General features: G+C 37.0%; 1 protein-coding gene and 1 non-coding gene across 5 annotated transcripts; one reads left to right on the forward strand and one right to left on the reverse strand.

The window, feature by feature from the left end:
- The first annotated feature begins 12259 nt into the window (after positions 1-12259).
- On the forward strand, positions 12260-113974 carry RAB28 (RAB28, member RAS oncogene family). 4 transcript variants are annotated; one of them, XM_059066443.2, is made up of 8 exons: positions 12260-12583; positions 17388-17484; positions 22592-22680; positions 34119-34248; positions 90196-90299; positions 102106-102183; positions 111127-111221; positions 112479-113429. In XM_059066443.2, the coding sequence occupies exons 1-7, from the start codon at positions 12509-12511 to the stop codon at positions 111214-111216; spliced, it is 663 nt and encodes a 220-aa protein (XP_058922426.1). In that variant the 5' UTR covers positions 12260-12508; the 3' UTR covers positions 111217-111221; positions 112479-113429. The 4 variants fall into 4 exon arrangements, with proteins under 4 accessions (XP_058922426.1, XP_066892480.1, XP_058922425.1 ...); XM_067036379.1 differs by lacking the exons at positions 111127-111221; positions 112479-113429 and adding an exon at positions 113874-113974; XM_059066442.2 differs by lacking the exon at positions 111127-111221.
- Positions 113975-128305: 14331 nt separating this feature from the next.
- LOC131759049 (U4 spliceosomal RNA) lies at positions 128306-128447 on the reverse strand. Its single transcript, XR_009336380.1, has one exon. It is a non-coding gene; the product is annotated as a U4 spliceosomal RNA (small nuclear RNA).
- Positions 128448-144179: the final 15732 nt, after the last annotated feature.

The following is a 144179-nucleotide window of genomic DNA, read 5'->3' on the forward strand; positions in this document are numbered from 1 at the left end:
CTCAAAATGTTTCCTGAGTAGAAGACAATGGATTTTCAGAATAATTTTTTCCCTGCCTTATTTTTTTCATTTCCATGTTTCCTTACTATTTCTTTTTATATTTCTACCCCTGTTTTTAGGGTCTTATGTCCTGTAAAGCAATTAATAAATTGTAGTTTATAATAATTTAAGGTGTACTACTTTTTAGTTTGTTGGATCACTATGAGGAGGAAATTAGATCATGTATATTCACGTTCCTCATAAAGTGTCTGGTTCCTAATGGGCACTCAAAAAATGAGGAATTCTTTTAAATGCAAAGATAGCATAAATACTAATCCAATGAAGTCATAATTCCACTTTGTATCCCTCACAATGTGTATCAGTCAGGGTTCTGCAGAGAAACAGAACCATTAGCGTGTGTATGTGTGTGTGTGCACGTGCGCACGTGCACGTGTGTGTGGAGAGAGAGAGAGATTAACTTTATAGAAGTGGTCCACGTGATTGTGGAAGACTGGCACGTCTGAAATTTTTAAGGTAGGCCAGCAGGCTGGAAACTCAGGCAGGATTTCTATGTTGTAGAGTCTCTGCACCAAGAAACCTCAGTGTTTCAAAATTAACCATCATACAGAGTGTAGTATTAATCCATGGCTTTTCACATTCAGGGAATATATCAAATGTTTTTATTGAATTCAGTTAATATTTTTAGAAAAATGTTTCTCACGTATCACACCAAAGTTTAATTTATCCATATTTAGTCAGAAAGCTTACTCTCTCCTTACTCACCTTCCAAAAAAGATATTTTAAAAATATTAGCATCACTGGTTTAACTGTATAGCTTGCCATGGTGACTTTGTTTTATAGGCAAAACTCATTTGAATATTTATATTCTAATGTGCTTATTTCATATAAAAATGAGACACTTTAATAATAGGCTCTAACATAGATTTGTTGTTGTACTAAGCATTGTATGCATACATATATTATTGATAAGCTTTATAACAACCCTATGAAGAAAGTATATTACTATAATCTCTATTTTATAGATGAGGAAACTGAAACTCATAGAATTTAAATTACGTTTTCAAGGTCATAAATATGACTACTAATAAAAATCAGATCTCTTTGAATCCAGGCCAGTGCTTTAACCACTCTGCTTGCATAGCTCTTAATGTTCTTATGATACTAATTTATTTTAGTTATAATGACAAAAGCTCTGAGAAAACTTTAAATACATTCTGAATCAAAACATTTGTGTACCAATAGATTGTACTCTCCATATACGTAAGGAGAAATTTAAGTCTTTTTCATATGAACTTTGTATAATGAAGATTTAAGTGTTGAAAATCAGCTTCTTAACTGCTTTTGAGATTTCATTCTCTTCTGGAATTTTTTAAAGTAGAGTTTCTGAAATAATGTTTTATACAACATTAGTTCTATATGATATCAGTAAATTATTACTTTGGTCAAATAAGTTTGGAAAATTTTGAGTTAAAAAAGTCCAAATAGAGTGCTTATTGCAATATTTCTCAGAATATGTTATGCTCAAATGCATTTCACTTTCCAAAAGTGGGGTAGCTATAGCTGTTTCCAAAATTTATTTGAACAGCAATTCATGGGACTAGTGTCCCAAAGAACTTGCTTTTGGGAAATGCTATCCCAAAGTTAAGATAATATTTTATAAAATCATCTTACTTGTCTGAATGTCTGAAACCTAATTTTCAAAACATAGATAAACCGGAAACCCAGATGATCCAGCTAGGGGGCCATCACAGGTAAAGCAGTTATGCTATAGAGAAGAGCTGTGTAAAACATGGTTTCTGAAGGGGTCGAAGTAAAGGATAATATGTCTTGGAGAACATTTGCACCACTGCCAGTCCATGGAATCTGGAAATGCAGAGTTTCCTTAAAACTCTCTGAGTTCTCTATGCTAGTTCTTGATGGTCAGGGAAATTCACATCCCCAAAGCTTCCACAATCAAGTTTCAAATAATATTTTGCAGTTATACCATAACTTCTATTTTTTCAAAACATTTCCACACGTATTACCTTATTTAACCATGCCAGACTCACTGGTAAGTTGTGATAGGTCTGGTTTTCACAGCTGTGGAGGTGATTTGAGAACTCTCCTTCTTTACAAATTTTGGGTTTTGTCTGGAGCTATGCTTTAGGAATCAATGAAGCACATCCCCAAGCAATGAGGCAGAACTGTGAACAGCTGGGAAATTGAAGCTCACACACCAGCCTGAGGTTCTTTTACAAACAAGATTTTTTTTTTTTCTTTTCAAACAAAGGCTCTTAGATGATTATGAAACTAACAGGTTTTCTAAATTAGTGGAATCTTCTTATTACATAATAAAGTTCTCATCTGTTCACTATGAAAAGGACTGTAACTATTTAGTCTTTTGTTGTTATTCATGTATTTTTTCATGTTTTTTTTTCTGATTACAACACACATTCATGTGCACTGTAAAAAATTCTTAAAATACAGGGACTACGCTGGTGACGTAGTGGTTAAGAATATGCCTGCCAATGCAGGGGACGGGTTCAAGCCCTGGTCCGGGAAGATCCCACATGCAGGGCAACTAAGCCTGTGTGCCACAACTACTGAGCCTGCCTGTCACAACTATTGAAGCCCATGCGCCTAGAGCCCGTACACCGCAACAAAGAGTAGCCCCTGCTCACTGAAACTAGAGAAAGACCGCACACAGCAGTGAAGACCCAACGCAGCCAAAACTAAATAAATGAATGAATAAATACATTTATTTTAAAAATTCATAAAATACAGAAATATATTACATGAATAGTTCTCTATAACCTTGCTACTATTAATGGCTATAAATAACTTGGCTTGTATTCTTCTAGATTTAATTTTACTATGCATTTACTATCAACCACATATGTGTATATTTCTAATTTTAATTTACAAATAACATATAGAAAATTGCACTAATTTTAAGATTATACCTTAGTGAAGTATAAGAAAGTGGATAAACTCATATCTCCACCAGATAAGAAAGTGGACAAAGTCATATTTCCACCAGCCAAGTAATAAAAAATAGAGTGATTCCAGTACTCTGAAAGCTTCCCGTGTGCCCTGGTCTTCATCGTTACCCACTTCTTCCTCCCCAGAGGTAACCATTGTTTTAACTTCTAATACCATAGGTTTTTTTTTTTTCAACTTTATATAAATGGAATCATGGAGGATGTACTCATTCATGTCTGGATTCTTTCATTCTGTGTTGTAATGATTAGACTTCTTCCATATTGTAACATGTAGCAATTTATTCATTTTCATTGCTGCATGATACCCCATTGTGTGAATATACCACAATTCAATTGATGAATATTTGGATATGTTCCAGTTTTAGAGTATTATAAATAATGATGCTATGTACATTCTTGTGCATGTCTTTTATGCCTCTTGCTCGGATAGATACTAAGAAATGAAATTGTTGGACTATAGGACATATATATATATCCAGCTTTAGTAGATGATGCCAAACAGGTTGCTGAAGGGGTTACAGAAATTTATACTCCGACCAGCAGTGCATGGAATGTTAATGGATCCACATCTTCAACACCTGGGCAATGTCAGTCTTTGTAATTTTATAGCCATTCTGGTGAGGGTGTAGTGGTAGCTCATTGTGGTTTTCCTTGGCATTTACCTTATTATTATTTGTTTTCCACTGTCTTTGTGCCCTTCCGTCCAGATATTATCTTCTGATTCATTTTCTGCCTTATTATTTCTCTCTTCAACTGTGTCTAACCTGCTATTAAACTTACTCATTGGGATAATTTCCGTTATTATGTTGCTAATTTCCACTTGGTTCTCTTTTACATTTTCAACTTCTTGACCAAATTCTCAGTGTTGTCGTATAAACCCTTACACATACTAGCTATTTAATGACCATGTTTTATATCTCCATTATCTGGATCTCTGTGGGTTACTTCTATTGTTCACAATTTCTTTTGATTTTCAGTCACCAAGTCTCGCTGCTCATATACCAAGTTTCTGATTGAGTGTTAGATATTGATGATGAACAACTGTAGAGATAATTTGATACTCCTGCAGAGAGAATAGAGATTTTTCTCCGGTCGTTCACCCAGGAGCACTAGCAACCCAGATCATCTTAGTTCAATGAGGAATTGAGGTAGCACAAAAATTGGCTTCAATTTCTGTGGAGGTGATGTATTTCCAGTTCACTCGCCCTAACTCCTAAGATGTAGTTTTTCAGGAATTTGTTAATCCAAAGAATGGGTGTTGGTTTATAAAGGTTCCTCCTTTGTGATGTGCCTTGACCTTCATTGTGTGCCCTTTCTTCTCCCAGCTCTATGAGACTGTGAAGAGTGCTACTTATACTGTCTCTCAACTCTGCTCTTGAACCAGCAGATATCTCCTGGGGAGAGTGGTCCTCAATGCTGGCTTCTGATCTTTGGGCTTCCTTCCTCTTAGCCAGATAATTACTCATGTCATAATTTGGTAATTCTCTGATAATTTCAAATAGATTAAAAAATACGATGTGTAGCTTTTCTAGTTTTCCTCATCTAATCTATCTTTTGTGGAAGCTTATATGATCCTAATGGTGCTTTTTGCCACATGAATGTTTAAAATTTTATGTACACATATTATAAGTATTTAATCTTTTGACTGAGCTTCATGCCATGCTTACATGAGTTACTTCCACTCCAGGCTATAAATATTTACCTATTTTTTTTCTAGTTTGTTATGGCTTCAAACATGTTTTAATTTCATGTGGAATTCACTTTGGAGTAAGGGATGAGGTAGACTTTAGTTTTAAAAATTAACACCATGAGCAATACTGTGTTTTCCCCACTGATTAGAAATAAACATCCCCCCTTACTATCTGCTTAATTTCTTGATATATTGGAATATTTCTAAGCTTTTCTGTTGAAGGAATCCTGCTATTTATTCCAGTACCTATTCTATATAATTTTAATTATGATAGTTTAATAATAGTTTAAAAATCTGGAAGTTCTAACCTCTTTCCAATATTTAAAAATTAGGCAGTTACCACTTATTTTTCTTCTAGATTTAGCTTTGGACTGAATTGTGTCCAAAATCTGTTTTAGTCAGTTTGCACTGCCATAACAAAATACTGTGGACTGTGCAGCTTAAACAACAGAAATTAATTTTCTCACAATTTTGGAGGCTAGAAGTCCTAGATCAAGATTTAGCAGGGTCAGTTTCTGGTGAGGGCTCTCTTCCTGCCTTGCAGATGACTGCCTTCTTGCTATGTTCTCAATGGCCTTTTCACAGTATGTGTGGGTATAAAGAGAGATCGTTTTCTCTCTCTCTCTTCTTGTAAGGCCACCAGTTCTGTGGGATTAGGACTCACCCTTATGATCTCATTTAACCTTAATTATCTCCTGAAAGCCCTGTCTCCAGATACAGTCACATTGCGGGTAAAGGCTTCAACATATGAATTTGGAGGAGGGAGATACAATTCATATGTTGATGACTTAATCCCCAATGTGAAGTTCTTCTCCTATTCTATCCACATTCTTATTCCCATCTTGAGGTTACCATTAACTAGAATTTTAGTTTACTGTTATCTTTTTGGATAATTTTTGCCATATATGTTCATACATGGATGTATACACATTTAGTTTTGAGCTCTTGTTTTAGAGCTTTATAAATATGGTATCATGCTCTATGTAATCTTTTACGATTAGCTTTTTTACTCCATATTATATTTCTAAGGTTAATCCAGGTAGCTGTAATTCATTTTTCCCTGCTGCATAATATCTCCATATGTGAATATGCCAAAATCTATTCATTTTGCTGTTGAAGGACCTTTGGATGATTTCTCAAATGAAATGAGTTTATGAAAATTCTTGTACATTTCTTCTGGTGCATTTATGTATGGGATTTTTCAGGGAATATATCTAGGAGTAGAATTGCTAGGCCCCAGGTTAGGGAGATCTTTAACTTTACAAAATAATGACAAATTGTTTTCTAAAGTGGTTCCATGCACTCTCCACAAGAAATGTATGAGTTCCTGTTGGTCCACATCCTCTTCAACAATTGGTGTTGTGTTGGTTGTAAAGGTTTTGTCTTTAAGCTCCAAACCCACCTTCTGTACTGACTTAACTAGTACTCTGAAAACGACATTGCGCTTTTTATAGCTTGCTTCCTTTTAGTTTTTGCCAATGGCAAGGGGCACTAGAGGCAGTTTGGAAAGTAGGAAGAGACAGAAGGGGCTTTATTTTCTGTTTGTGTGATATTTTCCAATCGATGTTCTTCCAACAATGGCATTTCACCTCAGTAGCAGAAGCTGGTTATAAGGGTGGTTCTTTCCAGTTTCTAGCTTTTTTCTGCACTCCTAGAATCAGCCTCATTGTACTCACTTAGAGGCACCAAAAGCAGTGGAACAGTTTTCTCTCCTCAGAAGTGAGTTCCCGCTCTGTGTAGACCCTCTACTGATCTTCAGAAGCACAGCCAGTAGCAGCTAGTGGAACTCCTTCCTCAGAATTTTGACTCTTAGTTCCTTGAGTCCTTCCTCTACATTCCTGAAGAATAGCAGCAGTGAGGCAAAAGTCTGAATCCCACCTCCTCAGGCCTTCTCCTTCAAGCTTTAATGTTAGGGTAGCCCGCGCCTAACCTCTTCCCTTGGTTCTTCAGTGTTAGGGGTAGTACCTGCTTCCTATAGTAACTAACTTTGTGTTACTGCAGTGTTCCCTTTCTGTTTTTTATTTTTATTTTTCAGTCTTTTAATACCATAGAACCAATTCCCTATGTTAAATTCTCTCTGATGACATAACTATGTGGTTTCTATTTTCTTGGCTGATAAAGATATTGTTGGACTTCTTAATTTTTGCTAATGTACTGGATATAAAATGGTATCTCATTAAGCTCTTTTTTGTGTGTGTTTCTCCAGTTATATTAAGAAGGTTGAACTTTTTTGGGATAAGTTTATTGAACATACATGTTTCCTTTTCTGTGAAATGCCTTTCATGTTGTTTGTTCATTTTTCTATTGGATTTTTTCTTATTGATTGTACTTCTCTGTATATTCAGAATATCAATTGGTTGTACATTTTATGTATTGAAAAAATCTTCTCCTAGTTTGTGACTTACACTTTCACTTTCTTTATGGTATCTTTTTTTTTTTTTTTTTTTTTTTTTTTTTTTTTTTTTTGTGGTACGCGGGCCTCTCACTGCTGTGGCCTCTCCCGCTGTGGAGCACAGGCTCCGGACGCGCAGGCTCAGCGGCCATGGCTCACGGGCCCAGCCGCTCCGCGGCACGTGGGATCTTCCCGGACCGGGGCACGAACCCGTGACCCCTGCATCGGCAGGCGGACTCTCAACCACTGCGCCACCAGGGAAGCCCTATGGTATCTTTTGATGGGGGAGTTTTAAATTTTAATGTGAATTTATTTATATTATTCTTTATTGTTAATTATTTGGATCTTGTTCAAGAAATCCTCTATCCCAAGATAAGAAAGATAGTCACCTCAAATTATTTAACTTCTGTTTTTCACATTTAGATTCTTAATTCCACTGGAATTGTGTGTGTGTGTGTGTGTGTATGTGTGTGTGTGTGTCTGTGTCTGTGTGTCTGTGTGTGTGAGATGAAATGTAGGAATTCTAATTTCAATTCTTTTCATATATGCTTTCCAACTATCTCCCCTTTTAATCTACTGTCATGTATAATCTGTCATATATCAAAGTTCCAAGTATGTGAGAGCCTATTTCATGGCTCTCCATTTTGTTATAATGGTCAGTTTGTCTATCCCTGAAATAATAAATACACTACATCTTAATTATTATAACTTTATGTGATGTCTTAATATCTGGTAAAGCAAGTTTTTTTGTTCTTTTTCTAGAATATCTTTGCAATCTTGGATCTTTGCCTTCCAGAAGCATCATTTCAAATTCCATGAAAAATTTTATTGGAATTGCTTTGTCTCTGTAGATCATTTGGTAGAACTGATATATTTACAATATTGTATTTCTATGCATCGACATGGGATAGCTCTTCATTTAATTAGTATTTATTTAATTTCTTTCAATGTTCTGTAATTTCTTTCCATACAATATTTTAAGATGAATTCCTAGGTACTGCATGATACAGTTGCAATTGTAATTAGTATCTTTTAGAAAAATTATATTGTTTGTTGATGATCTTTTCATTTCTTGCTCCTTCCCTTAATTCTCCTCATGTGTTTATTCTTTCAGATAAAATTTAGCATTGTCTGTCAATGAAAAAAAGTTAGGGAGGTTTTGATTGAAAGTGAGTTTAATCTGTTTGTGTGGAACTGACATCTTTATAATGCTGAACAGAACACTACGTGAAAACTGAAGTTTCAGTAGAGGCCACTAGTTACAATAGGTGAAACATTCCATGAACAAATTAACAAATGTAGATGTTAAAAAGGTATATCCAAAAGTCAGCTTCATGATTATTAAATGCTTCAATCATCTCAAGACTATAAAATGTAGATAGAAGAATTTGTGTGTGTGAGGAGAGTGCTATTTGTGAACTGGGATTTCCTTTGGACGAGGGGTGCTAAAGGGCATTATTCATAACATACCCAAACCTGAAACAATCTCAGTGTCCATCAGCAGCAGAATAGATAACTAAGTTGTGGTTACTTCATATGACGGAATAGTGTATAGCAATGAAAAAGTATAAACTACTGCTATATATAATAACATGGATGACTCTCACAGACATAATATTTAGTGAAAAGAGCCACATACCAAAGAGTACATATTGTATGGAGTCTATTTCTATAAAGTTCAAAAACAGGTAAAACTATATTATAGTGCTAGAGGTCGCAATTGTAGTTACCTTTGAGGACGTAATGACTTGAGAGATGGCACAAGGGAGCTTGCTGGATTCTGAATTGTTCTATATCTTGATCTAGGTCATGGTTACACGCACACACACGTATATATGTGTGTGTGTGTGTATATATATATATATATATATATATATATACACAATCAAGGGAGAAGAGAATTTCAGGAAGAGAGGCTTATTTTTGTCCTCTAGAAGTTTAATAATTTGGGGGCTTATTTCTATATTCTTCTTAGGTTCAGCAGAAACACAGAAATATCAAGTGTACAAGCTGGGAACATGGCCATTATTTTCCCTTACTCAATATATTTTTTCTTTTTTGTTTTTTCTTTTTCATTGAGGTGATATTGGTTTATAACATTATACAAGTTACATGTGTACATTATATTTTGACTTCTATATATACTACAGCATGTTCACCACTAAAAATTTAGTTTCCATCCCTTACCATACACTTGATCCCCTTTAACCATTTCACCCTCCCCCTCCCCGCCACCCCCCTCACCCTGCCCCTTCCCATCTGGTAATTACCACTCTGTTCTCTGTATTTATGTGTTTGCTTTTGTGTGGTTTGTTCACTTATTTTGTTTTGTTTGTTTCTCTTCTCATATTCCACATATGAGTGAAATCATATGGTGTTTGTCTTTTTCCATCAGACTTATTTCACTTAGTGTAATACCCTTAAGGTCCATTCATGTTGTCAGAAATGGAGAGATTTCATCTTTTTTTAATCACTAATATTCCACTTGCGACATTTATCTCACATCTTCTTTGTCAGTTCATCCATTGATGGACACTTAATTTGATTCCATATCTTGACTAGTGTAAATAATGCTGTGCTGAACACAGGAGTGCATATATCACTTCTTAGTGTTTTTGTTTTTTTTTTTTGGATAAATACCCAGAATTGCTGCGTGGGGGGTGGTGGTGGTGGTGGGATGAATTGGGAGATTGGGATTGGCATATATACACTAATATGTATAAAATAGATAACTAATAAGAACCTGCTGTATAAAAAAATTAAATGAAATTAAAAAAAAAAGATTAAAATAAAACCCAGAACCGGGTACTTCTAGTCTTAATTTTTTGAGGACTCTCCATACTGTTTTTCATAGTGGCCGTACCAATTTACATTTCCATCAGAAATGTATGAGGGGGACTTCCCTGGTGGCGCAGTGGTTGAGAGTCTGCCTGCAGATGCAGGGGACACGGGTTCGAGCCCTGGTCTGGGAGGATCCCGCGTGCCGCGGAGCAACTAGGCCCATGAGCCACAACTACTGAGCCTAAGCTCTAGAGCTCACGTGCCACAACTGCTGAAGCCCATGTGCCTAGAGCCCTGGCTCTGCAGCAGGAGAAGCCACCGCAGTGTGAGGCCCACGCACCGCAATGAAGAGTAGCCCCCACTCACTACAACTAGAGAAATCCCATGCACAGCAATGAACACCCAACAACGAAGACCCAATGCAGCCAAAAAAATCAAAAAGTTAACAACAAAACTATTCCAAAACAAATGTATGAGGGTTTTCTTTTCTCTACATCCTTAACAACACTTGTTATTTCTTGCCTTTTTGATAATAGCCATTCTAACAGGTGTGAGGTGATATCTCATTGTGGTTTTGATTTTCATTTCCCTAATAATTAGTTATCTTAATCATATTTTATCTTTATTTCCAAATCCGTATTTACTTAGAATTTTAGTCCTAAGCTCTGAATCTTCAAAATTATGAAATATTGGAAAAAAGTGAAAGAAAACTGACAGATGACTATTGGATTTGTTGAGATGATAGCAGATATCCTTGGTTTTTTAAATCAGTTTACTTGCTGATCCACTTAGTATTTTCTCATATTCATTAGTGATGAATAAAAATGTTTGGCTATTTTTACTCTTTATCCCAACCATTGGCTGTTTTAGTACCTTTTAAACCTTCATCTGACATTTTCCTGTTGATTTATTAAATTTTTATGTTCCTCCTTGTGTTAGTTTCCTGTGGTCTTTGTAATAAATGACCATAACCTTGGTGCTTAAGACAACATAAATTTATTCTCTCACAGTTTTGGAGGCTGGGAGCCCTAAATCAGTGTTCACTGGAGTGAAGTCAAGGTGTTGTCAGGCCTGCACTCTCTCTGGAGGCTATTTGGGGGGCTTCCCTGGTGGTGCAGTGGTTGAGAGTCCGCCTTCCGATGCTGGGGACACGGGTTCCCGCCCCGGTCCGGGAAGATCACACATGCCGAGGGGTGGCTGGGCCCGTGAGCCATGGCCGCAGAGCCTGCGCATCCGGAGCCTGTGCTCCGCAAAGGGAGAGGCCACAGCAGTGAGAGGCCCGCGTAATGCAAAAAAAAGAAAAAAAAAAAGAATTATTGAGTACCCCAAATAGGGTTTTGGTTTTTTTTTTTTTTTTTTTTTTTTTTTTTGGTGGTACGCGGGCCTCTCACTGTTGTGGCCTCTCCCGTTGCTCCGGATGCGCAGGCTCTGCGGCCATGGCTCACGGGCCCAGCCACCCCTCGGCATGTGTGATCTTCCCGGACCGGGGCGGGAACCCGTGTCCCCAGCATCGGAAGGCGGACTCTCAACCACCGCACCACCAGGGAAGCCCCCCAAATAGTTTTTGTTTATGTAAGTTGTAGCTCTCATTACTGCATCGAAATGAATACTGAGAAATATTTGCTCCCTTAGCTGTCAGACTGATATACACATCATGCATCCTCTGGAAAACTTATACGTATACTTGTGAGAGCATGAACGTGAGAAAGGAAAAAATAAGTGAATTATTAGGAAAGTAATTTTGACTTTATCGGGACCCTCAGGGTTCCCTGGATCACACTTTGAAAACTGCTGCTCTAGCTTTAGTGCTTCGTGAATGATCAGATTCTGCTGTGCGGACGAGGAAACCCAAGGTCTGAGAGGAGGAAACAAGGCAGCACCAGAGCTACGTTCCATGCCTCGCGCCGCCCAGCAGCCTCGCTGCGCAGCAGCTACGTCCTTAGCAACCGCCCCCTCCTCCACCACGCCGCCGCTCTTCCTGGGGCGCGAACCCCGGCGCCCACACTGCTCCAGAGACCCCTCCCCTGCGCGCTCCGCCTGTCAACCGGCGTCCCCGGCGCCCTGAGGCAGGCCCTGCCCCGCAGCCTCTCCTCTGTGTCCTGGCTTCCATGGCAACCGCGGCGCGCGTCCATGGCGTCACCCCACCCTCCATCCTCGTCGGGCTAAACCATTCGCTTCAGGAACCTTCACAGGGGAGATGGAAACAAGGGAATTTAATAGAACGTCTGCGCGCTACTCTGCCCCCGTTTTTCTACCTAGCTTAAGTTATACACATCTTTTTTTTCTCCTGCCAACTGTCCCTGTGAGTGTGGCGCCGTGTCTCGCCTGCTCGGTTCGAACGCCTCCTCTTCCCAGGCCTGTGGATGGGTCGGCCCGCCAGGAAGGTTAGCGGTCGGCGCGGGTTGGCACAGATGCGGGGGAGCACGCCCGACGTCGCGCTCAGGGGGCGGGGCCGCGCGCAGGGGGAGGGGAGGTGGGCAAGATGGCTCCCGGCGAGTGATTTTTGCCCGGATACCTCCGGCGGCAGCTGAGACACCGGGACGGAGGGTGCTGCCCCCACTGCCGCCCATCTTCCTCTCCCCCGCCCCCAGAGACCCCCTCCTTCCCTTCCTCCTCCTACCTCGGTGGGGAGGGAGGGGAGGTGGGCCTGGTTCCTGGGACACCATGTCGGACTCTGAGGAGGAGAGCCAGGACCGGCAACTGAAAATCGTCGTGCTGGGGGACGGCACCTCCGGGAAGGTCAGTCCTCAAGCGGGCCCGCCGTGCCAGGCCTGCAGGAACCCCGGCGCGGCCCTGGCGCCCCGCAGCCTCCTCCCCGCCCCCCCGGCGTCTCCTTATGTCCCCGAGCCCTGGGGCATCTGGGCTTGGGCCCACGAGGTCGTGGCCTGGGGTTCGAGGCTAATAGGCGCTTGATGAAGTCCGTCGAGAGCTGTCCAGCTCCTCTTAAATTAAAAAAAAAAAAAAAAGTCATTGCCTAACGCCTGCCTGGATCGCGAACTCCTGCTTCTTCAAGACACGAGCCAGTATCGCCTCCCTGGGAAGCTTTCCAGCTTCTCTCCTCTGAGGACTGGCAGGGATCTGCTAAGGCATCTTACCTCTTTTTACTTTAGTTCAGGTCACACTTTGCCCCTTTCCCCCCCGTTTACCGTTTCTGATGGCTCCACTGTACTGGGAGCTCCCAGATGCCCTGGGTGGGAGAATTGGGGCTCCATCACTTACTGGTCGATCATTGGAGGGCAGTTTGCTATCCTGTTTGTACTTCATCTGTAAGATGGGTATATTGATAGGGGTCTCCTCGAAGGGTGAAGTGTGCAAAATCCACATTAAATATGAAAATCTACATAAAGCTTTCATAACATGGTGTGCACTCAGTAAACGTTAGTTGCTGTTTTAGAGCATCATATCTGTTCATTTCTGTTCCCAGCACAGCACCTGTCAACACAAACATTCATTCAGCAAATATCTGTTGAACTTCTCTTCTGGGCTGGATGCTGAGGGCAGAGCTGCTAGCCTGACAGAGGGGATCACTGCCTTAAAGTCTGTCTTTCAGTGACAGTTGGTTGAATGAATGAGAGTGAGTGCGTGAGAATATCTGGCAGCCAGTCCCCTTACTTCGTAGGCACAGGTCTTTAACCCAGGGTTGTGGAGCTCCTGAGATAGAATAAACATTGCCCGGTGCTTGCTCTTTGGAGATGGTCCATAAGATCTTAAAGGGTTCTTGAACCACGCCCCAAATAAGGTGAAGAGCCTCTGCCCAGCCAACCTTCACACCTGTCGCTCCTTTCAATGGCGCCAACACTGCTTCTGGCAATATTGTTAAAGTTTGTCTCCTTTCTTCTTCCATCCGCTTTCCCAACTAGAGGCTTCAGAAAAGCTGGTTATTATTGTTACCAGTTTCCCGTTTTCGGCTTCACGTTTTCGTGTTCCTGGTGTAGTTTGGACCCTGGTTCCTATGGTGACGACTGCTCGATACATCTTCCCTGGCAGTTGGCACTGCACAGCTGCTCCTGTCTTTCGTTCTGAGATTTGAGTTCCTAGGGCCCTAGGGAAAGGTGTCATTCATATGCAGGATTTGGAGGATTCTTGTTAATTTCTTTCTTGCAATCCCTGATATTTTGTTATTGATTTTTATTATTGAGGAAAAACAACTTAATATGCGCTGATTACTTTTAAACATTTTGAGGAAGAAAAGAACTTGGGATCACTTTTCTTTATAAAGTATTAATTATATGACTTTTTGTACACTTATAACAACTTTTTGAATGGATGAATTGTTTTAAATGAATCAGCATTGTTTCTGACACCCTTATTCAGTAAAAATTTTAAGTTCTATTTTTATAGTTTTCTCATCATTCGTATTTTCTTTTGAATGTCTTCTAATTTTTCATTTCCTAAATCTTTTTATGGTCAACTCATAACTGAATTGATTTCCTGTTTAAAACTATAAAGACTGTCTATAACACTAATACACTTATAAAAAGACACAAAAATTGTCCATTATCCTACATTCTATCATAATTCTTTAAATTCTTGTTAATGTTTTTCCCCAGTATTCATCCATTATCATACATTTCTCTGTTGAAATTTGTTCATAATTTCTATCTAGGTTTTTCATCTAGCCTGTCATACATTTTCCTCTTGTTACTAATTTAGTGTGAATAATTATGATTTTTCATCTCTGTCAAAAATTTTATCTAGTGTACAACAAAGCATATTTTTTTCCTTCTATATTATTGAATTAGGATTATCATTCTGCTTCAAAGGATAACGGTGATACTGTTTATGGCGTTCTGATTTAGTCTTTGTCATCTTGACTAACCTATTTTAAAATTGTAAAGATTTTTTTCTGCCAGAAATTTTTAGATACCAGCATCAGAAATCTAACCTTTTTTTAAATTATTCATATATCAGCGTTTGTTTTTTTCCATACCCTATTCAGTTTTCAGATTATTGCCATATTATTGGCAGCTACCAACATTCCCATTCTATTTCTTTTACTGTCCTTTTCTATTATGAATTCAGCCTCTCTTTCATTCTTACTTGTATCCTGATTTAATTCCTGGCCATTTTTTCTAGTATCAATTTTTCTTGCTAGTTCTAACTCAAGGCATTTTTATACATCCTTACAAAAACAATAGAATATTGAGATGACCACTAACAGTTTATTCAAGAGAAATTTAGATCCTCCTGCTATTAACACATGTTTCTATTTCTTTCCTGTTTTGAGTCATACTTTGGATTTTATTATATACTTCTTAAGATTTTTTTTTGAGGCAAAATATTCTTTTATGGTGTCTTTTCAGTATTAGTAAATGCAGTATGGTTAAAAATTGTTAGCAAAAGTTCACCAAACTATAAAGAATCAGAAAAAAGAGTTACAGATATGAAAGATGGTTGTTCTCTTCATAATTGTTTTAAAAGGGTATTTATACAATGACTTCTAAATTATTGAATGAGAAAGATAGCGTAATACCTAGATAATTGAAGAGGATGTGCCTCCTTCCCACTGATTCAGTTGATTCTCTGTTTAATTTTTATAGTGAGATGTCTGGAGATGGTATAAGAACCCATTTTAATATTCTTTGTTCGCAATGACCTATACTTTTGACTGACTGTACTCTATTCCAATTGAAAATTCTAGCTTTATGTTTGCCTCAAAAGTGTGAGACTTTCAAAATCTAGAAGTCTGATTTTTAGGAAAAGAAACACTAAGCTGAAGTTACATGTGCCTTGAGTTTCTCTTAGACTTATAAAAGTGTTTCAGCCATCCATATATTAAACATTTTGAAATATCTGTAATAGTATAAGTAGTGTTAATTATTTTTCTCTAGAACCCTGAGCCTCTTCACAGATGATTTTGTGCTCTAAGTTAGATAAGCTCAATGGCATAAACAAGGCTAAATGAAAAAAGGATTTAAAACGGAATGCTTACTTTTTTTTTTCTAATCTCTTAGTTTTTATATTAGCAAGGAAGCCAGATGAATTTTCATTTTGGTGTAGTGAGTTTATTTCTCAGAGTCTAGCAGAACATCTTTCTTATGGTGCTCAATAAATATTTGACCAGATATTTTAGTGATTTCTTACAAATGCTGAGTATTTAAATATTAAAACAATTGGAGTTAGTGTGTGCAAATTGCCATTTATATGAAAAATATGGTTCTTATGTCAAAGGAATTTTAGGTCTTTTTGTTTAAAGGAATTGAAGTTTGGCCAAGTTTTCTTTTGCACTACTGTACTTATGTTGTAATTAATTATAGTAAGCTATCTGGGAAATTTTATCTTAGTTTTCATTATTTAGGAGTTGACATCTAATTTTAACTTTTAAAATAAGAAAGAGCTATTTTCCCTTAACTTTAGGAATCTGTCTTGAAGAGCATAAAAGCTTCATGAAACTCCCTTTCTCTTCTTTTTGGGGAAGTCTACAAATAAATAAATCATGCATTTAAAATGTTTAAGAAGCTTTTGAGTTATTGAGTTATTTCAGTTGTTACTAGATTATTCTTTTGCTTTGGTAAGAAATGGTACCCTAAAGAAACTCTAGAGTTTTGAATGTAACTTAGAGTTGTTATTTAAAAAATGTAGATATATATTTGTTCTAGTTATAATATTCTTGTGACTTTTAAGCTTATGGTTCTTGGATAGAATATATTTATTTTTGTCTGCTTAATATTAATCTTAAAAATATCAACTTCTTAATTTAAAAGATAAATATTATCAGTCATTCTATAGAATCATTTTCATTTAACATTAAAAAAAATTATTTATTTATATTTTATTTTTGGCTGTGTTGGGCCTTTGTTGTGGTGCGGTGGCTTCTCTTGTTGCAGAGCACGGACTCTAGGTGCGTGGGCTCAGTAGTTGTGGCAGGCGGGCTCTAGAGAGCAGGCTCAGTAGTTGTGGTGCACAGGCTTAGTTGCTCCATGGCATGTGGGATCTTCCCGGACCAGGGCTTGAACCCGCGTCCCCTGCACTGGCAGGCGGATTCCCAACCACTGCGCCACCAGGGAAGTACAACATTTTTAATATAGAGAAAAATTAGACATGTTTCTTGGGGGGAAAAAAGAAAGGAAATTCTATAAACAGGCTTTCCTCTCCTCAATTAGTTCTACTTCTTATTGGCTGAGGGCACAAACTACTCAGATGTTTAACCTCAGAAATGAAACATCTCTGAAAGTTGTATTGAACTGATATATAGGGACATATAAGATTCAGATCTTTAATCATGTTGTTTTGGTTTTCTCTGTTGATAATTCTCAAATTCTAATTTCCAGCAAGGTGTAGGGAACTTGACAATCAGGGGATTTAAAGAGATTTAGCCAACTAGTCTGTTGTTGCCACTGATAGCTGGTAGGCAAGTGAAATTTACCTAGTGGAATGTTAAGTCCCTCTTCCCCTTGTAACTGATTAGAACTGCTTAAAGTTGCTTGATGGATTAATGGGAGTATAAATATTAAGATTACTTAATAAGATTTAGTAGTGATTTTATGTTTACATTTCTAAAGCAAAGACATTAATTTTGATATTCTGTGCATCAATTTTTTAGACCTCCTTAGCTACGTGTTTTGCTCAAGACACTTTTGGGAAACAGTACAAACAGACTATAGGACTGGATTTCTTTTTGAGAAGAATAATGTTGCCAGGTAAGAGATTAAAATGTCTTAACATAGAAAACTGTCCATATCTGACAATAAGAGACATAAGCAGAAATGTGTAAAATAAATTTTGGGGCTGTTTGTGTGTGAAAATATATGTAATCAGTAAATCTATCTTAGGGAGGTTAACTTTCATCAGCATCTACCATGAAGACATACTGTCCATGTGTGTAAGGAAAAAGTTTATATCTTCCCCACTCTCCCACTGTTTTTGACCACTGCACATTTTTTGAGGATAAACAATAGTTGCTTATAAAATTCTAAAGTTAAAAACAAAATCAAATGCCATGTAATTATCAACAGGTATTGTATGAACTAAATGTGAGAAGACTGGAAAGGATTATTTTTTAAAATATTATTTTGATTAACCTCTGCTTCAGTTTTTTGTTTGAGAGAAAGTTGGAACAGAAGTATAATGTAGCTATGGAACTTCTGTGCTCTAATATGTGAATGCTGTTTTATGCAAGGCAGCATGAAATTGCTGGCATTTAATAGACCACTAAAATTTAGGGTCCCTAGGCACTCATAAAAATACAGTTTGAGCATTCAAGATGTTTCAGTTCACCATGCAAAGAAACTATTTAGATGCCAGTTGCAGCACATTTTGTGGGAAATACAGGGAAATAATAACAAAAAAAGAGTGGTTTCTGTTTTAAGTTAGTTTCTGAACAATTGGGGCTTTAAAATGGTCTGTCTATTCACTTGTGCTTAAATTATATGTTTAAAGTATTTTATTAAAAGCAGTTTATCTTGATTGACTTCATAAACTAGCCCATCTTTCTCCTCTCTGAGGAAACATATTTGAATAAAAACAGTTGCAAGTGTAGTGTCAGATTCACATACTGGAACGTGAGTGATATAGTGGGAAGCGGTTTAATAAATTATAATATTTTTGAAATATGTTAACCTCTCAAATACTCCATCGATCAGACAACTCACTATGAATGTTTTAGAACAGCTAATGAAAACTCTTGGTAATTGAAGGTATTCTGCATATCTCACTAGTAGTATACTCCCTTATATTTTGTGATGTTTGGTATTTGGCTACCAATGAAAAATAAATCATAAGATATAGCTTGAGAAAAGAATTCCAATTTGCCATTACTAAGTTATTATTCAGAAAGAGGTTTAATGAGAAATGTGTATTTTGTTTCGATTGTATTTTCTTTTAATGTATTCAAAACTGAAAATCTCATTTTTATTATTCTCACTTTTATGGATAGGTTAATACTGCTTTCAGAATATTTACAACAGTCACTAGTAGAATACATGTACAAATCACATAGTATACATACTGAAAACTTATTTTGCAACAGTTTTTTCAGAGATGCCAGTTGTACATAGAGAGCCTCAAAGTGTATTTAATTACTGACTTTTGTTTTCGATGCTAATTAGCAAAAGCACTAACTTTCTATATTATTAATATTGTTTAATTTTTCTGATTTTTCAGTTCAAAGACTTAAATAAAGGAGCAAGCACCTACTCAAACATTAAAAACATTTTAAGACTGGTTTTGGACATTTTATATATGTAATATATATGATGATTTCCGATTTTTTGCACAGTACTACCGATTTTAAAATTTTGATGACTTTGTAAAAAATATTTGGTATTTTTGAAATCCAAATTTATAATATAATATTTTAGAGTTAGAAAGTATTTAGGTTAAAAATGACATTAGGAAATATATACTCTTAATGAATATATATTTTAATTTTCCTGATTAAGGTTTTATTTTGATGGGCAGAGTTCCAGAAAAAAAATCTTTGTATATAAAATGGCAGTTGGTTTTATTCTATTTAATTGACTCAAAATTGTGGTAGAAATTTCAGTAAGAAAAAATTGTTTTAAAGTAACTTGATTTTATATTAATAGGTACATTAAGGAATGAGGTTAATAAATTAAAAGGTTTATAGTATACCCTTTATATACTTTAATTTTAATTCATTGTGTCCAAGGATTAATATTTGTATCATTTGCTAAAACATTACAGGCAGCATTAATTGAATTTATGGTACAGTAGCATAGGAGGCAAATCTAATATTTGTTAGTATTCTAGTAAGTCTTCTGTCCATTCAGATGGTTAGAGATGTAATACCTCCTGTTCATCTATTGACATTCTCTTCATGCAAGTTTTCAAGGTCACTACTCTGCAAATACTCATCCATGTTAGTATATTTCATGATCTGGTATGCTGTATAGTCTGGATGCAACCACTGTGCAGATTTTACTGCTTAAAATAGTGTATCTGTTAGTCAGAGATTCTGCTGATAGAGCTTCTTAAGAGCCTTAGTCAAAATACTTTCAGGAAGCTTGTGGGTACAGTCAGTAAACAGCGTTCTACTGTGAAAAGGATTTCTAAGTCTTTAGTACAAGAAGTGGGCAGACTTGTGTTTTTAGTTCCATCTTGACTATGCAGCACTTTAAGTAAGGTTAACCAAGGCACCAAGTGTACTTTTACAAGGTCACTGTTGAATCCTCTTGGTGGCTTTGATTCATACCAAAAGCAGCTTACCTGTATTTTGTCACCTCATTTATTTATTTTTTTCCCTAGTTAAATGTCATTGCTTACAGAAGAGCAGGAATTTTCTAGTATTTTGCATTTGGGATTAGATTGCTGACAGTTTCCTCCTTAACATTCTTTATTAGTTAGAAATTTATATTAGATGGATTCTTGGTTTAAAAAAATTTTTCAATGTTGATTATTTGAAAATTCTTATATAGCTTTATAGGCATGCCATTTTGAAAATATACTGGAATCCTTCATATGTTTTTGCTTACAAAAACTAAAAGGAATATTAATTTGAATTCTATATTATTTTGTTTCCCAAATAGGGAACTCCCATTTATTTTTATTTTTATGTGTTAATAAGCCTAAAATTCAAATATGGAAGTTAAAAATACCTTTCTAGATACATGAAATAACTATGAAGTTAATATCATTTGTTGAAGCTATAACGATAGCAAAAGTTTGTTTATTTCTTGGCTAGCATTGTGTATTAGTGGGTTATTAGTATTGCATAGCTATTTTTATTTGAGGCACTATAATATGTGTATTAAAGAAAAACAAGCCAAGAACAACAAACAGTGTTTATTTGGAAAAGTATGGATTTAAAAAATATCCTCAACACACAAATATAAACCTCTCAGGTGGGAGATAGTTATAAACGACTTAGAGTCAGTCTTGAAACGATGTAGTCAGAATTTGAAAACATGTAATAAAGATCATGTTTCTAAAGTTACAGATAGGATAGGATCTAAATGTCATAACTAAATATCAGAACTTAAAGGAAAAAAGCTTCATATTTCTTGATATGAAGTTAAGTGATAGGATTTATTGACCTTGAAGAAAATGGGATTAAATGCCCTTTATTAAGTGTTGCCTAAAATCTTACTTAAAAAAGTTAATATTGTTGAGTACTGTTTTTTGAAGTAAACAAATAACTAAAGAATTTTGAGAGTAAAACGAACAGAGTACTGCCTGTTTATCTAGGGGCTTCTGAAACTATTTGATATACTTATAGTGTCGACTAGCCCTTTCTCACCTGCTTAATTTGAGACAGCATTGTAGGAGAATGAATTTTGAGTATCGAAAAATTTAGATTTTTAAGATTTTGGGTTTACACAAGTTGTTGGGTAAGTCTTAGTCTGTGACATTTTGGTTTTTTTATTCATAGACCTTTAAGAACATTTCGGTCATTACTCTGTGAGCGTTGAAAGTGTGTATATTTGGGAATGGTGACGGGTGATGAACTTTAGTAGCTCTCATTAATGCTAATGGAAGTTGCTCATGTAAATCCTCTGCAGGTTGGCAGATGGAACAGACCTACATCCAAATAATGGAAAGATTGTAATACAGACCCAACAAGACGTAGAGTTAAGGGTAAAACTTGGCTGGTTAATCCAGTGTCGTACTTTCTTTTCAGTTGCAACGTTGAATGGTGTGACTAACATTCTCCAGTTTTAGTGTTTTGCATTGGCATAAAAATTCATATCTATATAATCCTTTTCTGGTTTGTATTTGAAGTGAGACTAGTTTCTTAGTGTCTAAGTTTTTGAGTTTTCCTGATTTGCAAATCATTCAGAAAGATACATTTTTGGTGTGGGAGCTCATTTTGAAGGTACTAGTTGAGATTTTGTCTGCCTTTGGAGAAAGCTGCATAATTTTATTAGGAGAAATAGTTTGAAATGTTAAACTGTAAAGCATATAGAACTTGATCTCTAAATTTTGTAATTGCATTGATAATAGAGAATAACAATTTTTTAGCAAGTAAATATTTTGCAAAGTGGACAAAATAATTTTAAAGATTGCCTTTTAGTATTTTAGAATGCTTTTATATGTTTGTATGGGGAAGAGATTTGTTAGACTATTTTATGAGGGCTTTGAAGCACATATTATAATTTGTTTCAGTGGAACACTTTGAACAGATATAAATGCATCATAATATTTAGTGATATACTGGGTATGTAACCTACATCAGTTCTGAAGAGGGCTGTCAAAATGTTTATATTTTATAGGTTAAATTTCAAAATATAATTTTAAAATTATATTCACTATTGTATATAGTAGCTGACATATTTAAAAATTCATTGAAGTTGAAACTGTGGGACCATTTTTGTAGTCTATTAGGAATCTGAGTTTTAGAACCTATGGAGTTTAGAACTTACAGGAAAATTCATTATGTGCAATAAGGTACATTAGTATATAAAGTTCACTTTTAATTTTTAAATTATATATCTTATTCCACATATAAGTGCTTTATTGTTTTATGCTCTGTTTAAGAAAAAAATTCTTTAAGGTTTAAGAAGTTTGTGAATTAAAGCTTTCTTTATTTTTTTTTGTTTTGAAGGTGATTACAAATGTGGTTTCATGAAAATGGGATAAAGTGTAAATCTAAATTTCCCACTATTATCTCTTGACAACATTATTTCACAATTCCAAATATGTGACCATGTGAACATGCAGAATAAAAGACAAATTAGGTTCAGAGTTTATCACTGTGACTTAATGTTCTGTGAAACTGTATTCAATTGTTATATTGTTCCTTTTCTTTTTTTGTATTCTTATTTTTATATTCATTTTTTTATATTCTAGGAAACTTGAATGTTACTCTTCAAGTTTGGGACATAGGAGGGCAGACAATAGGAGGCAAGATGTTGGATAAATATATCTATGGAGCACAGGTATGAAACGAATTGTATGATTATTCCAGTACTGAAGATACTCTCCTTACAAACACAAAAGCAGGTACACACACATGCTCTTTCTACCTTGATTTTTATCTGATATGTAGGGAGACTGATTTTACATTTGTGCTAATCGTTTGATTTCATCCTCCCCCAAAATCATGCTTGGAATGCTTTGGATCAGGGAACTGGATGACTAATAGCTTTCATATGCTACTTATATTACTAATACTATTGTCAGCAGTTGAATACATGCAGTGATAAATGATATTTTGATATTTAGTAACTGATTTGGTTCTGTGGACTACTTACAGAATACATAAATTGAATGATAAATACTAGAGAGGAAAATTTAATTTCATTTTAATTTGTAAGGACAAAAAGCATACATATATGCTTATATATTTTTGTGCTGTGAATTATTCTATTAAATATTTATAGTTCTTCAGATTTAACAGATACATCAATATATTGTATCAGAAAACTAAATATGACTAATTATATATATGAAGCACATAACAGCATTTTAACATGATAGTCATGTGTGGTGTCTTTTCAGAAGAAAATCTATGTAGAGTAAGAAAAACCACTTGAATGATTATATAACAAAAATTCTTTAGTACATTACCTTATATGGACATAATTTATAAGTTTTAAAATTAAATTATACAAATAGAAAATATGCATAGTAGAAATTAATATACTTTAATTATTGACATGCTGTTTATTTTTGCTTTTTCTTCTACTTTGAGTTAGTGTATATCTTTCATATGATCATGAGGTATTGGGGGGATAATATTCATAATCCTCATTTAGTTTTTTATTGGAGTTCGATATTTTAAGTTGATATTTTAACTTGGTTATGTGGAGCTGGGTTGCTCATAAGAAATGAATCTAGAAGATGAAGACAGAATGTTAAGCACTCTACTGTATGAAGTTTGATACTTAACAAATACCATTGCCTTAATTTTGGATGGAAAATAGATTCTGAATTATAAAATATTCAGAGAAGGATGAGGCTCATATGGTTCTTAATCATGTATAAAGGCCCTAGGGTATTGTTTTTTGCATTATCGATGTATAGATTTGGCTCTGAGAACCTTCTTTGCCTCTTCTACATTGTTCTTTGTCTCCTGGAAAATATTTCTGTTCACTTAACATTTTCACTTGTGACCATATGACTTAATATTTTATGACTGTTCATTTTTCTCTTAAAAAATGCGTCTCAGATTTTTGTGTCTGGCTTTTTCATTGTTGTTTGTTTCTGTTTTAAACTGATTATGTTTAAAGTAGATATTAAGCTAAAGAAAAATTGCTGGACAGAGATTTGTGGGAAGCCACAGTCCTTGTTTCATTCACCTAGTTGGTAAAATGGGATTTGAAAATAACAATCTCTTTCCTCTTTGCTCCATTAAAATCTATCTTCATGGACACATATTGGATTTAAAAAAAATGAAAACTAGATTAGTCAAGCTTCTAATGATATTTGACTCTGAATGTCAAAATAGAATAGCTTTTTTGGTTTATAGATATATCTAAAGTTAGTGGAGAATGGGAAGTTTTTATGCATTTCAGAGTAAATAATAATAAAACATTCAATTAATACATTTTTTTCACTTAAAAATTAGGAGAATGTAATGTTTATGGGTTAAACTCTTAATTTTACCTTACTTCAAATCACTAAAAAATTTTATTGTTTGATTTATAGAAAATTTAAATTTATTAATATTATAAAATATTATATAAAAATTAATGTTGATATGACATTCACATAATATAAAATTAACAATTTTTAAAGTATATAACCAGTGGTATATAGTACATTCACAATGTTGTGTGACCATCCCCTCAAATCAGTTCTTTACAGTGTATGTTTTATGCTATTACATAGCTGCTTAAAGTCAGCAGACATTAATGGGCAAATTTGTAGAAATTTAAAAAATTTCCATCATTTCTGAGGATACTTGAGTTTAGTGAAATGTCTCTGTTCTTTTCTAATGTACCTCACATCTTGAGAGAAAGAGAATGTCACATGAGATTTCTATTTCGAAGGTACATGTTGATTTTTTTCTCTTTCGACAGTGTCTTACATTCTTTATACTTTATAATCTCTGTAAATCATATACTCTGTTTTATGAAAAAACAATGTAATAAAGTATTTCTAGGAATTTCATGAACATTTTTATGAAATCGTCCCAGGAAAGTAGGAATTTTGAGATGATAAAATGAGTTGTCATAAATTTTCTCTGCTTTCCAGAGATTCTAAATTAAATGCTATGTAAAATACAATTAAGTACATTTGCTAGTAGTTTCTTTCATAAAATACATGTAAATATTTTACCCAGGCCAGAGAAGCTCAGACTACAGTTCACTACCATAAATTGGGAGAAACGTTACTTTTTTTTTTTTTCCTGATTTGAAGTTTTTTTTTTTGAACGTTACTTTTAAAAAAACAATGCTTTCATAAACATTTTAATAACATTTAATAATTTTATATCATTACATAACTATTCTTCAAAGTAGATCTATACTGTTTCTAGAGTTGTAGAAGCTGTACATTGCCCATGTCATGAATACTTTGGATTTTTGTGCACATGCTACATGATAGAAATCTTTCAGAAATGTTTTGACAAGCAGTTTTTTTTTTTTTTTTTTTTTTTTTTTTTTTTTTTTTTTTTTTTTTTTTTGCGGTATGCGGGCCTCTCACTGCCGCGGCCTCTCCCGCTGCGGAGCACAGGCTCCGGACGCGCAGGCCCAGCAGCCATAGCTCACGGGCCTAGTTGCTCCGCGGCACGTGGGATCCTCCCGGACCAGGGCACGAACCCGTGTCCCCTGCATCGGCAGGCGGACTCCCAACCACTGCGCCACCAGGGAAGCCCTGACAAGCAGTTTTGAGGATATCAGTATAATGTCTTATTTAGGATTTTTTTTTAGGTTCTCTAACTTATGTAATGTGTATGGAAAGAATTATCTTTCACATATCTGGGCTGTTAAGCTATGTGAATCCATTTTTCTAAAGCATTTCTTATCCAGGAAGAAGCTTATTTGTAGCCTGGAATTAACTTAGCTTAAAATAAAACTGATTATTTTACCCTCTTCACTTTTTCCCCACAAGTAGCATTAAGTTTTAGTGATAGTGTATTGAATAGTGTTGATTGAAACAAAATTGAATAGACACCGAAGAAAGAATTAGTGAGATATTTTGTCAGAAACTAGTTCTAAGAATTGAAGTATGTCCCAGTTAAATTCCCAGATTTTAAATTAACTTAAAATTTTCTAGGAGTCTTCAGAAAGATGTTATGGGCTATTTTTCATAGTGGTTACAAGCAAACACACAGTACATAGTGTTTAGTGCCCTGTAACCTGTGGCTAACAGAGGCTAATAACAAGCCTCAGAGAAGGACTGGATGTTTCATTTTTGTAGCTCTTTCCTTCCTGGAATCTAAGTGGTTTGCAAACACTGCCCTACTGAGTATAAACTCAATGAAGTGTACTCATTTGTGAGGTAGAACATAACTACTATTGTGTACCAGTGCCCCACACAGATGAGCCACCCTGTTAACCACCAACAAAAGCATATGGTGCCAGTATGACAACTGGGGAGAGAGCATATCTCAAAGTTGGACTCCCTGAGACTCTCTGCTGTCTTTTACCATGAAATTTTTCGTTGGATATTTGTCAACTTATAACTTATTATATTTACAGACCTCTCTTGCATTAGTGTTCCTTCTTACAGGTTGTACTTATACAGCAAAGTACAGTATATTTTGTTACAACTATTGTATAATCTATATGATTTAATTCATTTCTATATGTAATTAAAAACTAAAGTAGATTATTTGTTGTACAAATCAGGGAGAAAAAAATACCTGTATTTTTGAAATGGGTAACCTTCACTAAATTTATGTACTGTATCTGTTAAATTTTAGAACTAAATTTTGAAATACCTTATAATACTGTTAAGTGTTGCCACAGTGTTTGTTACTTCAAGACTGCTGTCAGTTATTCCTTTGAAAATGGTATCCATTTGGTTTACTGACTCATCATGCTTACTAGATATGGTGATAAGTGAAATAGATGAAAACAAAGTACTATATAATATGTAATATTTACTAAAAGTCTTAAGGTTTATAAAGAGAAGGGGTGATAATATCTTTTGGCAGTTGCGGGGGTGTGGGGAAAGTGAAGTTAAGGCATAGAAGATGGAGGAAATTTTTGTGAAGAATTCAAAGATATAGAAGGATTTATTAAACTTGAAGTCTCATTTCCAAAAAGTCATGGCAGAATGATTTAGAAAGAGGAGCAGGTAGAGGGTAAATTAGGAAGAGGAAGCACAGGACAGTATGGGGATGAAGACGTAGCAGAAGGATAAATGGTGGATAGGTGATAAAAGAGGGTATCAGGGACATGAGATATGGTGGTGGGTTTAGATGGCCACAAGATTGCCAAGAAACAGTTATTTCCAGCAGTTCCCTGTAGATTCTTCTTAGACTTGAGTTGTTGCCAAGATGTGTTGCATTTCTGAGGGAGTTGTGCTTTCTGATAGTTTTTTGAAAGGAATCAGAAGAGAACTGGGTTGATTGATGGGGTGAGAGACTCAGGGCTTTGAGGGTACTTATATTATAGGCTCCCAAAGAGATGAGTACTTAGAGGTCTGGCTTTGGTGTGCTGAAGCTGGTGGCTAGAGGCCCCTGGGAGTCTGTGGCAGCTTGTGTGAGTTTTGGTAGTTTGTGTGTTTCAAAGAAGTGGTTCATTTCACCTGTGTTTTCACATTTTGGGCTATGGAGTTGTTCATATTATTCCTTCATTATTTTTTTAATGTCTGTGGGAATCAGTAGTCATGACCCCTTGTTAATTTGTGCCTTCTCTTTCTTTATCTTTCTGTCTCTCTGACTCTGTCTCTCTTTTTGGTTAATCTGGCTAGAGGCTACCAACTTTTGGTTTTTATTAATTTTCTCTGTTTCCTCTTCCCAGTTTCATTGATCTGGGCTCTAATTTTTATTATTACTATTTTTTCTGCTTGCACTAAGTTTAAATTGCTCTTCTTCTTCAGTTTTCTAAAGTGGAAGCTTAGATTTTTGATGTTTCTTCTCTTCTGATGTATACATTCAGTGCTCTGCATTTTCCTCAAAGTACTGTTTTTGCTGTATCTTCAAGTTTTGATACGTTGTATTTTATTTAAGATATTTTAAACTTCTCTTGAGGCTTCTTTTTCGACCCAGATGTTATTTAGAAGTATGTTGTTTAATTTCAAAATATTTTGAGTTTTTCCAGCTCTTTCTATTATTGATCTCTGATAATTCCATTGTAATCTAAGAACATGGTTGGTATGATTTCTATTCTTATAAATTTGTCAAGGTGTGTTTTATGGTCCAGAATGTAGTCTATGGTGAATGTTTCATATGAGCTTGAGAAGAGGATACATTTTAATGTTGTTGGATGGACTGTTTTATAAATGTCAGTTAGATGAAGCTGATTGTTACTGCTGTTCAGGTCAACTTACTGATTTTCTGCTTGCTTGATATATCAATTAATGAAAAAGGGGTGGAAATCTCCAACTATATTAGTGGATCTGTGGATTTTGAATTCCTTACAGTTCTATCAGTTTTGGGCTCCATATTTTGATACTCTGTTATTAAGTGTATATACACAAAAGATTGTTACGTTTTCTTGGAGAATTAACCCCTTTACCATTATGCCAATCTTTATGCCTCATGATTTCCCTTATTCTGAAGTCTGCTTTTTCTGAAATTAATATAGCTACTCCAGCTTTCTTTTCACTTCTTTTAGCATGGTATTTCTTTATCCCTTAACTTTTAACCTGTGTCTTTATATTTAAAGCGTGTTTCCTGTAGGCAACATACAGTTGAGTCTTGGTTTTTCATCCATTCTGACAATGTTTTTTAATTGATGTATTTGGACCATTCACATTTAAAGTGATTATTGATATAGTTGGATTCATCTTTCATGTTTGTTTTCTGATCCTTGTGCTTGCTTCCCTCCCCGCCCCTCGTTTTCTCTTTCTTTCTTTTCTGGTTTTATTTGAGCATTTTATCTCTTAGTCTGTCAGTTATACTAAAACTTTGGTTTTTTAAGCAATTGCCCTAGAGTTTGCAATATACATCTTACACTAATCTAAGTCCACCTTCATATGATACTACACTGCTTCCTGTGTAGCTCATAAAATATTTCATAAAAGAATATTCTCAGTTCATCCCTCCTGTCCCTGATGGCATCACTGTCATTCATTTCTCTTTTCCATATGCTATAATCACTCAATACCTTGTTACTGTTATTAAATATTTATATTTTAAATTAATTAAGAATAAGAAAAATTAATGATTTTCTTTGACCTTTTCTTGTTCCGTCTCTGATATGCTTCCTTTCTTTATGTAGAACTGAGTTTCTGACCTGTATCATTTCCTTCTTCTTAAAGAACCTCTTTTAACGTTTCTTCCAGAGAAGGTCTTCTGGCTGTGAATTCCCTCAGTTTTTGTTTATCTGAGAAAGTCTTTATTCTTCCTTACTTAGAAAAGGATTTTTTACATCTAGAATTTTAGATTGGTCCTTTTCTTCAACACCTTAAAAATTTCACTCCATTCTTTTCTTACTTGCTTGGTTTCTGATGAGAAATTCTCTATAATTCTTATCCTTGTTGGTCTATAGATAGGGTATTCCCTCCCTCCTCTTGGCTTCCACCACCTACCTTTTCTCAAGATTTTCTCTTTGCGTTTTGTTTTATGGAGTTTTAAGTATATAATGCCTAGGTGTAGATGTTTTGGTATTTATCCTACTTGATGTTCTCTGATATTCCGGGATCTGTGGATAGTGTCTAATTAATTTTGACAATTTCTTGGCCATTATTACTTTAATATTTCTTAAGTTCTTAAGTTTTCTCTTCTCCTTCTGGTATTCCAGTTCCATGTGTCATATACATTCAGAATTGTCCCATAGTTCTTTGGTATTCTATTTTATTCATTCTTTTTTCTCTTTACATTTCAGTTTTGAAAGTTTCTATTATCTTATCCTAAAGCTGGCTGTTTCTTTTCTAGGTTGTGTCCAGTCTACTGATGAGCTCATCAATGGCCTTATATAGTATTTTTGATATCTACCATTTCCTTTTTATTATTCATTAAAGTTTCCATCTCTTTGTGTATATTACCCACTGTTCATTCATGTTGTCTACCTTTTCCATTAGAATCTTTAAAATGTTAATTACATTTATTTTAAATTCCTGTTCTGATCATTCCAAAATCTGATTTGAATCTGATTCTAATGTTTGCTTTTTCTCTTCAAACTTCCTTTTAGTGTGCCTTTTAATTTTGTGTTGAAAACTAGACATGATGTATTGAGTAATAAGAACTAAAATAAATAGGCTTTTAGTGTGAGGTTTTATGTTAATTTGGCCAGGAGTTTAATGTTTTTTTGAATCTTTAGATGGCAGAGCCATCAAATTCCTCTAATGTCCTTATGTTTTTCCTCCCCTGTCTTTTTGGGCATCTCAAAGAACTCTTCCTTAGTTGGAGTTTGTGTCTTGCAGCTCTTTCAAATGTAATCTACTATTATACTGGAACCCTATTGGTGTGTGTTAAAGTATGGAAGAGGGGAAACATTCTGTACTCTTATGATTAAGTCACAGCCTTGTGTTACTTAAGCATCTGTGTCCCTGGGCTGTGACCTTCATAGATATTTCTTAGCTTTTCTCATTTAGGTGAGACAGGATGACTAGAAGGGGCTGGAGTTGGAAAATGCCATTCTCTCATGTGGTAGAATTCTGACTGAGCTTTTTTCCTGGAGAGGATGCCATTTTACAGATAATGCTCTGGGCATATTTTACAATGGTTACTTTCTCTCTTCTCATGCCAGAGCCATGAGGGGATTTTTCTTGACTCTTCACCATGAGGATCTTGTGGGGTTCCTAGAGGTAAAACACATGAAAGTATGGGAGTATCCCAAAGATTGTGTCCCCCAGGAGTTTCTCATCCTCAAGCTAGCCTACCCTCAGCCTCCAACAATTCATCAAAATTACCATTTAAATGTTTCTACTGTTTACCAGCTCTAGTGGCTTTTGTTCCAGGTAAGCAGATTTTGTCTGTGGCTCTCTGGATTCACCCATCACTCTGGATTTCAGGGTGGCAATTTGCCCTGCAAACTCAGTTCTCTGTTGTGCCCAAGGAAAGTCATGGATTTTCAGTTTGTCCATCTTTTTTCTTATTGTAAGAACAGACGTGATGACTTCTAAGCTCTTTACACGTTTGAGCTGAAACTGAAAGTCCTAGAACTTCTTTTGTATGTTAATGTCTTTGGTTTTCTCATTTCTCCTTCTCAGTTTTTAACCACATGGGTGTAGGTCAAAATTGGTACAAAATTGTCATATTAGGAGCAAAGATAAAAATCATAATTTTTACATTAAATGGTATTGAGAAATGGATATATGAACAGATAGATATTTGGGTTGGTAGATAGCTAGATTAATGAAAAGGCATTTATCCTTCTATCTTTCTTATGAGTCCTGGACAATTCATAGGTATTGCTAACTGAAGAATATTGGGATATATCGGTTTAGATGAGAAATTGGCAAACTTCCTTGAAAAGCCAGATAGAAAATATTTTAGGTTTTGCAGGTCAGACTGTCTCTGCTGCAGCTACTCAACTCTGCCATTATAGTGCAAAAGCAGCCATTGATAATACTTAAGTGAGTGTGACTATGTTTCAATAAAAGTTTATTTACAAATATAGGCTATAAGCTGGATTTGACCTGGGGGCCATAGTTTACCAACTCCTGGTCTAGATCAGTGATAGTTAATTTTTATTCTATAGCTCTGGTCTAGTACTGATTATCAAGAGATGCTGGCCATGTTTTACTTGCGTATATTCTATTTTCAGATATTGAGCCATGTTGCAATGAATATTTTAATACATTAGTTAGAAGGGTTCTAAAAATTTTAAGGTTTAAGAGGCACCATAGATCAAGGCTCAGTTTATGAGAGTGAAAACAATCTCACATTTTCCCTGAAAGTGTGATTCATATTCATTCAGAATAATAATAAAACAGTTCACAGTTAAGTGTGTAGTTTGTTGGTTTTAAATTGTCTATTTTTATTACTTTACATAATCAGTTAGGCATGACAGGTATTATGAAGGTGGATGACAGAAGCATTGCCCAAGATCAATAGGTGGTAGGGCCAGGACTACAATCCAAAGGCAATCTGACTTCTAGGGCAGAGCTCTTTCAGCATAATATATTGTATCACTCATGTTAACTGAAGGTGGAGTCAATAGATTGAATATTAGCTTTGTTCAGAGGCTAATTCTGGGACATTATTCTTAATAAGAGAAGTAGGATTATGTTCATTATTTCAAATAATTCTGTGCTGGGCATTATTTCAAAGCATTTGGGGAGGCAGAAATAGATTTATAAGTTACTAAAATAAATCAGACAAACAATTTTGCATAAAAATTATGGAAGAATTAAGTTGAAAGGGATAAAAAGTGTTTAATTCAATGATCTAACTTTAGAGGCAAATAACTTGAGACCCAGAGAAGCTAAGTGACTTGGAGGCCAGTGTAGTTTAATAAAAGAGCATGTAATATATGTAAATTAAGCCATCATGCTGTATGCCTTAAACTTGTACAGTGATGCATGTCAACTGTTTCTTAATAAAACTGGAAAAAGGAGCATAGTACTGGAAGTTCATAATAATAGTAAGTTAGAGCCACATTGGGAAACTCAGATGTTAAATTTTCAGGAATTTTTGTGAGCCGGTTATTGAATATATTCATGATTAAAAATATATAAAAACTCATAAATTATATTAAAAACAAAGATTTATATGATCAAAGTGCATCACTTACTGATTATTTTACTGTATATTTCTGTTGTCTATGCTCTTGAGGTTATTTATATCTAGTGTATCTGTATGGTGGAAGTGCTGTGTAGTGGTATCCTACCCAACTCTGTTCAGTGAACTGACATTGATAGCTTTAAAATGACCACAGGGGAGTAGTAACACTACAGCAATTGGCAGATGCTACAAATAACATTCTCTTATCCCTTCCCCACCGCTGCCATGCCTCAAGCTGGTTAATTAATATTTACCAGCAAATCATTGGCCATGACTTCTGTGTTATATACTTGTCTGTTTATGTGCCTGGCTTTGCGGCAAGACTGTGAGTTCCTTGAGGTTGGAATTTATATCCCTGGTACCAAGCACAATGCTTGGCATATAGTTGGCAGACAAATTTTTGTAGACTGAATGGGTGGACTTTATATTCATTCAGTCCTCGATTCAAATCCTGGCTCCACATGACTTTTTGTTTATTAGTAAAATGAGGATAATAATACCAGTCCTGCATGATTTTTGGGAGGATTAATGAAGAGATCCAGATATCTGTCTGGTACATAGTAGGTGTAAAAAAGTAGTCAACATTTATGATTATAACTTAAGAAGAAGGAGACATAAATGCCATTAGGGTCCAGACTTAAATATGCAGAGAGCTTTGTATTAAGTATTTGACCACAAATTGGATGAGAATCAAGAATGTGGCAGTGTTATTTTTGTGAGTGTACATACTTCTGCTCCTTCCCACACCAAATAATGGGATATATTAAAAGGAATATGATATATAAGAGGCAGGAAGCAATCCCTCTGTTGTATTTGGCTTTGTTCAGGCTCTTATTACAGTATCATGTCCAGTTTTACATTGCTCATTTTAAAGAGGATGTCAAAAAACTATATGTAGCATGTCCTGGGAAGAACCAACAACTATGATTAAAGGGATAGAAAATAGGTCCTTTGAGGCAAGTTTAAGGAATTGAGTTTGTTTATTCTGGAAGGGAGATGGTGAAGGAGTTACTTAACTATCTTCAAGTACATGAAGGGTTATTATAAGGAGGACACTCTCATGTTGTTCTCCAAATGCACAGAGGACCGAAAGAGGAAATCGACTTATTTCATTTAAAGAAAATTGTGTTAAACACTGAAATTGACTGTCAGGGGATGTCATGGAATCTCCATTTTTGAAAATATTTAAAAAGAGCAGCAGCAGATGGTTATTTATTGAAAGGTTTAAATGTTTGACCTCATGAAAGTGACAGGCAGAATTGTAGACCTTGAAGCTTTTTTCACCTCTATGATATGATTTTCTTATATTTTATTGAAACTTACCAAGCATATCCCAGATATCTCATTGGAAAACCACTTACCGTTTGATAAAATTATTCTTTAGCTTGCATTGTATCTTAATTGCTGGATTTATCTTGAATGAAGACATTCAGTATTATCTGTCTGCTAATACCTAAATTGAAGTCAGATACAAACAGTCCACGTTTGTACTTTTTTACTCTGTTCAACATATCTGTTACTTAACAGTGTTCAGTATTAATATTTTTTAAAGTAGTATATTATAAATATTCTGTAACTCTTTTGCGACAGGGAATCCTCTTGGTATATGATATTACAAATTATCAAAGCTTTGAGAATTTAGAAGATTGGTATTCTGTGGTGAAGAAAGTGAGTGAGGAGTCTGAGACTCAGCCACTGGTTGCCTTGGTGGGCAATAAAAGTAAGTTATTAATGTTTATTTATATATAGTAAACTTTATTTGTCTATCCTGTAGTTTTTATTCCTAAAACAAATTGATGCTTGGAAACATAAATAGATACCGTTTTCCTGGAGTGAGCAAGTTGAGGAGAAAATTCTTAAAGATGTGTACAGTCTTTTCAATAAGTTTGATGCTTGATCTGTCGTAACTGCTCTGCCACTTTGGCCAATTCCTTGTTAAGGTAAGTTCTGTTCTGCAGTGTGTGTGTGTTTTGGCTTCCTGTTGTCTAAGGAGGCAGCGTGGACTATTAAGAACAGCAACACAGCTGCAGATTTTATGATATTACACTGCAGCTTCAGCTCTGCCCCAGAGATTTTGAGAGATACATTTCATTAAATGATACCCTGTTCTAGGGAAGGAAGCAGTGTCTGCATGGAATTTTGTGTGCGTTGTTCCTTGCTCTCATCGCTCATAAACTTCCTTTTCTAAATTTTTGAGGTTTGTTCTTAAATATAGATTTTTTTTTGAGAAAGGGTATAATATTGGGAGAGGAGTGGTGCTTGGTAAAAATGATGGATAAGTAATTTTTGAGATCTGTCTCTTGGGCTATGATATGCAGCATATAAAAATTATAAGACTGAATTCAGTACAGGATTATTATTTGGTTCATAGTCCTGCCATGCATTTACCCTGGTAAAGGGGACCTTAATAAGAGTTTTCAAATATATAAGATATGATATTACCTAATCTTCTACAACTTATTTGAGGTCAGAAAAAGAGAAAATGAATTTAAATTATACCATGGAGGATTCAGGTCAGGAACTGTTTCCTGACTATAAGCTTTGTTAAATCAATACCCAAGTATACTACCAAGAGAATTATCTTCTCCAAAAGTCTTTAAAAAAATACAGTGCATTTTTTTTGTCTATGATTATTTAGGAAATAGTACTTCCTGAAGGACCAAACCATGATTTCTTCATTATGTGGTTTTGCACACTTAGATGAACATTTAATAAATCCAAGCCTTACTTCAAAACCATTACAAAACAGGTGTGAATATCATTTCTCTGAAGAGTTAAAAATATAAATTTTATAATACTTTCTAGAAAACAGTATCATATCACAAAATGGATGGCTTGGGTAAAAGAAACAAGCTTTAGTTAAATTTTGCTCATCTATTTTTTAGATCTAATTGAGTGAATCAGATGCTTTTCAATTCATTGAAATCCCCCTTTACAAATCATAAGTTTTGATGAGCTTAGGTTCTGTTTCTGAGTGCAGCTTTTCATTTTAGGAGATCATTTGTTAGTCATTCGTCATGTCACCAAAGCATTGGTTTATATTATAGTTAAATTTGTGCTTTATTGGAGGTTTCCCATCACCTTTTGGGAAATTATAGAGTAAGGGAGTTATGGGGGTTGGGATTTGTTTTCATTTCTTTCAGGATATAATCTAACTACATCTGGAGTAATGGTGTAGTGGTGCACAATTACATACATTATGTTATGTGTTTATGCTATCCTGTGAGGCCTCCGCCATTGGTCACTGTCTAAGACAGGATGTCAGACTAGATGGGCTATTGGACTGTGCTGGTGATGCCATTCCTGGGTTTCAAAAACAAACATTTATATAATTATATGAATTTATGCAAAAAACTGTTACAGTGTTATGTTTGAGATTTAATTGCATGAAAGTCAAAAGAATTTTTTCACTTTTGGTTTAGCTTTAACCCCTTTCTTGTATTTATAATACTCTCTTTCAGAATGCGATCATATAATAGAGTATGCAGTCACACAGAATGTTACATGTGTAAAATTAAGTGATTAGAGATGAACATTTTCCTGAATATTATTTACTGCTGTCACCCGCCCAGTTTCATATGATCAGTACGATCATGTAGTGAATGATCTTACAATTTGTGTTTACAAGTTGCTGTTACATTATAGTAGTATGCACTCATTTTCTTTTTTTGGGGATATAATTATATTAAAAAGCAAAGACTTTTTTTTGAGCAACACCAAACTAATTAAAGAGATTTTATTAAGAGTTTCTATATCAAGGGCCTCATGAAACATTGGAACATTTTCCAAGTCAAGGAAGCAGCTCCCAGATTCATAGAATGTTCCAGATGGCAAGGCTTTCACAGTTGTTTCATCTGACTTTTTTCATTCATCAGATGTTATATTTGTTCAATCTGTTGTTTCTTTTTATTCCTCTTTTTCTGCTTTCTCTTGAGTTAATTGATCATTTATTATTACATTTGATTTCACCTATTAACTTACACATATTATATATTTAGTTGTTTCCTTAAGATGTTCACTATACATCCTTAATTAGTCTACCTTCAAATAATAGTATATCTCTTCGTGTGTAGTATAAGGAACTTAAACATTAGTGTTCAATTCCCTCCTGCCCCAATCCTTTCTGTTATTATTGTCAGATATATTTTTACATATTCTATAAATAATTTTTGCTTTAAACAGTCATGTAGCTTTTAAGAGCAATTAAAAATAAAAAAGGTACATTTTATTTTACATTTACTTGTTACATTGCCAGCACTCTTTATTTATCTGTTTAGATCCAAGAGTCTGTTTGATAGCAGATTCTGTTTGAAGAACTTCCTTTAACATTTCTTTTAGAGTAGATCTATTGACAATGAATTTCCTCAGTTAGAAGCAAAGACTTTAGGTACTGGTTAAAGGCAAAGCAAAAGAATCATGATGAATGGGAAGACGTTTGAAGCTGAATTATGATCATTATCTACACAGTCATTGTCTGCCTAAATGTGCTTTTAAAAATTCGTTATTCTCTCCTATTCTTTGCCTGAATAGAAAGCATATGTTGAAAAGAAGTATGTGTAGGCTATGAAAATATTGGCAGCAGTAGCCAACTTTTCGCCAAAGCTTAGCAAAAAGATGGGATACAGAGAAAATTTCCATACAAAGAGTGTGTGTGTGTGAATTTGTTCCATAGTAAGAGCTTATAATTAGTAAGTTATAAAATCATGTGCTTTTTATTAAAATATGGTAAACTCTCAGAAATTTGGGCTGAGGATTGAGAATAGTTTTAGGTAAAGGTGAATTACAGGTTTATTTTTGTAAAAATTGCATTTTATTATGGTTTAACTAGTGTAGGTTAATGATATAGCCAGCAGAGGAGGGACTTGCTTTAATGAAATAGAATTAATAATTAGTAAGTTAATTATTTCAGTATATAACACTTAAAAGTATATAATATATTTGACCCTTGAACAACACAGGGGTTAGGGTCATAGTTCATTCCTGCAGTCAAAAATCCACGTTTAACTTATAGTCAGCCCTCTGTAAACTCTGTTCCTCCTTATTCATGGTTCTGCATCCATGGATTGAACCAACTTTGGATCATGTAGTACTGTAGTATTTACTATTGAAAAAAAAATCTGCATGTAAGTGGACCTGCACAGTTCAAACCAGTGTTGTTCAAAGGTCAACTGTACTTAAAACAAAATTAATTTATTTTATTTTATATTCAATTCTAAAAGGTTATAAAACAGTAGTGTTATTTTTTCGTACTGTTTAAGATTTTAAATGAAGTATTGAGTCGTGGTTAAGATCAGAGGGTTTTAAGTTTAGACAGACTTTGCTTACAAGCCCAATTTCTTCACTTATCAGCAGTGTAACATCTGACAAGTTACTTTATGTCTTTAAGTCTCAATTTCTTCATCTGGAAATAAGGATAATGGTTTCTGTCTGATAAGGATTAAGTGAGCTATTACATAAAAACACTTAGAACACATTTCCTGTACACTGTAAGTGCTCAATAACTATTAGTTATTATTATTAATCAAAATAGCCTTTTAAAAGCATGGACCGTAGCTTCAGTTAGAAAGATCACAAGTTACAAATTAGTACAGCTGACATAGATATTTTACAAAAGTAGCCTGAAGAAAATGGTTCCTAGAGAATTCCTTTGTCACCATCTTATTCCTTGTTTTTTACCATAATAGTTCTCATGCTGTGTGTTGGGTAGGACAGTTCATTCAGAAAACATTCTCGAGTGCCAACTATGTGTGTTCAGCTAGCCATTGTTAATTTGTGCAAAGGTTGAATCACAGAGAGTGCTTAAGGAGTGATTGGGACCTGCTAATCTGGGTCTTAATTTTATTCTTTTTCTCTACCATCTTCAGGTTTTCTAGGAATTTGACCTTCTTTTGCTTTGTCTGGTTGTTGGGATTGATAAATAAAATTATGTTCAAATTTCCGTGGAAGGCCCTACTTTTCCCTAGTGAGGTAAAAAAATATTCCTGGTAGTAACTTTCAAAATGGGAAAGAGGGAGGACTTCCCTGGTGGCGCAGTGGTTAAGAATCCACCTGCCAATGCAGGGGACACGGGTTCGAGCCCTGGTCCGGGAAAATCCCACATGCCGCCGAGCAACTAAACCCGTGTGCCACAACTACTGAGCCTGCGCTCTAGAGCCTGTGAGCCACAACTACTGAGCCCGTGTGCCACAGCTACTGAAGCCCGTGCACCTAGAGCCCATGCTCCACAACAAAGAGAAGCCACCACAATGAGAAGCCTGTGCACCACAACGAAGAGTAGCCCCTGCTCACCGCAACTAGAGAAAGCCTGTGCGCAGCAACAAAGACCCAGTGCAGCCAAAAAAATAAAAATAAATAAATAAATTTTATTTTTTTAAAAAATGGGAAAGGGGTAAGTCATCTACTTATTCTGTGTGTTTTGTGGAAGTTACATTGGAGTTTGATGATGTCTGCAGCTCCAAGTACAGTGCATTGTCTGATCGGCTATGAATATAGCCACATAAGCACCTGGAAACAATTATATTACCATCTAAGGCAACTTCTGCACCAGGCTTAATACCTGATTTCCTGGCCTTGAAGGTCTTGCTCTCCCAGCATTGGGGCACTCTCACTTGATCAGAGCCTGCACTGCAGAAGCTAGGGATTTTCAATATGTGACCACTTATTACAGGCTTATTACGAGTGGACCTGACCATGGCCCAACACATAATCTTCAACTTTCGTGTGAACTATGGCACTAGCTTCCTAACTCTTCCTCCTGCTCTTAGCTTTGATCTCCTAAATCCAGTTCCCAAATGGCAAATCATACAACCCTCTAGTGCTTTCTCATCACACTAGAATGAAATCCAAACTCTTTTATCCAATTTCGTCAAGCACAGGGTTATCAGGCTCCTACCTACAACTCAGATCTCATTTGCTACTAAATGCTCCTTTGTCCACTATATGTGTAAGGCACATTTGTCTTGGCTGGCTCCATTTTGTCATTTGGATCTCATCTTATATGTCATCTCTTCAGAGTTGCCTTCTTTGACCATTCAAGTCTAAACAAGTCATCAAGTCCCTTTTTGTGAGGAAGTTCTGTTTCAGTTATTTGCATAGTCTCATTGTCATCTGATATCATTTCTTGTTTGTTTCTTGTCTAAGCTCTGAAAACTAGGGACCTCATCACTTAGAACAATGAATGAATGAATGAATACCAAATGAATGAATAAAAGCCCTTTCAGGAAGACTGTTGAAATTAAAAGTGTATATGGCCTGGGATATGTTATTCAGAGTAAATGATTTTCTTAATAAGGAAAAATACGTAGTAGGTAACAGGGAACTTATTAGATGGCCTTCAAGCCCAACTGGCCTAGTGAATTACACTCTGGTGAATAATGTCAGAGTTTCTTAAGAAACACATTGAAGTTATATTATGCTGGATCATGTTAGAGATAAAATGTCATAGATTTTATATCATGACTTTAGGTTAAATAAATCTAAAAAAATTAAGAATTTTGCTTCATTTTCTTGTGACTTTTACATACTGGTAGAAACTTACACTTTCAACTTTTTATTTACAAATTTTAAATTTTTGTGTTTAATTTAAAAATCAGAGTCTGCACTCAAATACACTTTTAGTTTTTCTTTTAGTGTTTCAGGGAAAGTTCAAATTAAAAATGAACACTCAGGAATATTAATTTTTTAAAGATTAATTTTATATTCAATCCATGTTTTATAACCACATGGCATTAAAATTTGTCATTTTCTTATTTTCTATCTTTAAGCTGTTATGTTTTCCTACTATCTGATCCATCACCTAGTTTCTCCCCTGACTAGCTAACATTCTCAGTTGGATAGATTTTAAACAGAAATTAACAGGGTTGCATAGGAGCTGCTCCCTTCCTGATTTATAGCTTCTTAGTTAGTGGAGGGGTGGTGGTTATCAGTAACTTGTATTGGGAGTAGGAATTATCATGCTCCAGTATAGAGTGGATGGATGAATGATTTCTACTCTTAAAGATATTAAACAGATCCTTTCCCAAATAAAGACTAATAACTCAGATTTTTAAACAATCTTCATGACAGATGAGGGCATAGAGAAGAGTGCATCAACACTAATTAACAATGTTGAGTGTATATTCTTCTTAACACTGATTGATTGTTCTTGGAGTACTATCTGTGCCCAGGAAGTGATGTTTTACACTGTGAGGTTCAAAGGTTACATTTTAATGTACCCTGTAAATTGTGTTCCCTGAACTCCATGGAAATGTATTAGTAAAACAGGTAGATTTTAAGTTGAAAATTTTACTGATGCTCTCAGTAAAGTTATCACAAGGCTTTTAAAGACTATTCTTTATTCTTAGTAATAGATGAGTATAAGAGATGGCTTTATGTCCAGCTTTAAGAACTTTATGGGAATTTACATGAAAGTACTTGCCTATACTGCTACTCTTTTGAGTTTTCAAAAATTCTTATTGTATCTGGAGAGTGGAAATGTGAAACTATGAAGTAAGTAACATTTACTTTGATTCCTGTTTTGAAGGATTCATATCAACTTCTATAAAATTTATCATCTACAGTATTTTAACAAAGTGAACAAGTGAGTCATTATTACCAGTTTGTTTAAAAGAGTTTACAATTTATAAAGCATAAACAAAAACTCTTTTGAGGATTTGAAAAGTTCATTCTGTTTATACAGTCTAAATTATAACATTCTGCCCCTTACCCATTTACTTTAATATTGTTCTTTTTGTTCTGGTGATAGTAATCCCAGAAGTGTCAGATCCAAGTGTCTTTTTCAGATGGACCTAATGTTTCTGTTGCTTCATTTTTTTTTTCTTTTTTCTTTTTCCTCTCTTTACATGTAAATTTGTCATATAGAGCTATGATTATTTACATACTGGAGGATGCTGGTAGCATCTTATTCTGATACTGATAGCATCAGTGTTCTGTATACTGAGTGAGAGAGTATTTTAATACATACAGTTACAGCTGTTCTCTTATGTGGTATATCACACTCCTACTGTACTTTAAGAACACTTTGATAGTATTTCCAGTTTAATTGGTTGAGTAGTTTTATCAAATTAAATGCATAAGCTTGGATTCACGCTGGTGTTGTGACTGATATATTGGGGAAGAAAATGTCAAATAAGTGCTTTTTCATAATACTAATCAGAAACCATTTTTCACCTGACAGTTGTTGCAGTGATGTTATTATGTCATTTCATAGTTACTTTTTTTTGGTTGGCCTACTTTAAACCATTTTGGCAGTATTACAGTTTACTTAGCTTGAGAAGTTTAAGGATTTTGTGGTTTTTGTTTTGTTTGTTTTGGGGGAATTGTATAAGCATTTCAGTCATAGCAATCTGTTTATATGATTTCTGTCTGTCTTTCATTGTTATGATAGAGAAAGTTTATTAAATGCTAAAGAAAGCATAATCCACCTGTTGTTTCTTTTATGATGACTCTCTGATTTTAAACTTTAGAAGAAATTATTAAATATTAAATTAATATTAAAATATTTAAAAAGAATACAGCTATAAAAACTTTGTGAAAAGATTTGAGATTTTTATTAATGTAATTTAAGCCCCTTTAATGATTTATTTTACTTTATATTTGCTGTGATTGTTTAATAAATCCAGTATAGATTAAAGAACACTAGAGTGGGGATCAGAAAACTTTGTCCTGCTACATTACCTTGGCAATTTATTTAATCACTTAAGATGATCCTCATGTATAAAATGATGGGATTGTACTAGGCAATCATGAGCACCTTCTATTCCTAAAATATGATGACCCAAACTATGTTTAGTTGTAAGTCTGATTAATTGAACATATTTGTTGCCATACAATTTTAAGAGAGTTCAACTTTTCATGTGATTGAAATCCTGTCTTCTTATCTTTACAGAGATGATTTCTTCAGCTCATTTTATCATTCAATTATTAGATTATTAAGTATCCATTTTCTATATACATGAATAGGTGCATATACCTAATAACAATAAATATAACCAAGATTTATTGAATTCTTAGTATTTGCTAGGCACACCCTGGAAGTATGACCAACTTTCAAGTGCTTTTTGGGGCTCTAAAAATAGCATTTCTTTTTTTCTTTGAAATATAGTTGATTTACAATATTATGTTAGTTTAGGGTAAACAACATCATGATTCAATATTTTTATGGATTATACTCCATTTAAAGTTATAAAGTATTGGCTATATTCCCTGTGCTGTACAATATATCCTTGTAGCTTATTTCTTTTATACATAGTAGTTTGTACCTCTTAAGCCCCTATCCTATCTTGCCCCTCTTCCCTTCCCTCTCTCTACTGGTAATGACTAGTTTGATCTCTATAATGTTCTGAAAAAGTCACCTTTTTTAGAGCAGAGTTTTTTATTTTATTTTTTTACCATTTGGAATTTTGTAGGTGTTCTGTAACTAAAGCTCCATGAAGGCAGAGACTTTTTACATTGTTCACTGCTGTGTTTCTCGTATCAAGCTCAGTCCCTGGCACACAGAAAATGCTCAATAAGTACTTGTTATGAATGACTAGAAAATTATTAATTCTCTACCTTAGTAAAAGATGAAACTGTGGAAATTTTGAGATGATAAAGAGAAAATAATACTGTTTTTTTTTCCCTAGCTTTTGTAAAACTCTGAGGCTAGGTTTTTCATCTGGAAGAGGCATATAATAACAGCCTCACTTGGTGCTTATGAGTTACTACTACATAAGATCATGTAAAATGCCTCTTACATTACACACATAGTTCTTTTGAAAACTAAACTCTTATCCCTCATCGCTTAATTTTCATTCAAAATTTTAATTTTAAGAAGTTGAGAAGTGGTATTTTCCCTTATGGATATTTATTTTATAGTGTGTTCTAGCACCTTAATATCTTTAGTATAGAGACAGTATAGAGTAGTAGTCAAGGACACAGACTTCTAAGTAAGACCACTTAGGTTCAGATATGGGCTCACTTATTTAAATGTGTGACCATGGTAAGGTACTCACCCTCTTTGTACCTTAGTTTTGTCATCTGTAAAATGGAAATAACAATAGCACCTACCTTATAAGGAGGTCGTTATAAAAATTAAATATATATAAAGCTCCTAAAACCATGCCTGGTATATATAGTTGCTATATGTGTTAGTTGTTATTATTGTATTTCCCACTCTTTCTCCAAATCCTCTCTCCTAGTTATGGGTAATGGGAGGAGGTATTGCTAAGTCTCGTATTTTTTTAATTGAAGGATTTAAAAATAAAAAACATTAAAAATTTTGTGAAATGTCTTTGAAATACATAAAAATGATTAAAATTTTGGTTATAATTATTGTTTGGAAGACACCCTTCACTTAATTTGTAGTTTAGAAGTATATTTTTCTGAAAAAATATTTAAATTCAGTTAATGGAGGAGATATAATTTGGATATTCAATCTGAATGGTGAAAGCTGGTGTACAGTTGCCGTGAATTTTTATCTCAAGTTTATTTTGCTTTGTAGACATGTGTCTAATAAAAAAAAAGATGCTGCATAAACCATAGTTGGAGTTTGAATGTACTTCTGTTTTTGGTTGAGGTATAAATGTTATTTCTGGCTGTGTCCTTCATACTTAGCTCTTCTTACAACAAATGGAAAGGCCTTAATTGTACCTAAGGGAATAGTTAATCCACAGTGGACATATGGTGGACAAAAGCCGAGTCTAGTAAATGAAATAAAATTATAAATGGTAAAGATTTGAATGCTTACAAAGTCTGGCAGCTATAAAAGATAGTGTATTGTTTGAGATTAGCAAATTTTCTCTGAAGCATGATAGTAATAATTCTTTTCTTGGTATGTTTTTGTTGTATATTTATATGTAAATTCAACTGAAAGACATACTCTCAACTTATGTATAAAGCATATTTGTCTTTTTTTAAATTGTTCATTAAGCTTTGTGATGTGACTTTGACGTCAATAATAAAGGCTGATGATATCACATTTTTGGAAAGTTACTGCTCTTTTGATTGGGGGCAGTTAATTAGCATTAACCCAGAACAGCTCTTGGGCTTTATGGATTTGAGCATTATATGTGGTTGCACTGCTCCAGCAAAAGGTTAAGTATTAATGGAGAATGGTCACAGCCCTTTTACTTAAAGAAAACATGTTACTTGTAAGTTTTCTTTTGATTTTACTTTTACAGTTACATTGAATGTCTTCATTCATTTAGCCATCCATAAAGCAAATATTGTTGCACATGCGGTGGATAATAAGTCTTTTTAGGACTACTTGTGTGGCATGTCACAGATCATTAACTGCAAGTAACCACCTGACTTGAGGGAAGCCTGGAAGCATCATTATAGTGAAATAAGCTTTTATTTAGGTATCACTGCAGCACATTGATTTATTGAAATGTCACCAATTGCTACTGTGAAAATATATTCTCATTATCATTCAGGGAATGGTAAAGATTAACCACTGTATACTGTAAAAGATATATATTGCTAACAGTAGAAAAAATAAGAATAAATATTATGGTCTATATTTTTCTAATAATTAAAGAATTAATTAGATGATTAATTAGGCTAAATTAGGTAATTCTTGTAGGATGTTTTCAAATCTATGTGTGATTCTATACATGTGTTAAAGGCATGTTCTCAGTTCTTTCTAATTTGAAATACCTTAAAATTAAGCAGCATAGAAAGATAATAGCAAACTTAATATAACTATTGTATTTAAGACAGTCAGTCCATAAAGTAAAAAGTTCTTTCTGTGAGCACATGGCTGCTTCCTAGGCACATATATCGTGAATCCAGCCTTCAGGAAACTTGTCTTTTTGTGGAAATAAGATTAACATAATGGACAAAAAGTACAAAAGAAAAACAACATATAGTTTAGCACTACTGTATCAACGAGAGGGAAAGGATTAAGAGGAATGCAGACCTCAAACTGAGTTTTTGCAAAACTGGTAGGGTTTGGATACATCTTGTTATAGGTAAGTCTTGAGCCAACTCAAGGATATCTCTGCATTTGGAATTTAATGTTGGCTTTAAAAAATTTTTTTAAATTTGTTTTTTATTAGAATATAGTTGATGTACATTGTTGTGTTCATTTCAGGTATATAGCAAAGTGTATCAGTTTTACATATATACACTTTTTTTAAGATTCTTTTCCCATATAGGTCATTACAGGGATTGAGTAGAGTTCCCTGTGCTATACAGTAGGTCTCTATTAGTTATCTATTTTATATATAGTAGTGTGTATATGTTAATCCCAATCTCCCAATTTATCTCTACCCTCCTTTCCCCCGTGGTAACCGTAGGTTTGTTTTTTACATCTGTGACTCTATTTCTGTTTTGTAAATAAGTTCATTTGTACCATTTTTTTTGGATTCCACATATAAGTGATATCATATGTTATTTGTCTTTCTCTGTCTGACTTCACTCAGTATGACAATCTCTAGGTCCATCTGTATTGCTGCAAATGACATTATTTTGCTCTTTTTTATGGCTGAGTAATATTCCATAGTATATATGTACCACATATTTATCCATTCCTCTGACAATGGACATGTAGGTTGCTTCCATGTCTTGGCTATTGTAAATAGTGCTGCAATGAACATTGGGGTGCATGTATCTTTTCAAATTATGGTTTTCTCGAGATATATGCCCAGGAGTGGGATTGCTAGATCATATGGTAGTTCTATTTTTAGTTTTTAAGGAACTGCCATACTGTTCTCCATAGTGGCTGTACCAATTTACAATCCCACCAACAATATAGGAGGGTTCCCTTTTCTCCACACCATCTCCAGATTTGTTGTTTAGATTTTTTGATGATGCATTTCTCTAATAATTAGTGATGTTGAGCATCTTTTCATGTGCTTTTAGGCCAACTGTTTGGAGACCTCCTAGAGTAATGAAAATAAACACAAAAATAAATGGGACCTAATTAAACTTAAAAGCGTTTGCACAGTAAAGGAAATCATAAACAAAACAAAAAGACAACCCACAGAATGAGAGGAAATATTTGCAAATGAAGTGACCAACAAGGGATTAATCTCCAAAAAGAGCTCATGCAGTTCAGTATCAAAAAACAAACAACCCAATCAGAAAATGGGCAGAAGGAGCAATCCCACTACTAGGCATATACCTTGAGAAAACCATAACTCAAAAAGAGTCCTATACCACAATGCTCATTGCAGCTCTGTTTACAACAGCCAGGACATGGAAGCAACCTAAGTGTCCATCAACAGATGAATGGATAAAGAAGATGTGGAACATATATACAATGGAATATTACTCAGCCATAAAAAGGAATGGAATTGAGTTATTTGTAATGAGGTGGATGGACCTAGAGTCTGTCATACAGAGTGAAGTAAGTCAGAAAGAGAAAAACAAATACTGTATGTTAACACATATATATATGGAATCTAAAAAAATGGTACTGATGAACCTGGTGGCAGGGTAGGAGTAGAGACACAGACATAGAGAACAGATTTGAGGACATGTGGTAAAGGGGAAGCTGGGACAAAGTGAGAGAGTAGCACTGACATATAGACATTACCAAATGTAAAATGGATGGCTAGTGAGAAGTTGCTGTGTAGCACAGAGAGATCAGCTCAATGCTTTGTGATGACCTAGAGGGGTGGGATACGGAGGGTGGCAGGGAGGCTCAAGAGGGACGGGATATGGGAATATATGTATACATGTAGCTGATTCACTTTGTTGTACAGCAAAAACTAACATAACATTGTAATGCAATTATACTCCAATAAAGATGTAAAAAAAAAAAAATGGGCAGAAGATCTAAATGTTGGCTTTTCTCCAAAAAAAAAAAAAAACTCCTAAGAACTCATTTTAGAGTTTCTTAAAATATGAGTTCCACTTCCATATTTTGGTGTTTGTTTCCATGCTAGGAGGATCTAACTAACAAAAAAATATTATAGCCTGTATTAGTTTGCCAGGGCTGCCATAACAAAGTACCTCAAACTGGGTGGTTTAAACAACAGAAATTTATTTTCTGACAATTTTAGAGGCTAAAAGTCTGAGATCAGGGTGTCTGCAGTGTTGGTTTGTAGATGGCTGTCTTCTCCCTTTATCTTCACATGGTCTTTCCTTCGTGCATGTCTGTGTACGAATCTCTCTTAAGGATTGCAGTCATGCTGGATTAGGGCCCATCCATATGACCTCAATTTTACATGAATTACTTCTTTAAAGGCCCTATATTGAAATAAAGTCACATTCTGAGGCTCTGGGGGGTTAGAACTTCAACGTGTGAATTTGAGGGAAGGCAGGGTTGACATAGTTCAGCCCAAAGCAGAGGCATTATGGTTTAATATGTTAGAAGTAAATCTCAAAGAATCATAGAAGTTGAAGCTAGAATAATACAGAAATCTTCTGATTTTATTATTTTATTTACTAATGAGGAAACCAAAATAAGAGCTCTTTTGAAAACGTTATGAAAATCAATGAACATTAAATTTGTAGACCACCTTTGAATATTTAATATGTGAAATTGTGGATTAGTAAGATTATTTGAATAACTTTTTGTTTGTTATCAGAATCAAATGCACATGCTATGCAAATTATAGGAAGAATGCTTCTAAAAGCAAATGGTGCCCTCCTTTTTGTTCTCTTCTGGTACTTCTAAAATTAAAATGGAAGCCAAAGGAAGGGAAAGTGAATTGATTTACAGAGATAGAATATCACGTATGACTTTTAGAACCACGTAGGCATACGTTGAAGATACTGTGGGTTCAGGTCCAGACTACCGTAGTAGAGCGAATATTACAACAAAGTGAGTCAAACAAATTTTTTGGTTTCCCAGGGCATATAAATGTTATATTTACACTATATTGTAGTCTGTTAAGTGTGCAATAGCATTATGTCTAAAAAAACAATGTACATACCTTAATTAAAAATACTTTATTGCTAAAAAAACATGAATCATCATCTGAGCCTTTAGCAAGTTGTCGTCTTTTTGCTGGTGTAGGGCCTTGCCTCACTGTTGATGGCTGCTAAATGATCAGGGTGGTAGTTGCCGAAGGTTGGGCTGGCTGTGGCAATTTCTTAAAATAAGACAGTGAAGTTTGCCTCATTGATTGATTCTTTCCTTCACAAACGCTTTCTCTTCTGCATGCAATGCTGTTTGATAGCATTTTACCCACAGTAGAACTTCTTTCCTCAGACATAAAAAAGAATGAAGTACTGTTATTTGCAGCAGTGTGGATGGACCTAGGTAATATTATGTTTAGTGAAATAAGCCTGACAGAGAAAGACAAATACAATATGATATCACTTATATATGGAATGTAAAAAATAACACAAAGGAATATATATGTATACATGAAACAGAATCACAGATACAGAAAACTTGTGGTTACTGAAGAGGAGAGGGAAGGGAGGAGGGACAAATTAGAAGTATGGCATCAACAGATACAAAATACTATATATAAAATAGATAAGCAATAAGGATTTACTGTATAGCACAGGGAATTATACCAGTTATCTTGTAATAACGTATAATGGGATATAATCTGCAAAAATACTGAATTACTATGCTGTAAACCTAAAACTAACACAATATTATAAATCACCTATACTTCAATAAAATATCAACAACAAAAAATACTCACTTGACAAAGAAAAAAAAATTGGAGTCAATCCCCTTAAACCCTGCCGCTGCTTTATCAATTCAGTTTATGTAATATTCTAAATCCTTTGTTGTCATTTCAACAGTCTTCACATCATCTTTACCAGAAGTTGATTACCTCTCAAGCAACCACTTTTTTTAGTTATCTGTAAAAAGCAACTCCTCATTCATTAAAGTTTTATCATAAGAGTACAGCACTTCAGTCACATCTTCAGGCTCCACTTCTAATTCTAGTTCTGTTGCTGTTTCTGCTACATCTGCAGTTACTTCCTCCAATGAAGTTTTTTGTTTTTTTTGTTTTTTTGAGGTACGCGGGCCTCTCACTGCCGTGGCCTCTCCCGTTGCGGAGCACAGGCTCCGGACGCGCAGGCCCAGCGGCCATGGCTCACGGGCCCAGCCGCTCCGCGGCATGTGGGATCTTCCTGGACTGGGGCACGAACCCGTGTCCCCTGCATCGGCAGGCAGACTCTCAACCACTGCGCCACCAGGGAAGCCATCCAATGAAGTTTTAAACCCTTCAAAGTCATCCAAGAGGGTTGGAATTAACTTCCATACTTCTGTTAATGTTGATATTTTGACTTCTTCCCAAGAATTACTAATGTTATTTAATGGCATCTAGAATGATGAATCTTTCCAGAATGTTTTCAATTACTTTGCCCTGATCCATCAGAGTAATCACTATCTTTGGCAATTATAGCCTTAAAAAATGTATTTCTTAGATAATAAGACTTGAAAGTTAACATTACTACTTGATCTATGGGCTATGGAAAGGATGTTGTATCAGCAGGCATGAAAACATTAATCTCATTGTGCATCTCCATCAGAGCTCTTTGGTGACCAGGTGCATTGTCAGTGAGCAATAATATTTTGAAAGGAATCCTTTTTTTTCTGAGCGGTAGGTCTCAACTGTGGGCTTAAAATATTCAGTAAACCATGTTATAAATAGATGTACTGTCATCTAGACTTTGTTGTTCCATCTAGGAGCACAGGCAGAGAAGATATAGCATAATTCTTAAGAGCCGTAGGATTTTCAGAATGGTAAATGAGCATTGGCTTCAACTTAAAGTCATGAGCTGCATTAGCCCCTAACAAGAGAGTCAACCTGTCCTTTGAAGGCAGGCATTCACTTCTCTCCAGTTGTGAAAGTCCTAGATGGCATCTTCTTCCAATATAAGGCTGTTTTATCTACATTGAAAATCTGTTGTTTAGTGGAGCCACCTTCATCAGTTAACTTAGCTAGATCTTCTGGATAACTTGTGGCAGCTTTTCTATGAGCACTTGCTGCTTCACCTTCCACTTTTATGTTATGTAGATGGCTTCTTTCCCTAGACCTCATTAATTAACTTCTGTTAGCTGCAAACTTTTCTTCTGCAGCTTCCTTACCTCTCTAAACCTTCGTTAGTTAAAGGCCCTATATTTGCTTTGGATTAGGCTTTGACTTATGGGAATGTTTTGGCTGGATCATCTTCTATCCAGACCACTAAAACTTTCTCCGTATCAAGAAAAAGTTTGCAAATGATGCAACCAACAAGGGCTTAATTTCCAAAATACACAAATAGCTCCTACAATTCAATAACAATAAAACAACCCAATCAAAAAATGGGCAGAAGACCTAAATAGACATTTTTCCAAAGAAGGCATACAGATGGCCAATAGGCACATGAAAAGATGCTCATCATTGCTAATTACTAGAGAAATGCAAATCAAAACTACAATGAGGTACATATATACAATGGAATATTACTCAGCCAGAAAAAAGAATGAAATGATGCCATTTGCAGCAACATGGATGGACCTAGAGATTATACTAAGTGAAGTAAGAGAAAGATAAATATGATATCACTTATATATGGAATCTAAAATAAATGATACAAATGAACTTATTTAGAAAACAGAAATAGACTCACAGACTTAGGAAACAAACTTATGGTTACCAAAGAAGAAAGGTGGGGGGGAGTGATAAATTAGGAGTTTGGGGTTAACATATACACACTACTATATATAAAATAGGTAAACAACAAGGACATGCTGTATAGCACAGGGAACTCTGCTCAATATTCTGTAATAACCTAAATGGGAAAAGAATCTGAAAAAGAATAGATACCTGTATGTGTATAACTGAGTCACTTTGCTGTACACCGGAGGCTAACACAATATTGTAAATCAACTATACTCCAATATAAAATAAAAATTTTAGAAAGTAGTAGAAAAGTTATTTTAAAAAAACTACAATGAGTTACCACCTCTCAGCAGTTAGAATGAGCATCATTGAAAATTCTACAAATAATAAATGCTGGAGAGGGTGTGGAGAAAAGGGAACCCTCTTACACTGTTGGTGGGAATGTAAATTGATACAGCCACTATGGAGAACAGTATGGAGCTTCCTTAAAAAACTAAAAATAGAACTACCATATGACCCAGCAGTCCCACTACTGGGTATATACCTAGACAAAACTATAGTTTGAAAAGATACATGCACCACTATGTTCATAGCAGCACTGTTTACAGTAGCCAAGACATGGAAACAGTCTAAATGTCCGTTGACAGATGAATGGATAAAGAAGATGTGGTGTATATATACAATGGAGTATTACTCAGCCATTAAACAGAATGAAATAACGCTGTTTGCAGCAACATGGATGGACCTAGAGATTATCATACTAACTGAAGTAAGTCAGAAAGAGAAAGACAAATACCATATGCTATCACTTATATGTGGAATCTAAAATATGGCACAGATGAACATATCTGTGAAACAAAAACAGACTTACAGATATGGAGAACAGACTTGTGGTTGCCAAGGGGGAGAGGGGTTGGGGGAGGGAAGGACGGGGAGTTTGGGATTAACAGATGCAAACTATTATATATAGGATAGATAAACCATAAGCTCCTACTGTATAGCACAGGGAACCATATTCAATATCCTATGATAAACCATAATGGAAAAGAATATGAAAGAGAATATATATATATATATATATATATATATATAACTGAGTCACTTTGCTGTACAGTAGAAATTAAACACAGCATTGTAAATCAACTATAATAAAAACTTTTCTCCATATCAGCAGTAAGGCTGTTTTGCTTTCTTATCATTTGTGTGTTCACTGGAGTAGCACTTTCAATTTCCTTTAAGAACTTTTCCTTTGCATTCACAACTTGGCTGTTTGGCACAAGAGGCCTAGCTTTTGGCCTATCAGCTATTGACATGCCTTCCTCACTAAGCTTAATCATTCTAGATTTTCATTTAAAGTGAGAGACATGTGACTCTTTCACTTGAACATTTAGAGGTCATTGTAGGGTTACTAATTTCCCTAATTTGAATATTGTTGTGTCTCAGGGAATAGGGAGGCATGAAGAGAGAAAGAGAGACGGTGGAATGGCCAGTCGATGGAGCAGTTAGAACACACACAGTATTTATCGATTAAGTTTGCAGTCTTATATGGGTTCAGTTTGTGATGCCACCAAACAATTATAACAGTAACATCAAAGGACGCTGATGATACATCATCTTTACAAATATAATAATGGAAAAGTTTGAAACATCGTGAAAATTGCCAAAATGTGACACAAAAACAGAGTGAGCAAGTCTATTGGTACCATTGGAAAAATTGTACCAATAGACTTGATCGATGCAGTGTCGCCACAAACCTTCAATTTTTAGAAAATGCAATACCTGCAAAGCACAATAAAGTGAAATGCAATGAAATGAGGTATGTCTGTATCTAACATTCAAGTGAACTCTCTTTTTTAACTGAACATGCTAGGCTTAATTCCAGAAGATGGTCTATTTTATCTCTTTCTGAACTGATGGTTTCCCGTTGACTTTTTTCAAATTTAAAAAATATGATGCATATGGAAATATAAACTTTAAAATTTTTGGAAGATGTTGAGGAACAAATGAACTATCCAAGAATCTGTTGGACACATATAAAAAGTAACTGAGTTTTAGTAAGAAGCTCTACCTAGTATTGTTATAATCTATCATATAGTCTCCATATAATCAAAGATTTATTATTGATAGTTTTTCAAGTGGATCATCACAGAGAAAATTTTCAGGTGCAACAAGGCAGTCATGACGCACTTGATGTGATCAGTTGGGCTCTGTATTATAAATATTATAAATACATATAACAGTGTGATAAATATATATGATTGCAGCTTATATTCTGATATGCTTTCTAAAGAGCGAGGAATGGGTGGAGATATAGTTAGTGCTTTGGGAATTGTATATATGTAATTGTGTTTGAGGGCATTATTCATTGTGTATCATATTGGAGCAAAATTTAGGGATTAAGAGAGGGTTTAGGAGTTTTGTATGCATGATCTAAAGTTTTATTGACTTTATTAATTCAGAGTGGTGAAATAGGAACAAAACACTTTCTATCACCTCAAGAGACTATTGACCATATTATACTTAAAAAATGTTGTCATAGTTATGGGATGCTATAGTTACGGGATTTTTAAAGAAAATTTAGATATAATTCACCTACCGTAAGATTCACTATTTTAAAGTATACAGTTTTTAGTATATTCACTGGATTGTGCAGCCATCACCACTATCTAATTCTAGAATGTTTTCTTTACCCCCCAAAGAAACCTTGTACCCATTAGCAGTCACTGTTGCCCTTTCTCCTTCTTCGCTCCATTTCCCCTCCCTAACTTCTAATCTACTTTCTGTTCCTATGGGTTTGCTTATTCTAGACATTTCATAATAAATGGAATCATGAAATTTGTGATTTTTTGTGTTTGGATTCTTTCACTTATGATAATGTTTTCAAGGTTCATTTATGTTATAACATGTATCAGTACTTCATTTATTTTTATGGCTAAATAATATTCCATTGTGTGGATATAACTTACCACATTTTGTTTATCCATTCATCAGTTGATGGCCATTTGGGTTGTTTTCCAGTTTTTGGCTATTATGAATAATGCTTTTACAAACATTTATGTATAAGTTTTTGCGTAGACATAGGTTTTTATTTCTCTTGGGAAGATACCTAGGAATGGAATTGCTGTGTCGTATGGTAATTTACTTTTTGAGGAACTACTAAGCTGTTTTCCACAGCAGTTGCACCATTTCACGTTTCTACCAGCGATGTATGAGGGCTGCAGTTTCTCTAGATCCTCACCAGCACTTGTTATTTTACCTTTTAAAAAAAAAATTATAGCCATCCTAGTGTGTGTGAAGTGATATCTCATTGTGATTTTGATCTTCATTTCCCTAACAATCATGTTGAGTATCTTTTCAGGTTCTTAATGTCTATTGTGTATCTTCTTTGGAGAAATACATATTCAAGTCATTTGCCTGTTTTTAAGTTTTGTTGTCTTTAATTGTTGTGTTGTGTTCTTTAGAGGATATTATACCCTGATCAGATATACAATTTATAAATATTTTATTTGATTCTGCAGGTTGGCTTTTCATTTCCTTTTTTTTTTTTTTTTCTTTCATTTTCTTAGTTAGGTCATTTGATACTCAAAAGTTGTTTGCTTTGATGAAATCCAATTTATTTTTTTTCTTTGGTTGATTATGCTTTAGGTGTTATATCTAAGAAACTATTGCCTTATTCAAGGTCATGAAGTTTCAAGTTAATTTAATTTTTATCTTTTTGGCTGCATTGGATCTCCATTGCTACATGTGGGCTTTCTCTAGTTGCAGAGAGCAGGGACTACTCTTTTTTTTTAACATCTTTATTGGAGTATAATTGCTTTACAGTGGTGTGTTAGTTTCTGCTTTATAACAAAGTGAATCAGTTATACATATACATATATCCCCATATCTCTTCCCTCTTGCGTCTGCCTCCCTCCCACTCTCCCTATCCCACCCCTCTAGGTGGTCACAGAGCACAGAGCTGATCTCCCTGTGTTATGCGGCTGCTTCCCACTAGCTATCTATTTTACATTTGGTAGTGTGTATATGTCCATGCCACTCTCTCACTTTATCCCAGCTTACCCTTCTCTTTGTTGCGATGTGCGTGCTTCTCATTGCGGTGGCTTCTTGTTGCAGAGCACAGGCTCTAGGCGTGCAGGCTTCAGTAGTTGTGGCACGCGGGCTCAGTAGTTGTGGTGCACAGGCATAGTTGCTCTGTGGCATGTGAGATATTCCCAGACCAGGGATTGAACCCATGTCGCCTGCATTGGCAGGTGGATTCTTAACCACTGTACCACCAGGGAAGTCCCAAGGTCATGAAGATTTATACCTATGTATTTTTTAAAGAGTTTTATGGTTTTAGCTCTTAAGTTTAGGTCTTCAATTCATTTTGAGTAAATTTTTTTAAAATATATTTATTTATTCATTTGGCTGCGCCGGGTCTCAGTTGTGACACGCAGAATCTTTGTTGCCGCATGTGGGATCTTTGCTGCGGCATGTGAACTCTTAGTTGTGGCATGTATGATCTAGTTCCCTGACCAGGGCTGGAACCTGGGACCCCTGTATTGGGAGTGCAGCATCTTAGCCACTGGACCACTAGGGAAGTCCCTTGAGTAAAGTTTTAAATGGTGTGAGTAGGAGTCCAAATTCATTTTGCATGTGGCTATCCTGTTGTCTCAGCATAATTTGTTAAAAAGACTGTTCTTTTCCCATTGAATGGTTTTGGCACTCTTGTCAAAAATCAACTGACTATAGATATATGGATTTATTTCTGGATTCTTGCTTGTATGTCATTGATATGTATTTCTATCCTTATGCCATTACCACACTGTCTTATTACTGTAGCTTTGTGGTAAGTTTTGAAATCAGGAAGTGTCTAATACTCCCGCTTTATTCTTCTTTTTCCAGATTGTTTTGACTATTCTGTGTCCCTTGCATTTCCGTATGAATTTTAAGATCAGCTTGTTATTTTCTGCAAAGACATCAGCTCGGAATTTGTATTGAATCTGTAGATCAATTTGGGGAGTATTGCCATCTTAACAATATTAAGTCTTCCAATCCAGGAACATGGGAAGTCTGTTCATTTATTTACTTTTTCTTTAATTTAACAATGTTGTAGCTTTCAGGGTATAAAATTCACCCATCTATAAAGTATTTTGTACTTTTCATGCTGTTGTACTATTATAAATGGAAATGTTTTTCTGGTTTCATTTTCATATTGTTCATTGCTAGTGTATAGAAGTGCATGTGTTTGTGTATATTTATATATTCTACAACCTTGCTGAAAAAGTTTATTAGCTCTAATAGTTTCTTTTTTTTTGCGTGTGTGGATTCCTTAAGACTTTCAACATACAATATTATGCCATCTGCAAGTAGAGATGATTTTTTCCTTTTCAGTATGGATACTTTTTAATTCATTTTCTTGCCTAATTGCCCCAGCTTGAACTTACATTGAACAGAAGTGATGAGAACAGATATCTTTGTCATGTTTTTATCGTGAAGAGTGTTGGATTTTGTCAAATGCTTTTTCAGTATCTATTGAGATAATCATTTGCTTTTTTTCCTCTACTCCAGTTTGATTGTGGATAATCTCAATTGACCTACCTTCAGGTTCACTGATTATTTCCTTTGTCTGCTTGGGTCTGCTACTGAGCCCCTCTAGTGAATTTTTCATTTAAAAAGTGCTTGATAAATTCCATGATTTTTGTTATTTCTAGATCTGTTTCTCTGATTGATTTTTTTATCCTGGTTATTACTTGTATTTTAGTTTCTTAATATATCTAATACTTTTTTATTGGCCTTTGGATATTTTACATTCTTGAGTCCTGGATTTTGTTATCTTATTTTGTACTTTGGTAGGCACTTAAATTATTTGTAACTTGATAGTTTATAAGCTTTGTTAGAGTGATCATACTCTAGGGCTAGTTTAGCCCTATTCCTAGGGTGTTAACCCTTTTGTGTTCTTCCACTGAATGCCCTGGTATTTAATGAGTTCTTTCCTCTTTAGTGGTTGGAAGTTGAGTATCTCCCAGTTCTGTTTGCATTCTGGGAATTTTTCTAGTTGCAGCTTTCTCATTCTTCTTTGCCTAGTCTCATGGAGTTTTACCTGTACATGTGTAGTTTAGTAGTCAAGAACAGATTCAACGAGACTCTCATAAAGATTTCTGGACCTTTTCCTCTTTGTAGCTGTCTTTCTGGTACTCCGCTTCACAAAATCCCAAATGCTTCAGTTTATTTGAACTGTAATCTCAGTTTCCTCTAGTCTACAGGCTGATTGTTTTCAATACTTTCCTTGTGTTCTTCTCCTTTATATAGTTTAGAAAGTTCCTCTGGGTAGAAAGTCACAGTGATTATGAAGCTTATTTTATTTGTTTCTCATCTTTCAGGGATCATCCTCCCTGATATTCAGTGTCTGCTTTATATATTTTGTTTGGTTTTCTAGTTATTTATGGCAGGAGGAAAATCCTGTTCCAGCTGTTCTGACAGAGCTTGAAGCAGTAGTAGTTTAAGAAGGTTTTTATTCTTCAGATATTTTATATATCCAAAGTGTTTTGTATCTTCATATTTGTATATTAAATAAGATAAAGATTATACTTACCAGTGTTTTAGCTGTTTTTATGAAGAGAGTTTTAAAAATTAGAAATAATCAGAAAAACTCAGTAATGGATCAGTTCATTTCAGAATATCAGATCTATGGGGAATTCTGATTGTTTGGATCATGAGACTGAACCATTTTCTTGCACCATACATATCTTGATTCATGTAAAGCAAGGAGGAAAAGTACAATGTTGATGATTAAAAAACACATAAACTTAAATTTTCTCTTTAGGGATTAGTCTTGAAAATCCAAATGTCTAAAGTACGTGTTGTGCCCATAGGGTGAAAATATTCTCCTTAGTCATAATCTTGAGAGTAAAGGTTACCAAGACTAAAACTAATACTAAAATATTTTAAAAGTCAGCCAAATATTTTGATTAATGCTGTTGAGTAGCATGAGAATAATCTCATCAATACAAGTAAGGTAATATGTATATTTAGCGAACATCTATTTTTTTTTAACATCTTTATTGGAGTATAACTGTTTTACAATAGTGTGTTAGTTTCTCCTTTACAACAAAGTGAATCAGTTATACATATACATATGTTCCCATATCTCTTCCCTCTTGTGTCACCCTCCCTATCCCACCCCTCTAGGTGGTCACAAAGCACAGAGGTGATCTCCCTGTGCTATGCGGCAGCTTCCCACTAGCTATCTAATTTACATTTGGTAGTGTATATATGTCCCTGCCACTCTCTCACTTCGTCACATCTTACCCTTCCCCCTCCCCATATCCTCAAGTCAATGCTCTAGTACGTCTATGTTTTATTCCCATCCTATCACTAATCTCTTCATGACATTTTTTTTTCTTAGATTCCATATATATGTGTTAGCATACGGTATTTGTTTTTATCCTTCTGACTTACTTCACTCTGTATGACAGACTGCAGGTCTATCCACCTCATTACAAATAACTCAGTTTCATTTCTTTTTATGGCTGAATAATATTCCATTGTATATATGTGCCACATCTTCTTTATCCGTTCATCTGTTGATGGACACTTAGGTTGCTTCCATGTCCTGGCTATTGTAAATAGAGCTGCAGTGAACATTTTGGTACATGACTCTTTCTGAATTATGGTTTTCTCAGGGTATATGCCCAGTAGTGGGATTGCAGGGTCGTATGGTAGTTCTATTTGTAGTTTTTTAAGGAACCTCCATAATGTTCTCCATAGTGGCTGTATCAATTTACATTCCCACCAGCAGTGCAAGAGTGTTCCCTTTTCTCCACACCCTCTCCAGCATTTATTGTTTCTAGAGTTTTTGATGATGGCCAATCTGACCATCTACAATGAGATGATATCTCATTGTAGTTTTGATTTGCATTTCTCTAATGATTAATGATGTTGAGCATTCTTTCATGTGTTTGTTGGCAATCTGTATATCTTCTTTGGAGAAATGTCTATTTAGTTCTTCTGCCCATTTTTGGATTGGGTTGTTTGTTTTTTTGTATTGATTATATTGTTTTTTTGTATTGTATTGGTTTTTGTATTGATTAGAATAATCTCATCAATACAAGTAAGGTAATATGTGTATTTAGCGAACATCTATTAAGGGCCTGTTTTGCCCAGGAATCATGCTAAATACTGGGAATACAAAAAGAATAAGATATGGTCCCTACCCTTAAAGATCTGATAGTTTTCAGGATATAGCCGTAAAATTATGAGGAAGGTTGGATTATAAGATTAAAAATGGATAGTGACCAGTTTATGCACAGTCATGGGAAGATGGGATGTTAAATGGAGATCAAGGTAAAGGATCAGTACCATGTAGAGATTGTGGAATAAAAGTCAAAGTTATAGATGTGGATGAAGCATCATTTAGTATCTTATAAAAGCATTTCATTTTCTTCCTCATGGTTCTCATTGTATCAAGGTCTCAATTCTTATTCTTCTCCTCAGAGATTCTTTTTCAAAGTTGCGTCCTCTTTTGTGCACAAATCTTATCAGGTTGGATGAAGCTAGGTGATAACCTGAGATTAAGAAGAGGATGATTTATTTTCTGCCCTCTCTTTCCCAATAAGGCTTTTTTCATGGAATCTTTATGGAAGTCTCACAGGAAATTTTTTTCCCAAAAGATGAGAATGTCAAAGAGGGGTTCTTCAGGTTGAACTAAGCAATGAGGTACACTTTTTGTACTCTTCAGTTTGAACATTATCTCAAGTTTAAAACACCATAGATAATAAATTTGGTAATGTGATAGTCATAAAACTTAAAGTTGTCAATGTGACATTTTAAATCACATCTTACCTTTAACCCAAGCTTTTATTTTTCTTTTATATTTCACTGTTATAATACAAGCAGGTGTTGAGAGGGAATGGAAAGGGAGAGTAATACCTCAAAGTGATAATCCTACGAGGATAATCACTTGTGTGTTATTTAGAATTGATGCTGCTCCAAAGTATGACTACTATACTGTCAAATTTTTCTTACCACAGAACTCTGTACACATGTATTAAATTAAAAAAAAAAATTAAACAAAATCCCCCAAACTGCCATGACCTATAAAAGCCAAGAATTTTTCAGATGTTAAAAGTTTCTATTAATTCTCCTATGATGCCAAATTCATCAAGATCTTAAAAAAATGTATATGGACCAAATTTGGCTTTCTCTAAGAATTCCTCCTGCTCATTTGTATACACACACACACACACACACACACACACACACACACACACACACACAGAGCGCTCTAAAGTAGAATCTTGAGTGCTTTTGATGATGCTAGAGATTTGTTAATGTTAGAGTTTCTGAAGTACTAAACTCTTTGCTAAATTACTGTGAAGGATTGAACGATTTGAGGAAAACAACATTTCTTGACATAGTTTTATATGGGATTCAGTCCTTAATTTTAGTAATAGCCAAGGGAGCTTAATTCCAGAACCAATCAGCCTGCTTGCTGATATTCCTTAAAAAAATTTTTTTTATTAGGACTTTGATTTTTTATAGCAGTTGAAGGTTCACAACAAAATTGAGGGGAGGGTACAGAAATTTCCCATATTCTGCCTGCCCCACATATGCATAGCCCTACCCCCATTATTAATAACCCCCGGGAGTGGTACTTTTGTTACAATTGATGAACTTTCAGTGATACATCGTAATCACCCAGAGTCCATAGTTTACATTATGATTCATTCTGTTGTTATACATTCTGAAGGTTTGAGCAAATATGTGATGGAATGCATCCATCATTATGGTATCATACAGAGTATTTTTACTGCCCTAGAATCCTGTGTGCTCCCCACCTATCCCCTCCTCCCGACTCCTGGCAACCACTGGTCTTTTTACTGTCTCCACAGTTTGCATTTTCCATAGTGTCATACAGTTTGAATCATGTAGTACGTAGCCTTTTCAGATTGTCTTCTTCCACTTAGTATGTGCATTTACAGCTCCTCCATGGCTTTTCATGGTTTGATAGCTCGTTTCTTTTTAGTTGAGTTTATTTGTCCATTCACCTACTGAAGGACATCTTGGTTGCTTCTAAGTTTTGGCAATTATAAATAAAGCTGCTGTAAACATCGGTGTGCAGGTTTTTGTGTGGTCATGTTTTCAAGGCATTTAGGTAATTACCAAGGAGTGCAATTGCTGGATCGAATGGTAAGAGTATATTTAGTTTTGTAAGAGACTGCCAGACTGTCTTCTAAAAGGGCTGTACCAGATTGCACTTTCACCAGCATTGTATGAGAGTTCCTTGTACTCTTCATCCTCACCAGCATTTGGTGTTGTCAGTGTTCCGGATTTTGGCCATTCCAGTAGGTTATAGTGCTATGTCATTGATGTTTTCATTTCCATTTCCCTGATTAACAGTATGATGTGAAACATCTTTTCATATGTTATTTGCCATTTGTATGTCTTCTTTGGTGAGGTCTGACTTGTCTTCTCATTCTTTTGATGTTGTCTTTCCCAGAGTAGTTCTTAATTTTAATAACAAAGTCCAGCTTATCAATTTTTTTCTCTCATGGATTGTGCCTTTGCTTTTATATCTAAAAAGGTATTGCCATATCCAAAGTCATCTAGGTTTTCTGCTATGTTATCTTCTAGGAGTTTTATAGTTTTGCATTTTACAAATAGTTCCGTGATCAGTTTTGGGTTAATTTTTGTGAAAGGTGTAAGGTCTGTGTCCAGATTCATTTTTCTCTTTTTTTTTGCACATGTGTGTCCAGTTTTTCTAGCACCAGTTGCTAAACTATCTTTGCTCCATTGTATTATCTTTACTTCTTTGTCAAAGATCAGTTGACTATATTTATTTGGGTCTATTTCTGGTCTCTCTATTTTGTTCCATTGATCTATTTGTCTGTTCTTTTGCAGTACCACATGGTCTTGATTATTGAGGCTTTTTAGTAAGTCTTGAGGTTGGGTAGTGTCAGTACTCTGTTTTTCTCTTTCAATATTGTTTTGGCTACTCGGGTCTCTTGCCTCTCCATATAAAGTTTAGAATGAGTTTGTCAGTATCCATAAAATAACTTGTTGGGATTTTGATTGGGATTGCATTGAATCAAGTTGGATAGAACTGAAATCTTAACAATATTGAGTCTTCCTACCCATGAACATGGAATGTATCACCATTTCTTTAGTTCTCTCCATTTATTTAGTTCTTTGATTTTGTTTATCAGAGTTTTGTAGTTTTTCTCTATATGTACATTTCCTTTACAAGATATAGATCATGTACATATTTTGTTAGATTTACACCAAGGTATTTTATTTTGGGGGGTTATTAAGGTAAATGGCATGTTTTTAATTTCATATTTTACTCATTGCTGGTATATAGGAACGTGGTTGTCTTTTATATATTAATCTTGTATTCTGCAGTCTTGATGAAATTGATATAATTTCAAAGAATGCCTTAAAAGTCCTATATCTCAATGTACCTATAGGACATTTCATGGACTATTAGTTGTCTGTGTTTAGTATTGAGTATGATATTCTGGAACCTAGTTGAAGAGAATGTTCCAAGGAAGGAGGAATCAACTATGTCAGATGCTGCTGATAGGTAAGTAAGAAGAGGATCAATAATTGACTATTGGCTTTAGCAACCATTCATTGTTTATAAGATCAATTTTGGTGAAGTGGTGAGGACAAAAGTGAGATTAGAATTAGTAAGTATAGATGATTCTTCTGAGGAGTATGCTGTAAAGAAAGCAGAGAAATGGAAGTGGGGAGTGAGGTCAGGAGTTTTAGAATTGTTTTTGCTTTCACTTTTTAGGATGGGAAAAATATGTTTGTATGTTGATAGAAATGAAATAGAGTGAGTAAAATTGATGATATAGGAGAGAGATGTTAGAATTGCTGGAGTGATGTCATTAAGTAGTTGAGGGGGGTAGGATTTAGTGTACAAATAAATGGTTTGACTTTGGGTAGGAGCATGGATCATTTATTTATTCATGCTAACAGGAGTATAGACGACTGCCTATACTATATTTGATGTGTAGATCTGGTGACATGTAGAAGGACTCTTGACTGTTTCTAGTTTCTCAGTGAAATGGGAAGCACAGTCCTTGTTGTGGGTTAAATTGTTTTCCCCTAAAACAGCGGTCCTCAACCTTTTTCGCACCAGGGACCGGTTTCTTTGAAGACAATTTTTCCATGGACAGGGGCTGTGGGGGGAGGTGGTTCAGGCAGTAATGCGAGCAATGGGGTGGGGGATGGTTCAGGTGGTAATGTGAGTGCTGGGGAGCGGCAGATGAAGCTTTGCTCACTCACTTGCCCGCCGCTCACCACCTGCTGTGCAGCCCAGTTCCTAACAGGCCGTGGACCAGTAGTGGTCCACCGCCGGGCAGATTGGAAACCCCTGCCCTAAAAGATATGTTGAAATCCTGACCTCCAGTACCTGTGAGTGTGACCTTATTTGGAAATATGGTCTTCGTGGATGTAAGCAAGTTAAGATGAGTCATACTTGATTAGGGTTATCTGTAAATCCAATGACTGATTTCCTTTTAAGGGCAGAGAAATTTGGACAGAGATACAGTCACTTAAGGAGGAAAGCCATGTAAAGATGGAGGCAGAGATTGGAGTGATGGAGCTAGAAGCCAAGGAATGCCAAGGTTTGCAAGTAACCACAAGAAGCTAAGGAGCGGCAAGAAAGGATTCTTCCCCAGAGCCTTCAGAGGGAGCATGGCTCTACCAACAATTTGATTTCTGACTTCTAGCTTCCAGAACTCTGAGAGAATACATTACTATTGTTTTAAGCCACCTATTTTATAGTACTTTGTTTCAGCACCCTTGGAAACTGATACCAGTCTTCAACTGAGAGTGAGAATGGGGGAAGGCTTGATGTTTTGATTTCTCATGGATGTTTTAAAAATTTTTCTTTCTTTGACCTAAGACTTCATATAACATCAAGCTTCCTTGACACTTTCATTGGCTGGTGGGTAGAGTGTTACTAGGTCGATTTTTAAGGGACAGAGCATCTCTTCAAGACTACAAACTTGGTTGTAGTTTTCTCACCTTTTTGCAATTCCAAGCACATGACTTCTTGCAGGTAGGGTTTAGAAAAGCTGGTTGCAGCACTTAGGACTGATGGACTCTCTTTTCCCCTCCTCATGAGCCACTGTAGAGTCCGTTTATGATTATTGCTTCTTTTTTGTTTTTTTTTTTAAACATTCTTATAAAAATTTTAACATACAGGAAAGTTGAAAGAATTTTACAGTAAATACCTGTATACTCACTGTCTGAAGCAGAGGTTTGGCAAATTTTTTCTGAAAAGAGCCAGATAGTAAATATTTTAGGCTTGGCAAGACATACAGCATCTGTTGTAACTATTCAACTGTCCCATTGTAGTACCAATCCAGGCATGGACAATATGTAAATGAATGGGTGTGGCTATATTCCAATAAAATGTTATTTTTAGACACTAAAATTTGAATTTCATATTTCTTATGTCATGAATTATTCTTTTCATTTATTTTCAACTTTGTAACAATGTAAAAACTGTTCTTAGCTCATGAGCCGTAAGAACAGGTGGCAGACCAGGTTGGCCTACATGCTATATAATTTGCTGACCCCTGATCTAGAGTTTACAATGAACATTCTGTTCTGTTTGCTTTATCACGTATCTATCCATCCCTTTATCAGTCTAAGCAGTTCATTTATATTTTGATATATTTCCAAATTAGTTGTAGGCAGTACACTTTACACCTAAACACTTCATTGTACATCATTACTTAGAGATCTTTTTCTTTTTTTTTTTTTTTTGGTGTGGTAAAATTTACTTACAGTGAAATGAAAAAAATTTTAAGTGTACCATTTGTTGATTTTGACAAATTATGCACCTATATAACCTTTATCCTCATCAAAATATTGAACATTACCATCACAGATGTGCCCCAGCCTTCCTCATTGCCCTCCAATTCCTGCTGAAGCTATTGCTACAACCACAAAGCTGAAATGAAAGAAACAGAATCAGCAGCATCTGTTGCCACTGGTGCAGCCTCCACTGCCAGAGTGGGAAGAGATTGGAGATGACAAGAATGGGATGCTTGCTATTTTTTTTTATTGTCCTTCATTTTCTTTATTGACTGTTCTCTTGAGGGTTAATAGCTCTGTGTCCTCCCATTCATGTTTTTGATTTCTTAAGCTCTGTAGACTCTTGCTTATTCCTATTTAAATATCAAGATAGAATTGAGTTGTATTAGTAGCTGATCTGGGTTTTAAAATTTATGATAAAGGACATTATTGGATTTTCTTAGTAGTTCTTACCTTGAATGTGAGGACAGTCTTCAGGGTTTGCAATATATTTCACCCTTGCTATAGAGTGTACATATTGACAGTCAGACTTCTAACATGGGTATATAGACAGGCAATAGCTGAGACTCCTGTCCATTGTAGAAGTTAGAAAGGAATTACTTTGGACTGATTGAGAGTTTACCACTCTGTATAGCTGTCATTCCTTTCTCTCTATACCTTTGTGACAGCTTGAGGTTATGTGGGTGCACTGCTGTTTCTCTCTGTGGTGACGGTGTACTAGGTTAGCTTGGCTAAACTGGAAATATGTTTCCCAAAATTTCCCTCCCTGTATTGGTCAGTTAGCATTGGTTACAAAAGACATTTTGTGGAAGATTTGTAAGAGGGAAGCAAAGCAGCAGGCATGCTTTTTGACTCTGAGGGTCAGTGCTGAGTACTAGGCACTGTGGCAGCTCTCACACTGTATCACTGATTTGCTGGCTCACCTTGTATGTGTGGGATAGCATGTGGACCTGCAGTTCCTTCAGTTCCTGTCAGATTTCCCCCTCCAGCATCTCTGAATACTTGCCCTGCATGTACAGCTCTCTAGTGAAGGGTGCATGCTTCTCCTGTAGTCACCCTTTGAGTCAGGGTTGAGTTGGTGAGAGACAGATGCGAGTTTCAGTTTGTCATTGCTGGTTCCTGTCATCTCCACAGGTTCCAGTTTGTTCTTGCAGATTTCATTTGTCTTTATCAGTTCCAGCTTATCCTTACAGGTTTCAATTTGTCCTTGCCCTTCTCTTTATCCAGTTCCCTTCCTGACTGTTGGTCTGGCTGACCTATAGTGACTTCAGGCTCAAGATTAGATGCAGCGGCATCTAATGTAGGTAGCCTACATCTACTGCTTCAGCAGCTCCCATAGTTATGTAAAGTCTAACCATTGTAATAAATCTTTCTTCTTTATCACCCATACTGGTTCTGCCTCATTTATTGAACCCAAACTGAGACACCCTACCTATTCCAGGGTTCATAATAGAAATTTTAATATTAGATCTCGTATTTAGAGAGTTATTTCTACCAGCTCATTTTATCTTCCAGAAATTTTTCTGTTTCTTTTGTACTCTTGGAACCTTTTCCTTAGTTTTTTTCCCCTAGTGCTGCTATGTATTCTCATTTTTAATATTTCTTCAGTATATCAATGGTATTTTAAACCTTTAATAGTTTGGATTAAAAAATCCTTATTGTGCTTAAATATTAGTTTTAAAAACATTTAAACAAATGTAACAATGTCTTAAAAACAGTTAAAGTCGGACTTCCCTGGTGGTGCAGTGGTTAAGGATCTGCCTGCCAATGCAGGGGACATGGGTTTGAGCCCTGGTCTGGGAAGATCCCACATGCTGTGGAGCAACTAAGCCTGTGCGCCACAACTACTGAGCCTGTGCTCTAGGGCCCACGAGCCACAACTACTGAGCCTGCATGCCACAGCTGCTGAAGCCCGCATGCCTAGAGCCCGTGCTCCACAACAAGAGAAGCCACCGCAATGAGAAGCCCGTGTACTGCAATGAAGAGTAGCCCCTGCTCACCGCAAGTAGAGAAAGCCCGTGAGCAGCAACAAAGACCCAATGCAGCCAAAAATAAATAAAAATAAAAATAAATAGATTAAAAATAAAAACAACAGTTGAAGTCTTCTTACCATAAAGACCCACTTAGTTTTTACATTTAAATAGCCTAGATTGAGACAGAAGTTAGTTTTTACATTTAAATGGCCTAGATTGAGACAGAAGTGTCATTTTAAATCAGCACTATGGCAAAGGCATAGTGAGAGGTTTTTGACAACCAACATTGAGACATATTTTTGTTCTCGGTGAATTTGATGTTCTTGATGTCTCATTGCAAAAAAAATTCAATGAGAGACAAAGTGATAGGTTAGAAGTGGATTTATTTAGAGAGAAACACACTCCGCAGACAGAGTGTGGGCCATCTCAGAAGGCAAGAGAGCTTTGAAATATGGTGTGGTTAGTTTTTATGGGCTGGGTAATTTCATAGGCTAATGAGTGGGAGGATTATTCCAACTATTTCAGGGGGAAGGGGTGGGGATTTCCAGGAATTGGGCCACTGCCCACTTTTTGGCCTTTTATGATTAGCCCCAGAGCTGTCATGGTGCTGGTGTGTGTGTCATTTTAGCAAGCTAATGTATTACAATGAGCATATAATGAGGCTCAAGGTCCACTGGAAGTTGAATATTCTGCCACCGTGGACCCAGTTAGTTCTAACCAGTCTTTGTCATGTCTTATGGCTATATCATTCTTTTAAAGGTTGTGCCCTACTCCCTTCCCTCCTCTTTCATTTTCACATTATGCTCTAGATGTGTAATGTAATATGATCTGATCAATTAAGAAGTAAGGTCTTAAACTTTTCTTTTTGGCAGCTTTAAAGTTTGATCACCTGTTTCAGTGACATGTGATTCTTCATTGGAATTGGATTGTGGATCTTTGGTTTTCAACATGTTTATTTAATATCAGAGATAGTATATCTTTGTTTTTTGAGGTTGACTTTTTTTGTTGGCAATAGACAGAATTATTTAAACATTTCGGTTAATTGACCCACTTTTGGCGCCAAATGAGGTTTTATTATAATGCTTTATTTTCTTACAAGACACTTATATATAAAAGACAATGAAATAAATAATTGTGAGTTATGCCAAAGGGAGAGGTCCAAAAGTATTATTACATTTTAATAAAATATATTATTAAATATTGGTAAAATAATTTTATAACTTTTTAAAGTACAATTACCATTGATAGGGTTTTTTTGTTTTGTTTTGCTTTGTTTTTGTGGTACACGGGCCTCTCACTGTTGTGGCCTCTCCCGTTGCGGAGCACAGGCTCTGGATGCACAGGCTCAGCAGCCATGGCTCACGGGCCCAGCCGCTCCGCGGCATGTGGGATCTTCCCAGACTGGGGCACGGACCCGTGTCCCCTGCATCGGCAGGCGGATTCTCAACCACTGTGCCACCAAGGAAGCCCCATTGATACAGTTTTTAAAAACCACTTTTATTTCCATGTATTTATATCGCATAGTGAAGTATTAGCATAGTGAGTTATTTAAAATATATAACTTGTGTAATGCAGTGTAAGACATTGGTTTAAAACTGAATACCAAAGATGGGTGTATAATTTTGTTTCCTCCTTTATTCCATCTTCTTCCCTACCCCTGCCATTTATATATAGAGTTTTAATTTGATATGCTAATATATTGAAACTATGAATTGAATTCTTTATCAGTGGAGGTGAATGTTTTCAGGTTTGCAGTTAAGCTCACAATTAAGCTCACTCTTTCCTTAGGATCTCTTTTTGAACCATTAAAGATTACTAATTGGTATTCTATACTTTAATAAGAATTGGTGAAAATTGATTAAATTTTATGTTTAGTCTTAAGTTCAGGAATGAAGTTTTCCTCTTTCAGAAAAAGGTTTTTGTTAGGAATTATCTGTACTCATGCCTTTTCCTTAAGTAGTTCCATTTTAGTTTTTAGATGAAGCTTTTTTTTTTTGATTAGTTGTCTTATTTATTTCTTGGCTTATTGACATATTGGGCTAGCACCATCTTCTGAGAGTTTGTTACATTTAATATTAAAGTCTAATAGATATTTTATAATTAAGAAAATGCTTTCAGTTTTTATGAGAATTTAACAAATTTTTTCTATAATTAATTTAGTTAAAATGTTTCGATGACCATAAAAACATAGCTACCTCTTAGAATTTGACTTTCTTCTTACTATTGTAAACATTTGCACACATTCAGTTTCCTCTCATATTTTAAAGCATTCATTCAGTCATTCCTTCATGAGTGCCTTTGATGTACTAAGCACAATGGTAGGGGAGATGGTATGATAGCGTTGTCCTAGAGTAAAGTACTTGGTGTACTGGAGGACTTTACAGCATAAGTAAATACTTAACAGGAATCTTAAGGGATATGCAGGAATGTGCCATACAGAGAAGGACAAGAAATAACAGTTCAGGAAGAAAGAAGTAAAAGAATGAATAAAGCCTCAAGAGCTAGGAAATAGTCTGAAATGTAAGGGAAATTTACAGCATTTTGTCATGCTAGAGCATAGGGTGCAAGGCAGGAAGAGTTGAGAAGCAGAGACAATATTTTAAGGAGTTTGGATTTTCTCCTAAGAACTATAGAAAGTCACTAAGGGATTGTAAGCTGAAGAATGATTTGAGCAGTGGTGTAGAGCAAGGATCAGCAAACTACAGCCCATGCTGCTTTTTTGTATGGCCAACTACCTGAGAATGGTTTTTACGTTTTTAAATGGTTCGAAGAAAATCAAAAGAAGGATAATATTTTCTCACACCTGAAAATTACATGAAACTCAAGTTTTAGTGTCTATAAATAGTTTTATTGGAACAGAGCCACACTCATCTGTTTACATCTTGTCTATGCCTGCTTTTTCACTACAACAGCAGAGTTGAGTAGCTGCTGTGAAGAACATAGGACCTGTAAAGCCTGAAATATTTACTGTCTGGCCCTTTACAGAGAATGTTTGCTGACACCTGGTCTAAATACACCAATTAAAATATAGAGATAGAATGGATAGAAAAGCAAGACCCAGCTATATGCTGTCTATAAGAAATCCACTTTAAATATGAAGATACAGTTAGGTTAAAAGTAAAAGGATGGAAAACGATAGATTCTGTAAACACTAATCAAAAGAAAGTTGAAGTAGCTACAGTAATACCAGAAACAAGGAATTTAGCAGGGATAAAGAAGGACATTACATAATGATCAAAGGGTCAATTTACAAAAAAGGCATCACAATCCTAAATATATATAAATCTGCCAACAGAACTTCAAAATACTTAAAGCAGAAACTGACAGAACAGAGGAGAGAAATAGACAAATCCACCATTGCAGTTGAGATTTCAGGTCTCAATACTGATAGGACAGGTAGAAAATAATTAGGAAAGATATAGAGACATGAACAGCATCAACCAGCTGGACCTAACTGACATTTACAGTATGTTTAATCTGACAAGGGCAGAATACACATTGCTTTCAGGTGCACATGGAACAAGAGAGACCATATTCTGGTCTATAAAAACAAATTTAAGGGGCTTCCCTGGTGGCGCAGTAGTTGAGAGTCCACCTGCCGATGCAGGGGACGCAGGTTCGTGCCCTGGTCCGGGAAGATCCTACATGCCGCAGAGCAGCTGGGCCCGTGAGCCATGGCCGCTGAGCCTGTGCTTCCAGAGCCTGTGCTCCACAATGGGAGAGGCCACAACAGTGAGAGGCCCGTGTACTGCAAAAAAAAAAAAAATTTAAAAGAATTGAATATGTTCTCTGACAATAGTGAAATTAAACTAGAAATCAATAGCATAAAGATATTTGTAATATCCCTATTATTTGGAAATTAAACAACCCACTATTAAATAACCTACAAATCAGTGAGGCAGTCACAAAAAATTAAATATTTTGAATTGAATAGAAATGAAAGCATGGCATATCAAAGTTTTTGGGATGCAGCTAAAATAGTTGTTTAGAGAGAAATGTTTACCGTTACTAAATGCTTATATTTGAAAAGAAAAAATTCCCAAACTCAGTGACCTAAGCTTCACCTCAAGAAAATAGAAGATGAAGAGCAAATTAAACCTAATGCAAGCAGAAGAAGGGAAAAAGTAAAGCTAAAAGTAGAAATAAAAGGTAATAGAGACATCAGTGAAATCAAAAGCTGGTTCTTTGAAAAGATCAATAGAATTGATAAACTTCTAGCCAAACTGACCATGAAAAAAGAGAGAAGATACAAATTACAATATCAGGAATAAAAGAGGGGAATTTACCACAAATCCTGTGGTCCTGTGGGTTGTTAAAAGGAGAATGGGGAATATAATGCAAAGTTTTACCCCATAAGTTTGACAATTTAGATTAAATGAACAAATTCCTTTAAAAATACAAACTACCAGAGTTTACTCAAGAAGAAATAGATAACCTAAATATTGCTATATTTATGAAAAAGACACCCTAAATCCATAATTTAAAATGTTTCCACAAAGAAAACTACAGGCCCAGATGGTTTTATTGGTGAATTCTACCAGACACATATGGAAGAAATAATACCACTTGTATGTAAACCCTTTCAGAATACCAAAGAGGATGGAACACTTCTGAACTCATTTTATAACAGCAGCATTAATCTGATACTAAATCCAGGAAAAGACAATGTAAGAAAACTACAGACTAATATCCCTCATGACCACATAGACACAAAAAAATCCTTAACAAAATATTAACAAATTGAATTTAGCAATATATAAAAAGGGTACTATGTCATGACCGAGTGGGGTTTATCCTAGAAATGCAAGGCTGGTTCAAATATTCAAAATCAGTTAATATAATTTACTATATAAATAGGCTAAAGAAGAAAAGCCAGATGATGATCTCAATAAATGTATAAAAAGCATTTGAATAAAATTTTATTAAAACATTAAAAAAACAAACAAACTCTGTACAGACTAGGAATGAGAAGTAACTTCTTCAACCTGATAAATGGCATCTATGAAAAACCTACAGTTAACATCATACTTGATAGCAAAAGAGTGGATGCTTTCCTCCTGAGATCAGGTACAAGGCAAGGATGTCCACTCTAACCACTCCTATTCAACATCATTCTTGAAGTCCTAGCTGTTGTAAAACAGTAAGAAAAAAGATATATAACATACAGATTAAAAAGGAAGAGATAAAACTACCAAATTCTCAGATGATATGAATAGCTATATCAAAAATCCCCATGTTGAGAAAAGTATACAACTTTAATATAAGCTATAAATATAAGACCCAAATAAAGGAAGACAAGTCCCATGTTCAAGGATGCAAAGAGTCAATATTATAAAGAGCAGTTCATCTCAGATTGATTTATTGATTCATCATAATTTCAAAACCCAATGCTATTTGTGTGTGGTATTTAAGCAAACTGAGTCTAATATGTATATGGATAGATAAAAGGGCCAAGGATAGTTAATATGTTCCTGAATTACAAGGTCAGGAGCATTTGCTATGCCAGGGATCAAAAGTTTTTATAAATAGCTTGTAATAAAGACAATGAGGAATTCACTCAAGGAAATAGAATAGAGATGCTAGAAACAAACCCTCACATAAAGGGAGCTCTGTTGTTATAATGGCAGTGGTATTGAAGATCTTCAAGAAAGAAGAGAATGTTTAATAAGTAGTCCTGGAATAGTTGTTTATTTTTATGGAGAAAAAGAAAATGGTGCTGATAATACTCCCATACACAGAAATCAGTTCCAAACGGATTAAAGACTGAAATGTAAATGGCACAGCTTTTTTAGAAGAAAAAACTGAAAGAATATCTTTCCTACCTTGGGATGTGGAAGGATTTTTTAAACAAGATGTAATTGCTAAATTTAAATGTTGAATATATCAACCATGTAAGATAAACACATTTGTTTCTATCAAGTGACATTAATTCAAAAAGATAAACCACAAACAGAGAAGGTGTGTGTAACCCAAATAACGGACAAAAGATTAGTATACTTTTACAAATCTACAAGAAAGGCAACTTAGTAGAAAAAGGGACATAAAACATGAACAGAAATTTCACAGAAGGACAGACTTCCCAAAGATGTATGAAAATAAGTTCAGTCTCATCACTAATCAAGGAAACGCAAAATAAGAACACAGGTAAGTAGCAGGATACAAAATTGATGCACAGAAATATCTTGCATTCCTATACTAATGACAAAAACTGAAAGAGAAATTAAGGAAACACTCCCATTTACCATTGCAACAAAAAGAATAAAATACCTAGAAATAAACCTACCGAAGGAGACAAAAGACCTGTATGCAGAAAACTATAAGACACTGATGAAAGAAAACAAAGATGACAAAAACAGATGGAGAGATACACCATGTTCTTGGATTGGAAGAATCAATATTGTGAAAATGACTATTCTACCCAAAGCAATCTGCAGATTCAGTGCAATCCCTATCAAATTACCAATGGAATTTTTCACAAAACTAGAACAAAAAATTTTACAATTTGTATGGAAACACAAATGACCCCAAATAGCCAAAGCAATCTTGAGAAAGAAAAATGGAGCTGGAGGAATCAGGCTCCCAGACTTCCTGCTGTACTAGAAAGCTACAGTAATCAAGACAATATGGTACTGGCACAAAAACAGAAATATAGATCAATGGAACAGGATAGAAAGCCCAGAGATAAACCCATGCACCTGTGGTCACCTTATCTTTGATAAAGGAGGGGAGAATATACAATGGAGAAAAGATAGCCTCTTCAATAATTGGTGCTGGGAAAACTGGACAGCTACATGTAAAAGAATGAAATTAGAACACTCCCTAACACCATACACAAAAGTAAACTCAAAATGGATTAAAAACCTAAATTGTAAGGCCAGAAACTATAGAACTCTTAGAGGAAAACATGGGCAGAACACTCTGTGGCATAAATCACAGCAAGATCCTTTTTGACCCACCTCTTAGAGAAATGGAAATAAAAACAAAAATAAACAAATGGGACCTAATGAAACTTAAAAGCTTTTGCACTGCAAGGGAAACCATAACCAAGACGAAAAGACAACCCTCAGAATGGGAGAAAAGTTTTGCAAAGGAAGCAACTGACAAAGGATTAATCTGCAGAATACACAAGCGCTCATGCAGCTCAATATCAAAAAAAAAAAAAAACACAAACCCAGTGCAGAAATGGGCAGAAGAACTAATTAGACATTTCTTGAAAGAAGATACACAGTCGCCAACAGACATATGAAAGGATGCTCAACATCACTAATCATTAGAGAAATGCAAATCAAAACCACGGTGAGGTATCACCTCACACAGGTCAGAGTGGCCAGCATCAAAAAATCTACAAACATTAATTGCTGGAGAGAGTGTGGAGAAAAGGGAACCCTCTTGCACTTTTGCTGGGAATGTAAGTTAATACAGCCACTATGGAGACCAGTATGGAAGTTCCTTAAAAAACTAAAAATGGAACTACCCTACGACCCCGCAATCCCACTACTGGGCATATACCCTGAGAAAACCATAATTCAAAAAGAGACATGTACCGCAATGTTTATTGCAGCACTATTTACAATAGCCAGGACATGGAAGCAACCTAAGTGTCCATAAACAGATGAATGGATAAAGAAGATGTGGCACATATATACAATGGAATATTACTCAGCCATAAAAAGAAACGAAATCGAGTTATTTATAGTGAGGTGGATGGACCTAGAGTCTGTCATACAGTGTGAAGTAAGTCAGAAAGAGAAAAACTTGAGCTTCCCTGGTGGTACAGTGGTTGAGAATCCTCCTGCCAATACAGGACACGGGTTTGAGCCCTGGCCTGGGAAGATCCCACATGCTGCAGAGCAGCTAAGCCTGCGCACCACAGCTACTGAGCCTGCACCAGCAAGCCACAACTACTGAGCCCACATGCCACAACTACTGAAGCCTGTGTGCCTCGAGCACATGTTCTGCAACGAGAAGCCACCGCAATGAGAAGCCTGCACACCGCAGCAAAGAGTATCCCCCCCGCCCCCCGCAACTAGAAAAGCCTGTGCACAGTAACAGAGAACCATCGCAGCCAAAAATAAATAAAAGAAATAAATTTATTTTAAAAAAAACAAATACCATTTGCTAACGCATATATATAGAATCTAGAAAAAAAAAAGGTTCTGATGAACCTAGGGGCAGGACAGGAATAAAGATGCAGACGTAGAGAATGGACTTGAGGACATGGGGAGGGAGAACAGGAAGCTGGGACGAAGTGAGAGAGTAGCATTGACATATACACACTACCAAATATAAAATGCATAGCTAGTGGGAAGCAGCCGCGTAGCACAGGGGTATCAGCTCGGTGCTTTGTGACCACCTAGAGGGGTGGGGTTGGGAGGATGGGAGGGAGATGCAAGAGGGAGAGGATATGGGGATATATGTATATGTGTAGCTGATTCACTTTGTTATACAGCAGAAACTATCACACCATTGTAAAGCAATTATACTCCAATAAAGATGTTTTTTAAAAAAATAGACCACAAGTAAGTAATAAGGTATAAATCAAAAAAGCTAAGAAGTTACAGAGACATAATGTGAATCTACAGGAATTTGTATTCACTGCTGGATGGATTATAAATTGATAAACTACTTTGAAAATAATTTGGCATTCTGTAAGGTTGAACATTCATAGACCCTACAGTTCAACAGTTTTATATCTTAAACAGATTGCTATACATATGTATCAGGTGGCATATACTAAGAGTAGTCATGGTGCTTCATTATTGATAATAACAATTGGAAACAATTTGAGCATCTGTCAGTTGGAGAAAAGTTGTATAAATTGTGGTGTATTCATACAAAGATATTTTATATGGCAGTGAAAGTGAATGATATTTTCTATTTGGGATGACGTGAATGAAATAATGTAATGTGTGTCAGAGTTGATAATGCAGACTCTGGAGCTGGAGTGCCTGGGGTTTGAGTTCTGGCTCCACCCCTTGCTAGATGTGTATCCTTACAAAAGTCATTTATCCTCTCTACGCTTTAGTTTTTTCATCTGTCAAATGATGGTTGTTGTGAGTATTAAATGATTTAATATGTGTAAAGTGCCTATAAAACAGTGTGGTGCTGAATAAATGTTAGCTATTCTTGTTACTCTGAATTCTATTGTTATTGGGCAGTTTTGTCTTTATTATTTACTTTTTGTTGTTGTTTAAAATCATGTTTTATGATTCCACCTCTCCCAGTGGATCTGATGTATGGTCATTGAGGACAATTAGAAAAGAGAGGAAAATATAAAAAGTAATAAATAACCATAATATAATTGCCAGTTGAAGCCGTTCTTACTATTGTTTCTGTTCTTTCTACAATCCCAGGGTATACTAGTGTCCAGGGAAGACAAATACACTTCTTTTTTTCATACAAATCTATGTATGAAAGGCATAAGTGAACTGGGACCTTATTATACCATTTACTCTATCGTGCAGACTTTGCAAATAAACCTATGTTGTACTGAGCCAGTATGAAATTCTCTAGTAAGAATTCCTGTGGAGACTGCCCAAAACATGAATCAAAATAAGAAACGTGAGTAAGCAATAAAAGTTATAGACAGTCACAAATATAGAAAGATTTACCTACCCCATGGTGTTATGTCCTCATTTAGATCTATTATTACATTTTATCCTGAAGTTAGAGGAGAGGTAGTTTGTCATTTTCTACCACCAGAGGGAATTTAGGTAATTAATGGTACTAAATAAGTTGAAATAATATGAATTTTTACATACTCTCCTTTTTGCCCTTTCGACACTGGCTGCTGTTGGTGTTGTTCTGGTGACTGAACAGAGTTAACGGTACTCATCATTATCCTGTAAGAATCCTTATAGGTCTGTTTGTAGATATGTATATAACTATACAATAGAAATACAATGAAAAGTGATGAGGTAAATCTTATAGCAATATAGAGAATATAAAAGTGTTGGAAAATTACTAGAAGCAAAAGTAATTAACAAATGAGGATCTGTTAGAGTCAGGTGATAAATAAAGAGAAAATCTACAAGATTCATGACATAGGTAGGTCAAAGGAGTATGATTTGATAATAAGGGGTTATTAGAGATCCTTGGGAAAGATTATGAAAACCATGAATATTTTTGTAACAGTGACCCTTCTTTATGATTATATGTAAAATTTGATTTAAAGAGAATATTGTCACTATTTTATTAGTAATTTTTAATATAGTGATATACACACAGAAAATTATGTAAAATTTATGTGTAAAGAATAACTATTTCTAGGTCAGGAAATAGAGCATTGGCAAGCACGCCAGAGGCCAGCCAGGCACCTTTATCAACCCTCTCTCTACCTTTAGAGTTAACTATCCTTTGTCCTGATCTTTTCCTTGCTGTTCTTTTTAGTTTATCATTTGTGTATGCTTTACTAAGTAATAGTAAATTTTGTCATTTAAAAATTTCCTATGGGGACTTCCCTGGTGGCACAGTGGTTAAGAATCTGCCTGCCAATGCAGGGGACATGGGTTCGATCTCTAGTCCGGGAAGATCCCACATGCCACAGAACAGCTAAGCCCGTGCACCACAACAACTGAGCCTGTGCTCTAGAGCCCATGAGCCACAACTACTGAGGCTGTGTGCCACAACTACTGAAGCCTGCATGCCCTAGAGCCCATGAGCCACAGCTGCTGAGCCCACGCACTGCAACTGCTGAGCCCACATGCTGCAACTACTGACGCCTGTGCACCTAGAGCCTGTGCTCCGCAACAAGAGAAGCCACCACAATGAGAAGCCCACGTGCCACAACTAGAGAAACCCTGCGTGCAGCAATGAAGACCCAATGCAGCCAACAATTAAAAATAAATAAACAAAATTTCCTATGAATGCTATCATTTATGTGTATTCCTTAATGTCTTTCTTCATTTGCTCAAAACATTTGTGATATTCATTCTTATTGTGGTGTGAGACTCTAACTCGTTAATTTTTCAGTACTGTATGGTGTTCCTGTAAAATGAAGGATATATATTATTTTAGACACCTTTGATATTTTGTATTTCTTTTAAGAGCCTTAAAATGTTTTTCTTTATTCAACAAGTACTTTTGAGTGGCTATTGTTTTATGTGCTTTTTCATTTATTTGTTTTTGTTTTTAGCTGCCTATAACAGAAGAACCAAGTAAGTGCAGCTTAAATAATAATGAGCTTATTTTCTCAGTGTATTTGATTTCATAAAATCTTAATTTCTATGTAAAGCATCATGAAAGGAAAATCCTAACCTGAGGGAAACAAACGTTGGAACAAATATAGCAAATATCCTTCTTATAGAAAACACTTAAACACATTAACAAGATAAACACTAAAAACAGAAAATGGGAAAAGGAGGGAAGAAGCATTTCTCAAAGAAATATAAAAAGTAGTACATAGGAAAAATGTTAAACTGCATTGAGGTTTTTAGATTTATAATAGAAATTAGTTTCTTTGATGACACCTTTTTTCTTTATGTGTTTGTGGAACCCAGTGATTTTCAGGCAGTTGTATTTTTTTAAGAAGTTTGGTTTAAGAATCTACAAAGTCGAAGTCAAGTTCTGGTAATTTTTTATTTTCTTGCATTAGCAATTCTTCTAATACAGTATGATTTACTATGTCATCATAGAAAGACAGCATTAGAGAGTGTACATGGCAGGGTAAAATTAAACATATGCTCACAATCAAATTAATGTATTTCATCTGTCTTCAACTAATAACAATCTGTCATGTTATCTATCTGAGTAGGGGCATAAACAGTTTATTTTGTGTTTGGAGTAACTTCCTGGAGGTAGTTAATGTGACAAGTAGTTTGTTTGAATTGAGTATAACCAGATCAACACTCTAGATGTTTCCTTGATAACCTAAAAATTACTGTGAAAATCTGTACAAGTGCTGTATTTGTATTTTGCTTCTTTAAGTTAGGCAGCAACGTATTTTACAGTAATTTCACAGAGAATATTCTGTTTTTGCCATATATGGACTAAGAAGCCTAAATAGTTTATACTTTTAATGCTTTCCATTGACAGGGTATAGACAATAATATAATAAGTTAGCATCATAGAATACTTTCCTTTTTTTAAAAAACATGAAGTAATACATTCTAGTTTGAATGAGAAAGTCATATTCATTATAGAATATGTTCTTATAGCATGTTGAAAAGTGAATATTTAGGAAAACAGGAATATTGTAAACTCTTGGGCCAATATAAAAATAATATAAAAACTATCATGTTTTTCAGAATTTAAAAATTTTACTTAAAAATTTCTAATTTAGTTTGATCAGTAGCTCTGATTATTATACAGTTCATATATAGTTTTTAAGCTATTTATTATATTTGGTACTGTATATTGGAAGACTATTCTGTTCATTGTACCAGTAATCCTATAAGTAGATAGAGTGGAGATCCTGAATGTGGATGCCTGGATGCCAGTAAACAAATAGGACTTATAAAAAACTAGGACTTAAAAAGAGATGTTGTCATGTACTTGGCTTATTAACATTAGTGTGTGTATTTTAGAAGTCAAAATATGTACATAATTTTAAGCACATGTAAATCAAATTTAATAAATTATTAAGGGTATTTTACTTGTCATGTGTGGGCTAATCATGATGGATCATTTTTAAACATTATGTAATTTCACAATTTGTATGTACAGCTGCAAGTACTTTGTAAAGGACTTTATGTAATCAAGTGCTAAGGCAGAGTATCTTATTTTATAATGCTGATGGGGCTCAATTTTATGATTTACTCTTATTAATACTTTTACAGTACCAGTAAGCAATAACCAGGTATATAATAGTTTACTCTTTTATAATAATGAGCATTTAAAGTTTGTATGTCTTTATTCTTTTAATTGAAACTCTAAATAAAAGACCATTAGGTGGTCATCCCCAAAGCTGCTGTTCCCTCTTCTTTGTGAGACACTAACTGGGTTTGGAACCAGATGGCTTGGTTCTAATTCTGGTGCTACAGGTGACTAGCAATGGGACTTCGGTTAAGTCACTCTGAGCCTCAGGTTTTTTGTGTGTGAAGTTAGATGAATGCTTTACCTATTTGTCAATATTGTTATGAGGACCCAGAGTGTTATGTAAATTTTGAAACAGACTTTAAGTTGCTTCAGAAGTCTCCTAAAGTGGTTTCTTTGCATCTGTTTTACCCTTCTGGATTCTTTCTCCTCATGGTAGCCAGAGTAATTTTTTCAAAATGCGGATCACATTGTGCCCTTGCTTACAAGCCTCCAATGGCTTTGCATTTGCTGTGTTTCAGTGATATCCTCATGTTATTCTGCACGTCCCCACTCTTGCTCATTATGTTTCTTTGTTTTCCTCAATTGCCCTCAGTCATTTTCCTCTTCTAGATTGCATCCTAGTTGTTCCACTGACAGAAACATTTTTCTCTTCCAACTTCCTCTTAACTTGGTTGGCTTATTCTCATCTTTCAGATCTCAGATCAAAGAGGTCTTTCAGAGCTACTGTATAAAATTGTCATAATTACTGTCTTGCTTCCTGTCACTCACTTACTCTCTTTCTGCTCAACAACAATCCCCCCAACCCCCGGCAATTTCTGATTATAATTGTTACATTGATTTGTTTATTTATGTGTTCACTTGTTTATCAGTCTCTCTCCCTCATGAATGTGAGAGTAAGGATAGTGTCTGTTCTCTAATTTATTGCTTATGCTTAGCACAATACTTGACACATAATAAGTGTTTACATTTAATAAATGGATTTTAAGGTGTTATTTGACTTCTTTTAAAGAAGTACATGAACTATTTTTTTTTGGGGGGGGGAGGCTGTGATTTTTGCAACTACACAGTTAATCTGAATCATCTTTAGGTTGATTAATATGCAATGTAATGACTGTAATGACTTTTGGGAGAAAGAATAATCAGCTGCATGTGTATAAGTATAAAACTTGCCATCTTCTGTTTTTAAAGTTATGATAATGATAATGACAACTATTTATACAAGATGCTTGAACAGAAAAAAAATGTCATATTCCTGAAATCTGTAGGAGTGCAACATTTTTTAACATTTGTAATTTTCTTTTGAATAGTCTCTGAATTTAGAAACAAAAGTTGTCACTGTGTAGTTAATGGAAGTGCTTTCAATCCAGCAGGGGAAAGTTGAAACCTTTCCAGTATATATCACCTGTAGGATTTCCTTCTTGTGCTTATATTTTTGCTCAGGTGGACTGAAATATGTGAGGTAAGATGGGTGAAAACTGTATCAGTGTGTAAGTTACCTACATGCATATGAACTTCTCAAGATCCCATACAAGACCCTCATGCACATTCCTGCTGATTTCACCATCTCTTGGAAGCCAGGTTCTTTCAGATGCTTTTGCACACATTCCTTTGGCGAAGAATGTCCGTCCACCCTGTCTCCAAGGTTGTCTGCCTAATTTTTCCTCATCCTTCTGGAATTAGCTGAAGCATCATCTTCTCTGTGAGATCTTTCTTGTCCCCCTATGCAGTTCTATAAATTTCCTTTCTCTATTACTCCTGTTGTACCTTGTCTTATACAGACCACTGTTCTCTTGGTCTTAGAATTTCACTGTATAATATTTTTCTACATGTGCTTCTCTCAGCCTTCTTAGCAGTTAGCACTTAGAAGGCCCTGGGTAAATAGTTCATGAATGAATAAATGGATAGACAAATGACAATAACACTAATACTTGTTGAGTATGTGCCAGTCACATACTATGTACCTTACTATGTACCAGTCATTGTTCTGTGTGCTTTATATGTATTTAGTTATTTTATCTATTACAATAACATTATGAGGTACTATTATTGTCCCTATTTTATAGATGAGAAAACTGAGACAGAGAGAGTGATTGCTCAAGGTTCTGCAAACAGTAACAAGGCATCAAGCCCAGGCAGTTTGGATCTGGAGATTGCATTCTTTACTACCGTGTCCTACTTCCTTTCTAAATAAATCAGTGAATTATTGAGGAACCATTGTTTCTTCTATATTTGCCATAATGCAGACAACTGAGAAATTCAGAAAAGTTATTTCTTGTATGATACTAGTGTTTGTATATAAGCTACCACTCTAGATAGTAAAATAGTAACAAAGATCATTTATTGGGATATGAAAAAATTGCTGTAATGACACTTTCTTTATGATGATATTTGACATAGTGTCATTCTTATCAGAATCGTGTATTGTTTATTAAAAATCATTTACTTTCTGTTACTCATCACAATCTGTTTCTGTGTCCTAATATACAGGCCACTTTATCCTGAAAGTTATCCAAGTAAGTAAATTTTGAACCATCACATCAATTTAGGGAATTAATGTTCCATTGGAATCAGCAGGGCCAAATGAAGGATGAAAGTGACAGCTTTAGATTCAGAATTCTGATTTGTTGCTTCTAAATCAAAGTTTTACACCTCAATAAAACCAAAACAAAGTGTTTTAAGAGTATATCATCCTAAAATATTTATGGATGAAATGTTTGATTTGCTTTAAAATAATCTAAGAGTGGGGATATGGGTGGAACAAGATTGGTCATGACTTGATTATTATTCAGGCATTTTATATTTTCCAGCAAAATGTATTAACAAAGGAGAATGCATTTTTGTTTTCATACTGTTTTCCATGTAATACTTGAGCCATTTAATGGCAGAAGAAAGAAAATTTCTCCAGTGGTTTGTGTTTTGTTTGTTTTTGTCTCCCTGGTAACTAAAAATGCAAATGCCTCTCAATTTATAATTGTTTAATGTAATTTTTAACTATTTAATTGAATATGACATAACCAAAATCTCAGAGACAATTGTAATGCTTAGATTTTATTATCTTGCTAGTTACAACTTCATGTTATCATTTTTAATAACTCAAGACCCAGTATATACTCAGGGAGAGGTTTATTGTTAACAAGAAAGATGAAAATCTGTATTATTTTATATTAGTTAAGGCAATCTATATTAGTTAAGGTAATGCTAGATGCTATAAACAGTCCCTAAAGTTTCAATATCTTAGCACAATAGAAATTTATTTCTTATTTACATAAAGACCAAAACCAGGTACTGCTTATCAGTGGCTCATCTCCCTTTCAGGAACACAAACTCCTTCCATTTTCTGGAACTGCCATTTTCAACAGTTGGCTTCATGGGTTACCATGAAAAAAGGAGAGTAAGGACTGCCATACATGGAAGGTTTTTATGGGTCAAGCCTAGTAGTGTTGCATATCATTTATTCATTACTTTGGTCAGAAGTTAGTCTTAGGGCCACAGCTAACTGCAAGTCATGCTGGAAAATGTAGTATAGGTTATGAACAGCTATCCAGTCTTCTCTTCTTATAATTATGTGTCTGTTCTACTCTTCTTTTTGTCAAAAACAGTGAAGGATCTTAGATTTTACCCTACTTAGAAGCTAAAAAGTTAGCCTGCTACTGCCATGGATACTGGCGGAAGGCATGAGGCTCCTGGATCAGAGATAAAGGAATTTATTACTCCCAGCATAGCAAGTACGATGAGCTCCATGTTTGTGTTGGTTCTGCTAGGACAGTGTGAGGGGACCCACACAGATGATCTATATCTAGTGGTTTGTCTCACAGCTGTGGAATCCTGAACTTAGGAAACCTATCGCATTTATAATGGTCTCCAAGTAAATCTCTGAACTTTACTCTGGAGGGAGATATTATCTTTATTATACCAGATGACGAATAAACTTACACTTTATTCCTGAGGGAGACACTCTCTCTTTGTAAGTTGCCATATAAACATCCTTGAAAGAATAGTCCAAAACAAAAGCTGTCATTCAAAAATTGTATTTTTCTCAACTTTAATTTTTACAAATTTATTAAAAATTTGAGTGTATTTTTCTTTCCACCTATTAATGCACATATATACATATATAGTATGTTTACAGAGTAGGAGTTTTATTATATGCAATTTTATACTCTTTAACATCCTGTACTATTGTGTATTTCACTTGATAGCCTTTTTCCAAGCTTTATTGAGATATAACTGGCATATAACATGATGTAAGTTTAAGGTATACAGTGCATTGATTTGATACACATATATTGCATAATGATTACTACCATCATCACCTCATATAATTAACATTTTTGTGGTGAGAACATTTAAGATTTACTCTCTTAGCAACTTTCAAGTATATAATACAGTATTGTTAACTATAATCACTATGTGTACATTAGAATCGTAGAACTTATTCATCCTATAATTGGAAGTTTGTACCCTTTGACTCACATCTCATTTCCCCTAACCCTCAGCCCCTGATAACCACCATTCTACTCTCTGTTTCTGTGAGTTTGGCTCTTTTAGATTCCACATGTAAGTGATATCATACAGTACTTGTCTTTCTCTATCTGACTTAACATAATGCCCTTAGGTTGCATGCATGTTGTCACAAATGGAAGGATTTCCTTCTTTCTTATGGCTGAATAATACTCAATTGTTATATATGTGTATGTATCACATCTTCTTTATTTGTTCATCTGTTGACGGACACTTAGGTTGCTTCCATGTCTTGGTTATTGTGAATAATGATGCAATAAACGTGGGAGTGCAGATATCTCATTGAGATTCTGTTTTTATTTCCTTTGGTTATATACCTAGAAGTAAGAGTGCTAGATCATATGGTAGTTCTGTTTTTAATTTTTTGAGCAACCTTCATACTGATTTCCATAGTGGCTATACCAATTTACATTTCCACCCACAGTGCAAAAGAGTTCCCTTTCCTCCACATCCTTACCAACATTTGGTATCTCTTGTATTTTTCATGATAGTCATTCTAACAGGTGTGAGGTGGTAGTTCGTTGTGGTTTTGATTTGCATTTCCCTGATGATTAGTGATGTTGAGCATCTCTTCCTGTACCTGTAGGCCATTTGTATGTCTTCTTTTGAAAAATACCTATTCAGTTCCTCTGCCCATTTTTAATCGGGTTGTTTGTTCATACAACTATTGAGTTGTATGAATTCTTTATATATTTTGGATATTAATCTCTTATAGGGTATATGATTTGCAGATATTTTCTCCCATTACATAGGTTGCCTTTTCATTTTGTTGATGGTTTTCTTTGTTGAAAGCTTTTTAATTTGGTGTGGTCCCACTGTTTATTTGCCTTTGTCTTTGGTATCAAATAAAAAAAAAATCATCCCCAAGACCTCACTTACTAGTCATGATTTGTTTGTTTGTTTGTTTTTTGGCCAGACCGCGCAGCTTGCAGGATCTTAGTTCTCCAACCAGGGATTGAACTTGGGCCATGGCAGTGAAAGTGCCGAGTCCTAACCACTGGACCGCCAGGGAATTCCCTTTAAGTTCATAAGTTTTAATGGCCAAAGAGTATTGTATTGTGGGGTTGTATCATAATTTAATTGTACTTCTCTTCTGGGACATTTACATTGCTTCCAATATTTTTTATATTACAAATGACTGTGGTGAATATCTTAATATATAATTCTTATTATACATCCCTATTGTGTTCCTCAAGATAAACTCTTCCAAATTGTATTACTTGGTCACAGAGTAGAAATGTTTGTAAGGCTCAACACACATTTTTGAGTCGCTTTTCAGAAAGCCAGTAGTACCAGCTCTCATCAGCACCGGGTGTCTTCTCTCTCTCTCTTTCTCTTTCTCTCTTTCTCATTTTTCATTTTGAAAGGTGAACTCAGTACTTCCTTTTTTTTCAGTTGCATTTCTTTACATACTGAGATTGAATAATGTTTTCACAGGTTTATGTGAAACATTATAAAAGGCCTTTTAACGTGGTCTAACATTCTGTAAAATATCATTATTAGTTACATTTCTGAGAAAATATTACTTCTTAGTGGATTGTTAATCCATGAATCCCTGAAATGCGCTTTTGTTAGGATCTCTTGCTATAAACCTAAATTATAAAATATGAAATACTGTAATTTGTATTTTTTAAATTTATTAAACTAAAAATTATACATATCACTCTTTCAAACAGCTTTCCAAGTTGTTATTAAAATTATTCTTGTTAGCCAAAGTTAATTGGATTCTCTTAAGGTTTCTATTTCATGTACCATGTGATTTTAAGAACATGGCAGATAGACTTAGTATCTTGATAACTTATTTTTTCTTTCCATTTTAATTTCCAGGTCAGGGTAAGTGAGCTAAGTGATTTTTTTTTTTTTTTTTCACAGTTGGTTTTTGACAGTGAAATATTTGGGTTTTCTTGTCTGTCTAACACAGTCTTAGAATTTCTTCATCTTTATGGTATTTTATCTCCATTTATGTCAGCTACACAAGAAAGCCTTTGACATTGATGTAGTTGATTTACCTCCTGCATTCTTATCCTATACAGTTCTGTCCTTCACTTTTCAGACCCCAGTTTCTGTTCTTTCTTAACTTCTGAGATCCTTCCATTGGGCCTTCAGGAACTTACAGATAAGGTATCGATAAAATTCTTGTACATATTCTCAGCATGTTTCTTGACAAAAGTTTTAAAACTACTTCTGTCACTTAGCTCTCCCATAATGACAGTGCTGCTGTCCCCTGAAGCTCTTTCAAATGTTGACGTCCCCTTCTATATCTACTTTATCGCTAGTACTGGAGTAGTGGTAACTGGTAGTTACCTTCTTGCTACATATTGCTCTTTCCAGAACATTCTCCTTAATCTTCCATAAAAACCCTTAGATTTGAATATCAAGCCATATGATTATATCTCTTGCTACTTATATTTGTTGGAGTTATCAGCCAACCCCTGAATCACTGCCTTGAATTTCTTGAAGATTTTGGCTTTGGGTCACAGTCACTCCACTACTATTGCTATCATGATTCTTGGTAATTTTAGTATACGTACAGATTATCCTTCTAATACTTTGGTCTCTCAGTTCCTTGACTTCTTCATCTGCCATAATCTTGCCACCCACCTACGCTAACATAGTTGTTCTGAAGACCTAGTCAATATTAGTTTCCATACCCTCTTCATAATATCAATTATCAGTTTCATGTATCCCAGTCTATTATTTCCTGTCTTTTCACCTCACATCCTTTGGTAACTCAATTCCAGTAATTTTTAAACCCACATAAGACCTTAACATCAGTTGATCTTACCAATTTTTCATTTTCCTGAACCCCCCTCCTACCAACTTAAATTCCATTATCTATCAATATAATCACTCCCTTACATTTATTATCTTCAATTACTTGCCCTTCTTTTCAGTAATTGTACATGATTGAGAAAACCCAGCTCTACTTAAATGCAAATCTTCATCTGCTCAGTACCTCCATCCAGCTGAGTGTACCTGGAACAAAACCTACAAATATACTGGCTCATTTAAAATTCAAGTTAACTGTCTTCAAGTGATGTCTCTTTATCTTGTTAATCCCATGTCAAATCCATTAGCATTTTTATTCACTTTTTATTCCAAAAATATATTGAGAATTTTCCCCACTTTTTACCATCTCTCTTGCTCCTACTCTTGTCCAAACTACCATCTTCTCTTTCCTAGATTTTTATTATAGCCCCCTCAATGGCTTCCCTGCTTTACATTTGACTACAGTTTATTCTCAGCACAGCAGCCCAAATCTTTTAAAATGTAAGTCAGATTACGTCTTTTTTTTTCTTTTTCCTTACAACCCCCCAATAGCTTTCCATCTCTCTCACAGTGACCTGTATGGTTCCTGGCTTTTTAAACTTCATTTCCTGCTGTTTCCCTCTCTTGCTAACTCTTTTCAGCCACTCTGGCCTCGTGGCTTTTCTTTGAATCTACTAAGTGTAATCTTCCTTTAGGGCCTTTTTCACTGCAGTTCCCTCTGCTTGGAAGACTTTTCCCCGGATATCCTTGTTCTTAGCCTTCTTAAGGTCTTTGACCTACCTGTTTGAAAGAGTAATTCCTCTCATGTACCTTTATTTATTTTTTTCATAAGATATATCAGCATTTGCCATACACTGTAATTTACTTGTTCGTCTCTTTTCTCTTCATTAAAATGTCAGTTCATTGTATCTGCAGCCCCTAGGACAGTGCCTGGCCATAGTAGGCACTCAAATATTTGTTGAATGAATGAATGATCAATAAAGTGGTTATCCATTGAAATTGTTAAGCATACTTTAAGCAGGGTGTAGTATGGTTGAGCTAAAAGAAGTTGAATGTTACAATGTTAATGCTTTTGTCTTTCAGTTGCTTAGATATTGGACGTATATACACCAAAATGTTAACAGTAGTTGTCTGTAGTTAGTGGCATTTTTTATATCGTTTTCATAATTGTCTTTCAGAATATTTGGGAAATGTTCATGTATTAATGCTATTGAGAGATTTTAATTGCATTTTCAAAAATAAAATGCAAGAACTAGCAAAATGATGTTCACTGAAGCACATAAGGGAAATTAAATCGTAGCAGTAAGATTGTTATCACATGTATGTTAGATGAATACTGGATGATAATTTTAAGGATGCTTTTAAAAATATAAGAAATGAAAGAATTTACCAGTATCTCACTGTAATTTCATCTTCAGAATTTACATTTCTGCATTATTTAGAGTGAAGTACTCTAGCAACTAAGTCCTCTTAAATGTTGCACACTAAATTCTAACACAATAGAGGAAAACTTTATACTCAAGCTCTGTGAGGGCTTTTTCTATATCTGCTGTCTAATTCTCAGAGTCTTGGTTATTTAAAATAATTTTTATGATCCTTAATGGTCTTTTATGTTCATAATACTGGTGGTGAATTTTTTAGGACCTGGATTGTATCTTTTTCATCTTTGGGTTCTCACTGCCTACCACGGTGCTTGGTATATAATAGGTACTCAATAAATGTTTATTGAATAATTTTTTTATCAATTGATCAGTGATCGTATTAGTCTCTCATGGTTATCTTTGTTAGGAGAAAAACTTTTGCTTGGCTAGTAAATCCCCCAATGCTTATAGTAGTTTATCTATATAAGTAGTTGAGTTGTGGGGAGGGGCTGAGGGGGAGGGAGAAGAAAAAAGGAAGAAAAGACACAGTGATAGACTCTTCCATTAGAAAAGACAAATGCACATACATGTTGAATGACAGACTTTATTTTTTTTAACTGGACAGTAATTTCATTGGGGAATTTTCCTAGTGACATGATTTGTTCCTGCTCTTGTTGAATTAGGAAAGTATTTTAACTTCAATATTATGATAAACTAGATGTATAAATGTCAGAGCTAATAGCTTAGTATTTTAGTCTTCTACAAATTGATGCCTGTGGTATCTGGACATTTTTTTGCCTCTTCTTGTAAATAAAGTCTCAGTGATGTTTAAGGAATAGCAACTTGTGGCCAGAAAAGAAAAAAGCTGCATATTATCCAAGCTAAGCAATATAAATGGGACTAAGGAATCCCCCACTAGATCAAAAATTTCCTAGAGAAAGATCTCTTGAGCTTACAAACTAAAGACCTTCAATATAATTTTAAATAAAGTCTTTTACGTAGTATGAGAGCATTTTTTAGTTGATAATCAATTGCCACTATTATGTAGGCTTACTAGATTTGCAAATTTACAAGTTTTTACAAGTTGGTTGTGCCCCTTCCTCAGGAAATCAGTTTACGTTTTTTTTTTCCTGTATTGACTCAAAGAGCCTAGTTGTCCTTAAATCCTGTGAATATATTTGCCTTATAATTTGACAGCATTGAGTGAACACCCTTATAGGGTCTGTAGTGTTGTAAAAAGAGAAACTGTTCAATAAAAGATCACATTTGAAAAAATTAGACTGTGCTGGATAAAACCAGTATTGGATATGAGTGCTGTGCTTTGCTTTAAAGCACCTACAACTATTCAAGAAGATATATCTTGGCCCATTACTACTTTCAAAATGGATACTTTTAGTTTTGGAAAACAAATGAGCTGTATCTTTGTGAAATTAAACCATGGCTGTAAATAAAGTAAATGTACAATGAAATATTGGTATCTTTTAGCAGAAAATTAGTCATGCAGTTGTGTTAAGATTAACGTTTATAGAGATTACAGAATTATTGTAATTATTAAGGTAATTAAACTATCAAACCAGATATGCTTGAGTAAGTGCATGTTGCAATTAATCACTATGTTTAAACACATTATACTAAGTAGATCTTTTTTGAGTATCATCAATGTGCCTGAAGCTATATAGATAATAGGAATGATAGCCTTCAGTTTTTTGAGCACTTATCATGTGCTGGTGCTTATGCAGTAAACATGGATTAATTCTCAAAGAACTCTATATATGATAGATACATTTGTTATTCCCAGCTTTTAGATTTAGAGACTGAGGCATAAAGAGGTTGAAGAAATTGCCCAAAATTTCACAGCTCATATCTAAGCTGGGGCACAGTACTGGAAAATAAGTCAAATTTAAACATGTTAAAAATATATTGATTAATATTGAATTTTGTTCTCTGTTTTTGTTCACTTTTCTAGTTGATTTGGAGCATATGCGAACAGTAAAACCTGAAAAACACTTAAGGTTTTGCCAGGAAAATGGTTTCAGTAGCCACTTTGTCTCAGCAAAGACAGGAGACTCTGTAAGTAAAATAATGAATACTGAATATTACAAGTGATGTTTTACTTTTATTTTCATAGGAAGTATACTTCCATTACTTAACTTTTAGAACAAATTAATTCCTGTTGAAGACATAAAATATCAAGCTAGATATAACATGTTTATTTATGTTCCTCTTATAATTCATTTAACGTAATTTCGTGGTTATTTTAGGGAATTAAAAAATAATTAAAAGTTAAAAAGAATATAAATCACTCATAATCTCAGCATCCAGAGATGACCATTCATAACCTCATATGATTCCTTCTAGTCTTATTTTTCTGATGCTCACAAATGTTAGTGCTTCTGTCACTAGTGCTAGTGGATTGCATTTACTGAGTGCCTACTTTGTGGTGGGCACTGTACTACTATGATTATCTCTATTTAATTAAATTTATTTTTGCATATTTGACTGGATGTTTATTGTGTAAATAACCATAACCATTTAAATAAGAAACTTAGAATGATGTTAAAATATTTTTGAAATAGTCCAAAATATCTTTACATATAATTCAGATTTATTTTCCAGCAATCCTAAGTGATTATTTTATAGAATAGTCTTAGAGAGGTTATGTAGTGGGGGTCCAGGTTACACAGAATAAGTGGTGGAGATAGGATTTGTAAACCTAAGGATTGACATTCCAGGGTTCACCATATTAATCATGCTAAATGTTTATTAAAAAGAAAATTGAGGGCTTCCCTGGTGGCGCAGTGGTTGAGAGTTCGCCTGCCTATGCAGGGGACACGGGTTTGTGCCCCGGTCTGGGAGGATCCCACATGCCGCGGAGTGGCTGGGCCCATGAGCCAGAGCCTGTGTGCTCCGCAGTGTGAGAGGCCACAACAGTGAGAGGTCCGCGTACTGAAAAGAAAAAAAAAAAAAAAGAAAATTGAGATCATAATATAGAAATAATTTTGTTTTTTTAATTTAATATATTTATCTGTAGAAAATTTTGTCACTTAATATTACTAAATAGATTTAGTAATCCATTAGAGTTAATAATCCATTAAATAAATATTCAAAAATTTATCCAACCACATCCCTATTATTGGGCATATAGATTATTTCTAAGTTTAGTACATTGTAAAATTTTGCAAAATTTCTAATGTAAAATTTTGTCCATAAGCTGTGATGTTTTGATTATTTCCTTGGAAGGGAATTGAGACCTATTGCCAAATTACCACCAGGAAGCCTACGTTAATTTATACTACCACCAGCATTGTATGAGTGCCATATCACTGTACTCTTTTTAACATTCAGAATTTATTTATTTATTTTTAAATCTTTGTCAATTTGGTAGACAAGGGAAAAAAGGTATTTTGCTATTTAAATTTGAATTTCTTTGTTGTTGAGGTTGAAATTTTAAAAAATTTCATTACTTGCCCAGGTGTGTGTTTGACCATTACTTTTCTTGACATTTTCAACCTAAGGAAGTTTGAATTTTTTTCTGTGGTTTAATCTTTTTGATGTTCTTCCTGTATGATTTCACTGATGGTTTTTATGCTTAGGATAAATATTATAAAGGGTATTTAATCTTTTGGGGGCCTCAGACTCATCTAAAAATGTGACCTTTTGGAACCCTTTCCCCAGGATAATGCAAACATGGGCACATACCCACATATGTCATTTAAAAAATATATAATATAAATATTCCTTGATAAATCCATCCATGGATTAGGCTTTTACCCTCATGTATTTTCCTGGGGGTCTTTTGTCATTTTAGAATTATTTTAACTTCCAGTATTTTAGCTTATGTTTAACCACTTAGTATCTTTTGTGTACTTATGCTGAACCACCTGTAAAAATCCTCATTGTTTTCTTTTTAAATGCAACTTTGAAATGGTTTCTTCTTGTGAAGTCACTTTAAGACTTGCAGTCATCTCCAATCCCAGGTTACTTCCCTTCATTGTTTAGGGAGTTGAGCTGGTTTACTGTACATTCTCTAACACTGCCTTTGTCATAATTCTCAGTGATTTCAGTATCTTTCTTTTCCACCCCACCTCAGCCACAAACTCCCATGCATTGTCATTACAAATTACTGCAGCCCGTCTGTAATCTCATATTGCAGTATCAGGCATCCTAATCACTGACCATCTTGTCTTTCTGGCTCACACCCTTGAATGCCCTAACCCAATCAGTCTGCAACCCCAGCAGGACCTGCAAGACATTGATCCTAACACTTTTTCAATGTCCTCTTTTCATGTCCTCATTTTCCTTTCTTTGTAAATTAATCTCATGGCCAGTCAAATCATTACCATGCATATACTGTCAAGCATATACTGACAGTATATGCATGGTATAAACTGAGCATATACTGGTATATAATGAGCATATACTGCTCATTCACTTTATCTGACTCATTTGGATAAACCTTAACCAAGCCCCTGCCTTTATATGGTTATACTCTTGTATTTGAACGTGGTCAGAGAAAAAACCCCAGAGGCATGCTGGAGGTTTCACTTACATTTCACAATAGCTAACCTCAAGTGGGCCCTTAATGCTGCTCAGTAATTATGCATATCCTTAGGCCTCTCCCCCTCACCTATACCACTGTTTCATAGCTTTTCTTCTCTCCTCAAATCTTCAAAACTTCCTTGTCCATTCTCTCAGCTGATGCCCTGTTTCTTATTTCATAAAATATTTGAAACAAACAGAAGACAACTTTCACATAACTCCTGCCATCACATCTACTCCAACTCTCCTTCCCACCCCGTATCCCTTCCCATATCTTCTGTCTCCTCCAAGGTTACTATGGATGAATAATCTATTCTCCTAGCTAGGGTCAACTTCTTCATTGTGCATTAGTCCCATTTCTCTTTGCCTAGTAACAAACATTGTCTAGCAATGCTCACTCCTGCATCATTTTTTTTCTATCTCCTGGATTATTCTCTCAGCACACAAAATATTATGACTTATCTTAAATACAAGAAAACTCTTGATCCCACATCTTTAGCTATTGCTTACTTCTACCCAGTTACCAGTGGAATGTTTTGAAAGAGTTGTCTCCAGTTCTCTCCTCCCAGTTTGTCTTGAGCAGTTCCAGTCAGACTCTTGCTCCCAATATTTTCACCCCAAAATGCTCTTATTAAGGTCTACCAGTGACCTCCTTTTTGCTGAATTCAGTGGTCAGTTCTTAGTCCTTATCTTACTTGATTTAGTTGCAGCATATAAAATAGTTGATCACTCTCTGCTCTTTGAAATACCTTCTTCACTTAGCTTCTAGAGTACTACACCTCCTGGTTTCCCTCCTACCTTGCTAACTACTCTCTTAGTCACCTTTGCTAATTTTTATCTCTCCAACTTCTAAATATTGAAGTGCCCTAGGCTCAATCCTTGGATATCTCTCATTTTTAAACTTACTCTCTTAGTGACCTCATCTGGTCTCATGGCTTTGGCCAGACCTCTTCCCTGAACTCCAGACTCATATACCCCAGCACTCCTGCTTAAGTGTCTAACAGCCAGTTCCAATTTAATTCAGGTCCAGAACTGAGCTCTTGATATTCCCTCTTCAGATCTCTCACAGTCTTCCCCACTTAAATAAATGGCAGATCTTCTACCAGTTGCTAAGACCAAGAAAATTTTGGAGTTATCTTTGACTCCTGTCTTTCTTTGACATACCACATCTATCACCAAGTCCTGTTGGTTCTATTTTCAAAATATATCCATAAGCTGGTGACTGTTTCTTACCATCTCCACTGCTACCACTTAGTTTCAAGCCTCCATCATCTCTTACATTAGTGTCCTTGATGAATTCTCTTTTTTACCCTTGATCTTCTTCTATAGTGAATACTCAATACACCAACCAGGTTGACCTTGTTAAATAGAAGTCACATCAATCCACCCGCCATTTCACTCAGGGTGAAAGCCAAAGTTCTTCCCATAGTTTACCAGATCTTACATGATTTGTACACTCTTAATCTCTCTGCCAGTTTTCTTTTACAATCCCCCTTTTCTCTCCATTCTACCACACTAGCTTTCTTATTTCTCCTTGAACACTGACCATCAGTGAACTATAATATATAATGCTCTTTGGGGTACAAATGACATAAACCTTTTGGGGATATGTATCTCTTTTTGATTAGGGATCGAAGTTAAATTAGTAAAGTTGTGATAAATATTCAGTAAGTAATGATGAGATAAGTAGGGATAAGAATATGATAGGGTACTTACAGAACAAAGACAAGTTATGCATTACAGTCCGTGACTGGATTCGTGTCTGTAGATTTTTGTTTAATGATAATGGAGTATACTGCTTATTTTCTGTTTGATAAAATAAAGATTATAAGCTTTTTGCTCAAGAGATATGGAGAATTTATTAAAATTGAGGAGAACCACAAAGATTATTAAAGAGTTGTAAAGTAAGACCTTTGAAGATAGGCTAACACCAGATCAAAAGACCACTGTAGAACTGGCAGCGAGAAACTTTACCCAGGTAGTAAAGTTTAGACTAATTTATTTTCATTTTCTTGAGGACTTATAGGAGTTTATTATTATGCTAGTAGTTTTTTTTAATTTGGTAGCTGTAATTAATTGTCTTATGTTAAATCTTTAAAAGCGTAAGTTTTTAGGGATAAACGTATATTTATTTATTTATTTAACATCTTTATTGGAGTATAACTGTTTTACAATGATGTGTTAGTTTCTGCTTTACAACAAAGTGAATCAGTTATACATATACATATGTTCCCATATCTCTTCCCTCTTGCATCTCTCTCCCTCACTCCCTCCCTGTCCCACCCCTCTAGGTGGTCACAAAGCACCTAGCTGATCTCCCTGTGCTATGTGGCTGCTTCCCACTAGCTATCTATTTTACATTTGGTAGTGTATATATGTCCATGCCACTCTCTCACTTCGTCACAGCTTACCCTTCCCCCTCCCCATATCCTCAAGTCCATGCTCTAGTAGGTCTGAGTTTTATTCCCGTCCTACCACTAATCTCTTCATGACATTTTTTTTTCTTAGATCCCATATATATGTGTTAGCATACGGTATTTGTTTTTATCCTTCTGACTTACTTCACTCGGTGTGACAGACTCCAAGTTTATCCACCTCATTACAAATAACTCAGTTTCATTTCTTTTTATGGCTGAGTAATATTCCATTGTATATATGTGCCACATCTTCTTTATCCATTCATCTGTTGATGGACACTTAGGTTGCTTCCATGTCCTGGCTATTGTAAATAGAGCTGCAATGAACATTTTGGTACATGACTCTTTTTGAATTATGGTTTTCTCAGGGTATATGCCCAGTAGTGGGATTGCGGGGTCGTAGGGTAGTTCTATTTGTAGTTTTTTTAAGGAACCTCCATACTGTTCTCCATAGTGGCTGTATCATTTTACATTCCCACCAGCAGTGCAAGAGTGTTCCCTTTTCTCCACACGTTCTCCAGCATTTATTGTTTCTAGAATTTTTGATGATGGCCATTCTGACGGGTGTGAGATAATATCTCATTGTAGTTTTGATTTGCATTTCTCTAATGATTAATGATGTTGAGCATTCTTTCATGTGTTTGTTGGCAATCTGTATATCTTCTTTGGAGAAATGTCTATTTAGTTCTTCTGCCCATTTTTGGATTGGGTTGTTTGTTTTTTTGTTATTGAGCTACATGAGTTGCTTGTAAATTTTGGATATTAATCCTTTGTCAGTTGCTTCATTTGCTATTTTCTCCCATTCTGAGGGTTGTCTTTTGGTCTTGTTTATGGTTTCCTTTGCTGTGCAAAAGCTTTTAAGTTTCATTAGGTCCCATTTGTTTTTGTTTTTATTTCCATTTCTCTAGGAGGTGGGTCAAAAAGGATCTTGCTGTGATTTATGTCATAGAGTGTTCTGCCTATGTTTTCCTCTAAGAGTTTGATAGTGTCTGGCCTTACATGTAGGTCTTTAACCCATTTTGAGTTTATTTTTGTGTATGGTGTTAGGGAGTGTTCTAATTTCATATTTCTACAGGTAGCTGTCCAGTTTTCCCAGCACCACTTATTGAAGAGGCTGTCTTTTCTCCACTGTATATCCTTCCCTCCTTTATCAAAGATAAGGTGACCATAGGTGCATGGGTTTATCTCTGGGCTTTCTGTCCTGTTCCATTGATCTATATTTCTGTTTTTGTGCCAGTACCATACTGTCTTGATTACTGTAGCTTTGTAGTATAGTCTGAAGTCAGGGAGCCTGATTCTTCCAGCTCCATTTTTCATTCTCAAGATTGCTTTGGCTCTTTGGGGTCTTTTGTGTTTCCCTACAAATTGTGAAATTTTTTGTTCTAGTTCTGTAAAAAATGCCAGTGGTAGTTTGATAGGGATTGCATTGAATCTGTAGATTGCTTTGGGTAGTAGAGTCATTTTCACAATGTTGATTCTTCCAATCCAAGAACATGGTATATTTCTCCACCTATTTGTATCATCTTTAATTTCTTTCATCAGTGTCTTATAGTTTTCTGCATACAGGTCTTTTATCTCCTTAGGTAGGTTTATTCCTAGATATTTTATTCTTTTTGTTGCAGTGGGAAATGGGAGTGTTTTCTTAATTTCACTCTCATATTTTTCATCATTAGTGTATAAGAATGCCAGAGATTTCTGTGCATTAATTTTGTATACTGTTACTTTACCAAATTCATTGATTAGCTCTAGTAGTTTTCTGGTAGCATCCTTAGGATTCTCTATGTATAGTATCATGTCATCTGCAAACAGTGACAGCTTTACTTCTTTTCTGATTTGGATTTCTTTTATTTCTTTTTCTTCTCTGATTGCAGTGGCTAGAACTTCCAAAACTATGTTGAATAAGAGTGGTGAGAGTGGACAACCTAGTCTTGTTCCTGATCTTAGTGGAAATGGTTTCAGTTTTTCACCATTGAGAATGATGCTGGCTGTGGGTTTGTCATATATGGCCTTTATTATGTTGAGGAAAGTTCCCTCTATGCCTACTTTCTGCAGGGTTTTTATCATAAATGGGTGTTGAATTTTGTCAAAAGCTTTCTCTGCATCTATTGAGATGATCATATGGTTTTTCTTCTTCAGTTTGTTGATATGGTGTATCACGTTGATTGATTTGCGTATATTTAGGAACCCTTGCATTTCTAGGATAAACCCCACTTGATCATGGTGTATGATCCTTTTAATGTGCTGTTGGATTCTGTTTGCTAGTATTTTGTTGAGGACTTTTGCATCTGTGTTCATCAGTGATATTGGCCTGTAGTTTTCTTTCTTTGTGCCGTCTTTGTCTGGTTTTGGTTATGGTGGCCTCATAGAATGAGTTTGGGAGTGTTCCTCCCTCTGCTATCTTTTGGAAGAGTTTGAGAAGGATAGGTGTTTGATAGAATTTGCCTGTGAAGCCATCTGGTCCTGGGCTTTTGTTTGTTGGAAGATTTTAATCACAGTTTCAATTTCAGTGCTTATGATTGGTCTGTTCATAGTTTCTGTTTCTTCCTGGTTCAGTCTCGGCAGGTTGTGCATTTCTAAGAATTTGTCCATTTCTTCCAGGTTGTCCAGTTTATTGGCATACAGTTACTTGTAGTAATCTCTAATAATCTTTTGTATTTCTGCAGTGTCACTTGTTATATCTCCTTTTTCATTTCTAATTCTATTGATTTCAGTCTTCTCCCTTTTTTTCTTGATGAGTCTGGCTAATGGTTTATCAATTTTATTTATCTTCTCAAAAAAACCAGCTTTTAGTTTTATTGATATTTGCTATCGTTTCTTTCATTTCTTTTTCATTTATTTCTGATCTGATCTTTATGATTTCTTTCCTTCTGCTAAATTTGGTTCTTTTTTGTTCTTCTTTCTCTAATTGCTTTAGGTGCAAAGTTAGGTTGTTTATTCGAGTGTTTCCTGTTTCTTAAGGTAGGATTGTATTGCTATAAACTTCCCTCTTAGAACTGCTTTTGCTGCATCCCATAGGTTTTGGGTTGTCATGTCTCCATTGTCATTTGTTTCTAAGTATTTTTAAATTTCCCCTTTGATTTCTTCAGTGATCACTTCATTATTAAGTAGTGTATTGTTTAGCCTCCATGTGTTTGTATTTTTTACAGATCTTTTCCTGTAATTTATATCTAGTCTCATAGCGTTGTGGTCAGAAAAGATACTTGATACGATTTCAATTTTCTTAAATTTTCCAAGGCTAGATTTGTGACCCAATATGATCTATCTTGGAGAATGTTCCATGAGCACTTCAGAAAAATGTGTATTCTGTTGTTTTTGGATGGAATGTCCTATAAATATCAATTAAGTCTCTCTGGTCTAATGTGTCATTTAAAGCTTGTGTTTCCTTATTTATTTTCATTTTGGATGATCTGTCTATTGGTGAAAGTGGGGCGTTAAAGTCCCCTACTATGATTGTGTTACTGTCGATTTCCCCTTTTATGGCTGTTAGTATTTGCCTTATGTATTGAGGTGCTCCTGTGCTGGGTGCATAAATATTTACAATTGTTATATCTTCTTCATGGATCGATCCCTTGATCATTATGTAGTGTCCTTCTTTGTCTCTTGTAATAGTTTTTATTTTAAAGTCTATTTTGTCTGATATGAGAATTGCTACTCCAGCTTTCTTCTGATTTCCATTTGCATGGAATATCTTTTTCCATCCCCTCACTTTCAGTCTGTAAGTGTCCCTAGGTCTGAAGTGGGTCTCTTGTAGACAGCATATATATGGGTCTTGTTTTTGTATCCATTCAGCCAGTCTGTGTCTTTTGGTGGGAGCATTTAAGCCATTTATATGTAAGGTAATTATCGATATGTCTGTTCCTATTACCATTTACTTAATTGTTTTGGGTTTGTTCTTGTAGGTCTTTTCCTTCTCTTGTGTTTCTTGCTTAGAGAAGTTCCTTTAGCATTTGTTGTAAAGCTGGTTTGGTGGTGCTGAACTTTCTCAGCTTTTGCTTGTCTGTAAAGGTTTTAATTTCTCTATCGAATCTGAATGAGATCCTTGCTGGGTAGAGTAATCTTGGTTGTAGGTTTTTTTCCTTCATCACTTTAAATATGTCCTGCCACTCCCTTCTGGCTTGTAGAGTTTCTGCTGAAAGATCAAATGTTAACCTTATGTGGATTCCCTTGTGTGTTATTTGTTGTTTTTCCCTTGCTGCTTTTAATATGTTTTCTTTGTATTTAATTTTTGACAGTTTGATTATTATGTGCCTTGGCATGTTTCTCCTTGGATTTATCCTGTATGGGACTCTCTGTGCTTCCTGGACTTGATTGACTATTTCCTTTCCTATATTAGGGAAGTTTTCAACTCTAATCTCTTCAAATATTTTCTCAGTCCATTTCTTTTTCTCTTCTTCTTCTGGGACCCCCTATAATTCGAATGTTGGTGCGTTTGTTGTTATCCCAGAGGTCTCTGAGACTGTCCTCAGTTCTTTTCATTCTTTTTTCTTTATTCTGCTCTGCAGTAGTTATTTCCACTATTTTATCTTCCAGGTCACTTATCCATTCCTCTGCCTCAGTTTTTCTGCTATTGATCCCATCTAGAGTATTTCTCATTTCATTTATTGTGTTGCTCATCATTGCTTGCTTCCTCTTTAGTTCTTCTAGGTCCTGTTAAATGTTTCTTGCAATTTGTCTATTCTATTTCCAAGAGTTTGGATCATCTTTACTATCATTATTCTGAATCTTTTTTCAGGTAGACTGCCTATTTCTTCTTCATTTGTTAGGTCTGGTGGGTTTTTACCTTGCTCCTTCATCTGCTGTGTTTCTGTCTTTTCATTTTGCTTACTGTGTTTGGGGTCTCCTTTTTGCAGGCTGCAGGTTCGTAGTTCCTGTTGTTTTTGTTGACTGTCCCCAGTGGCTAAGGTTGGTTCAGTGGGTTGAGTAGGTTTCCTGGTTGGGGGGACTAGTGCCTGTGTTCTGGTGGATGAGGCTGGATCTTGTCTTTCTGATGGGCAGGTCCACGTCTAGTGGTGTGTTTTGGGATGTTGGTAGCCTTATTATGATTTTAGGCAGCCTCTCTGCTAACGGATGGGGCTGTAGTCCCGTCTTGCTATTTGTTGGGCATAGGGTGTCCAGCACTGTTCGTTGCTGGTCCTTGAGTGAAGCTGGGTTTTGGTGTTGAGATGGAGATCTCTGGGAGATTTTCGCCATTTGATATTGCATGGAGCTGGGAGGTCTCTTGTGGACCAGTGTCCTGAGGTTGGTTCTCCCACCTCAGAGACACAGCCCCGATGCCTGGCTGGAGTGCCAAGAGCCTTTAATCCACACGGCTCAAAATAAAAGGGAGAAAAATTAGAAAAGAAAGAAAGGAAGGAAGGAAGGAAGGGAGGAAGGAAGAAAGGAAGGAAGGAGGGAAGGAAGAAAGGAAGGAAGAAATGAAGGCAGAAAGGAAGGAAGGAAGGAAGAGAGGAAGGGAGGGAGGAAGGAAGGGAGGAAAGAAGGGAGGAAGGAAGGAAGAAAGGAAGGAAGAAAGAAAGGAAGAAGACAATAAAGTAGGATAAAATATAGTTATTAAAATAAAAAATAATTATTAAGAAGAAAAATTTTATTTAAAAAAAACGGGTCGGTCAGAACCCTAGGACAAATGGTGAAAGCAAAGCTATACAGACAAAAATCTCACACAGCAGCACACACATACACACTCACAAAAAGAAAAAAAGGGGAAAATAATATATCTTGCTCCCAAAGCACCTCCTCAACTTGGGAAGATTCGCTGTCTATTCAGGTATTCCACAGATGCAGGGCACTTTAAGCTGATTGTGGAGCTTTAATCCGCTGCCTCTGAGGAGGCTGGGAGAGCCCTCCCCCTCTCCTCTTTGTTCACACAGCTCCTGGGGTTCAGCTTTGGACTTGGCCCCGCCTCTGCAAGTAGGTCGTCCGAGGGCGTCTGCTCTTCACTCAGACAGGGCGGGGTTAAAGGAGCAGCTGATTTGGGGCCTCTGGCTCACTCAGGCCGCGGGGACGGAGGGTCATGGATGTGGGGTGAGCCCGCGGCGGCAGAGGCCAGCGTGACGCTGCACCAGCCCAAGGCGTGCCGCTGCACCAGCCCAAGGCGTGCCGCGCGTTCTCCCGGGGAAGCTGTCCCTGGATCCCGGGACCCCGGCAGTGGCGGGCTGCACAGGCTTCTGGGAGGGGAGGTGTGGAGAGTGACCTGTGCTCATACACAGGCCTCTTGGTGGCGGCAGCAGCAACCCTAGCGTCCCACACCCGTCTCTGGTGCCTGCGCCGACAGCCGCGTCTCGCACCCGTTTCTGGAGCTCCTTTACGCGGTGCGCTTAATCCCCTCTCCTCGCGCCCCAGGAAGCAGAGGCAAGAAAAAGTGTCCTGTCTCTTCGGCATCTCCACGCCCGTCTCTGGAGCTCCTTTAAGTGGCGCGCTTAAACCCCTCTCCTCGCTCACCAGGAAACAAAGAGGCAAGAAAAAGTCTCCTGTCTCTTCGGCAGCTACACACCCGTCTCTGGAGCTCCTTTAAGCGGCGCGCTTAATCCCGTCTCCTCGCGCACCAGGAAGCAAAGAGGGAAGAAAAGGTCTCTTGCCTCTTCGGCAGCTCCAGACTTCTCCCAGACTCCCTCCTGGCTAGCCATGGTGCACTAACCCCTTCAGGCTGTTTTCACGCTGCCAACTCCAGACCTCTCCAATAAATGTATATTTAGACCAGTTCAGTGAGGTGTATGGCTTTTCAAATTACGGTTTAATCATTTAAAAAATTATTACACTTAAAATGTTGCTGTATTTGACAAATAAAGCTATTTTTGGAATAACCTGGTACATCATATTTTTTGCAGTTTTTGCTGTTTATCACTTTTTAGAAAGTTCAATTTATTTGAAGGTAACTTAAGCATGCCTGTTTTAAATCATTTAAACCTGTTTTTGTTATGTAGGTCTTCCTGTGTTTTCAGAAAGTTGCTGCTGAAATCCTTGGAATCAAGTTAAACAAAGCAGAAATAGAACAGTCACAGGTGATTATATTGAACTGTATATTTTAAAATATAATTTATTTCTTAAAAGACATTAATTTTCAACCTGAATCCTTTTACATTCATGCATTCTATGTACGTATCCCTAAAAGCCTTAAAAATAGATTGTGTGTATGAATCAGTGTTTATTGCAGAAGATGGAGGATGTTAATTTTTGCCAAATGATGGAACCTCATTGAAACCTCATTTTTTTCTTTTTTGTTGGAAAAATGAGATTAATACAATAAAAATTTCACCAGTGGTTAAATTAATGGGTTAAGGAACTGACTGTATTATTTTGTACTTATTTATTAAAGTTCTTCCATGATTACTGTACAATATCCTTTTTATATTTTATACAAGATCCCAACTATAATATTTATCAAAGGTTAGTCTTAACTAGTAAGAATTTACCCCCATTTGGCATCTTCCATGTTTGCTTTGGTAAAACATTATTTTTTCTAAAGTCTTGCTCTCTGTTCTTCTCTAAAAGGTCCTGCCTTGTAATGATATTAATTCTTCATGTTATTTTATTGTTAATTTAATAATGGTATTAATTATTGAGGATTTCTGAATTCTTTCATTATTCGTAGACAGTTCTCTTAGACTAAGAAATAAACATGAATACCAATAGTGAAGCATTTAAAAATACCACTACAATAGCATACCACTTCACATGTTTGATTGAATGAAAAATCAGAGCAAGAGTCTGTAGTTTAAAGTCAGACTTTGGAAGTGATTTGCTTAGAAGCAACATATAAATTACACTTTCCCTCAATCCCCTCCACTCTGTCCCTGGTCTGTGAAGCTAAAAAGGTATAACAGTCTTTCCCCATCGTTAAAGTTTTCTTTAATTCTTTTAGAGTTAGTTCTGTCATGGTCTCTCTTTGTGTGTGCATGTGTGTGTGTGTTTAAACAACTTGAGCAAATATCAATTGAAAATTGTTATGCTGATATGACTCATTGTAGAATTTCATTTTAAATATTTGGAACTCTGGAAATCTGCTACTTTTATTTCTTACTATTCAAAAGACATTTCAGCACTCACTGTGGCCAGGCACAGTGTTCCGATATTTGTGCCATATGAATTGCTCCCAGACACAAAAATAGCTACTTCATTTTGGCCTAGGAGGATGGATACAAGAAAGAGAAATTACCATGATTTGCTTGATAGTACTGACCTTGGCAGGCCCCAGAGGTCAAGTGATTCCTCTGCTTTTTAGCTTCACTTCCTAAATGATGTTTCTCCCTGTTTAGATAGTCTGTGAATGATTATCAAATAATCATAAATGATTTATTGGTCATATATTATAAGTGTGGTTTAGTGGTGGATTCAGAGGAGATTTAAAAGAGTTTAAGATGCAGTCCCTGCCTTCAGTTAAGAAAATTAATATATTATGTGCTAGGCACTGTGTTATCTCATTTTACCCTTATAATAACTCTGTGGGGCAGGTGGCACTTCATCATTTTATGGGTAGCAAACTGAGACTGTGGAGAGCTTAAGTAACTTGATCTACTAATCTACAGCTAGACAGTGGTGGAGTCAGGATTTGAACTCAGGCCTGTCTGATAGCAGTGCCCCTAATGTTTCCATTCTGCCATATTAGGGGAAGATTTACTGGGTAGTTTGGAGTAGAGAGTTGAAAAAGAAGCTGGCATGAACAAGTTGAAAAGCTTATGTTGTATTTTGGAAACAGAAGAGTACTTTGGTTAAAATAAATGACCTTTTGTGTTGGAGTGTGAAGGGAATTTGAGAAAAAGATTATGGAGATTTATGAATGCCAAGTTGATCAGTTTTATCTCATGTATTGACAGTGGAAAATAATTTTAAGCAGGGAAATAAATGAAAGCAGTTTTTAGATCGGATTAATCTAATGGGATTTGTGTGTGTGTGTGTGGATGTGAAAGAGATTGAAAGTAAGGAAACTGGGTTACTGTCCTTATGTGATAAGGACCAGAATTGGGGTGGAAGGGAAAGAATGGATGTAAGAGACATTTCACAGAAGAATCAAAAGGACTTGTGGAATGACTGGATAAAAGGGAGAAGAAGTCTGAGATCACGTTGAGGTTTCTCATCTGAGGAATGGAGAAAAGGGGAGACCCAGTGATGAGCACCCCCAAGAGGAGAAGGTGTACTGGTGTGGCACAGGAGGCTGCACTGAGAAGGGAGTGTACATCGCTTGAGCCCCAGAGCAGTGCTCAGGTTCAGTGACAACTCCAGAGAGACAGAGTAACTGGGATACTTTTGAAAGACACAGTTCTAGGGAAGCTTTATTAATTTTTGTAGCTCACTCTTAGTCACAAGAGCCAAAGAGTTACTGTTTGGACTTTAGAGATTGACTTAACATCTAGGCATATTTTAACTAAAGCAGCATCAGATGTGTTAACTACATAGTTCCCCAGCCTCCCTATACACCCCACCTTGTTTGTTAGTGTACCCCATCTTCTTTATTATGCTATGAAGTTTAATTCTATCTTCAGTTTGTTGGTGTTGACTTTGAATTCATTCATTTGAAGATGAATTCAAGCTGCTAGTGCCCTCCTTTATTGTGTTTGTCAGAATCCTTTGTATAGGGAAACCTCATTCTCCATTCCTGAGATCAATGAATTTGGTGCTTTTGCCAGTTAAATTATTTATTTCACAGTGGAAACATTTTTGAAAGTTCATTATTTTTAAAAGATGTTTCTAAGAACATACTTGCATGCTGTGTTAAGCACAGTGTTTTTTTTTTAAATTGAAATGTATTTGACACAACATTTGACAGGACAGCATCTTTCTTGTCCCCCCCCATCTCCTGGAAACCACCATTTTATTCTTTGTTTTTACAAGTTTGGCTTTTTAAAATTCCACATATGAGTAATATCATACAGTACTTGTCTTTTCTGTCTGACATCTCATTTTACACAATATGCTCAAAGTCTCTTCATGTTTTCACAAATGAGAGGATGTCTTCCTTTCTCCTGGCTGAATAATATTACATTGTGTATATATATATATGTATATATATACACATATATATATATATATACCCCACATTTTCTTTATTCACCTATCATTGGACACTTAGGTTGTTTCCATATTTTGTTTATTATAAATAATACTATAATGAGCATGGGGGTGCATATACCTTTTTGAGTTATTGTTTCATTTTCTTCGGATAAATACCCAGAGGTGGAACTGCTGGATGGTATGGTAGTTCTATTCTTAACTTTTTGAGGAAACTCCATATTGTTTTCCAGTGGCTGCACCAATTTACATTCCCACCCATAGTGCATAGGGGTTTCCTTTTCTCCACATCCTCACCAGCACTTCTCTCTTATATTCTTGATGACAGCCATTCTAACAGGTGTGAAGTGCTATCTCATTGTAGTTTTAATTTGATGATTAGTGATATTGAGCATCTTTTCATTTACCTGTTGGCCATTTGATGTCTTCTGAAAGTTCAGTTAAAACCAAAGAAGTTCAGATTTTATATCTATAGAGAGTGGGGGAGTAGGGAGGAAAGCGAGGGGGAGAGAGAGAGAGCTTATGCACCTGTTTTCTGTAGTTTTTATGTCATTTGAAAAATTCCTGAGGGAATTCAGTATCACAAAGTGATAAAGTGTTTTGTATTATTTTATACACCAGTTACATGCAAGTTGACGCTATAGTAATTTCATTTGTGACAAATATTTATAATAAGGTTTTAGTCTTAGTTCCACTCACTGATTATTTAAAGAGATTCTGCTATTTTAATTCTAACCTAGATTATTCCTGTTTGGGAGTCATATAAAATGAGTTATCAACACACTTTACAAGCTTTTCAAGGAAGGGAAGAGGGAGAAAAGAAAGGGAATGCAGCATATTAATACAGCAAACATTTTTTGAGAGTCTACTTTGTGCCATAACACTAGAATCTGGGATACAAAGATGAATAAGTTAAAGTCCTTGTCCTCAAGGACTCCCAGAATACATGAAGGCAGACAAATATGTTAAGTATGCTCTAGATGCATTTTTTACAATTCCCAATTAGTGACATTTTCACTGGCCAGTTAATAAACTATGGCTTTGTTTGGTTTGAACTAGGTATGCATTAGTTTCTTTTCTTTTTTTATTGAATTATAATTGACTTAAAATATTATATTGGTTTCAGGTGTACAACATAGTGATTTGATATTTTTACAGATTACACTCCATATAAAGTTATTTAAAAATATTGGCTATATTCCCTGTGCTGTACATTACATCCTTGTATTTTATTTATTTTATACCTAGGAGTTTGTACCTCTTAGTCCCCTTCCCCTATCCTGCCCCTTCCCTCTTCTCTCTCCGCACTGGTAACCACTAGTTTGTTCTCCATATCTGTGAGTCTGTTTCCGTTTTGTTATATTAGTTAGTTTTATTTTTTAGATTCCACAAATAAGTGAAAGCACATATTTGTTTTTCTCTATCTGACTTATTTCACCAAACATAATAACCTCCAAGTCCATCCATGTTGTTGCAGATGGCAAAATTTCATTCTTTTTATGGATGAGTAATATTCCGTTTTGTGTCTGTATGTGTGTGTGTTTGTGTATGGCACATCTCCTTTATCCATTCATGTGTTGATGGACACACTTACATGACTTCCATACCTTGGTTATTGTAAATAATGCTGCTATGAACATTGGGATGCATATATCTTTTCAAATAGTGTCTTCATTTTCTACAGATAGATACCCAAGAATGGAATTCCTGGATCATATGGTATTTCAATTTTTAGTTTTTTGGGGAACCTCCATAGTGTTTTCCATTGTGGCTGCACCAATTTACATTCCCACCAACAGTGTACTAGGGTTCTCTTTTTTACACATTCTTGCCAACTTGTTATTTCTTGTCCTTTTGAAAGTAGTCATTCTGACAGGTGTGAGGTGATAATGTCATTGAGGTTCTGATTTGCATTTTCTTGATGATTAGCATTGTTGAGCATATTTTCATGTGTCTTGGCCATCTGTGTGTTTTGTGTGGAAAAATGCCTATTCAGGTCCTCTGAACATTTTTAAATCTTTATTTTTATATTGAGTTGTATGAGTTTTTTCTGTATTTTGGGTATTAACTCTTTATCAGATATATCATTTGCAAATATTTTCTTCCGTTCATTAGGCGGCCTTTTCATTATTTAATGCTTTTTTAATGTGGCCTTTTGTTGATGCTTTCCTTCTCTCTGCATAAGCTTTTTTTTTTTCTTTTTTTAACATCTTTATTGGAGTATAATTGCTTTACAATGTAGTGTTAGTTTCTGCTGTACAACAAAGTGAATCAGTTATACGTATACCTATATCTGCATATCCCCTCCCTCTTGCATCTCCCTCCCACCCTCCCTATCCCACCCCTCTAGGTGGTCACAAAGCACCGAGCTGATCTCCCTGTGCTTCTCTGCATAAGCTTTTAAGTTTGATTAGGTTCCATTTATTTATTTTGCTTTTACTTCCCTTGCCTGAGGAGACAGTTCCAAAAAATATTGCTAAGACCTACAGATCATATTCCATTTTTTTCTTTTTCTATTCACTTTTAAAATTTATTTTTTCATATAGTTTCAAAACCAGATGGGATAAAACCATGTAGATAAACCTTGCGTTTTATAGATTAGGAGATGGTGAAGACCAAAGAGGTGAAGTAACTTGCCCAAAGTTGTGAGTGTTACTGGCACCCTATAATGGCACATTATACAGAAGAAAAAGCTCCCACTGTGTGTAAAGTATCATGCTTTTCAAAATGTTATATCCATGCTTAAAATGGTAACTATAATCTTTGCACTTTGAATTTGTATCAGTCATAGTATTCTTTAATTTATTTAATATTCTTTAATAGTTTACACATCTGTTTTCCATGCTAGACTCTTACGTGTCTCAAAAAACAGAGATCATGTATTATTTATATGAATGTTTCCAATACCTAGAATAGTGGTTTGCTTTGAATGAGTGATAGTGACAGGTGTTTCAGCTGTCAAAGTATGTTTACTCCATATCCTGAGCATGATAAACTATGACTTTTGCAAAGGTAAATTTGTTACTACTATCTGGACTAAAACACAGTTGTAGAATTGACCAAATTTATCTTTAGTGTCTTCCGAAGAGTCAGTCTCTACTGCTTATACCTTACCTCAACTCCTAGGTTGCTTTCTTTCTTACCTTTATGGAGAGCTACCATTTCTGGTATCTGCTCACAACTCTTTGACAAAACAAGGGTTAAGCTGGTGTTCAACCACACAGCTCCCTTCCTCTTAGGGCCACTGCATTATTTTCACTCAACTGACTAATAGCAGAGAGTAATTGAGTGTACTTTGTGGCTCCAAAAATAAAGGTGGGTGTTTTGTAGGAAACATTTTCTCTGAAAATGTCGGATGAATGACTTGTAAACAAGCTGACTACTGTGAAATCACCTATCATGAAGTTTATGACATGGAAATTATGCTTTTTTTACTCATAGAAAGCAAAGCTCTGAATATGCAGAGCTTTGGTTCTGGCTTCCAAGTTCAGGAACTTTGTGCAAAGCTTTATGTCAAACAACCAAGGCCCCCAAGAAAGATGTTGCCTTGTTAGTTCTTCATTAATTTGCTGAGACTTAATGGTGAAAATCCAAGTCATTTATGTTAGTCAATAACTTTGACCAGAATGTCTTGACCACGGGTCAGTAACCTGGTTATGTTTATAGGATAGGGTTTAAACCATCATTTTGGAGGATTAATGAGTTGCTTACTGATTATGAAAATCCCTTCTCTTTATTGTAACCCATAGTTTGGTGTGAAACAATTAGTTCTGGGGAGGCCAGATGATGGTGTTCAACGTTTCACTGATGTACCCGCCTCATACGTCATGTGGCAGTTGGTAATGCTTCTGTTGATAGCATCAGGCTGAGTGCCTAGTAAATCATGAGTCTTATCCAGAAGTTAATACTGCCTGCTAGAGAACTGAAGCAGAGCCCATCCAAGACTAATATACCGTGGTGTCCTGTTCATTCACTCTCAGTTGTTTATCCTATCTTTATAAACATTATCACAAGCAGCAACCTGATTAACATGTTTTTATCTGTATGTGTTAATTAAAAGATGCTATTATGAAGGAAGATATTTCTGAAATAAAATATTTGAACTCATTAAAAGCGAGGATAGTTTCAAGTCCAAAAAATTGGGGGAGCTTGTTATCTCTATCATATTTGTCATATATGGTCTTTTCATCTTAAGGGTTATAGCAATCAAAAAACCTAACTAGTTTTGATTCTTTATTTAGTGAAACTCTTAGATATTTGAAAACAACAGCTGTTGTGCTTAAATATTGTATGTCAGAATTTTTTTTTAATGATAGAAAAGTGTGTTTTGAACTTATTTATTTCTGTATAGAATTTGGAAACATGGAGGTTAGGGTTGTGTGAGGGGTGGGGGAATGGGCTTCAAAAGAAAGTCTTTGAAAAGTAATAAATATTATTAAATGTAAAAATTGTAAAATCATATAGCTTCCTCTGATTTATGCATCCTCTCCCCACCTTCAGAGAAAATGAATCACTCCTTCTTCTTTGTTCCCACAACATATTTTTTTTTTTAACATCTTTATTTGAGTATAACTGTTTTACAATAGTGTGTTAGTTTCTCTTTTACAACAAAGTGAATCAGTTATACATATACATATGTTCCCATAACTCTTCCCTCTTTTGTCACCCTCCCTCCCACCCTCCCTATCCCACCCCTCTAGGTGATCACAAAGCACAGAGGTGAACTCCCTGTGCTATGCTGCAGCTTCCCACTAGCTATCTAATTTACATTTGGTAGTGTGTATATGTCCCTGCCACTCTCTCACATCGTCACAGCTTACCCTTCCCCCTCCCCATATCCTCAAGTCCATGCTCTATTAGGTCTGAGTTTTATTCCCATCCTACCACTAATCTCTTCATGACATTTTTTTTTTTTAGATTCCATATATATGTGTTAGCATACGGTATTTGTTTTTATCCTTCTGACTTACTTCACTCTGTATGACAGATTCCAGGTCTATCCACCTCATTACAAATAACTCAGTTTCATTTCTTTTTATGGCTGAGTAATATTCCATTGTATATATGTGCCACATCTTCCTTATCCATTCATCTGTTGATGGACACTTAGGTTGCTTCCATGTCCTGGCTATCGTAAATAGAGCTGCAGTAAACATTTTGGTACATGACTCTTTTTGAATTACGGTTTTCTCAGGGTATATGCCCAGTAGTGGGATTGCTGGGTCATATGGTAGTTCTATTTGAAGTTTTTTAAGGAACCTCCATACTGTTCTCCATAGTGGCTGTATCATTTTACATTCCCACCAACAGTGCAAGAGTGTACCCTTTTCTCCACACCCTCTCCAGCATTTATTGTTTCTAGAGTTTTCCCACAACATATTTTTAAGTCCACTAGTAAAGCACTTATCTGGTATGACAATTAGCTGTGTACATATTCTCTTCCCATTAGGTCCATAGCAACTTATGAACAAATCCTGTGTAATTCATCGTTTGTTCCTAGTGTAGAGCAACTGACACATAGTAGATCCTCAGTTATGTTTGTAAAAAGAAATTGAATTGGTACCTTGGCTGCACTTTAGCATAGAAAAGCCCCCAATTCTTAGTTGCCCTCTGAAATATTGGGCATTATATGTTATGTGTAATTGTGATATCAAAAATAGAACCCACAGCTTCTGTGAGAGGTTCAGTAGATATGTCTATTTCAGTAATTAAATTAATTGTAGAGAATAATGTTTCTTGGATCTTTGTTCATTTTCTTTACTTTTATATGCATATATTTTGCTATTTCTTTTGTGACATGTTTAAATTTATGTGTGTATTTCTTTTTTTACTTTGGTGTTTGTTCCCTTCTATTTTCAGTCATTGAACAAACTTTCCATTTTTTCTTTCTTTTTTTCCTCTTTCTTCTGCATCTTGTTTATGTTGTACGGAATTGACAGCATATTGTCAGGGCAGAAATAGTGAAGTACCCGGAAGAAGATAATCAACATACCAACTCTGCTCAGAGTAGAATCTGTTCAGTACAGTAGTGCAGGTATTAATTGATAAACTGTTGCAATTTGGGGGAGGAGGCTGGGGAGAACTAGTGAATGCTGTCTTGTTCTTTATTCTTTATGAATAGAGAAGTTCAAATGATTATTGTACATTATTGGGAATTAATATTGCATAAGTCCTGGTTTAGAACTTTGAAAAATTGATCCTTTGCTGGGAGACTTATGACTTACACAAGGAATTGGGAAAAAATTAAAATAATATTTCAGTTACTTTCAAATGTATTTGTCTTTATGGTTGTATTATTTACATGTGCAGTGAAGTGGAGAATTGAGGCAGTTATTTCATTATTCATTCCTTACCATTTTTTCCTGAAATAGCCTGGTCACTGAAAGAGTATTTTTAAAATTTGCCTTGAGTTACCCTTCTTTGTCTGCTTGTGTGTACAGAGTTAGTAAGAGTTGAAAACAGTAAAGGATTTGTTTTACTTTAAATAATTACTTGGAGATGAATGTTAGGGCATATTGCTAAATTGATTGTTTAAGATATTCCTTGAAGTGTGTGTTGGAAGGAAGGAAGAATTAAAAGTGTCTTTTGGTTTAAATTATTTTAAAAACATGAATATGAGGTAATTTTCTAACTTTCTCATTATTCTATATTTTGTTAGAGTCATTATTCATAACCAATAGTGAGCTATTTGGAAGTAAGTTAGGGATTTGGGGGAATATTTTTAAAAATTGGGTTGCTTAAAACATTTCTTCTTTATATGTAACTTCTCTTTGACATTTAAATCTCTTTTCACTAACTCACAAATTGATAAACATTCTTTAAAAAGTTATGACTGGATATAATGATTTATGGAAATATTAATAAATAATGATATTCTTTGAAATGGTGAGGTCTTATCTATGAATTAAGATATATAAATGATTAATTTTAATTCCTTTGCTTTAAATTATAACCAGGGCTTAATTTTTCAAATTGATTTGCCAATTTTTTATCAGACTTGTGGTAACCTCAAGTTATTATTGTCATAAAACCAGAGAAGACTCAGTAAAAGAAATGCTATTAAATCCTTAACAGAATTACCCCTGCCCCGCTACTCCTTCACCCTCCACCAAAATATATCCCAGTTTGACCTTAGTTGGTCCTGGCTGGTTCTTTTAATATCAGCTCCTGCTTCATTTATGATGTCTATCATCAGAAGTTCACCAAAGTTCAGAAAATAAAAATATACTTTAAGGAGCTCTTTCTAAATGTTCTGATGTCCTGATAATAACTTTGTTTTCTTTTATGACAGAGGGTGGTGAAGGCAGATATTGTAAACTACAACCAGGAACCTATGTCAAGAACTGTTAACCCTCCTAGAAGCTCTGTGTGTGCAGTTCAGTGAGCGCATTTTTCTTCTGTATTGATAGTTCTGGCTGCCCTTCGCCTCTGTGTGGGCTCGAGGACCTGTAGGAACTTGTTTTATCAGTGACCATCTCTGTAGTTCAGTTAACGCTTTCCTCTCAACTCGCTTCATCATTGCCTGTTGCCTCAGCCGCAGGCAGCTCCTTGGACTGGAAAGAATTCAACTTTGGGACCACACACTTTGAATTCAAAATGGAAAGCCCGTTCTCTGGAATTAGACTGCCTCATTGAAAAAGAATAATGTTGGTTCTCTTTATGTCCTCACTTCTTTTTTCCCTGATGTAAGTTGTTTTAAGCAAATATGAAAACTATCTAAGTCTTGATCATCAGCCAGGATTTTGCCACAGCACAGTTTCATACTCTTATCTGAACTCATACCTGGCAAAGTATGCTTCAGAGTGCAAACATTTAAACGAGTAATATATTTTATCTACAGATACTTAAGAAGGCATTCTTTTGCTGTCTATTGTGAGTGAAAATATATAAAGCTGTATCTAACTGAAAATGCTTGAAATAAAGCTATAATAGAACTATTTTTTTCTCATTTTTTAAAACAGAGCCTAAATTCTTTATATTTTAGCTGTAGCTCACAAAGTAGTGAGTATTGGATATTGTATTTTTATTATTGTATCATGATCATTACGTGTTGTGTTAATACTCAGGTTAGATGGCTTCGTGAATTCTGATAAACATTCAGCTGATGCTCCATGTGGACTTTCTCCTGCCAGCTGTGTAAGAGTACTTCCAGAATGAATTATGACTATTGTTGGATCATTGTGGATCAGACTGTACCTGATGTTCAGATGTTTTTCTCCTGCAAATAAATTTATTTAAATTACTTTGGGGGGAGAATTTTCTTTCAGCCATCTTCCCTTTAGTTACAGAAAAACAAAGTGTTTTTGGATACAAATCAGCGATCGTGTGAAGTTTAATAAACATTCAGTCACTTAGAGTTGTTAGGGTATTTGTTGGACTAGTTAGAATCCAGACCCCATAGCCTGGCATTTCAGGAGCTCCATATCAGCTGCATGCTACCCGCCTACCTTTTCTCATGCTGCGTTTCTGTGTACTGCCGGCCTTTGTGCCAGTGGAGCCACGGCTCACTCCTGCGTGACTGATGCTTCCTGATGCTCTGTCTTCGTGTCTTTGCTGCACAGGTCCCTCTGCCTGGAATTCGTTCCCCCTCTCCAGATGTCTGCCTTCTGTCAGTCAGCCTTTAGACACCATGAGGGCGGGGCTCTCTCTGTCTTGGTAACGGTTGTGTTGCATTTTTTGTGTGCAGGCACAGTGCCTGGCTGGCATACAGGTGCTCCGTATTGGCCACATCGAAACGGGATGAATGCTACTCCTCTGCAAAACCACTCCTGTCTCCACAGCTGCAAATTCCACGTGAGCACCTCTTGGATGGCCATTACACCTTCCAGCCTTGGATCACAGTTATTTGTGTCCTTGTGTGTTATTGTTCATAGACCATGAGCTTTTTTTTTTTTTTTTTTTTTTTTTTTTCTGTACGCGGGCCTCTCACTGCTGTGGCCTCTCCTGCTGCGGAGCACAGGCTCCGGACGCTCAGGCTCAGCGGCCATGGCTCATGGGCTCAGCCGCTCCACGGCATGTGGGATCTTCCAGGACCGGGGCATGAACCCATGTCCCCTGCATTGGCAGGCGGACTCGCAACCACTGCGCCACCAGGGAAGCCCCCATGAGCTTATTGAAGGACAGTCCTGGGTCTCTTTTTTCTCACGTCCTTCAGGAGTGCCTATCAGGGTGCGTTCCTCATAGGAGACTTGCCAGAGGTGTGTGTAGAAATTTTGGACATTTAATTTTACAGCTGTAAGGGATTTTAGAAAACTTGCTATTTCACATCTTGTGTGAAGTCTGGAGAGGAAAAGGAACTTGCCAGAGGTGGGGAAGCCCCTGGTGGCTCTGATGCTGGGTGAGCAGGACTGCTGCTGGCTCTCCCTGCTGTCCCAGGACCTGGGCAGGGGCAGGCGGGGCCGTGAGCTGCTCTGGTATAATCATATTAAAAAAAGAGAGAGAGAAAAAAAGGAACTTGCAAGAGGTCATGGAATCACAGAGGTAGACTCCATAGGAGATCTTCTGTCTCTCGGCCAGGGTGACACTTTTTCAAGAGTGGTTTGAAATTTAAGAAATTTAAAAATTGTGGCTGCTGTACTTGTTAGACATTGAGTCCAGTCTTTCATTACTTTGATTTCTGTATTTTTCATTTTATAGCAACTAAGCAACCTTTTTAAGCCTTTCAAGGTGGCATGCCCTTCAAGATAGTTCAGTTTATCCTTCCTTTCAACATGTTTCTAATATATGCTGGTCAGTCTGCTAGGACCTTTAGCAGAATATAAAGTTGAGTAAAAGATTTCAACCCTCAAGGACCCTACAGTCTAGTGGGAGAGATGTTTGTTATTGTTGCTGCTGTTTTAAAGCTGTGACTGATTGAAGTCTACTGCTGAACTAAACTTACCCAAGGCTTTACATTCAGTAAGGGGTGAGGCCATGCCCTTTTGATCATTTCATGTCATTTATATATGTATGTGAAAATTTGAAGAGTTTTCAAAAGTTCTTTTTTTTTCAGTCCCAATTATTGCAGTACTAAAAGGTATAACTTAACACATATATATGATTGTACAGGCATCTGGAGAAGGCTGAGGGAAATTATATAAGGTCTATGATCAGACCAAAATACTTTAGTTATATGTTTATAAAGTCAGAGCACCGAATGGGCCTGAACGGGGCAGGCAAGAGGATGGCCTTTGTGGGCTTGCTCTGTCTGGGACGTTTCCAGGCACTTATCACATGAGCTATTATATTTTCACACCGATCTATGAGAAGGTTATCACTGCTCCTGTCATGCACATGAGGACGTCGAAGTGGGAAGTGAGTGATTACACCAAGTCCCTCTTCGAGTAAGTGGGAAAGCCAGGGTCCACACAAACCATTTCTGAGATGGGATAGACTAGGCTGGGTACCGAATTAGGTTGCCTTCCATTTGTGAAGATCACAACTGACCTTCCTGGGGGTTGACCAGGCCTGGGTGTTATGTTGTTCTTTTGAGAAGTGGCGATGGCCAGTGCTGGCCATCTAGATGGCCACCGACCATCTAGACCAGCAAGCTGTGTGTCCAGAGAGGCTAGTGGTTGTAAATTTGCCCTCTGATCACTGAGGTAAGGACAGAAAAATGCCTCCCCTGCCTTTGGTCTCATTGGTTTTATGTCTCTCCCCTCTAAGCTTGACCAGTCATTGAGAGCCTTTTGGCTCAAGGAAAGCAAGCACAGTGAACATGCAATAGAGCATATGGCCAAAGCAGATTTCTGAATTCCATATTACAATTTTCCCCATACCTCGGGTTTTATTTTTGAAACAAAAACGTAGGATTCATGCTTATTTTACTTTGACTGTTACCTCTCCTGTCTACAGTTTTTAATTTAAAAAATTACAAGTCTTTCCATCTAGTTTTAGGCACTTTGTCTCCTGAAGACGCATGCTATAAAGTTTCAAACACATTGTGGTCACTTCTGCTTATTGAACTTTTGAAAACACAAAAGTTTTCAGCCAGAACTGGTCATTGGATGCTGCCTTTCAAATGCACCCTCTATTATGTGTGGCAAACCACTCTGGAGTGGTTTTTGGAGTGGCCCAAAGAACTCCTCCTGTGACTGCTTTATTATTCCAGGAGGAGGTAAGCCAGGGCCCTTTAAAGTCGATCACTGAAACAATGTGATGGGGCATAATAATTTGTGTGTCGTTTAAAAATAGAGAAGTTTTCTAGCCATAACCCATTCTGGTGATTGCTATAATGTTGGACATCCTGAAAAACAGTCGCAAGATTCAGAGGAAATGGAAATGCAGACCCATTGAGCATTGTGGCAGACATCTGTCGGCCTCCTCTCCAACATCATGTCACCACTTGTCCCAACAACAGTTTCCTTATTTCCTGATGGAGCCCTTCTCCATTTTCAGCCACTCACGGCTCTAGGGGTAGATTCTCATTGGCTTAAACCTATTAGGATATTAATTCCTCTTGGCCTCAGTGATTGGCTCAGAAATGAGTGGTTAATTCCATCCGGGCTAATGAAACTGGAGGGTACATTTGCTGAGGTTTCTGAAAAAGAAAAGAGCAAAGAAGAAAGCTCCCACCCCCTCAAGTTTCCAAAATGACTCTTTGCCCGCTGAACTAGGATGAGAAGGCTATAGCTCTGAGCAACACTGGCAGCCGTCTTGAGGACACAAAGGGCGACCCTGCCCAAGTACAGAGCTGACCCCGAGGGAGCAGAGGTGAGAAGTGGGGAGAATCCCAGTCTCCAACACTGAGCCCCAGATCACGCCATGCCACGAATCGTTTAACAGCGTGACTCAGTTTCCTTTATCATTTTGGCAAGTGTTAGTTTATTTTTTTGTTACTTCTTACATGAGCAACTGTCATGTATCAGGGCCTTTGCTTGGCATCAAAGAGATGAACGTGATCTGTGTTTTATCCTTAAAATCTTAGTCTAGGTACATGTATAACTCATCAAACAGAGTTACCAACTCTGTAATCAGACTGTTAAATGCTTCAATAAAACCCTAATATCGTATAGGAAGATGTGGCTTAGCAGTGAGTGAAAAAACAGGGATTTCAGATAACAGGAATCAGGGTCAACAATATAATTGCCTCTTAAAAGACTGAATCATGTAATCTTAGGCTATGTTAATACCGAAAGAGTCTGTTCTCTGAGTTGGTTTGTGTATACGAATCACCTGGAGAATCTTGATTTAGTAGATCTAGGGTGGAGTTTAAGGCTCTGCATTTATAACAAGTTACCAAGTGATACTAATGCTGCTGGCTTTTGGATTACACTTTGAATTAGAAGAGATTAGACCATGCCTGCATTAGTTTTCCTCTTACGGGTGCCCCTCTTTAAAAGGGCATGTTCGGGGCTTCCCTGGTGGCGCAGTGGTTGAGAATCCGCCTGCCGATGCAGGGGACACGGGTTCGTGCCCTGGTCCGGGAAGATCCCACATGCCGCGGAGCAACTAAGCCCGTGAGCCATGGCCGCTAGGCCTGCGCGTCCGGAGCCTGTGCTCCGCAACGGGAGAGGCCACTGCAGTGAGAGGCCCGCATACCGCAAAAAAAAAAAAAAAAAGAGGGCACGTTCTGACTATGGTGAAGGGATCCAGCATCATAAGAAATAGTTAAAGGAAGACAGTATGCTTAATATGGAAAAGGGAAGGCCTGAGAGATACTCTGATGGTCATCTCCAAATAGGTGAAAGACCGTGCTTTAGAAAAAGGTTGAACTTCCAATATAGAGCCTATAGGACTCCAGAAATAGGAGGGATAGATAGAAGTTATAGAAAGAAGATTTGATCCAGCCCAAGAAGGAACCTTGCAAACTCCTGCTTTATGCTTTATGAAGTGTTGGGTCATGTTGCAGGGTTGCAAACTCATATGACATCAGGGCCTAGGTAGGTAAATGAATGAATACAAAGCAGTTAGAGAGCATAAGACAGTAGGGAGTGGGCATTGATTTGGAAAGCATGTGCCTGTCTAAAGCCATTCGAATCCAATTTTTAAAGTTATATTGGCCAAATAAAATCTGTATGGATAAGGCTACTGCCAAGCCATATATTAGAATCGTTGTGCCAATTAGGAAAAAAAACAAACAAACGTTCCTTTCTCACATTGCTTTATTTCCCTCTTCTCGAAAATTGTCACACTGTTTTGTTAGAGCCAGTCACTTAATTATCCTGGAAAATGGGTGATTAAATCTACAAGGCCTGTGATATGAATGGACAAACCTATTGATGGGATGAATTCAGCCCTTTGGATAGCAACCTCAGTGTCTGGATGTAAAGCGGATGAAATTAGGAGAGAAAATTATTTGTCAAACTCTTCTGGAGAGCAGAATCATAGTGTTCAGGCTAAACCCTCGGGACATGATATGCCTAGGGACACAGTCTCTGCCCTCAAGTTAGCAGGGCATCCTGGCATCCTAGGTATCAGGAGAGAATCCATCCTGGTAAAATGGTGGGCAGGGTGCTGAGAGCAGCTCAGTGCCTCCAGACGCGTGAAGGAGTGGTCAGAACTGATTTGACAGGGGAAGTGAGGCTTGGCCTGACAGCCTTGAGTGAGACAACCCTCCCAGCACCTTCATCCCCAGGAAGTGAGCCTTTCAGTAGAGCAGGGCCTTTGGGCTGAGCTCAGACCACATACATTCCATTCTGTCTCGCCCTTCATTTCATCAGTTTTCCACACAGGAGAGCTGGAAGTGAGAGGAAAGGCAGACTATTTGTTTTAAAGCCCTGCTTCCAAGTCATATTGAATGTTCTTAGGTCTCTTACACTTTAGATTGAAAGAGACTCAGGGCTGGTGTTCGGGCTGAGGGAAGCAAGTATCGTCAGCGCTGTACATGTACCAGCTCAGCTAGCCATTCTCACGGAAGCCTTGTGACCCAGCCTCCTTAATCCTTAGTTAACCTAGATCCGCAGGTTGCACACGGATAGGACTCCTAGCCACCGTGTCTCACGGGCCCCTCCTCCTTTTCCACTGCTGCCGCCCTCATCCCCTGATGCCTGGGTTGCTCCAACAGCCTGCTGAATTTGACGCACAGGTTTGAATGAAGTCACTCTTGTTCCAAACCCCCCCATGTCTCCTCATGCCCTTTTCCTTCCTTCAAAGGGAAATGACTTCCTCAGCCTGACATTCAGAATCCTCTGACAGCTTCCCTATCCTTCCTTCTGAAACATCTGTTATGACAGCTTCCCCATTCTTCCTTCTGAAACATCTGTTTATCTTCAACTCTGGTGACTACTTTGTTCTAGCAAGTGGTCCCTCACCTCTGTGTCTCCACTGGGATTTCCCGTAGGGAAAGAGGGACCCTGTAGAGACAAGTTAGAAAATGTGCTTCTCCCGGCTCAAAAATCAATTGACTGTGTGACTGGTCAAACCACTTAATGTCTCTGGGCTGTTGGGCTGTTCCCCGAGGCTCATTTGTGAATAAGGTTATATGTGCTCTTTATTATCACCATGGCTTACAATGGATGCAGTGCAGGTATACTGAGCCCTTTATAAACCTCTTCTCGTTTGATATATGTGTTAGCCTGTAAGATGGCCCCTATGATCCTTGCCATCAGTTTGCCAGCCCTCTGATGCAGCCAACTTGGAAGCGAACCCTCTGGCTTTTCATCTGACTACAACTTCACCAGAGACTTCCAGGTAGAAGAACCCAGGCGAGGTGCCCCCAAATTCCTGACCCACAGAAACTATGAGAGATAATAAATCATTATTATTGTTTTAAGCCACTAAATCTTGGGGTAATTTGCTTCATAGCAACAGGTGACTAATACAATGGGTACTTTTATTATCTCTGATAGGGAAACTGAGGCTCAGGGCAGTTTGATAACCTGTCTGAGGTGGTATAATTGGGGCGTGATGGAACAGGGATCCAAAGCCAGGTCTGCCTGGCTCAGAAGCCTGACCTCTTAGCTATCATGTTATACTTATTACCACTCCTGTGACTCATTCACAGTAGGTGCTTATTAAACAATTTCAAATGAATGAACAAATGTTTTCATGACTGAATATACAAATGAATTACATGAATATATATTTACAAGTGGAGCCTGTAAAAATAATGAATGAATATTTGCAATCTCTATTAAATCAGGTTGGAATTAGCCTAGTTTCTTTAAACATTTTAATCTCCAAATGAAAATAACTCTATCATTTGTTCTGACTGTAGAAGTACTGTAAAATACTTAATACAGAGAAAAGCAAAGACATTAAAATCACCCCTCCCCTGCTCATTATTGTTGACATTTTGGTGAAAAACCATCTTCCAAGTATGCATAAATGCATATTTCCAGAAGCTATACTTATAATAAATTATATTATATTAAATAACTCATTTTGAAATTTGCTTTTGTCAATAAAAGTGATGTTATAGACATTTTCCACATCCATAAACATAAATACACATCATCATTTTTAATGGTTTCATGGTTTTCAAGCGTGTAACAGGATAATTTAGTTATTCTGCAATCTATGGACATTTGTTTTCCCCTCAAGTTTTCACTATTATTATAAAGTATGCTTTGTTGAACCTCCTATGTATCTCTTTCTATATTTTCCTTTATATGTTTATCCTTGAGATACATTCCTAAAAGTAGAATTGCTGGGTTCAAAGGGTATTTTGAAAATATTTTATATTTTTATAAAATTTGCCAAACTGCACTTCAGAAATGTTGTACAACTTATCGTGCTCATGGCAAATGAAAATGCCCACCTCCCCATGACCTTGGCAGCATTAGAGACAATAAATTCCTCATGCAAATGTAGTGGGTTTTCTGACCTGTATAGTCCTCTACATGGCACTGGTGTGGACTGACTTTCACCAGCAACCGTGAGCAAAGGCAGATAGGATCTCTCTGTGGTAGTGAAGACTCGTGCCTACAGGGATGTTTTTTTTTGGTGCCTCTATTTTGGTCTTAACATATTTCAGTAATGTCAAATTGTTTCTTATACCCAGTAAATATCCTTAGAAAGCTTTAGTTCAGAATTGTTTATTCTAACTTGAACTGTATAAAGTCACAGCACACAAGTGGCTTATTAAAACAAAAGTAACCCACCTTCCATATAAGGAGGCTTTGTTTTCCTTATTTTTCTCTCCCTTCCTCTGAAGCCTCAGTTCTCCCTGTAAGTCACCCTGCCCACCCTCCACCCCCACAAACAGAAGTTACCAAGGTTCCTTGTGCCCTTTGCTTGTACAAGGAAGTGAATCCTCCAACTTTCCTTCTCACCACAGCCTCACCAGAGGCCTTGAGCTAGAAGCACTAGCCCTGAGCTTATGGCACCACCAGGCCACCCAGGGTTCTAAGGCCAACAACCCTATTGTTTGTATTGTATCTCCCTGGCGCCTGGCACTGAAGAAGCACTCAATAAAGGTTTATTGAATGAATGAAACCTATCTGTGTTGTAGGTTGTCATGAGCAACTAAACAGCCCAGTGGGTGAGCTGGGAGGAGCTCTGTCCTGGAGACTGTCGGCTAAGAGACTGACCTTGTCTTAGCCACTAACCAGCTGACTTTTGTCAGGCTCCCTTTCTTTATCTGCAGTGAGTTTGTTAGATGCTATCAGTGGTTCCCAAACCTGGTTATGATCAGAATCACCTGGGAAGCTTAAAAAAATACTGATTCTGGGGCTCCACCCCAGATGTAGGGTCCTGGATTCTGTTTGGGAACCGCTGGACAAGCTCATTTCTCTGTGTATCTACTTCTCCCTTATATGACAAAGAACATATTGCCAGCTTTGAAGCTTCAGTTGACAAATCTGTAAAATGGGGATGAGAACTATGGTGACTGCCCTGAGAACTCCATGGGACTGGACTGAAACTCTGATCACTGTTGGGGAGGACCTTAAAAACTTATAACAATTCTAAACATGTACATGAACTATTGGCCTTTTCTGTCTGCTTTTCTCAGTGTGATTTGGAGTCCAGTTTTGGCTAACCAACCCTTACAGAGCAGCAACAGAGCCCCCCATGTTAGGTAATGCCCTGAGGCTGCACGTTTTGCTTGTCCCACTAGCAGTCCAGATTCTCTTGAAATCCCCTCATTTGTTTCTAACTTGAGAGTGGGGGACCGTCTCTTTCCAGCTTCCCCAAAACCCTTGGCTCTTGAGCCAACTTAACCATTTCCTCTCACCCCACCTCTACCCCCTGTTCTGTCCCTTATCCCAATCCTCTGACACTTTCTCAAATCTGTCTTCCAAGTTGGCAGGTGGCCCACTCACAGATTGGCCGGCTGCCCTGTGTTTGGGTGAGGTGTAGGGATGATGCTGTAAAAGCTGACAAGAAGCTGATTGAACCAAGATGTGGGTGCTGTCTCATTACTCCTCCCACAACCAGCAACAGAGGGGACCTGGTCTAGTTGCTTTTCGGTGCTCTCTTTGAAGGCCCGCCCCTGAAGACTGTTGATGAGGAGGAACAAGAGAGGGAAGGGAGAGGGAAGGCATCAAAGATTTCTTGAGGAACTACTCTGCACCAGGTCCCATTCTAGGCACTTTGTACATATTTTTCAGAATAGCCAAGCTTTATAGCACATCTCCTTTGCCACGCAGTTTATGTAGGGCATCTAGTTTAACCCTCATCCCAGGCCTGCAGTGGGAGTTGTGATTCTCATCTTCCAGATCAGGAAGCTGAGACGGAGAAGTGAAAAGTCTTGTCCAATGTCACCTGGTCAGCAAGAGGCAGGACTGGGATTTGAACCCCGCTCTGATTGACTCAGGAGTCTGCCCTGCCTGACGGGAATGGTGTTTATTCACGCTCCATATTTAGCATTTAAATTTCCAGGCAAATGCTTGAACCTCGAATGGGATTTCTTCTACGTTTTTGGAGCCAAAATTATTTTAATTTTATGGCTAGGAAAAATGTAAACTTACGTTTTCAGCAGACCAGAGATGATAAAGTGTGCATTTGTCAAATAAAATTCTTTGCTGTGATAAAGTAAATTATTCCTTGGCCTTGGAAAAATTAGGCCTCACTTGAACTGTTTTCACTTCAGCCTTTGCTAATATTTCTGTTATCTCCATTAGGGATTACAATGATGAATGCCTTTTATTCGCATCGTTAAGCACTTCAGTGAATGTGTGAGCACACAGAACATCATAAGTCACAGGGAAATGAAACAACATGGTCTCCTGGAACTAAGAAAAATCTCGAGAGTTTGACAGATTGGGGTTAGCATCCTGTCTCTGCCACTCTCTAGCTATGCAAACTTGGTCAAATTCCTTAGCTTCTCTGGGTCTCTGTTTCCTAATGTGTAAAACATAGATAACAATACTTATCTCACTGGGTAATTATAAGGATGGAATGAGATGACATACTTATAGCGCTTTGCTTCACACAGTTCCTGGCATGAAGTAAGTGCATAATAAATGTCATGGTTATTATTGGAATGGCTCTCATGGTAACTAGTTGTTTAATGACACACCCAGGGCTCACTTTGGTTATTAGTCCTTTGGGCAGCAAGACTGAGTTTAGGCCTTACTGTCTGGTGGGCCCCAGCTGCTGATGTACTTCTGCCCCTGTTAGAAATAGCCCAGGCAGTAGGCAGGTGAAGCTCATTAGGGGGTGTTATCTGTTGAGATCTTTTTGGCTGCAAGCAACAGAATATCCAATTTAAAATGTTTTAAAAATAGTATCAGTCACCTCTCACAACAAGTATTCTCAGGGTAAGGTGATTCTGGGGTTAAGCTGCTCAAAAATGCCACCAGGTTCCCAGATTCTTACCTTTTTCCTATGCCATCCTCAGCCTATTGGCTGTTAGGTTGGCTCTCTCATGGTCTCAAGATGGCTGCAATAACACCAGGCGTCACATCTTTACAGCATGAAATCCAAAGGTCAGAAAAAGAAAAGGGGGACCATTCCATCCTCATGCCTCTTTTAAATAAAGAAGAATAATTTCCTCAAAGCCCAGGGTTCCAGAAGACTTCTCACCCCTTTTGTTGGCCAGAATTTTTATCAGATGCTCATCCCAGACCACTGGTAAGGGAAATGATTAGGGCCAGTGATTCTCAACTCTGGCTGAGATTGAACTGGAGAGTCTTTCAGTGAAAAACATGGCTGTAGGACATCTGAGCCAATTGAAGTTCTAGAAAGGGCAGTGTAGTAGTTATCCAAATGCATCTGCCATTACAGGTACAGGAAAGGTATCTGGATTAGGCCACATGGTATTGTGAAAAAAAAATACATTAAAATCTGACAGAGCTGGGTGGGAACTCCAGTTCTACCACCTGTAAATTGCATCAGTTTGGTTAACCTAATCTCTCTGAGTCTTAGTTTTCTTACCCGAACAATGAAGAGAATACTACCTACCTCTTGGAGTAGTTTTGAGGTTAAATAAGATCAAGGCAGTGACAACAGCTGACATGGAATAGGGCTCAGTACATGCAAGTTAATGTCCCTAGAGGTCAGACTTTCCTGTTCCAGAGGAGAAAATATAATTGGACCTGCCCTGGAGGCCTTTTGGCCTGTCCAACGTGGTTGCAACCTGATTAATTCACTAAAGCAACAACAGCAACGTTCCTCTGTGTTGTTTGGAGCAGAGGCTTGGCACAGAGTTGGTCAGAACGTTGCCCTAGGCAGGGTGGGTGGAAGGTTTCGGTGACCATGTAGTAAAGAGTGAGGTGTGAGTTCTGGCTGGATCCTAGGGTATATCAGAGCCTGCAGAGCCCGTGCTTAATTGCTTAATGGAAGCTCTGGGTATGGCCAGCCTCTTCCCTGTCAACCTGGTGGCCTCTTTATCCTCCTACCGGCCAGGAAAAGAGTCAAATGTAAACCAGCAGTTCATGGAAATGGGTTGTCAGGTCACTGAATCAATACGTTACAGTTAATCTGTTAAAAACAGCAAGGCTCCCCATTTGTAAACATCTCCTTGATAAGCCCTTTATAGCATATACAATGTAGGAAAATGAATGGCTTCCCACCAGCTGCCCTAGAATCACTGTGCCCCTGTGCTTGTCCAGATGACCTCCCAATGCAGCTTGGCCCAGCCCAGCCCAGCCTAGCCCAACCCAATCCTACACATGTTGACTCACCTAAGCAGAGCTCTGTGCTGCTCCATCCTGGGGGCCAGGGATTTCCAAGGAGGAGAAGGTGGGGACCTCCATCTTTAAAAGGCTCAGAGAATGGGGCACGATGTAATTCTAGCAGCCTTCCCAGTATAAGGGTGTGATCATGGACTGAAAAGTCAGGCAACCCTGGACTTGGATCTTGGTTCTCAAACTTGGTGCTGTGTGGCTTTGGTAAGTTAATGAGTTACATCCTATGTGTGTTTAACTTCCATAGATTTAACTCTGCAAGCTTGGTAAAAGAGCACGAGAAGAAGAGAGATGATTATTGACAGTGTGGGTGATTTTGCCTGCCCATCTACTCAGTGAGCATGTACCCTGGAGTGAGAGGTGGGAGAGGTGGACCTGAGCTGTCTAAGTCAGTGTTGGTTCTGCTTGTCTCTCGTGCCAAGAGCATCTTGTGTGGGGTGTGATTCAAGTATTTAGGGCAAATGTGTTTGACTATAGACCTCTTTTGTTTTGCTTGTTAATTTCGGAATCCAAGCCCTGTATAAGATGGAATTCCATTCTCTCTACCCAACATGGTGGGGGCAGTGCCTAGGCTGTATTATGTCATTTTCTCTTCCAGTGTAGGAGGATCCTTGAGGGGGAATCTTCTCCAACTTTTGGTTGTCCTTGCTTCCTGTTTCCTAGAACCTAGTATAGAGCGCTACACTTAATAAATACTAAAATTAACACTTGGTGCCTATCTATTCCCACCTCATTCTTACATGGAAGCTGAGACAGAGACACTATTGTGACTCACCTTCTCTAGCCAAGTTGATCTGATCAGTGGTGAGCTCCTGACCCAAACAGGCCAGTGAGTTCCTTCTTTAGGATTCCTCAATTTAGGAAGGACACAGTGGCTCAGGAATGAAAGATGGAGACAGATCTTTTATTATTATTATTATTATTATTATTTTTGCGGTACACGGGCCTCTCACTGTTGTGGCCTCTCCTGTTGCTGAGCACAGGCTCCGGACGCGCAGGCTCAGCAGCCATGGCTCACGGGCCCAGCCGCTCCGCGGCATGTGGGATCTTCCCGGACCGGGGCACGAACCCATGTCCCCTGCATCGGCAGGTGGACTCTCAACCACTGCGCCACCATGGAAGCCCGGAGACAGATTTTTTGATGGCATTCAAACCCCTGGTTCCAATATGTCCTGGAGTCCAAATACTGTCCTTGAATGAGACCCTGCATCCTTATAAGAAACTTGCACATTTATCTAAGTTAGTTCAAAGCAGGTTTCAGTCAACCTGCAGCCAAAGGAGTCTTATGCAACACAATCATTTAGATTAGAAAATGACCCCATGTCACCTGGATCAGTTCAAGATAGGCTCATTGACAGAGATTCTCACAGGCAATCTGAACTTAAGAATGTACCCCGTTGAAAGATTTTGGAGTGGCCACAGAGCTGAAGCAATTTGTTGATGGTCATCAGCCTGGGCCATCATGGCTTGAGCCAAACCTGATATAAGTGTACTCTGTAGATGAAAATCTCTCAGGCCAACCAGTTAGGATGAACTGGTTTTGTGTCATCAGACATACTCAGGAATCAGATGAAATGTAGAGACTTGGTTTTGCCTTTCCCATGAAGACTCTTCCCTCAAGCAATTGCACTTTGGGAAAATGGCTCAGCTTCAATGCTTTGGTTCATTCTAACCCAGAGCATGGTCGCATGGCCTTCCTATTGTGTTTTTTTTGTTTTTTGGTAAAACCATAACAAAACTATTTTGGGAGGCAGCATGGGTCTGAGAGCCAGAAGACCTGAGTTCTAGTTTGCTATGAACAATTTATTTCATCTCTCTGGGCCTCCGTTGACTGGTTTGTAAAATGAGATTATTAGACCAGGAATGGAACAGAAGGTTTGTCTTGTTATCTCCTTCCACATTTGCCAGCTATCTCCACTACTACCTTTTCACCCAAATTACCAGGTTCACTGCACAAAAGCAGGGCTGCAAGAAATATACCTTTGTTTTTCTACAATGAACTTAATTTTTGTCTCAAGTCCCATTTACTCTTGAGTGGTCTGTCCCATCTTTCCCCAGGGTCATGAGCAAATTCTGTAAGCTTTTTAGAGGCTGATCCATTTGACTTTTACTACCATTCTCCTCCTCCATTATCCTGTCTTATTCTCAATCACTGGTAGTTAAGTAACCTGCTCACATAGTTTGTAAGTGACCACACTGAAATACAAACCCAAGCTAAGAAATTCTAAAGTTAATATAGATTTAAATATAGAAACATAGATATAGATATTGTCCTATATAGATATAATAAGACATATATGTACACACACATATGTGATGCCTTTTTTATGATTCTCAAAAGTCTGTGAAGTAGGTTTCATTACCCCCATCTTACAAATGCAGAGACTGAAGCTCCATTTCCATAATTGTTTTGCCCTCATAGGAAGAAGGCATGGAGATTCTAACCCAGTTCTGTCTCATTCCAACCCCTGAGTTCTCCCCCTAAATTCCCTGGCTCAATTACATTTTCAGAATTAGGTGAGACCTTAAGCAAAGTGTCAAATGAAACATATGCTAACTTCAGGGCTGGCTGGCACCCTGGCCACCTGTCCTACGGTGAGGACAGATGCCGTCCTGTGGATTGGACATAGTTCTTTGGACATTCCAACTGAAAACCTATGTCCATGACAGTGGTATTCTTCAGATTCTCCAGGGGAAGGGCTGTGAAGGAAAAGATGAAGAATAAATTATGAGGCAGCTGAGATGGAGGAAAGGTTTCTAGCAGAGGGAAATGCTATCTGGAGCTCTGATTCTTGGATTAACACAGAAGAATGAGAATTATTGCTAATGGAAAAACTTGACTATCATCAAGTAAGTCCTACTTTAATTCTATTTTTTTAAATTTTCAAAATAAATAAATTTGTAGAAAATCAAACACAAAGTACTAAGAAGAACCCTCAAAATCTTCATAGTTGGTGTTAATATTCCAGAAGTTTTTCTGAAGTTTCTTTTAAAAATAATTGTAACTCTTGAATTGGCAATCTTCCATCTTTTTCATTTAGCATCATTTATAACTCCTTTATTCATAGGACCACATGGTTTCATAACTATTGTTTTTTTATCTTAAAAATCTTTATTTTATAGTTGTCAGTGGAGTGTTTCCATATTTTTTTAACATCTTTATTGGAGTATAATTGCTTTACAATGGTGTGTTAGGAAAAATTTTCGATTAGCAATAATCGCGCCTCGGATAAACCTCATTGGCTACGATACTGCCACTGCACAAAGCTTGCTTTTTATAAATGTAAAATATTTCATTGGGTAGGCATATCATAATTATACAACCGTTTCCCTTTTTGTGGACGCAGAGGTTTTCCCCAATGTTTTAGCTACAGTAAATGATGCACTTTGCATCCTCTGCAAATGATGTAAGTAAATGATGCACTTTCAAAGGAATCTCCATGCCTAGCCTGTATCTTCTCAGTCTCAGACAAATCCACATCTCCCTTTCTCTCCACTTTTACTGCCAGTCTCCTACCTGGGCACCTCCTATGGGATCTTATAGTGTAGATAATCCTGTCTCTTTTTTATATTTTCAACCCGTTAACACTTCCAGCATGTGTAAGGCTCTCCTGTCCTAAAACATCACCCCCTTGACCTTGAGTCCTGCTATTACCCTATCTAATATTCCTTTACTCACCCCTGTGTTACACCTCAGGGTATTCTGGCTTCCACCTCCTCCATTCCACTGGAATTGCTCTTGCAAAGGCTCCCACAGAACTCCCATGGACCTTTCTCAGGGTGTATCTTGCTCCTCCACCTGACTCCTTTGGCTTCTGGGATGTCTGTCTCTGTCCCCCTCCAATCTCTCTGTGCCCCCAGTCTCCATCTCCTTGCATGGTCTGTCTTGCCCATTCCTTGCTTGCTGGTGCTCCCAAGGATCTCATTCTTGGCCCTCTTCTCACTTTAGAGACTCTCTCTTTCTCTGGAGTTTCATTCTTTCTCAGTTTAAACAACACTCAGTAAGTTGCTAGCCTCATTCCATCAAACCTCTGTTCCTATCTTGAACCCTTCTCCTAAGTTTTATTCAGGCTTCCATCCTTCCAGTTTCCAAATACATGTCAAGAGCTTTGTGTGTGCCAGGATTTGCTCTAGATTGGATTCAGACATGAATAAAGCACACTGTTCTCTGAAGACTCATATGTCCATTTGCTGTTGGACATCTCCACTTGGATGACACATGCACAACTCATATTGAACTCATTCTATAACTCTCTCTCACCCAGACCTGTTCCAGTGCCCATGCTTAGTTCATGGTATTACCATCCAGCTAGTTGCTCCAGTCATAAACTCAGCATTACCCTAGGTTAGCTCTAACCTCAATCTGTACGTCTTACGATTCTTCCAATGAATATTTCTGAATGTGTATGTTGACCTTCTACCTTCTAACCACAGTTCCATCGTTGATGCTCATCCCCTACCTATTCTTTTGCAAGAACTTTTTCATGGATCTCAGGGCCTTCAGGATAGTTTCTAAACACAAACAGGACAGTGTCAACTCTTGGTTAAAACTTCTGATGGCTTCTCATTGCATAACGGATAAACTGCAGGTACTCTACTGTAACATCCATGTTCCTTATGTGTCCGTACCTTTGCTTACTCCTGTAACTATTTCTCTGCCATTCTGTGTGTTACTCTATAACACTGAGCTGCTTGTAGTTAAGCCATCTTAATTGCCTCATAGGTTCATGACTCCCTTTGCTTGTAATCCCCACCCCAATTTCTCACTTATCTAGTTCCATTTTTTCTTTAAACCTAACCTCAGGCATCATCATCTCAAAAAGCCTTTCCTGATCTCTCCTTCCCCACCTCACTGGACTTAGTCACCCTGAAGTTCTGTGCAATCATAGCAGCCTGTCCATGTCTTTTTCACTACACACATCACATTAACTGTTCACACGCCTGTCTTCCTTAGGAATTCAAATAAATGTTGAAAAAATTAAGTTAAAAATTCAATGTATGTGCCTAGCAATTCTATTAGTTACTAGATCACTCTAGTTCAGAATAATTTGTGGGGCTTTCTGTCATAAAACCAGGGGAGAAGTGTGTCCGCAGGATTGTCCAAAGTCCCCAGTTGGGCCAAGAATTGGGATTTCACCTTTGACCTCCTGACTTTCTATCCCAGGCACTGACTTTGAGACCACAGCAAAGCTCCCAGAGTTTCAAGGCACTGGACAAACTCTCTGCCCCACAGATTAATTTTAGAGTCATTGAAATTCTGCCAGCTCTGGGGGGAATGATTGGGAGCCAGGCTGACAACCAGCAAAGGAGGAAATTACTCTGTGTCTATTTCAAGATGAGAGAGTTGTAACCACGGTGCCTCCCCCAGTGATGCTTTTCAAAAAAACATAAATTTAATACTTTCATGAAACTCAATCTTCTAACCATAAGTGTTTCAGGGCTCTCTTTGATGTTCAGGAAAAGTTGCTTGGTGCCAATGTCTTTTGCACATATGGTGTGAAAGCCGCCTTGCACATGATTCCAGCATCTTGGGTCCCCAACTATCTGGAAGGAAGAGTTAATATTTGTTTCAATAACTCAACAAATATCTATTCAGTGCCTGCTATGTTCAAAGCCCATTGTGCTGTGGAAGAATGAGCACAGATTCAGTTGAAAGGGTGTTCAAATCCTCTCTTGGACTCTAACGGGCCACAGATCATTGGCAGATCCCTTCTTCCCTTGAGGTTTGGTCTCCTCATGTGTGAAATGGGGTTGTAAGATCTACCTTTTGGAGATATGGGAAAGATTATATAAGGTAGAATATCAAAGAGCCTGCCTAGCACAGTGCCTGGTACCTAAATCTATTTAAGAGAAACAAGGAGAATCCAATTCCCTATAAATATAATTTGAACTGACAAGTTGTGGCTCTTCTCTTACTATAAGTAGTATTAAAAACCATTAGGGATACATCAATTAGAAATGTATTTGGCTGCAGAAATACAAAACCAGTGTTGGATAAGTAAATGATTAACAGTTGACGCTGGGAAAAAATAAAATCCTGACTTGTAGTGTTTGCTGATTTCCATAGTGGAAATATTGCCATCATGGCTGGTTTTAAGCTATGAGTGTGATGGAACTGGATATGGAATTGTGAAGATATATAGTATCTAGTATAGTATATACTATGTACATAATATAGAACTGGGAAATAAAAAACATCATTCAGATACTATAGAGGTACCTAGTCTCAAGAGCATAGGTAATAGTAAAATTTGTAAAATATTTTAGAAATCAAAGAGTATGAGTATCTATTACCTTTATTTTTAACGTAATTTATTTGACTGTAAGATTATATAACAAGTTTTAATAATGTTTGTACTTAATAACTGGCTCACAAAATTCCTGAACATTTAATAATTTCCTCTCAGGGGCTAGTTGAGTCAGCTCCAGAACACCACTGCACAAAGTCCTACAATAGTGACCTAAACATATCACATTTTATTTGTCTCATGTGACACGAAGTTCAGGGATGGGCAGCTCAGGGCTGGTGGCTTGGTGAAGCCTTTGGAGACCCACACTCTGCTCTGCTATCCTGAACATGAGTCCTTCATCCTCATGGGTATTGCTGCAAGATTGCAAGAAAGCTGCTATCCCTCCAGACCCTGTATCTACATCCCACTCAGCAAGAAGGGGGAAGGAGAAAAAGAGTGAAGCATGTTTATTTGGGAAGAGACACTGTATAGTTCCTAATTACTGCTGTAACAAACTGCCACAAATTTAACACCAAAACAGCAGTGGCTAAAAACAACACGAGTTTAGAGGTCAAAAGTCCAAAAGGATTCACAGTGGGCTAAGGTTAAAGCGTGGACAGGGCTGCGGTTTTTTGATATTGTTGTTTGCTTGTTTGTTTGTTTGTTTTTTCTGGAAACTCTCAGGAGAGAACCTGTTTCCTGGATTTTTCCAGCTTCTAGAGGCTACCCACATTCCTTGGCTTGTGAACCCCTCCTAGCTTCAAAGCCAGCGGTGGCTGGTTGACTCTCTCATCACATCACTCTCTCTCTGCTCTGTCACATCTCTTTCTCTGACTCTCCTGCCTCCCTCTTTCACTTATAAGGACCCTTGGGGTAACATTAGGCCCACCTGAATCATCCAGAATAATCTCCCCATCTCAAGATCCTTGCCTTAATCCCATCTGCAAAGTCTTTTTTTTTTTTTTTTTGCCAGAGAAGGAAACATTTACAAGTTCCAGTGTTTAGGACATGAACAACTTTTGGGACCATTATTCTGCCTACCTCAGAAACCTTCCCCAAGGGGCTATTTCCTATCTCTCACTGGCCACCACTGGACTCTCACAAGGCCACCCCTAGTTCAGGGCAGGCCAGGAGATCAAGTTTTAGCTTTTAGAACAATATAGAAAATATGGATAATGTAGTAAGGTCTGGAAATGGCCACTGAGACATGACAGCCAACCAACAGTGTTTGCCACACTGGGAAATAATTAACAAATAGCCAAGCAGGTCTATCCAGGGGGTAATACACCTTACAGTCTCACTTGACTCAATGGAATTATTATTTTTTTAAAATAGACTATTGTCCTAAATTAGTAATTGCTGGGTTTACCATATTAAAGGTCATTGTTCAACCATGCTTCTTGCTTGCCGTCTCCTCTCCTCTATCTCTTCCTCTGTGGGTTAATCTCAGGTGTCCTGGCCTGTTTTCTGTCCTGTAGTAGTTAAAGGAGATGAGTTTGGGTGCTTGCTTTTGTGTCTTACACAGGGTGGATGAGAGGTTGACCCCTATTCCCTTCACATCAAGGAGGAGGGGATAGGATGTAGCATTGTGACCAGTTGCTGTCACTGATCCACCTTTATTCATGTTGGAAAATTTACACCACAAAGCTCTTCTGTCCACTTTTCAGCTGTTTAGACACAGTAATGGGACAGGGCAGTGGGTAAGGGGTTAGGTAGTCAAAGGCATCTGATGGTCAGATATGCTGACTTAGAGAGTAATCTATCGGGGAGGAAGGACTTCCTGGTGCAGGCTGACACCATAGCTCCTCATTGGCTTTACCATAGAACCTGAGTTTTCCCACATAATAGAAAATATGGCATAGAAAAGCTTGTAACTTGAAGAACTGTTGATCTCCAAGTTGGCCACTGAAAGAGAATAGAACCCGAGAGAAAACAGTCTAACCAATCTGGAAGCAGTGAAAATGGGAACACGTCAAAGCCATATGAAATGTTTCATATCCCATGAAAGTGTGACAGTGTCTCACTGTCAATGTCCCTTTTATAAAATAAGACATTTCAGAATTTACTATCCTCAAAAGCACTGTTTCCCTTAGAAACTTCTAGGCATCTTCGTTTTGGCACAGAGAGCTGGTGTAACGATGCATCTCTCTGAAGCTACCCTAGCTATGCTAAATTTTACAGCTTAAGTATTTTCTTTCTCCTTTTCTTCTTCAATCCTCATTGTGTCATTTTGCTAATCTTTATGTAGATATGTGCTTCACCAGTCCTTTGTGCAAGCAAGTGAAGTAAAAATCAATTTGAAAACCAGAAGAATGGGTGAGCAAGAGGAAAGCTAGCTAGAAAATCAGCTACGGGAATCCAAGGGGAGCCAGAATATTCAGAGGGGCAGGGAAAAGAGAAGCCACATTCTTTCTGAATAGGCTGAGCCACAGAAAGCAGGAGGCGACTTGGATAAACACTTGCCATCTCTATATAGTGCTGAGGTCGGAGGAGGCCCGGAAGGAATTTTCAGGGAAGAGATATTATAGACTAAGAACTTCCCTTTTGAGCCTCTCTAAACAAGGGCTTCATATGCATATGGAGTGGTGTGGTTTTGGTGCTGCTGCTTCTCTTTTCTGTAAACCACATGCGCTGCATAAATGAAGCCAGCCTCTCTGAGATGGGGCTGAGCGGACTGAGGACACACGGCCCCCCTGCAGTGGGCTTGGTGCCTCTAAGGGCTCCTCCAGCCACTTGAGACGGCAGGAGCTTGACATTCTGACACTGATGTCCAATTTTTCTTTGTCCCTTCCTGTTCTCTGCCACACGGTGGTAGCCTGGGTTGCACAGAATCTTGTGAAATCACTTAGTCACATCAGCAAATGGGAGTGTTCTGAGTGTGAACTTTGTTCATCAGAGTACTTGAAGCCACCTCTTGGTGACAGGGTATCTAACTTAGCAAATGGTGTGGTGCCAGTGAGAGCCAGAGACACTCAACCTGTACACATGATCATTGCTCAAAGGCATGGGGAAAGGGTGGCTAGTACAGATTCTTTCTAAAAAATTGTGGTAAAACATACATAACATAAAATTGACCATTTTAATCATTTTTTAAGTGTACAGTTCATTGGCATTGAGTATATTCATATTGTTGTTCAGCCATCACCACCATCCATCTTCAGAACTTTCCCAGCTTCCCACATGCACTCTGTTCCCATTAAACAATAGTTCTCCATTTTCCTGCCCTCCTAGCCTCTGGAAACCACCTCTCTACATTGCTCTTTATGAATTTGACTACTCTAGGGACCTCATAGAAGTGGAATCATTCAATATTTGTCCTTCTGTATCTGATTTATTTCACTAAGCATAATGTCTTCAAGGTTCATCCTGTTATGTGTCCGAATTTCATTCCTTTTTCTGGCCAAATGATATTCCATTGATATACTCTATTTTGTTTATCCATCCATCTGTTATAAAGTGGTATCTCATTGCAGTTTTGATTTGCATTTCCATAATGATTAATGATGTTAAGCATCTTTTCATGTGCTTTTTGGCCATTTGTGTGTCTTCTTTGGAGAAATATCAATTCATATCCTTAGCCCCTTTTTAAACCATGTTGTTTGGATTTTATTGTTGAGTTGTATACAGTACAGATTCTTGGATAACAGACCAGGGAACAGTGAACTGTGACTTTTAGAGTTAGTCACCATTAAGCAGGTCTGCCCACTCTTTCCTCATTTCAGGCCCAAGATTTCCAAGTGTCATTTATATAGATTTATTTCTGGAATATTCCAATCTCATTTCGTCACCTTGACAATCACTGGATATTTCTGTTCAAAGGTATCCAAATGGTGTAGCATTGTCTTACAAATAGGGAATCTAGAGAAAGGAGAACTGGAAATCTGGCAGCTGGTCTCAGTTTGAATCTATAATGTCGACTTGGGCAGAGGGCCTGAAATGGTAGAACCCAGCCCAGAATTTCCATGTTCTAATTATCTTCTGACCACTGTAAGGCAAAGCTCCATTTGGCCTACCTCATTGGTACTTCTGCTGCCCAGGCCATATCATCTTGAGGGGAGATAGGGTGGTTTTCTGCATAGAATGCAGAACATAAAAAAAATAAAGAAACTCTGCCTTACTGCAGGGGTCAGGGGGAGGGTGGTAGTGGAATGGGGAGAAACTCCAGCCTCCAAGTATCCTCCAAAGCCTTCCATATGATTCTGAGAGTCCCAAGAAGTGGGTCCATCTTCTCTCCTCTAGGAACCTGTCCTTTTCGAGTTGTGTGGCTTTAGCTTCGTTCCTCTCCCAGTCTTGATTTCTAGCGCAATATGTTTTCTGGACATTGATTGTCAAAGCTTTCAGCAGGACTTCTGGTGCCTACCAGTGCCTGCTCAAGGCCACTGAAACTGGCCTCAAACACACCTTGTCCAATGGTGCCTCAGCAGCTGGCTTCAAGGTTGCGGATACCTTACACGTAACCTGTCCCATTCTTCTAACTTGTATTTGCTTTTGTATGGCAGCCCCCTTATCACAAATCAGGCTCGGATCCTGTGTAGAGGACCTCAGGGATCTCTGACTGACAGTGTGAGCTGTGCCCAGACTCACGCCACAGGTGCAGACACATTGCTCTCTGGTCAAACTTGTATAAAGGCACTCAAGCTTTTCCCTACCAGGGTACTCTTCTCTCTCTCCCTTATTGAAGTAAATCTCATTGGGGCCTCACGGTGCATCCATCATTGCAGGCTGTGAATAAACCTCAGGGTGGGCACAGATGAGGCTCAGGCTGGGACCCCCATTACATTGTTTCAAAGAGAAAAGCGCTATATTTCGGCTGTAGTTATTCGTTCACACATTCTCCTCTGGAGAAGATTCTAGCACAAAGGTGTTTCCATGTTTCAAATTGCAAGAGCTACATTTTATTCCTCCAAGGAGAATATTCCCATGTATTTGGGCATTGTATCTTAAAATGTTTTGCTCTGTTCATATATGTGTGTGTATATATATATATATATATATATATATATATATGAACTTATTTTTAAATATATGTTTGTATATAATATGTAAATAATTACAATATATATTAATTATACATATATATCTGTTTTAAAATATTATGAATAAATATAACTATTAACACATTCATTTCCCAACCTTCCCAAGGAGATTGCAAACCTAGAGAATTTAATTGAGTTTGGAGTCTTTCTGGAATAACTAAAAGAACAGCCATTAAAGGGTAATGGGATGTCTACATTAATCTGTAGCCTCCTCTGCATACTATTCTAATAAACAGCTCTGGTAGAGAGGAAACCAAAGCTAGTCTGTATAACATCAGGACTCACAGATGGGGGAAAGCAAAGTGCTGTGCTCACTGAGGAAATATTTCCTTTTTTGACTTGGCTTTAGATGATATTATAATCGAAAATGGAAGAAGCACTTGTGGTTAATTTAACAGATCTGGTAGTGAAAGGACCTTTGGAAACATGTCCAAAATTTTCATTATACAAATAGGGAAACTGCACAAATGGGGAAAATGAGTTGCTTGAACTCAAATCCTAAGAGTAAAATGTCACTTGTCTGTCATCTGTGGCCAAATAAGTCTATGCAGGTAGTTCTGAATTATAGTTATGACCCTTGGACTGTTTGCTAATGGTTGTTACAACTGGTAATGGTTCGTGGTATTTACCTTTCCAGGGGCTAACATTTTAACGTGTAACAGAACATTGATGTGTAGGAAGAAGATGGTTTTGACTGTAAAATCAGCTCTACTCTAAGACCATCTAGAAAACTGGATGGGCATGGCCTCTTTACCTAGGGTCCTTGGAAGGACTTCAGCCTTTGATATTATATGAATTATTTTATGCACACAGGTTGTAGGCATGTGTGTTTTCTTTAGGCAGAGGATCTGTTTACCCTGAACTCTTAGTTGGATAAGAGAGAAATTTTGAGCATAAAAGTAATTTATTGGCTTATTTTCCATGGGATCATTCCCAGGACAATAATAGCTTCCAGAATGGCTGAATCTGGTTGCTCTGTTTCTCACTTTCTCCACCCCTCAGCTCAGCTTGCCTCTCATTTCATTCTGATTCAAGGTTCTTTGCACTTGGTGAACAAAAAGGCTGCCAGCAAACCTGCACTCACACCTTCCAGCTTAGTACTACCGAGTAGAAAGAGAACGACTCTCAGTCCCCTGCCTGGGTCACTCAGACATGCCTTCACCATTCACTGAGTTTAGGGCATTGAACCACTCTTGTTGATCTACCTGGGTCACATCTGCACCCTGTGGCCCCACAGTGGTATTGACAGTCTTACAGAACCACGTGGAGTGGGAGAGGAGTCCTGCACACACCCCAGAAGAAGGGAGATGAGAAAGCACACGGAGCAGGTAAAACTATAGCAAACATAGGCCACCATTCACCAGACTTTAAAAGGGTCTGTGATCGAAAAGATTAAGAATCTTAGGTATTAGGGCCAAAGGCCATATCATGGACTTCGGACTAGGTCACATTAAACACTCTCCTGGCCTAACTTAAGAAGATGGAACATTTGGTTTTTATGCAGGAATACATTTTTGCTTCAGCCACACAAGTGTGTTTTGAGTACTTGCTCTGTGTTTGCGATTTCAGTTTCTTTTTAGGAGACATATTGCGTTTGGATTTACTTCATCTGCACAGTCTACTGATAGAGTCATTCCAAGTTACTTGGAACAAATAACAATTCCGTGCTCTGTAAAATGTAAATTTCACACCATATGATTTTATCACGGTCTGACTGTCTTTGACTGTGCATCCCTGAAAATTCGCTGTAATTTCCAACAGTCAGAACTCAGGAAAGTCCTAATCTGGGGAATTCTCAAATGCACAATTGTTGCATCCCTCACTCTCAGTGCCTGGGAACCCTATTGTAGTGCACGTACCAGGGGCTCAACACCTTTACAAAATTACATGGACACTCAACTTGTTTTGTCTTCCTTTTTGGAACTGAAAGAAGTGATATTTTAGGTCATTCTACAGAGGCAGGTAATCTGTCCCGGGATTGATAGAAAACACCTCCCCAGGAGAATGGAAATAGACAATGTTTTGTGTAGAAGGGGCCCTTGAGGAGAAGGGAATGAGCTTTAATTTCTACTAATTAGAGGATCTGTTTTAATGCTCCATTGAACCTCTTTCTGATGACCCATCAGGGTCCATGGAGAGGGATCTTAAACTCCAGGGCTTTCTGTGTGGGACGTCAAATGGGATTGGATGGGGTGATGGAGCTACAAGGAAGAGGGGAAAAAGAGGGAGAGATCCTGAATGTAGGGTGTCCCATTTCCAGTGCTGGTCAATTCTCCTGTCTGAGTGGGAACAGTGCTGTGTCAATAGCCCACCAGCTGACCACTCCTGCAGGGAGCTAAGTTCTGCCACTGGGAGAATTCTATCTGTTGTCTTCCCTCAGGACAACTGAAAGACTCAGGAGACCTAGGAGATAAAAGCACTGTCACTCTACTTGAGATGCTAAACTGAGCCTCTCAGAGTGCTTAGCTGGGATAGTGGGGGAGGGATACCACTGTTGCACAAGTTACATTTATCAGTTGAAAATCACAGTGAGTTGACTGAGCAGGAGAGTCTGCTGTCAATGTAGGCACCATTCTCACCCATCTAGGGTGAAGATATCATGCTCTCCCCTAAATCACAGAGGCTGGAGCCTGGGAATGACATTTCCCAGAATTCCTTGCAGCAAGGTTCCAGATTAGATTTCATCAGTTACCACAGGCACTAAGATGTGATTCACCAGGTGAACAGAGGCCAAATCAATATTATTCCTTCTCCGGCAGTGGTGGGCAGATGCATGAGTTTTGGCAAATGGGAGGCTTTGCGATGGCCTCCAGATGTTATCCTCGGATTACCTGTCTCTTTGCTGCCTGTGGTTGTCATCAGCGGTTGTTCTGTGATTGCAACTTGCTAATCCTCTAAAAGCTAGTGGTGAATCTGAGATCTGGTGGAAGCTTTCCCTAACTCTCTCTTCTTCAGCTCTTCCAATGATTTTGTTTGAACCTATTTCCCTTCCTGTTTGAAATACCTACAATGTATTTTTCTGACTAATTCTTGACTGCTACTAATAAGGTATAATATGCACAAATGTCTCCAAGTAAGAGAAAATGTGAAAAATCAGACTTTTCAGAAAGACAAAAGCCCAAAGTGGGTTTTGGAAGAATGCCACCTGCTGTAAGTATTGCTTTCCATAAGGCAGTTATCTGGGGACAGAGCGTCCATCAGAATTTCTGGGCAATGGTTGTTTCATTTAAAAGAACATATTTAATATTAGAACATAATTTTATATTTGGAGTGCTTAAAAAAAAACCCAAACAACCCAGGGTATTGTTTTGTTAATGCAAATTCCTGGAAGTTCAACAAAACTGGGTTGGTGGTGCTTGGAAGACAGAAGTGATTCATGAGGATTTGAAGGAGAGAGGGCTGAGGCCCCACAAGGGGGAATTTCCGAATCTGCACTGGCCTTGGGTTACTCCCTTCCCTTTTTCTATGCTTAAATGGTACCTCGTCAGTGGATCCCTTGCTGAATGAACACTGTCAAACAGCACTTACCTCCACCTTCCGAGCCTTACCTGTCTCCCACCTCTGCTTCACTTTTCTTCATGGCACTCATCACCATCTGATAGACTATATCTCACTCGTTTTGCTTTTACTGTTTGTCTCTCCACTAGAGTCCATGAAGGTAGATATCTGTTGTGTTCACTGCTATATCCTCAGTGCCTCAACTGTGCTTGGCACCTAGAAGGCATCCAATAGGTAGTTGTGGAACAAGTGAGTCCCACTAAATACTTTTTCTTTCCTTCTTTTTACAAATGTATTTAACATAGTTCTACATGAAGGATCTTAGGTTCTTTTTCTTTAAATGTAAAAAATTTAATTTTTTTTTTACTTTTGTCATCATGAATTTTATTTATTTATTAAAAAATTTATTTTATATTGGAGCATAGTTGATTAACAATGTATTAGATTCAGGTGTACAGCAAAGTGATTCACTTATACATGTACTCAATCTTTTTCAAATTCTTTTCCCATTTAGGTTGGTACAGAATATTGAGCAGCATTCCCTGTGCTATACAGTAGGTTCTGGTTAGCTATTTATTTTAAATATAGCAGTGTGAAAAAATTTTAATTTTAAATTTAAAAAAAATTTCAACTTAGCCCGGAGGAGGACACCTCAATGGGAAAGACAATGAAGATGTACATTGCCCCCGCCCCGCCCCGAAAAAAACCTTTAGGTGTGGAGGGATGGGTGAGTAAAGCATGGTATGTAGCATTTGGCTAGCCTTCTGGCCCTACCTCCTGCTCGGGACTCAGGCCGGTGCCTGAAAAGAGGAAGATGCACCAATAAAAAACTAACAAAGGCTGAAACATCACTGAAATGTCTGAAAGATGACACTTAGTAAGACAATGGCATACAGGTGGTAGATATTTCTTCTGCATGAAGCTTCCCCAGGTTGGGAGAAGGACACAGGGGTCTCCTGTCTCTGGAGCAGGAAGTGGCAGATGTATCACCTGGCCAGGCCTGGCAGGAAAAGACAGAATGGCAGGCTGTGTCCCACGGCCCAGAGGACTGCGTTTCCAAACAACAGTCTGTGTGTTTGCAGGCACACAGGGGACACCCCGTGGAGACTTTCTGAACGGGTTGGGAGGAATTAGGAGGCAGGGGCTCCTTTAGAGCCTGACAATTCTGTTTTCTCACTATGATCGTGGACTCGAAGCCACAGATCAAACCTCTGCTGCTTGGACTCCTGTGATTGCATATACCAGTAGAGTGACCCCTCCTGCTGTCACCCACCTGTTCTCCTCTCTGTTAATATGACAACTTTGAGTACTGCTACTGCTACTGCTGGGATTGTGTCATACCAAGTATGTTCTTGGTCCTTTTTAGTATCAGCCTTCAACAAAGTGGTATTGTTTGGCTCTTATTCAGTGGTAAAGGCAAATCATAATTGGAGGTCTTAAATCTTACGGCAATACTCATGGATGAAATAGTGATCTAGAACAGCAATGTCTAGTAGAAATTTCTGTGCTGTCCAATATGTAACCATGAGCACTTGGAATGTGGCTGGTGTGACTTAAGAACTGAATTTTAAAATTTATTTAATTTTTATTAATTTGAATTTAAAAATTTGGTAGCCACATATGGTAGTTCAGATCCAGAATGTGGTTACATGCTCTTTTTAGACTGTCATCTAAAAGAAAACACAACATTTAAATGAAAATTAAACTTTGGAGAACAGCGGTCTAGATGGCCAGCTGGATGCAGCCCTTCTGTGCCTTCTCTTTCATTTTGCTCATCCTGTGATGATTTTGATGACTAACACTTGATATTTAGGAAGGGTTCCCAGGAAAGGGTAGACTTCTTATATCCACCCATCAGTAAGAGACTGATCCTCTGAGTGTGCTGAATCAGTTTCTCAACCTCAGAGACTAAGGACCAGACCCTGGACCTGATGCATTCCCAAAGGATGCCCCACTGAGGGCCACCAACTTTTTGGGTACCCTCTGTTGTCACCTCATCAGCACTGTCTTTGACTTTCCTTTCAAAGGTTAACGGTACTCACATAACTAAAAAGACCGGCACAACAGACTGAATTGTCATTTTAAGCCAGACACCATTCTAGGTGTTTCACTATGTCTCATTTTTATCTAATTCAACTTTGCGCGAGCAGTATTTTCATCCTTATCTTACACATGAGTAAACTGAGCCACTCTTTGCTGCTCACACAGCTAAAATGGGGCACTTGGCCTCGAGTTCAGGACTCTAGTTCCCAAAGACAGCATTTTTCCTCTGTGCTACCTGGCACCACAGCTGGCCTCGAAGCAGCCTGATGAAAGGCAGGAAACATGGCTTGACCCACTAGTGCTGAAGTCAAAGGGCTCTTTTTAAGCAGCAAGATATGAACTTGGGAAATTCCCCCAAAGCTGCATCCTCTGGGCTTTTGGCTTCCATTTTATGGAGCACATGTTTAAAATGAAATTCCCTCCTGAGTTTTCTTGTTGAGCACTATCATTGTCTTGTGGAGATTTGTCAAAAGATGCTTGTTTCTACTGGGATCTTGTCTACAAAGGAACACTTTGTTGTTCACAGAGACTCTCCAGACTCCAGACCGGGAGCAACCAAGTCCCATTCTGGATGAACTAAGTGAGCGGAAGCCGGTTCTCTCCACGCACAGGTGACAGTTGGGCTCAGGCTTTGCTCAGCTGTCCGAATGCCAGAGCAATGATGGTGCCTTTTGCAGCTGTCCAATAAAAGAGACACAAGCCAGATATTTGGTTTGACTAGAGATTAGGGAACAGAGCAATTGCCGTTTTCCCAGAAGTACGGACCCAGGGATGGTGGGTGGGTTACTGACAATAAGCAGAGGATGCTGTTGTGAAGAGGCATTTCCAGAGTATCACATGTGATGTCTTTGCTTTGAAGATGTGCTCATGTTACCTTGGTCTTCAGTCTGGGAGAATCCCTCATCTGACTCTCTGTGTGTGATCTCGCTCCTTTGGGATTCCTCTGGACAGATTCTGGGTGGTGTCCTCGGAAGTGCATCCACCTCAGATTTTACTCAGCAGCCAGCTGAGATCTGAGAGGAATTTTCTCTATTTGCCAAGGAGCCCTTTGTAGCAGCATGGGATGCGGTAGGAGAGCAAGGATTTTGTAGTTTGGCAGAGCTGGTGTTCATCCTGTTAATGCCCCTGCTTAGCCATATATCTTGAGAGAGTCATTTGCAAATGGACCTTTGTGGTGGGGACTTCCGATGTCGACCACATACAGTTCTCAGCCCATGGGAGGGCCACTCCTCACTATTACTTTTGTTGTCAGGTGGGTCATATGATCAGTCTTGTCCAATGGGCTGTAAGCACAGGAGAGGTGTGTTACCTCCAGATTAAAGCATTTAACCACCTGCGTGAGACCCTCATGTGCTCATATCCACTGCTGTGCCCATGCTGGCGACACCATGGGGGATGGGGGTTCCACAAGACTGAGGCAGGACGAATCTCTGAACCATCTGCCCTGGTGTCATCTGAATCCACAGTGGGCTTTATGGGGGAAAAGAGCAAATGAGATGTGAGCATTTTTGTAACCAAAGTATAATTTTGCCCATTTCAATGAAAAACATCTTTTTTCTTTTCTGTACAGAGATAATACCAAAAAAAGACCAAGTAGTGTGTCCTACCGCATGCCCAGGCTGGTACTGAGTCCTGGATGGACAAGCTCTCTTTAAGCCTCGGCATCACTTTGCAAGTAGTGGATGCTTTTACGTGGAGAGACAACTTGGAAGACGAGTTTAGTTAAGAGTTTGATGGAGGTTCTCCACCTGGCAAGCCCAATGCCCCAGCACAGGCGGAGTGACCACAGCCAAATCCTGATTCAGACATTTTAAGTGGGAAAAAATTCAGGCCACCCTTTGAGAATCACTGTTTTAATATTTCAAATCTGCATCCACCAGGGCCTTCACACAGGGTATTCTCTGTGCCACTATGCTTTTACCACAGATATTGTAGTGACTCACTCCCTGAGCACTTTCAAGTCTTTGCTTTCTCAGGGAAAATTATCCTGACCACCTCCTTTAAATTGAAGTTACTGCCTCCCTACCCACCATGGCCACTCCGATTGTTCCTTACTCCGCCATTTTTCCCACCCAATCTCTCCTTAATATAGCTTCTTGTTTGTTTGCTTGCCTACCTATTGTCTGTATCCTTTAATAGAAGATACTCTATGTATTTAATAGAGGTATTCTGCTGGAAGACTTTGCATACATTC

Source organism: Kogia breviceps, chromosome 6, assembly GCF_026419965.1.
Source record: "Kogia breviceps isolate mKogBre1 chromosome 6, mKogBre1 haplotype 1, whole genome shotgun sequence".
NCBI classification, from domain to species: domain Eukaryota; kingdom Metazoa; phylum Chordata; class Mammalia; order Artiodactyla; family Physeteridae; genus Kogia; species Kogia breviceps.

Bases quoted from the DNA above. Each gene is read 5' to 3' on its own strand.
- RAB28 (XM_059066442.2), top strand. From the start codon at position 12,509: ATGTCGGACTCTGAGGAGGAGAGCCAGGACCGGCAACTGAAAATCGTC. The intron at 12,584-17,387 runs GTCAGTCCTCAA...TCAATTTTTTAG, and splicing joins GGGACGGCACCTCCGGGAAG to ACCTCCTTAGCTACGTGTTT. The intron at 34,249-90,195 runs GTAAGTTATTAA...TCACTTTTCTAG, and splicing joins TGCCTTGGTGGGCAATAAAA to TTGATTTGGAGCATATGCGA.